This window comes from Argentina anserina, chromosome 7 (genome assembly GCF_933775445.1).
Source record: "Argentina anserina chromosome 7, drPotAnse1.1, whole genome shotgun sequence".
In the NCBI taxonomy this organism is placed as follows: Eukaryota; Viridiplantae; Streptophyta; class Magnoliopsida; order Rosales; family Rosaceae; genus Argentina; species Argentina anserina.
This window is the reverse complement of record NC_065878.1, coordinates 8,954,732-9,098,910: the sequence shown is the minus strand read 5'-3', so window position 1 is coordinate 9,098,910 and position 144,179 is coordinate 8,954,732. Positions and strand designations below refer to the sequence as shown.

General features: G+C 37.0%; 8 protein-coding genes, 1 long non-coding RNA gene and 3 pseudogenes across 19 annotated transcripts; 6 read left to right on the top strand and 6 right to left on the bottom strand.

Moving 5' to 3' along the window:
- Window positions 1-18,412: 18,412 nt before the first annotated feature.
- LOC126803532 (MLO-like protein 1) lies at window positions 18,413-26,650 on the bottom strand (annotated as a pseudogene).
- A 12,642-nt stretch (window positions 26,651-39,292) lies between these two features.
- LOC126801761 (protein transport protein SEC23) lies at window positions 39,293-48,153 on the top strand. Its single transcript, XM_050529217.1, has 11 exons — window positions 39,293-40,221; window positions 40,795-40,956; window positions 43,140-43,282; window positions 44,031-44,106; window positions 44,177-44,352; window positions 44,446-44,527; window positions 44,988-45,065; window positions 45,601-45,762; window positions 45,885-46,148; window positions 47,187-47,291; window positions 47,701-48,153. Exons 1-11 carry the CDS (start codon window positions 39,325-39,327, stop codon window positions 47,839-47,841), a joined length of 2,286 nt encoding a protein of 761 aa, XP_050385174.1. The 5' UTR covers window positions 39,293-39,324; the 3' UTR covers window positions 47,842-48,153.
- A 1,806-nt stretch (window positions 48,154-49,959) lies between these two features.
- On the bottom strand, window positions 49,960-54,199 carry LOC126802974 (replication factor C subunit 3-like). Its single transcript, XM_050530698.1, has 11 exons — window positions 53,384-54,199; window positions 53,124-53,234; window positions 52,966-52,998; window positions 52,078-52,252; window positions 51,822-52,000; window positions 51,579-51,715; window positions 51,319-51,417; window positions 50,959-51,028; window positions 50,790-50,867; window positions 50,554-50,677; window positions 49,960-50,464 (listed from the first exon to the last, which is right to left on the bottom strand). Exons 1-11 carry the CDS (start codon window positions 54,197-54,199, stop codon window positions 50,394-50,396), a joined length of 1,893 nt encoding a protein of 630 aa, XP_050386655.1. The 3' UTR covers window positions 49,960-50,393.
- A 7,605-nt stretch (window positions 54,200-61,804) lies between these two features.
- On the top strand, window positions 61,805-71,809 carry LOC126803531 (disease resistance protein RPP8-like; annotated as a pseudogene).
- Window positions 71,810-80,797: 8,988 nt separating this feature from the next.
- Window positions 80,798-96,687, top strand: LOC126802337 (uncharacterized). Of its 6 annotated transcripts, none has more exons than XR_007672934.1 (20): window positions 80,798-80,923; window positions 81,341-81,620; window positions 82,578-82,656; window positions 82,732-82,809; window positions 82,920-82,979; window positions 83,140-83,244; window positions 83,865-83,975; window positions 84,335-84,376; window positions 84,980-85,128; window positions 86,189-86,328; window positions 86,408-86,511; window positions 86,605-86,647; window positions 86,770-86,861; window positions 88,638-88,686; window positions 89,346-89,416; window positions 93,063-93,182; window positions 93,446-93,531; window positions 94,953-94,998; window positions 96,007-96,116; window positions 96,273-96,687. XR_007672934.1 is itself a non-coding variant. In XM_050529952.1 (20 exons), the coding sequence occupies exons 3-20, from the start codon at window positions 82,140-82,142 to the stop codon at window positions 95,547-95,549; spliced, it is 1,446 nt and encodes a 481-aa protein (XP_050385909.1). In that variant the 5' UTR covers window positions 80,798-80,923; window positions 81,341-81,620; window positions 81,927-82,139; the 3' UTR covers window positions 95,550-95,813. The 6 variants fall into 6 exon arrangements, 3 of the variants coding, with proteins under 3 accessions (XP_050385909.1, XP_050385908.1, XP_050385907.1); XM_050529952.1 differs by lacking the exons at window positions 96,007-96,116; window positions 96,273-96,687 and adding exons at window positions 81,927-82,177; window positions 95,517-95,813; XR_007672936.1 differs by lacking the exon at window positions 96,273-96,687 and having other exon boundaries at window positions 93,063-93,109; window positions 96,007-96,094.
- A 291-nt stretch (window positions 96,688-96,978) lies between these two features.
- LOC126803530 (2-oxoglutarate-dependent dioxygenase 19-like) lies at window positions 96,979-98,204 on the top strand. Its single transcript, XM_050531322.1, has 3 exons — window positions 96,979-97,032; window positions 97,518-97,705; window positions 97,955-98,204. Exons 1-3 carry the CDS (start codon window positions 96,979-96,981, stop codon window positions 98,202-98,204), a joined length of 492 nt encoding a protein of 163 aa, XP_050387279.1.
- Window positions 98,205-113,131: 14,927 nt separating this feature from the next.
- LOC126802343 (AT-hook motif nuclear-localized protein 23-like) lies at window positions 113,132-114,458 on the top strand. The gene has a single exon (XM_050529962.1). It carries the CDS (start codon window positions 113,393-113,395, stop codon window positions 114,275-114,277), a length of 885 nt encoding a protein of 294 aa, XP_050385919.1. The 5' UTR covers window positions 113,132-113,392; the 3' UTR covers window positions 114,278-114,458.
- Window positions 114,459-116,408: 1,950 nt separating this feature from the next.
- On the bottom strand, window positions 116,409-118,133 carry LOC126802344 (heavy metal-associated isoprenylated plant protein 4). The gene is made up of 4 exons (XM_050529963.1): window positions 117,939-118,133; window positions 117,642-117,838; window positions 117,080-117,167; window positions 116,409-116,862 (listed from the first exon to the last, which is right to left on the bottom strand). The coding sequence occupies exons 1-4, from the start codon at window positions 118,102-118,104 to the stop codon at window positions 116,495-116,497; spliced, it is 819 nt and encodes a 272-aa protein (XP_050385920.1). The 5' UTR covers window positions 118,105-118,133; the 3' UTR covers window positions 116,409-116,494.
- Window positions 118,134-119,187: 1,054 nt separating this feature from the next.
- On the bottom strand, window positions 119,188-119,682 carry LOC126802345 (late embryogenesis abundant protein 6-like). The gene is made up of 2 exons (XM_050529965.1): window positions 119,605-119,682; window positions 119,188-119,454 (listed from the first exon to the last, which is right to left on the bottom strand). The coding sequence occupies exons 1-2, from the start codon at window positions 119,680-119,682 to the stop codon at window positions 119,188-119,190; spliced, it is 345 nt and encodes a 114-aa protein (XP_050385922.1).
- Window positions 119,683-121,184: 1,502 nt separating this feature from the next.
- Window positions 121,185-127,187, bottom strand: LOC126802341 (uric acid degradation bifunctional protein TTL). 4 transcript variants are annotated; one of them, XM_050529958.1, is made up of 5 exons: window positions 126,886-127,187; window positions 124,015-124,072; window positions 123,752-123,853; window positions 122,070-122,226; window positions 121,185-121,900 (listed from the first exon to the last, which is right to left on the bottom strand). In XM_050529958.1, exons 1-5 carry the CDS (start codon window positions 127,119-127,121, stop codon window positions 121,449-121,451), a joined length of 1,005 nt encoding a protein of 334 aa, XP_050385915.1. In that variant the 5' UTR covers window positions 127,122-127,187; the 3' UTR covers window positions 121,185-121,448. The 4 variants fall into 4 exon arrangements, with proteins under 4 accessions (XP_050385915.1, XP_050385916.1, XP_050385918.1 ...); XM_050529959.1 differs by having other exon boundaries at window positions 121,185-121,897; XM_050529961.1 differs by having other exon boundaries at window positions 121,185-121,849.
- A 2,429-nt stretch (window positions 127,188-129,616) lies between these two features.
- Window positions 129,617-134,639, top strand: LOC126802347 (uncharacterized). Of its 3 annotated transcripts, XR_007672940.1 has the most exons (7): window positions 129,617-129,916; window positions 130,001-130,187; window positions 130,574-130,650; window positions 130,957-131,025; window positions 131,474-131,611; window positions 132,756-133,630; window positions 134,426-134,639. It is a non-coding gene; the product is annotated as an uncharacterized LOC126802347 (long non-coding RNA). The 3 variants fall into 3 exon arrangements; XR_007672938.1 differs by lacking the exons at window positions 132,756-133,630; window positions 134,426-134,639 and having other exon boundaries at window positions 131,474-132,374; XR_007672939.1 differs by lacking the exons at window positions 130,001-130,187; window positions 132,756-133,630; window positions 134,426-134,639 and having other exon boundaries at window positions 131,474-132,374.
- Window positions 134,640-137,180: 2,541 nt separating this feature from the next.
- Window positions 137,181-143,853, bottom strand: LOC126802333 (putative disease resistance protein At1g50180; annotated as a pseudogene).
- Window positions 143,854-144,179: the final 326 nt, after the last annotated feature.

The following is a 144,179-nucleotide window of genomic DNA, read 5'->3' as shown; positions in this document are numbered from 1 at the left end:
GGTTTTGATACATGAATTATTGATTCTGGTGCGTCTGATCATATGACTTATGACAAATCTTATTTTACCGTTTTGTCTCCTGCATCAGTACCCTATGTTACTAATGCTAATGGTGAGGCATTCACCGTCTTAGGAAAAGGGTCTGTTCGTATTACTCCCACTATAGAGCTTCACAATGTGCTCTATGTTCCTGCTTTATCTCATCATTTGATATCTGTTCCCCAATTAAACACTGACGCTCAGTGTTCTGTGACATTTTTTCCTATGTATGTGATATTTCAGGATCTTCTCACCGGAGAGTTAATTGGTCGGGGGTATCTGAGGGGCCGGTTGTTTCATCTGGATCAGACATATGCGGGGGAGAAACCAGGGGCACAATCTCGGACTGCTCTAATCTCTACTTCTAATAAGCTAAGTGAAATTTGGTTATGGCACCGTCGCTTAGGACATCCATCTTTTAGTATTATGAAGAAATCTATGCCTACTTTGTTTTTTAGTGTGGATGAGTCTTCTTTACATTGTGAAACATGTGTTTTGGGCAAGAGTCATCGGTCTACCTATTCCCCTAGTAACTCTAATAAAAGTATTCTTCTTTTTGAATTAATTCATTCTGATGTTTAGGGACCTTCTAAAGAGTCTACTGTGTCAGGAATGCGGTACTATGTGTCATTTATTGATGATTGCACCCGTCTTTCGTGGATTGTTCTTCTTAAAACTAAAAATGAGGTTTTCCCGGCTTTTCAAGCCTTCTATACCACTGTGCAAACACAATATAATGCCACAATTAGAGTTCTTCGTTCTGATAATGGGGGGGGGGAATATGTGAATCATATCTTTCAGGAGTTCTTTAACTCACACGGAATTGTTCATCAAACAACGTGTCCTTACACACCTGAGCAGAATGGCGTTTCTGAAAGGAAAAATCGTCACTTACTTGAAATGGCTCGGTGTATTCTTTTTAGTGCCCATATGCCTAAGTATCTTTGGGGTGATGCTGTCATCACTTCTGCCCACCTCATTAATCGTCTTCCTTCTCGTGTCATTCAAGGCAAAGTTCCATATGAGGTACTTGCGTCTCATGTCTCATTACCCTCTTTTCATAATCTTCCCGCCCGTGTTTTCGGTTGTGTTGCTTTTGTCCATCTTCCACCACATCAGCGGTCTAAATTGGATGCCCGGGCAGTTAAATGTGTGTTTGTTGGGTATGGAGGCCATCAAAAAGGGTACCGGTGCTATCATCCACCTACCAAGCAGTATTATGTCACTATGGATGTTACTTTCTTCGAGGACATGAGTTATTTTGCCCCTTCTGATACTGTTCTTCAGGGGGAGAATTCCTATTTTGAAGAGCTGTATCCTGGAGAAGGGGAGACAAGTAAGGCAATAGATATGGTCACAGGTTCAGTTGAGATTATCAATGTAACAGCTACACAAGCGCCACCGGAAGATTCCAGCGGTGTAATCGGCGGTGTAGTCACTCCAGAGATTCAGGAACTAGCAGATGAAAACACAACTGCCCCTCATACTACTGTTTCTACACCTGACCAATGCTCTACTGGTACAGAAGATCACTCACATGAGGTTAGTCATTCTATTAGAGCTAATAGTAGACAATATGTTTTGCCAAATAGGTCTATTCGGGGTCAACCAACAAAAAGATATGAACTACCCTTCAGACTACAGCCAAGTATCCGGTAGCGAATTTTATATCTACCAAAAGATTATTTAAGTCATATGAGTCATTTGTGAATCTACTGTATCAGTACCTAACAAAGTGCAGGATGCATTGAGAGATCCAAAATTGAGGAAAGCAATGGAGGAAGAGATGAAAGCATTACAAAAGAACAATACTTGGGAGCTTGTACCTCCACCATATGACAAGAAGACAGTAGGATGTCGTTGGGTGTTTACAGTGAAGCATAATCCAGATGGGTCAATAAGCCGGTATAAAGCACGCTTAGTAGCGAAGGGGTTCACCCAGGCATATGACATAGACTATGATGAGACATTTGCACCTGTTGCAAAGATAAACACTATCCGGGTATTGCTTTATGTCGCTGCTAACTTGAACTGGCCACTTAGGCAGTTTGATGTTAAGAATGCATTCCTTCATGGTGAACTAACGGAGGAAGTATACATGGATCTTCCGCTTGGATACACGGCCGCTTCTTCAAGTAACTCCGTATGCAGATTGAGAAAGTCTTTGTATGGTCTTAAACAGTCACCTCGTGCTTGGTTTGGAAGATTCTCACAATTCATGAGGAAGATTGGCTACAAACAGAGTAATTCAGACCACACGTTATTTCTCAAACATCAACAAAGGAAGGTAACAGCCCTAATTATATATGTTGATGATATGGTAGTTACTGGGAATGATACTGTTGAAGTTGATAGATTACAGAAACAGCTTGCCACAGAGTTTGAGATGAAGGACCTAGGTACACTCAAGTACTTCTTAGGCATTGAAGTAGCCCGGGGTAGTGATGGTATCTATCTGTGTCAGAGGAAGTACATTCTTGATCTACTAACAGAGACAGGCATGTTGGACTGCACTCCCATTGATACTCCTATCGAGCAGAACCATCGGTTAGCAGAGTATCCAGATCAAGTCCCTACTGACAAACCTCGTTATCAGAAGTTAGTTGGCCGTCTGATTTATCTATCACATACCAGACCAGATGTTGCGTATGCAGTAAGTGTAGTAAGTCAGTTCATGCATAATCCCAGCGAGGACCACATGGATGCTGTTGTAAGGATCTTGAGGTACTTGAAGTCAGCTCCGGGGAGAGGAGTAATGTTCTCTAATCACAATAAAATCCTTAAAATTTGTGGCTTCACAGATGCAAACTGGGCTGGAAATATTACAGATCGGAGATCCACATCAGGGTACTTTACCTTTGTTGGGGGTAATCTTGTTACATGGAAGAGTAAGAAACAAAAGGTGGTAGCTCGATCTAGTGCTGAAGCAGAGTACAAAGGTATGGCTCAGGGAGTATGCGAATTATTATGGCTTAGAAACTTGCTACAAGATTTGGGTATTAAACCTAAATGTACGATGCAGTTGTTATGTGACAACAAGGTAGCTATTGATATTTCACAGAATCATGTACAACATGATCGTACAAAACATGTAGAGGTTGATCGTCACTTTATAAAGGAGAAGCTAGACGCGAAGATTATCAGTTTTCCTTTTGTTCATACAGAAGAGCAACTTGCCGATATGCTCACAAAAGGAGTATCTAAGAAGGTTTTTTATGACTCACTTGGCAAGTTGGGCATGGTTGATATGTATGCGCCAACTTGAAGGGGAGTGTGAGTGGAATGTAGTAGGTATAGTGGAGATAGTGGAGTGAGTAGGTGGTTAGTGTGAATTAGCCTATATATACCATTGTAATCTGTATATGAATTCATCAATTCAGTAGCAACAATCAGTATTTTCAACTTCACCTACAGTTCTATCTTTACGTACACTTCTTCTGGTTTACTTCTATAATTATATTTAAACACCCATATATGCGTACATCTCTAGCTTGCTGGAAATGTCTTTATAATCATTGAAAATGACTTTGACACTCCAAGCTTTGTTGTTTATGTTCACTGATGGCAAGCTTGGAAATACTTTTATTCTCTTGTAAGATTTTGTTCTATAAGAGAAAAAAAGGATTCATGTAAAAGCCTTATTCTGTTTAGAACTGTCCTAGGCTTGGACAAATGTTTTTATTCAGTTAGGCCTGGGGAATTTATTAAGAAATGATTGTCTCTCTATGGTGCAAAGACACCCAAAACCGGATCATGATCTGCTACCTTGCGGAGGTTGCTCTGTGGTTAGTTGAGCGGTGGACCCTAACTGGTATTTTCTGAGTTCATTGAGATTTTATTTGAAGCAAAGCTTCATGTTGCTGCAGTTTGAGCAGCCAAGGAAAGGAAAGAGATTTTGGGCTGAAATGCTTTTGTCGTGTTCCTTTTTACTTGGTTAATGTTTGGGGATATTTGTTTATGATAATCTACCTTTTTCATTCATTCGTTTGTCCATAGATATCACTTATTCTTTGCCTCTTGAATATTGATGCTTAGCCCCATTTCTAAGCTTGATGCCAAATATGTTTTGACTCATTTCAGTTTGTTTCAGCAAAAACAGTCTTTATTTATCGTTCCTTCTTGCCCTTCCATTGTTTTGCTGATCACCTTTCATTTCATATTATACGCTAATTTAGAATTCTTAGTTAAGTCGATTGTTTATCGTACCTACTGAGCTTGTAAAGCTTATTCCCTATGTTTATTTGGTTTTAGGCAAGAAGTCTGAGTGGCACTGCTTACAACATTCCTGAGTTATCTTGAGTTGCAATGTGTAGAACTTACGTACTTTTGAGTTGCATGCTAGATTTGGTTGGCTGCAAATTTGTTGTACTGTTGTATAAAGATAATCATCCGAGGATCTATTGTAATACACTTGTTGTAGTCAAGAATTGTCAACCTGAGGTGTTTGGTATTTTTGTGGTGGAGCGTTTTGTAAGAAAATGCTTTCTTATATATGTAAATATATATTTCTGAAATTATTTCTTTACTTTACTTCACTTATGTTATTTCTAGCTTTGAAACAATGGTTTCTATTTTAAGTTATGTTCAAAGGTCCTACACTTTCAATTTGGCCTGATTTTAATTTGACAAGTAAAGGAACCATATTTCTGTTTTCTATACAGATTTGGTTTTGGACAAGCCTTGGTTTAGTTGTCATTTTTCATATTCTTTACTAAAAAAATTAAAAAGATCACAGTTTGGAACTGATTTTCTTCAGACCACCACAATAATCATAAGAACTTCCAATCGAGTGCTAATGAATTTCGATGACAGTCATGCTCACGTACTCAGCCACAAATCAATACAAATCTCCATAACCCAAATAGTCACATGAAAATCAGTTTCAACTTTAATGTCACTGGGGATTCACGAACTCAGATTTTCTGGTTTAATTTTATTCACTCATATTTATGTGAGAGAAAAGATATATCAAGCTGTTTGGCAAAAAATCGTCTCGACCGAGGACGCGCCGAGGGACTCAGAAACAATCGTCATTGTTATCTGCGGGCGTGCCAACTCGCGGCCGACGGCCAAACGAGGTTTTGATTTATGTGTCTGCGATGGATTTGACTTCTTCAGGCGACTGTCGGCCGAGGAAGGAACGCTCTCGGCCGTTGGGTTTGGAAACCTTTGTTCGGACTCCGGCCAAATCAATAGCCGGGATCTTCGAAGGCGTCCACTTGTTGATTGAACTCGAATGTACGGGTGATAGGCGAGAGATCGATTGGATGAAGGTATTCGCAGATCACCGTGAATACGAATTTGAAGCGGATTCGGTTGTCGATGCGTTGTGATGTGATATGAGTGTGAATGGCAAATCGCATTGATCCAATTCGACTGGCCGAAAGAGATCAATGGATCGATGGTGTGAATCTAAATTAACAAAGTACTCCTAGGTGCAAGAAAGTAAATAGCATGAATAGTAAAGACTAATAAAGCTAAAGCGAAAGTGAAATTACCTATGAAATGTAAAGAGACAAGTTGTTTGAAGAGTTGTATATTGATTGGTTTGGTTGGTACTAGACCCTTTACAACGATTTACACAATGCTATATATGCAGGTTGAACCCTAGCTATACAAGTCCTAGAATGTCAAAGATAGCTAATTTCCTTTTAGGTTGATTCGAACATGAATGCCTTGACTCAGCTGATTTCCGAAATGGCTGGATCCTTGAAGCAAATTGATAGCTTTCCTTATGCAAATTCATTTCCTAAACTTGTTCACCCATGCTTGTCTTTGGGCTCCGGCTGCAAGATAACTAAATGCAAATGACATCTCGACCCAATTACATTTGCCGGTTGCGTCCATTTGAGCTATCCAAATAATCATGTGTCATCCTTAATTAATGTGGCATCTTGGTTGGATTGAACTCGAGACTCGGCCGTCCTGACCCTTTCCTCATATGATTCTCAACTCCAGCCAAATGAGCAAGCCTTTTTAAAAATCTGGCTGAACTTCAAACCAATTTAGCAACTTTTCGAGGTTTGCTAAATATAGGTGCAAACATAGCCCCCCAGTCTCTGATCATCGGCTCTTAAGCCGAGTGGTTGTGAGACTTGAACATAAAATCTCAAAACACCTCCCACCTTGTAAATTTAAAATCAACAAAACCAGTCTGTCTCTTTGTCGAGTTTTGATCTCTAACATCGACCGAGATAGTTATGAGACTCCGGCCACAGTAGCAAGCAAATGGTAAAAGCTACGGTCATTAGCTTTGGCCAACTTAAAATGAATTTAGAAATGTGGCCAAACATATATGACTGAAATTGTGATTTGGGTTGTGGCCAAATCATTGAAATTCGGATTGTGAATGAAGTTGAGTTGTAGCCGCGTAGAAAATAGAAAATGGGTGTGAAGTGTACTACATTCTTAACTTCACCTCCGGCCGAGTAGAGTAAATGCAACTACGGCCAAAATAAAATGACACCAACCTCGGCGAAAATAAATGGGAAACAAGCTCGGTCGAGAAGTCGTCCTCAGCCAAAATGAATGCAACATCGGCTCGGCCGAGAAGCCATTCTCATCCAAAATGAATAAAAATCAGTCTCGGCCGAGAAGCTATCCTCATCCAAAATGAATGAAAATTAATCTCGGCCGAGAAGCCATCCTCAGCCAAATTAAATAAAAATCAATCTCGGCCGAGAAGCCATCCTCAACCAAATTAAATAAGAACTAAGCTCGGCCGAGAAGATAACCTCAGCCAAAATAATAACTATGGTTTGCATCAAAATATGTGGAGTGTGGCTGACTTTAGCTTGGTCCCAATACAAGTTGATCTTAAATACATGGAGTTGAAGGAGTGACCTCGTCCATGGCCAAATCTTTTAGCAAAAAAAAAAAGGTGCAACTGCAGCCGAGCTTAGTAAGAGGATGTTGGGTTGCAGCCAAATCATTATAAAAGAGAGTGTAGCCAAGTGATTGAAGTCAGTTGGAGTCGAAGCATACATCCACCCAACAACCATAATCATGTGTACGTTTAATACCAAAATATGTGTATGGACGAAATATGTTTGGGCCATGGATGTTGGTGCTTGACAACTGTATCTGATCACATAAATATGTGTGTAATTATGTATAGTACTTGTGGCTATAATTGATGTCCAACGTCAAAGCTTGCAGAGTCCTCCTTCCTATAGGGAGGCGTGCCCACCCCCATTTCCAAATAAACCAAACATCCTCACTCACACTCATCTTATGTGCCTCTAATTATACCCAAGTCACTCATTTTTATCTTTATTCATTATAGAAATCCCACCGAGAGTTAGTTCAACCAAATCATAATGCTCTAGTCAAAGTTTGCAACTCCTCTTTCCTGACTCACTTTCATCTTCTGTGTATTTGTTTATACCCAAGTCATTCACTTTTATCTTTAATTATTTTTGAAATCATTTGCCGAGAGATACAAAGCAATCATCATGCTCTAGTCAAGAAAAATTCAACCCACTACTATCTTGAGCAATCGACTTGCATCTTCAAATTCAGCGACGGTGGTGGCCAGTCGGCAGAGGCAACAAAGACCAAAAATAGCAGCGCCACAGTGGGCTTCCGACGCCGACGAGAGGAAAACGAGGTGTCGGCAGCGGTGAGTTACAACATCTCAAACTGCAGTGATTCCAAGATCCATTTCCGGCAAAGGTTCCGTGGCAATCAGCGGTGGTCGCCGTTTTGTGGTTAGTCACTTTCAATAACAATCAATGTTCTCAATTTGCTGGAATTACCAGTTATGGCAATATCAAGACACAACTCTAAGTCATGCAATATAATTGCAATTGTTTAAAGTTTCCGGATTTTGAATTTCCACACTTGTGTTCTTTCTTATGTGCATTGGTGCAAGATGCCTTTGGTCTCACTGATATGATAGAAAAATTGATATTTGCTTGCTTTTGGTCCCCTTGATATGATAGCAAATTGATATTTGCTTGCTTTTGGTTTTGCATTGAGAAAATAACTCCATGTTTCCAATTGATTACGTTTGAGGGGAACTTGTCTGGACATGCCTTATGTAGACAACAAAGTCATGTTTCCATGCTTTGATATGAAAATGACACTTGTTTGGTACTAAGAATATGACTCTTGTATTTAATTAATCTTCTCCTAGAAGCATGAATCTTGAAGACTCATAATTGATATATAAATGTGACTGAGCCTTCCAAATTGAGCATGGTGTGTAGTGCGTGCCATAATTAGGTCTTGATATGCATGTATTAGCTTTAGTTTGTGCATCAAACTATTAATTAAACTAGCACACTTGAAACATCCATACCAATTTCCATACCGTTGATTGTCTATATACCACCCTGTGTTTGACCATGTGTTGTCTGCCATTTGATCAAAGTGAGAACATGTCCCCGGCCTAACATTTACTTCAAAGCCATAGTTACTCTATTCCGAAATAACTTTTGGGTTGCTTACTTTGAAATGGCAATTTTTGTTGACAGTACCATGGTCTAGAAACTTTCCTTTTCCACTGCCGTATTTGACTGTTCTAGTTGCTTCTGAATATTGCACAATATTATTTAATTTCGAACTTGAAATTGAATGCTTGATCTTGTTTTTGTTTGTGCCCAAAGAATTACATCAAACTTATGATGTAGTTCACCTATGATATCTTTTTTGCAGGTTTTGTGAGTTTCATTCGGCCTTTACTAGTTTGGAAGCACAAATGGCTGATGACGCATCAGATGTTGAGCTTTTACAATTACTGTACGTAAATTACTTTTACATTTACTGTACGTAAATTATTTTTACATTTACTGTACATAAATTACTTTTAAATTTATTGTACGTAAATTACTTTTACATTTATCGTACAAAAATAACTGTTTTAGAAATCACTGTTCACGCGCCGCCGCACGTTGTGGTGCGTGTGGTTCACGTGCCACCTTCAGCAGCCGCGCGTGGCGCTCACGCGCCGCCCACAATGGCAGCGCGTGGGGCCCACGCGCTGATTCCAAAAAAGGCGCATAGCTCGCCCACCACCGCCCAAAACCCCTCCTTTTCTTCCTCTCTACCGTTCTACGGCCTAAGGCCGTCTCTGGCCCATCTCACCTCCCCTCAGAAGGCGGCGGTACTCATTCCACCTCCTCATCCTCTGATTCTCCACCAAATCGACACAATTTCAACCCCATTCAATCACAATAATCACATTAAACAAACCCTTACCTAGGTTGAGTCTTAAAACCACCGGAATATCGCTGGAGAAGCTTGAACTAGGTGGCGGTCGAGTTCGAGCAGGGGGGAAGGCGACGGCGCGAATCGAGTCCCAATCACTCGCATACGGCATCAGAGGGTGGAGAGGATGAGCGCTGAGAGTTTGCGTCGCCGGAAGTGGAGTTTGAACGGCGGTAGCAATCGCAGGAGTTTCGGGTTGTCGCGCAGCTTCACGGCGGCGAAAGGAGGCGTGTCTAGCTCGAGGGTCGTTGCGATGGACTGTGCAAAACTTTTGAGCGAGGCGGTGAGGGCCACTGAGGTCGGCGTCGTGTAGATCACCAGTGAAGGTGAGGGGGAGAGAAAGAGAATCGGGGAGAGAAAGAGAGAGAAGAGCTACGGGGGAGAGGAGAGAGAATGAGGGTTTTCAAAAATGGAAACCCTAGCCCATAATAATTCCTTTATATACCCTTTTCCAAAATCGGAAACTAACTTCCGTCGCTAATAACTTTCACGTACGACGTCCGATTAGAACGCGTGATGTGTCTACGAAATCGTATCGACGAGCTCTACAACTCTCGTGAAGGAAGTTTTGAAAACGAGCGACGGAGTAAAAGTCGACTCTCGCATCTCGGAAACATAATGTTTTTCCAATTTAGCTTTCTGAAGACGTTTCTGTTTTCGATTCAACATCGTCGTGAAGCGAGAAAATGCGATTTATTAAATTTACCAAGTTTATAAATTTCTACGAATTCGTACAAATTGAACCTGAAAAAAATCGGGTTATTACATTTTACCCCCTTAAAGGAATTTCATCCTGAAATTCAAGTGCTCTATTCAACAAACAATTGCGGATATCTTGTCTTCATATCTGACTCTAGTTCCCATAAGACATTACCCTGATCATGGTGACTCCACAACACTTTGACTAACTCTACTTCTTTCCTCCGAAGTTTCTTTGTGGATCTATTTAGAATACGAACCAGCTCAATAACAAATGTGGCATTCTCCCTCACCTCTATGGAGCTATGATCAATCACATGCGACTCATCCGGTACACACCTGCTATTGTGGAAGACGTTGTGAACGCCATACATGCTAGTAGGCAAGGCGAGTCGATATGCTAATTCTCCTACGCCATACATACCTCGGAGCTAACTTCCCTTTCTTGCTAAATCTCACTACCCCCTCATAGGTGAGACTTTTAGGAAAACGTGGTCACCGATCTTGAATTCAACATGTCTCCTCTTTAAGTCTACATAGCTCTTCTGTCTACTCTGTGCGGTTCGGATCCTATCTCGAATGATCGAGATCTTCTCCAAGATTTGCTGAACCACCTCTAGCCCATTAGTGCTTCATCGCCAACTTCGGCTCCAACAGATAGGTGATGTACATGGTCTACCATAAAGAGTCTCATAAGGTACCATGTTGATGCTTGAATGGTAACTATTGTTGTAGGCAAACCCAATCGACCTCAAGTGATCCTCCCAACTTCCTTTAAAATCAAGCATACATGCTCTGAACATATCATCCATCACTTGATTCACCATTTTCGTATGTCTATCAGTTTGAGGATGAAATGCAGTACTCATATCCAAGGTAGTATCCATAACCTTTTGCAAACCACCCCAGAACTTCGACGTAAAACGTGCATCTCGATCAGAAACAATAGAAACTGGAGCTCCGTGAAGTCTCACTATCTCATCCACATATAGTTTCCCTAGCACGTCCATGGAGTACTTCATTGACACTGGAAGAAAATGTGCCGACTTCGTCAAACGATCGATAATCGCCCATATCGCATCGTGACCGTTCTTGGAATTAGGCAGTCCTGCCACAAAGTCCATAGATATTTGTTCACACTTCCAAAGAGGAATAGTCAATGGCTTCAACATGCCAGCAGGTCGTTGATGTTCTGCCTTCACTTGTTGAGACATAAGGCATTTTGATACAAATTCAGTCACGTCTTTCTTCATCCCGTTCCACCAGAATTGCCTGCATAGGTCCTTGTACATCTTGGTGTTCCCTGGGTGTACTGTATAACGAGATCGGTGTGTTCTACAAAGGACCTCCTCCTTGAGATCAGTAAAATCTGGGACGCACAATCTTGTCCCAAACCTCAACCCTCCATCGGGTCCAACTCTCCACTCGGATGGACATTCATCAAGCACATCTACTACGAGGTCTGTCAACTTAGCTTGTGAGAATTTATCTTGTGTCTAACCCTGAATGATCCTTGAGATGAATGTAGGTTACACAGAGACGCTACCAAGAAAGACCTTTGGTTCTCTTCCCGATGGTACCAAGTCAAATTCAGATGCAGTTTCGAGCATAATCCATTCTTGAACCATAAGAGAAGCTATCACACCTCTCGGTTTCCTGCTCAAGGCATCTGCCACCACGTTTGTTTTCCTAGGGTAATACTCCAATGTAAAGTCATAATCTTGAGGAATTTCATCCATCTCCTCTGCCTCATATTCAATTCATTTTGTGAGAAGAGATACTTCAAACTCTTATGATCCGAAAATAGTTGAAATTTCTCACCATACAAGTAATGTCTCCAAATTTTTAGGACAAAAACAACTGCAGCGAGCTCTAGATCATGAGTGGGGTAAGTCTTCTCATAGACCTTTAACTTTCTAGAGCCATACGCAACCACTCCTCCATGCTGCATCAACCTAAGCCTTGGAGCAAAGCATTACTATAAATAACATAGCCGCCCCCACTAGTGGGAATTGTCAACACAGGTGCCGTGGTCAAGCTAGTCTTTAGTTTGTTGAAGGTCTCCTCGCATGCTTCTGTCCACACAACTGATCGTCCTTCTTGGTCAACTTGGTCAATGATGATGCAACTAGAAAAACGTTCAATGAACCTCCGGTAGTAACCTGCCAAACCAAGGACAATACGAATCTCAGTAGGGTTCTTTGGACGACTTCAACTCTTCACTACCTCCACTTTTGACGGGTATACTAATACACCATCCTTTGAGACTACGTGACCAAGGAACTTGACTTCTTACTTCCATAACTTACACTTCTCGAGTTTGGCGTACAATCTTGCTTCCTTTAGGTTTGCAACACCGTTCTCAGATGCACCACATGCTCTTCTTGAGACTTGGAGTATATCAGAATGTCATCCACAAATACTACAACAAACTCATCCAAGTACGGGCTAAAAATTTGGTCATCAAACTCATAAAGACATCTGGTGAATTTGTCAGACAAAAGGGCATGACCACAAACTCATAGTGTCCATACCGGGTCCTGAAAGCTGTCTTCGATATATTTTCTTTCTTGACCCTGAGTTGATTGTAAACGGATCTCAAAGCAATCTTAGAGAATACCGTAGCCCCTTTAAGCTGATCGAACAAGTCATCAATCCTAGGCAAGGGATACCTATTCTTGATGGTCACCTTATTCAGTTCCATGTAGTCCACACATACCAACTGTCACGACCCTGAAATTTCAAGTAAGAAACTCGAAATTGAAGCCATGAAAATCTCTAAAACAATCTCAATAAAATGAAATCATCTTATCTTATCCTCCCAGCGTATCGTTACTGAGTTCCTAGTACGTCTCAGTCGAATTGATTATTACAAACCCAATTTATAATTCACGCATTATATCAAATGGAAATATAAAATCCTCTCAATCCTCACCACAAAATAAAATAAGGAAACTTTGAAGTTTTTAGAGTAGTCCATCAATTCTGCTAATCCACATAGGGCTGGGCGCGAGTTTAGCCCGGGCTATTTTTTTCAGGGCCCGGGCCCGGCCTGGTTGTAGTATGACGGGCCGGGCTTTGTTCTTAAAAAATCAAGGCCCGGGTAAAACCCGGCCCGGGTCAGTTAATTGCAGGGCCCAGGTAAAACCCGGACCGGTATCATCCGGGCCTCACTATGTTTTTGGTTATGTTCCAGTGTCATTGTATCTATTCTATAAGTTTAGGATCACTTACGAAAGCCAATTACATAATGATACCTAATGTCCTGGGTTTCCGGGTTTTTTTTGTTTACGGATTTGAAGGCCCGGGACCGGCCCAGACATAACAAAGCCCGGCCCGTTTATCACATGACAACACACGAGCCCGAAAAAACGCCCGGCCCGCCCGGACGGGCCCGTCGGTCCGGTCTGGGTTTCTTTTCTTCTTCGGGCTTTTTGCCCAGCCCTAAATACACACCTACAGAACTATCCTCTACACCATTGAATAAGTGCACCGGGATTGTAAACACAAACCCGGTAAGCTTTGCAGCTCGTATGAGTAAAATAACAATATAACTCGCATATAACAACAAAAGAAAAATACTAAAAACAATTAATTATAAATGTATACATGAGTCATTGGACGGCCCATCTGGTTGTCAATAATATCTGAAAATATAAGTGCTCATGAGAAATCGGGCAACCCATCTGTTTACCCAAATACATTTATAATACGGGTACTCATGAGACCCAGGTACTCATATGTTACCCCTCATGAAGTACGCCGCCAGACATTGGGCAACCATCTGTTACCCAATATCCAAAAATATGGGTACTCATAAGTCGGTAACTCATCTGTTACCTCTCATGCTAGTACACCGGCAGACAGACTAGAGCTCTAACTGAATCGTAACCGTCGCCTAGCAAAGGCTAGGTCCCGACATGCCAACACGTCTGAAGACAGGTCCGTAGACAGAAAAACGTTTTAACATAACTTAAGTTAAAACCACGTACAATACATTCATCACATGTTATTGTACAAGAAGACAAGTTATTCATGCTTAAATAAAATAAATATCAGTGCGATAAATAAACTCAGTTGGAAATAGAAATGTGATAGTATATGATATAGCAATTCATATATATGTATCGATTTTACCATTTATACACATATACAACCCACTATACCATATACATATAATTTGATCTTTTGAAATAAAACGTAACTATGAATCACCACTAAGGGTAGACTCATCGTAGTGAGATTTAGTCACCTTATTTTCCCGAGCATAATTTTCCACAATTTCGAAAGCAAATCCTTACTTGTTTCGTTGATCACCTAGATTAGATATGATGTGATTAGAAACGTTGCGTAAAACCTCAAATGCCGAAACAGTACTAATTTTTTACTGTTTAGCAATGTTCGGTTTTTACGAAATTATTGTTCACGTGAATACTATTCACGTATTACTGTTCATGTACGTACTATTCACATAATATTGTTCATATACATACTGTTTACGTATTACTTTTCATATATGTACTGTTTACGTATTACATTTCATATATATACTAATACATCGTAAATACTGGTTTCAGTAAATACTAATTACCGATTTACCTTTTAGAAAATTACTTTTACAATTACTGTACGTAAATTACTTTTTACATTTACTGTTCATGCACCGCCGCACGTGGGATTCACACGCCAGCTCCAGCAGCCGCGCGTGGGGCCCACGCACCGATTCCAAAAACGGCGCGTAACTCGCCCACCACCGCCCAAAACCCCTCCTTTTCTTCCTCTACCCTTCTACGGCCTAAGGCCGCCTCTAGCCCATCTCACCTCCCCTCACGCGCCGCCTAAGGTGGTGGTACTCATTCCTCCTCCTTCTCCGATTCTCCACCAAATCGACACAATTTCAACCCCATTCAATCACAACAATCACATTATACAAACCCTTACCTAGGTTGAGTCTTGAAACCACTGGAATATCGCTGGAGAAGCTTGAACTAGGCGGCGGTCGAGTTCGAGCAAGGGGGAAGGCGACGGCGCGAATCAAGTCCAAATCACTCGCATACGGCGTCAAAGGGTGGAGAGGGATAAGCGCCGAGAGCTTGCTTCGCCGGAAGTGGAGTTTGAACGGCGGTAGAAATTGCAGAAGGTTCGGGTTCTTGCGCGGCTTCACGGCGGCGAAAGGAGGCGTGTGGAGCTCGAGGGTCGTTGCGGTGGACCGTGCAAAGCTTTTGAGCGAGGCGGTAAGAGCCACGAAGGTCGGCGTCGTGGAGATCGCCGGTGAAGGTGAAGGGGAGAGAAAGAGAATCGGGGAGAGAGAGAGAAGAGTTGCGGGGGAGAAGAGAGAGAATGAGGGTTTCCGAAAATGGAAACCCTAGCCCATAATAATTCCTTTCTATGCCATTTTCCAAAATCGGAAACTAAATTCCGTCGCTAAAAACTTTCACGTACGACGTCCGATTAGAACGCGTGATGTGTCCACGAAATCGTATCAACAAGCTCTACAACTCTCGTGAATGAAGTTTTTGAAAACGAACGACGGAGTAAAAGTCGACTCTCGCGTCTCGGAAACATAACGTTTTTCCAATTTTGCTTTCCGAAGACGTTTTCGTTTTCGATTCGACATCGTCGTGAAGTGAGAAAATGCGATTTATTAAATTTACCAAGTTTATAAATTTCTACGAATTCGTACAAATTGAACCCGAAAAATCGGGTCACTCCTCACGTTGCAACCCTATCTCATCGAAGCCACTATGATCAACATCTGCGATTCACAAATTTCAAATTCCATTTCTAGCTATCACGTCAACTTCTTCTACGTTTTTCACTCAACTTCATTCACTTTTTTTTTCTTCTGTTACCACTTCCATAGGCAGCTCTCGTCTTTTTTTTTCTTTTTTCTTTTTAAACTTGCCTAGCCTGGAAGACAACAACAACTACCTTCAATACAATATCCAACTTCTCTTCTATCTCGATGCAATTCAGAATCTAAAATGTGCTCAATGTTTTCGATTGTTTTTTTTTTTCTGAAATATAGACACACTTCAATTGCAATCAATCTTAACAATGGCAATCCGTAACTTCCACCCTTGACTTCAGCTACACATTACAACCCCCAAACTTATTTCTCCAGCACACTATCTATCTCTACTTCAATACTTCTCATATGTGTCTGCACTGTTCCATCAGTTTCTCAGAAATAAGGTAGGATATGAGTTTAAGGGTAAAGGGTTGGGAGATGTGTTAATGAAAGAAAAGGCTTATTTTTGGCTCAATGGGGATAACTAAGGGATATTATATATGATTAGGGACAAAGGCTATTTGGCTTTGGTGCCCACTCTATATCTGAACTGTGCGCAGCAATATAAAGCCTCGAGAGTCATTGAAACAAGTTCTAGGACAATAATGAGATCATGTATAACCTATCTAGCAAGAAAGAACACATAACTAACATACCACTCTCAAGAATAGGCAATCGGCTCAAATATATACTCACATAGGTTATATAAGTCTACACTAATCCCCCACATGCTTCACTAGATCACAAATTTTCATGTTAGCCATAGCCGTTTTATTTCAAGCATAACCATCATAAGAAAGCATTAGCAAAAGATTGATGTCCAGACCTAAAACCATGCTCATCATAATTATCAGCTTTATAGAAATCTAATTCATGGTCTCATCCTAGGTGTTGGAAGAATCTAACACAACCAAAACACACCAGAAACAAAACAACACAGACTTATACCTAATTTTTTTCATTTTTTTACTAAGCTAAACTCTACCACATACGAAGCTATTAAAAACAAAAAGAAGAATTTAAATCTAATCCTTCCCCCCAAACTTATATGAAACATTGTCCTCGATATTGAAAATATTAACCAGCATGAATGCATCAAACAAGTAAGGGAAGAACACAAAAAGGAAAAGGAATTAAAGAGCAAAGATTGAGTTTAGAGCTCCCTGGATGTAGACAAGAGGAAGAAAGACCGAGACATGCTCCACATAGAAACTGCATGGCTGTTGGAATTGAAGTCTAGATTCCAGTAATGTCAGAAACTGGCATTGGTGTCATATAGTAGCAGATTCAGTACTGTCCTTTGTTGAGCAGTTGTTCATCACCAACACCCTTTAAAGTCTTCAGCCAGACATAGCCTTAAAGCACCATAATTAAGTGGAAGAGGGAGGGCCAGCAAGATGCAGACCATCCTTTTGTACATCGAAATTAGGCTTCAAGTAATGCTTTAACCTCTACCCATTAACCTTGAAGAGATTCCATGTGGTCATATTTTGAATTTTCACAGCTCCATGAGGAAAAACTTGGTCAAATAGAAAGCAATCTTTGACTTTCCTAGTGAAACTAGGAGAAAATTTGAGTCAGCATGCTTGCAACTTTCGGATATGTTCATGACTTTCTATGTGATATGGATTCAGAATTGTTAAAGAGGAATTGCTCCGAACTTAGAGCACCATCAACTATATTGAATTGCTCAGAACTTATGCTTGCAACCTCATGGGCGGGCTGATCTCCACAGGGTAAGCGAGGATGACGATCACCCTTACTATTGTGTCCTTGCAAGTTCACTCGATATTTCTGGAGCTAAGAGTCCGTTAAGAGTTTTTAGAAGAAGTTAATTCGTATTGTGTGTTCTTCCTTGCATTTGTTTTCTTCTTGTAGTTGTTTTAGTATTTCCAATGTATAAGATAGCCTCACCATTTGTTATTGTATCTATTTATTGGGTTGTCATTCTTTGTAAATTTGGGCCGGTGACACTTTCACCACATTCCATTGTAAAAGTTCGAGTTAATTAATTCATGGAAAAGATTTTGAGATGTTCATTTCTGTTTGTAAAAGAAAAAGTTTGTTCAAAATTTTTTCTATTGCAGTTTTCTCTCAAGTTAGTGAGTGTTCAGAGTAAAACTTATTCTCTCTATCTGCTTGCTAATCTCCTTTTTAACCCAACTGTACTGGCCACATCCCTTTCCGGGATGTGACATAATCATCCCTTTGCTTATTTGTGAGGGTAAGATAATCAAATAACGGATTTGTCAATTCTTAAGTTGGTGGCTCTCTAGATTACTGGTTTGATAATAGCAATGATGAACCATAGGAGTAGCTCAACTGGTGTAAATGTTAGGAATTATAACTGAAACTAAAGCTATAAAGAAACAGCCTCTCGATTAAAAACTAGGAGCAACTCAATCAATATGCTTATTAAAAAAAAACAAATCAGTTGAATTACTAGAAATCAGAAAACCAAATCTATATGTCAAAAAGGGTTTACACTTGCATTATAAAAAGGACATAGCAAATACTTGATCCTTGAACATAATTATACATTTTCAACCAATCAGCCCAAAGATACATGAAAATGTTCGTCTTGTTCTCCATGCATATATCCCGTGCAGAATTTTCAAGATAGCAACTACCATGTTATATTTCACTTTACAAAACATGCATATGCGCAAGTGCTCAATTTTTCTTATCCAATTGACCTTCCTCATTGTCATCATCATATGCCTTCGTTCTCGTCTTTGGAGCCCAACCACTAACGACACTGGAATGTATCCGGTCAATGAATATTGCTCTCTTGAAGTTAGATCCCATCTTCATCAAGTCATTGCATTACACAGAAAAAGAATTAAAATCGTCAGGTTAAACTAAATTGAAAGTGTATGCTAAGAACCTTGGAAGGAAAAACAAGGTAAATCATATAGTCGTGAACTCAACAAACCTGTGTGACAATGGCATAAAGTGGTAGAGTGCTGTAACTACAAAGGAACTGAATGATCAACCTAAAGTGAAATAACATATATGAAACAGAAAGAGAAATTAGTCATAAATTAAGCATAGTCTAATTTTGAAACAAGATATATAACTCTTACGTACGTACCCTATAACAATTGTAAGGAAAATGTATCGTTTTCTTCCCATTATGCAAGTGTCAAGACCATATTGTAACTGATAAAATAACAACATACCACAGTCCATAATAAATATGCCAATCGAAAGCATTTTGGAAAGAATGAAATGGATCAAGAGCAGAATAAATTTGGGTCGACTAAACCAAAATGTTCGTGTGATGGTTTAGCTATCAAATCCCCTTATACTGCAATATGTTTCTCAGCAACCTCGTGAGCCAACTGGAGGATTATATGTTGCAGCTTTGTTCCTACAGCAAGTAGAAGCTGTAGAAGCAAATTATTGTACATATAAAAATTAGGTTAGTAATTAAGGTATATACACACACACTATAGTAAAGCGAAAATGGGTTGCTCAGAATAACTGACCAACAAGGATAATAACATTTATATATTAAAAAACTTTGCATAACAACTAACCAACATGGATTATAACAGAAATTCAAAATTATTTTAATTTTTATATATGAAAAAAATGTGGTAGCTGTATGAAAATCTTTCTCACTACCTTAGATTTCTCTACACACACGCATAATGGATGGTGGTTGCTAGTGTGTGTGGTATATATAAAGGTGGATTAGCAGGTGCAGACGGCCTGGCTGTCCCATTTGTGCTGGCCGGAGCTCTTTTGGTGACCCACGGCGGATGAAATTGTGAAATCACCGGAATCTGCCTAGAAACTTGAACTTTGTAGATTCCAGCAGCCGTTGGTCGCTGATAGAGTTATGGCCGACACAAATGGGACATTCGGGAGGTGGGGAATGTTGTTGTTGTGGTCTGGCCCGCCGTTACGACCAGAAATGCCTAATTTGCATGGTGCGGATGTCCGCATGAAAAACGGCATGTATATATATATATATATATATATATTAGACTCGTTCTCGTGTGATGCACATGTTTTCATCGAACGGGTTTACATAATTTTATTTTGAGTATTTTATTAAAAAGTAAATTTTTATGTAATTTTGTTTACTGTAAGGATGGTTTTGACAAATCACAATGATCAAGCATTTATGTTTTTATGTAATTGTCTTTCTGCTTATGTGTGAGGTAAGATTACAAAGGAGCAAATTTGGAAGTTCATATTTTGGCGACTTTCTTGGGTACTGGCTTTATAGTAGTGTGTGTGTGTAGGAGGATTATCAGGTGCGGACGTCCTGATTTCGGCAACGGCAGGCCGCAATGACGGGGTGAACAACAACAGCCATACTTCCCACCTCCCGGCGATCCCGTCTGTGCTGACCGAGCTCCATCAGTGACCTACGGTGGCCAGAATGGCGAAATCGCCAGAATCTACCCAGAAACTTAAATTTTGCAAATTCCAGCCACTGTGGGTTTCCGATGAAGCTTCGGCCAGCACAGAATGGACCGCCGGGAGGTGGGAAGTATGGTTGTCATTGTTCGCCCCGTCATTACGGCTTGCCGTCGCTGAAAAAGGCGAATCCGCACGGTGCGAACGTCCGCACCGGGAACGACCTATATATATATATATATATATATATATATATAAACAAGTAAATCAAAGTACTTGTGTCTGCAGTCAAATATATATTATCATAATTACCTTGTGGCAGCATATTAGAATTAACTTTTACGTAACCTCATTCACATATGTGAATTAGGCTAACCTATGTGTATTCAATATCTAATGAAAATTAAAATTAATCGAATTATATACTTACTTTGCATATACTGCAAGCTTTACAGGTCGTAGTACAAGCAAACAGTTTCCACATCGATTATGATAGCTTTCTCAAATAGAAAGAGGTTTTAATGGCAATTAGCATGATCCTCAAATATATATCAGTTTTAAGTTTAAATACGTTAGTTTGATCAGTAAAATTCTAAGTGACCTATAAACTCAATTATAATGTGTGGAATATAAAATAATATTTAGAATTAGTGCAAGCATACGAAATTAAGTTATATGGTAATTGCAATATAAAGTAGATATGAACTTAAGGGAGAATGAACATTTCAACAAAAACTTTTAAAATCTTATCCATTTCAATTTCCTATTACCTATTTCTGTTTAACGTGAGTTATATAATATAATTTAGGGATGTAAATCATGTAGTTAGTACTTATTTATTCTGTATATGGTAGTACATAGTACGTAGGGTTGTAATACAATGTATTTTCTATATGTAGCCTCCAGTGTTAGATGAATAGATATCATAAAAGTTATTAAATCGTGTCATATTTGAGTATTTCAATGTTTACAACTACAATTACCTTACTACCTTTATTACATATCACCCCCTTTCTCTCACTTCTTCTATCCAGATCTTCTCTCTCTACCGCCAAAAACAAAACAAAAGATCTTCTCTCTCTCTCTTCTCGACAATGTTGGTGGCCACGATGACACCGCCTCGGCAAAGATGACAACGTTCACCGACGACACCCTCTCTTTCTCTCCCAACATCACGCCATCATCATCGGCAACTCCTCTTTCATCGTCATGGCCATCTTCCTTATCGTCGATTGTCGAGTTGCAATGAGAGTTACTTTGTGGGTTTTGATTTCAGTGTCTTGATAAGGTGCAATTGTACATCCTATTTGAAAGGTCTCCCAATGATAACAATGTAGGTATGTGCGAATTGGAGATTTTAGTTGATAGAGATGATGAGATATTCACTAAGTCAGTTGAAACTAGGTATGTGATGATTTTCACTATATTTATGGGGGTCAGTAACGATTACTAACATGATTATTGGGGTCAGTAATGATTATTAAGGGTGAATAACGTGATTCTTGGAGTCAGTTGTATCACTAACATGATTACTCGGGGTCAGTAACGTAATTATTGGGGTCAGTTATATCACTAACATGATTACTGGGGGTCAGTAATGTGATTTCTGGGGGTCAGTTATGTGATTTCTAGGGGTCAGTAATTTATTATTGAGTTATTGGGGGTTAGAAATTTATTGCCAATAGTATCAGTGATCGGATTTGCAATTCCGATGTCGAGTGACCAGATTTCCTCTTCTGACCATTGGTTATTTGAAATTTATTATGAGTTACTGGAGGTCAGTAATTTATTCCAGTGACCGTTGGCTGGACTCTGGTGGCCGTCAAAGTCTCTCTATTTAATAGGTGTGAGGGTAAAATGGTCTTAAAATGTATATATTTAGTGGAAATGTATTGATTTGGGCAAATTATTAGTAACCTTGTGTTGAAATGGGTAAATTTTAAAATGTATCATTGAAATGGGCAAAAAATGGGCCAAATTAGTACTAAATGGACGTTTTCTATAGATCAATATGTACTCACAAAGAAAGGAATACGGCTGAATGCGGGCTCAGCCCGGGCTTTTTTTTTCAGGGCCCGAGCCCGCCCAGTTGTAGTATGACGGGCCGGGTTTTGTTCTTAAAAAATCAGGGCCCGAGTAAAACCCGGACCGGTATCATCCGGGCCGAGCCCGCCCGGTTTTCCGGGCCTAACTCTATTTTTGGCTGGTTGGTGGCGAATCGTCAGTGCGAGGCGACGACAATAGGAATCATGGGATTGGAATTAGTTAAGTTTAGGGTTATTTGGTTATGTTCCAGTGTCATTGTATCTATTATATAAGTTTAGTATCACTTACGAAAGCCAATTACATAATAACACCTAATTTCCCGGGTTTCGGGGTTTTTTTGTTTAAAAATTTGAAGGCCCGGGACCGGCCCGGACATAACAAAGCCTGACTTGTTTATCATATGACAACATATGAGCCCGGAAAAAAACCCCGGCCCGCCCGGACGGGCCCGTCGGTCCGGTCTGAATTTTTTTTCTTCTTCGGGTTTTTTGCCCAGCCCTAGGAAGGAATTAACGATAGCCAGAAATATGCATGAATTCCTGCATAGGAGGGACACAATATCATTAGTGGATAACGAACAATACAAAAACCATGCAAGAAGTTCTACCCATATCAACAAAACTATGTGAAAATGTAAGAAAACAAATTTGATGAAAGATAAAGCATATTACACAGACCAGACATGCATATTCCTATTTAATACAGAAAAGTATACTGTATATTATTTGAGATCAATTTTTATATAAACAATAATCATGCATACCATCAACATTGATAAGCAGAAAGAAAACCGCAGATATCCATAGATACCAACTGCAACAAATGCAACCATGTGATCTAGGCCTCATCATTTAGCCCACGGATCCGAAAAACTCGCAGAGACCCGCAAGTTCAATGGGCTTTTACCCGACCCGACCCGCGAGAAAGCAGCCAAAACCCGCTTTCGTGGGTAGGGGGCCGAGCTTAGATTAGAGGGGTGAAACCCGACCCAGCCCGTGGGCCCAAACCGCCAAAATCCCGCAAGACCCGGCCCGTAAAAGCCCGCCCAATAATAAAATATTATACATACATATTTTATTAGATTTAGAATAAAACTATCGCATTATAAGCAATTATATGAAGGAAATTTCTCGGGATCAATCAACACGAGCCAATATGATTGATATATATATTTAGTGACCCTGTTAAAATATCATCCAATTCGGACCTCGTCTGACCGTCGAAATTTCCGATAAACAAAAAACAACACTAATATGTCATAAAGGAATACCCATTACTAAAATACAAAAACCGAAACCGTTTGCATATCTGAAATCACCTAATTTTTGTCACTGATTATGTGCGGTCACATCAAAGAAACCCATTTGGCAAAGCCCCGGTCAATGGGGATTTTAATCTGTCAAAACGCCACCTTTTTAGTTGACCGTATGGACGAACGGTTAAAGCATGTCCAAAACTGACGAAATTTTTACGGGTTTCCTAAATATATATATTGATTACATCTGCTGGTGTCGATCAACCATATTTTGAATTGGAGTTGGCGATCGCCTAAGTGTCCGCTAATGTATCATAACTTTTTATATTAGGTTTATAATAAAACTATCGCATTATGAAGCAACTATATAAAAGAAATTTCTCGGGATCGATCGACACCACCTGATGTGATTGGTATAAATAGTGACTCTGTAAAAATTTCATCCAATTCGGACCTTGTTTGACCGTCGGAATTTCTGGTAAACCGAAAACACCCCCAATATGCTCTAAGAGATGACCCATTACAAAGATGCGAACGCCAAAACCCGTTTGCATATCTGAAATCACCTAATTTTTGTAATCTATCGTGCGCGGTCACACTAAGGAAACTCATTTAGTAAAGCCCCGGTCAATGGGGTTTCAATATGTCAAAACGCTTCTTTTTTGTTGACCGTAGGTACGAACGGTCAAAGCATGTCCAAAACAGACGAAATTTTTAGGGGTCCCTAAATATATATACTGATGACATCTGCTTGTGTCGATTGACCATATTTCAAACTGGAGTTGGCGATCACCTAAGTGTCCACTAATGTATCATAACATTTTATATTAGGTTTAGAATAAAACTATCGCATTATGAAGCGACTATATGAAATAAACTTCTCATGATCGATCAACACCAGCCGATGTGATTTATTTGTATATTTAGTGACCTTGTAAAAGTTTCATCAAATTTGGACATCGTTTGACCGTCGGAATTTTCGGTAAATCGAAAACACCACTAATATGCCCTAAGAGAGGACTTCATACAAATATTCGAATGCCGAAAGCCGTTTGCATATCTGAAATCACTTAATTTTTGTTACCTATCATGGGCAGTCGCACTGAAGAAACTCATTTGGCAAATTCCCGATAAATGGGGTTTCAATATGTCAAAACGCCTTTTTTTTAGTTGACCGTTGGTACGAATAGATAAACAATGTCCAAAACGGAAGAAATTTTTACGGGTTCCGTAAATATATATACCGATCACATCTACTCGTGTCGATCGACCATATTTGGAACTGAAGTTGTCGATCACCGAAGTGTCCACTAATGTATCATAACCTTTATATTAGGTTTATAATAAAACTATCGCATTATGAAGTGACTATATGAAGGAAACTTCTCGGAATCGATCGATACCATCCGATGTGATCGGTATATATATTTAGTGACCATTTTAAAATTTCATCCAATTCGGACCTCGTTTGACCGTAAGAATTTCTAGTAAACCAAAAACAACACTAATATACCATAAGGGGAGACCCATTACCAAGATACGAATGCGAAAAGTTGTTTACATATTTTAAATCACCTAATTTTTGTCACCTATTGTGCATGGTCGCAACGAGGAAACCCATTTAGCATAGCCCTGGTCAATGAGATTTTCTTATGTCAAAACGCCTCTTTTTTTGTTGACCGTAGGTACCGACGGTCAAACCATGTTCAAAACAGATGAAATTTTTACACGGTCCCTAAATATATATATCGATCACATCTACTGATGTCGATTGACAATATTTCGAAACAAGAATTTATTTGTGACTTTTTTTAGAATATTTTCTAATAATTCTTTTATTATTTCAAACCCTTAAATTAGAGTCTTATATTTTTTTTCTAATACAAGCCCGCAAGGCTCGTCCCGTAAAAGCCTGCAAAAGCCAGTAAGACCCGCTTTATGTGGGTGGACTTAGATATTCATATTTGTGAAAATATTCAGCCAGACCATGTCCGTCAATTATTTAAATTTACTCAGGGCCGGGCCCATCTCGTTGACGAGTCCTAATGTGATCAACTAAAAAATCAAAATTTTATAAGTAAGGACATTGAAATTTAGGTGAATCAGCCTTATGATTTAGAGTTTGGAGTCTTTAACCGCTAAACCTAAACTCTATATAGAAGCAACATGAAATTTGAATTGGATAAATATTTCACAGATGACTTGCCTGATACCAACAACTTTCTTAAAATCATCTTCAAGGGTATGCACCATGTAATTATGAAAATCAAATTCGGGGTTACTCTTGCACTGAGTCTGAGCCAGAATAAGATATCAACAAGTAGAAGAGACAATTGAGAGGGAGTGATAACCAAATGCAAATGGAGGAAGCTTTAATTTTATGAAACATATTACCGAGATGAATCCTAGACGCAAAGTCAAATAATCTGATTTGGTTACTGATCCATAGAATTGGTTCTTAAAAGAATGCTGAGTATACACAAATTGAAAACCAAAGCATTAGTACATATAATAGTTCATTCAACATTGAAAAATGAACAAAAGAAAATATTGACTAACTTCATTAGAAAATACCTCTCAAAGTATCCAAATGTACATAAGTATCTCAGAACAAGACGTCACATAGTTATATTTTCGTGAAGTTTCTTTAATTAACAATGCTTATAGATTTTTTACAGTATAGTATAGTAACTTACTATCCAACCCTTGATGCGAACATTTTGACCGATACCCAAATAATGATCCTTGACAAAATCATGATCTTGAACATTGGTAACCTTCGCTTGACCTACACCAACTCAATTCATGAATTTCTAATGATATACATACAGACTTATCTGAAGATAAATGTGCTCTCTATATGAATTCTAATCAAAATTAATGACTTATTTGAAATTTTGAATTCCTAAATAGTACGTGCGCCCGGCCCTCCCGATGATTTTCATGGTCATTTTTTTTTATTTCTTATTGGGACATTGTTGGTGCTTGTGTAATTGAGGCGAGGCAGTTCAGTTTTTTTTTTTCCAAAAAAGTTCGCTACAACGTTCTCACAACTCTAGCATGATTATTCTTATTCGGAAGGTGGACCTTGCCGACTCTATTAAGTAATTCTGGCTTATTGCATTAGCATATTTTGTATTTAAAATTATCCCGAAGATTATCTCTATTTGTCTTGCTTCCTTTGCCTCACGGATTATTTCTCCGCAACAACATTCTTTTATACCCGGGCGGTACATAGTTGACACGTTGATTGCATCATGACTACTTTAGAGTGTATTAATCTATTCGACTCCAAGTATTATGGTGCAAAATGTTGCAATTAAGATGGATATTGCCAAAGCCCCCCTAACACACTTTCGTGAGGCTTCATCTTCAACATTTTTAGATTTTCACCCTAAGTTCGTGAACTGTGTTAGATTTTTAGATTTTCTCCACAGGTGGCATCAGCTCCTTCCCATGTTTAATTTACGGATGATGTGATAGTATTTTGTCGAGAGAATAAGTGTAGTTTGAAAGTACTTATGAACTACGAAGCACAAAAGCTTCACTAGATCTCTGGTTTCCGCTCCGGAATCGGAATCGGAAGCGGAAGCGCGCGGATGCGCACAAAAGCGGGTTGGAAGCGCGATTCCAGAAAAGTTGTTTTTGGGAGCGCATCAGAAGCGCACGTTTCCAATTTGGAATCGTGTTATCGCAATTAAAGAGGATGCGTGAGGATAGTTTAGTAATTATTTCTCACTTAATTTTCAAACCCTACAATTCAATCACAGAAGTGAGAGAACTCATCTTTCTCACTTTCTCATGACGCCTCCCTTAGTCCCAAAGTCCGAATAGTCGAATAGGATCCAATTTTCCCAAATCCTAACAATTATCCACCAAAATCAAAAAACAATCTGTCATCACTCTTGAAGAATTTTTTTTCTGAAGGTATGCTACTCATTCTTTTTAGTTCTTAAACTCGCATAATGTTGTTTTCTGTGCAGTTTCTGCTTAGAATGATCTACAAACTTCAATACTAAAGCGATTGTGCTGATGTTTTTACATGTTTTAGAAGAGACAAGGGCGAACAGGTTTGTTGAACAATGTTTTTCGATTACAGACTCTGATCAAAGTATTTCGAGGCTTGCAATCTGACTGACGTGCACAAGACTGAGGTACTAGTGATGTTTTTGGTTTGTTTTCTAATGATGTTTAAATGTTTAAGTACTAATTAGATACTGATAAAGATGAAATGTGGACTTAGTTATGTTGTAAGAAAACAATAGATTATCCAATTTAAGATGGCTTCCCCCAAAATAAGCTTTATGGGCAGTTTAAGATGAAATTGTTTCTCTTTCGAGTTCTTAAATTCGCATAATATTTTTTTCTGGGCAGTTTCTGCTTAGAATGATCTACAAACTTCAATACTTATGCGATTGTGCTGATTATTTTACATATTTTAGAAGAGACAAGGGCGAACAAGTTTTATGAACAATATGTTTCGATTAGAGACTCCGAGCAAGGTGTTTTGAGGCGTGCGATCTGAGTGACGTGCACAAGACTGAGGTACTAGTGATGTTTTTGGTCTGTTTTCTAGTGATGTTTAACTATTTAAGTACTAATTAGGTACTGATAAAGATGAAATGTGGGTTGAGTTAAGTTGTAAGAAAGCAATAGATTACCCAGTTTAACATGGCTTCCCCAAAAATAAGCTTTCTGGGCAGTTTAAGATGAAATTATTTCTCTTTCTAGTTCTTAAACTCGCATAATGTTATTTTGTGGGCAGTTTTCTGATTAGAATGATATACAAACAATACTGATGCGATTGTGCTGATTGTTTTACATGTTTTAGAAAAGACAAGGGCGAACAAGTTTGCTGAACAATGTGTTTCGATTAGAGACTCCGATCAAGGTTTTTTGAAGCTTGTAATCTGAGTGACCTGCACAAGCCTGAGGTACTAGTGATGTTTTTGGTATGTTTTCTAGTGATGTTTAACTGTTTAAGTACTAATTAGGTACTTATAAAGATGAAATGTGGGTTTCGTTATGTTGTAAGAAAACAATAGATTACCCAATTTAAGATGGCTTCCCCTAAAATAAGCTTTCTGGGCAGTTTAAGATGAAATTGTTTCTCTTTCGAGTTCTTAAATTCGCATAACATTTTTTTCTGGGCAGTTTCTGCTTAGAATGATCTACAAACTTCAATACTTATGCGATTGTGCTGATTATTTTACATATTTTAGAAGAGACAAGGGCGAACAAGTTTGCTGAACAATGTGTTTCGATTAGAGACTCCGATCAAGGTGTTTTGAGGCTTGCAATCTGAGTGACGTGCACAAGACTGAGGTACTAGTGATGTTTTTGGTCTGTTTTCTAGTGATGTTTAACTGTTTAAGTACTAATCAGGTACTTATAAAGATGAAATGTGGGTTTCATTACGTTGTAAGAAAATAATAGATTACACACTTTAAGATGGCTTCCCCCAAAATAACCTTTATGGGCAGTTTAAGATGAAATTGTTTCTCTTTCTAGTTCTTAAACTCGCATAATGTTGTTTTCTGGGCCGTTTCTGATTAGAATGATATACAAACAATACTGATGCGATTGTGCTGATTGTTTTACATGTTTTAGAAGAGACAAGGGCGAACAAGTTTGCTGAACAATGTGTTTTGATTAGAGACTCCGATCAAGGTGTTTTGAAGCTTGCAATCTGAGTGACCTGCACAAGCCTGAGGTACTAGTGATGTTTTTGGTCTGTTTTCTAGTGATGTTTAACTGTTTAAGTACTAATTAGGTACTTATAAAGATGAAATGTGGGTTTCGTTATGTTGTAAGAAAACAATAGATTACCCAATTTAAGATGGCTTCCCCCAAAATAAGCTTTCTGAACAGTTTTAAGATGAAATTGTTTCTCTTTCGAGTTCTTAAATTCGCAATAATATTTTTTTCTGGGCAGTTTCTGCTTAGAATGATCTACAAACTTCAATACTTATGCGATTGTGCTGATTATTTTACATATTTTAGAAGAGACAAGGGCGAACAAGTTTGTTGAACAATGTGTTTCGATTAGAGACTCCGATCAAGGTGTTTTGAGGCTTGCAATCTGAGTGACGTGCACAAGACTGAGGTACTAGTGATGTTTTTGGTCTGTTTTCTAGTGATGTTTAACTGTTTAAGTACTAATTAGGTACTGATAAAGATGAAATGTGGGGTCAGTTAAGTTGTAAGAAAGTAATAGATTACCCAATTTAACATGGTTTCCCCCAAAATAAGCTTTCTGGGCAGTTTAAGATAAAATAATTTCTCTTTCTAGTTCTTAAACTCGCATAATGTTGTTTTCTGGGCAGTTTCTGATTAGAATGATATACAAACAATACTGATGCGATTGTGCTGATTGTTTTACATGTTTTAGAAGAGACAAGGGCGAACAAGTTTGCTGAACAATGTGTTTCGATTAGAGACTCCGATCAAGGTGTTTTGAGGCTTGCAATCTGAGTGACATGCACAAGACCGAGGTACTAGTGATGTTTTTGGTCTGTTTTCTAGTGATGTTTAACTGTTTAAGTACTAATTAGGTACTTATAAAGATGAAATGTGGGTTTCGTTATGTTGTAAGAAACCAATAGATTACCGACTTTAAGATGGCTTCCCCCAAAATAAGCTTTATGGGCAGTTTAAGATGAAATTGTTTCTCTTTCTAGTTCTTAAACTGGCATAATATTGTTTTCTGGGCAGTTTCTGCTTAGAATGATCTACAAACTTCAATACTAATGTGATTGTGCTGATTGTTTTACATGTTTTAGAAGAGACAAGGGCGAACAAGTTTGCCATTGTCTATATTTTTCGATTAGAGACTTCGATCAAGGTGTTTTGAGGCTTTCAATCTGAGTGACATGCACAAGACTGAGGTACTAGTGATGTTTTTGGTCTGTTTTCTAGTGATGTTTAACTGTTTAAGTACTAATTAGGTACTTATAAAGATGAAATGTGGGTTTCGTTACGTTGTAAGAAAACAATAGATTACCCACTTTAAGATGGCTTCCCCCAAAATAAGCTTTATGGGCAGTTTAAGATGAAATTGTTTCTCTTTCTAGTTCTTAAACTCGCATAATATTGTTTTCTTGGCAGTTTCTGCTTAGAATGATCTACAAACTTCAATACTAATGTGATTGTGCTGATTGTTTTACATGTTTTAGAAGAGACAAGGGCGAACAAGTTTGCCATTGTCTATATTTTTCGATGAGAGACTTCGATCAAGGTGTTTTGAGGCTTTCAATCTGAGTGACGTGCACAAGACTGAGGTACTAGTGATGTTTTTGGTCTGTTTTCTAGTGATGTTTAACTGTTTAAGTACTAATTAGGTACTGATAAAGATGAAATGTGGGTTTAGTTAAGTTGTAAGAAAGCAATAGATTACCCAGTTTAACATGGCTTCCCCCAAAATAACCTTTATGGGCAGTTTAAGATGAAATTATTTCTATTTCTAGTTCTTAAATTCGCATAATGTTGTTTTCTAGACAGTTTCTGATTAGAATGATCTACAAACAGTACTGATGCGATTGTGCAGATTGTTTTACATGTTTTAGAGGAGACAAGGGCGAACAAGTTTGCTGAACAATGTGTTTCAATTAGAGACTCCGATCAAGGTGTTTTGAGGCTTGCAACCTGAGTAACGTGCACAAGACTGAGGTACTAGTGATGTTTAACTGTTTAAGTACTAATTAGGTACTGATAAAGATGAAATGTGTGTTTAATTATGTTGTAAGAAAACAATAAATTCGCATAATATTGTTTTCTGGGCAGTTTCTGCTTAGAATGATCTACAAACTTCAATACTAATGTGATTATGCTGATTGTTTTACATGTTTTAGAAGAGACAAGGGCAAACAAGTTTGCTAAACAATATTTTTCGATTAGAGACTCCGATCAAGGTGTTTTGAGGCTTGCAATTTGAGTGGCGTGCACAAGACTGAGGTACTAGTGATGTTTTTGGTCTGTTTTCTAGTGATGTTTAAGTACTAATTACGTACTTATAAAGATGAAATGTGGGTTTAGTTATGTTGTAAGAAAGCAATAGATTACCCAGTTTAAGATTACTTCTCCCAAAATAAGTTTTCTAGGCAGTTTAAGATGAAATTGTTTCTCTATCTAGTTCTGAAATTCGCATAATGTTGTTTTCTGGGCAGTTTCTGGCTTTCTACTTAGAATGATCTAGAAACTTCAATAGTGATGCGAATGTTCTGATTGTTTTACAGGTTTTAGAAGAGACAAGGGCGAACAAGTTTGTTGAACAATGTTTTTCGATTAGAGACTCCGATCAAGGTGTTTTGAGTCCAATCCGGGATGTGACAATATAAACTTGGTATCAGAGCGGAGTCTTTCCTCGACCCATTGTTTTTAAAATGTTTTAAAACCTCGGATACCAAAAATACCTTCGTTGGCTCGTGTTCTAGTTTCCTTTTCCATTTCCATATTTATTTTCATACATTCTTGTCCTCTTTTAGGTTTGCATCCTTGATTAGGAACCGTTGTATCTAACCTTAAGTCACGTATGAGTGACTTTTTCTGAATGAATTACATCATCACAATTTCAGTAGTGCTTAGTTTCCAAACATCTAATACCCTTCGTGTTTCAAATCAACTTTCTACGAATAGTTCTATTTTCGCTAGACGATTTGTAATTTTCTTAAGGTTGAAACTTCAATCTTATTTTCGCGACAACCCAAATAAAATATTTACTTTGAGATTGCAAAGTGACCTCATGTTTAAACTACACATTGTGTTACCTGTCCTTGGAACACAATTATCATTTCCTATCCTCTCTCTAAATTTGAGAATTTCTCTGCTTGCGAGTTTACTTGAACTCTTTCTGCTAAAATTTGTTCTATTACAACTTCATATTTGAAATCTGCCAAGCCTAACTCATGTGTATGTTCCATTGGCTTGTGCACCCTAATAGTTGTAATATTTGTTCCCAGTTTGTATAACTCGAAAGTTTCAAAAAGATATTTGACAAGTTTGTAGAAAATCCCTAGCTCCATTTGCTATTTAAATTGAGGGTAAATTGTGAAAATGAATTTTAGTTTCCAAGTTGTCTATTTGAAATCAGAGAAAACCAAAGTCTTACTTTACCAAGTTCGTTTTGCAAAGATCAGTCAATTCTTATGGCTCATTTTCTCTTTCTTATGTCGTTTGGGAAAAATAATCATACAACATGCTAGCATTAGTGAGCCCATTGTGTTTATTGGAATAATTGGTCAAAGGAATCCCCACAGCCGTAACGATTGGGAAATGTTTCCCATCTAACTTAAGGATTGAGAGACGAAGGATCTCGATCTTTTTCTATTTATAGCTTGTTGGACAATAGAATCCGATGGAGAGTCTACAACACCACCGAAAATGTACATTGGACTAGTTATCGCTCCATCATCGACTTTTCAGTCCAACAAAACACTTTAAAACACAAGAAAATAATTTGTAAAGTCAGAAAAATAAATTAGAGCGTTAGAAACGCTCATGTCGACGTGTAATTTAATATCAACGTATTAAAATACGTTAATCGACAAATATCGATTAAGTTAGTTCTAATGTGTTGGTTAAACGAGATTAAAAATCTCAGGTATTACAATTTTTCTGCCATGTCTTATATGTTCTATGAGATCTACATGTTAATAAACCTTCGAATCTACTTGTTGTTTAGATTGAGTGCTATTTTTGATGCCATGAGAGTAAAGATTGCTTAGACAATTTGATAAGGGCATTAGAGTTGTTTTCTTGAGTCTTGTAGAGTTATTAGTTGAGTCTTTTTGTGTAACATTGCTAAGTGAATAACAACGTTAAATGTGGGAAAATTTGATAGGAGAATATAATGCGACGTTCTTGATATGTTATCCATTTCATTTACTTTAGTTATTCTCTTAATAATGTCCTATTTAACTTAATTTATTTTTTTAGGTGTATTGAACCAAAATAAGAGAAATATATGTTTACAAGACCAAAAGGCGCAAAGAAACTCGGAATCAGGATTATGCTTATGCAGAACAGTCAACCTCAACGGATCATAACGGGTAAAATCTTGGCGAAAAATTATGAGTAATATATCGATGGAAAGTCATATGTGTTTAGTTTCCAGAACAGTTAAAATCGCAGTAATATCAATTGTTTAGAGAAAGTTATGCTTTATTTAGTGAGCAGAGGTTGAACTATCCGAGGAGAAGTAATCATAGTTAAGAAAGAAAAGAAGCTGCATGATAGGAGAACTTTGTGCGACATTCTTAACATGATTTTACCTCCAATTGAACTTTGCTTAGCTTTTATTGTTGTAGTATTGAGTCATTTAGTCGAGTTAGGAGTCTGTGGTGGCGTTGGTTGTATTTTGGTGTTAAAATAGGTTGAAAAACAGAAATTGTCGAGATTCATATTTAGAGTAGGATTCCTTGTGTAACTAGGAAACCTAGTTAAATTAGAAGTCTTCATTAATCGGCATTTCTATCATATTTATGATATATTGAGAATCCTACTTGAATTATGAATCCTTTTTGGACTAGGAAACGTACTATTTAGGAAAATTCTACTTGAACTGAAACTCTTATTCCGTAACTTTCCTAATCGTACTTTCTTATTCTGTAACTTACTTGTCTTTATTCTTGTCTTTTATTATTTTCAGATTTTAAATATGAGATTGTGTAGCTAGATTGTCTTTATTCTTGTCTTTATTCCATCATCATCTCCACCGAGTTTCACCTTTTGCAGTCGTACCTCTAAGGTTCCTACAACGTGTGATTCTCACAACTCATCTCCATGACTTCCTTTATTTGTGTTAATCTAGAATTCTTTGTCTATGAAGATTGTAAGTTGTTGTTTATGTGGAAGTATTGGTTTTGTATTTGTTTTAGAATTTTCAGATTGTATTTGATATGTTTTTGAGACTATGCCGAATCTATGTTCTTATAATTATTAAAGTTTGTATTTCTATTTTTGTGTTCTACTCTTCTTTTACTTGCTCTTAGATAATTTTCAGATAAGTGCATACGAGTTTAGTGCTTGAATGCAGTCCCTAAAATTGTATTTGAGTGCTATCTTCATCATCCATATTGACACAAATCGAATCATGCTCTAAGTAGGTTCGGTTTGTGTTAATTAAGGTGGGAAATTCTGGAAATTTACATGTACCCCATGGTGAGTGACGCCACCGTGAAGCATGTCTCAAACAAAGATTTGGTGCTTAAATGTAATCTTGTTTGATTTCTACCCCAAGTGTTGTTAAACTTGATTGCATGCAATTTAGGTGAGGCCCTAAGTCAACCTAAATATCAATAGAAATCTTGCATGATCAGATGTTCTCCTAAGGCTCTAATTGTATTGGTGTTTAAAAGTATGTAATCAGATGAATTAGAATGCATGATAGAACCAAACATGTAATTGTGTGGTGCTTTGGTAAATTCAGTTTAGTTTGGTAAAAAGAAGTCGATCATGTAAATAGTAATTTATGTTTTATTTTAGTAGTTAATAATCAATGCCAAACCCCCCATTTTCTGTTAACACTAAAAGTTTAGAGTTCCTATCAATTCTCCGGACTGAACGATCCATGTTTATTATATACTAACGATGACATTTTACAGTGTTAATTGTGAGACGTCTTAGAACGTTCCATCAGTGCAACCACGAATTGGGCTTTTACTAGGGCTTTACTCAGCATCCATTATGGACAAAAAATGAGTTATTTCAATCCCTTGGATCACTTGAGAATCATCTAAAAGAAGGGCCAATATGAGTTCAACTTTATAGGGTTTCTTCCCTATATAAAGGACACTTGATTAATGAGTTGGGGACTTCCTTTTTGCCACACAGCAACTCCCCTCTCTTCTATGCTCTATGTCTCGTCCCCTTTTCCCTCCACCAAACTCTAGCTTTGTTTAGGTTTTTGTTTTCTATTTAGCCATAGACATAGTTTGTGATAGTTCAAGTTTTCCTTGGCATGATTCAAGCGTGTTGAAGAACAAAAAGTGTAAACTATGACTTTCTTTTGTTATTCTATTTTTAATTTTAGTATTTTTCATTGTTCTTCCTTCTTACTCTTTGTGATGTGATTGTTATTTAATTACCTAAAAGCATGTTGTTTTGGTTTGAAGTACTTATGATTATATGTGCTTCATCTGGAATGTAGATTTAGGTTGTTAGCGGCATGCGTGGATCTAAGTAAGATTGGTAGAGATTAATCATATGTTGCATACTAACGTATAAATTGTCAGATGTATGCTCGAATTTGTGTGTTAGTATGTCCAAATTGTGCTTGTACTTAATGATTCATGTAATATGGAGCATGTTTGTGTTACATGGAATTTCTCTAGTATTGTCAGAGGCGTTCTTGGGTACTTGGGATAGTTATTATAGACATGAGAGTTTACTTGGCCGCGTGAGCTATTTTTACTTGAATTTGGCTTAGATACGAAATAAACATCCTTAGGGTTGCTAGATTCTCATATGTGTGTTTCTCTTTGTTTTGTTTGCGCTTAAGGATGATCAATTGTATACATATATATAATTTATTTCTTTCTCGTATGATTTGAAAAACATAATCACAATCTCAAACTCTTTTAAACATCTTGTATATATGTGAATATTGTAGATATTATTTACTAACGTTGTATCTTGCAGAGTACCCTCAATCCCCGGCCTATAATGATACCCTTTCTTACCACTATTCTATAATTGTCAATAGGGTTTTATTGATGGCTTTAAAACGCTCCATCAATTTCTAGTCATTATTATTATTATTCTTTTTTTTCTTTCTTCTTCCTCTTCTTTATCTTGTCACAACATAGTCACATAAAACAATGTGACAACGGGTGTGACATTTAGTGTGATATGTAGTGTGACAACGAGTGTGATATGTAGTGTGACAGCGGGTGTGATAGGTAATGTGACAACGGGTATGATAGGTAGTGTGATAGCAGGTGTGACAACAGCTGTGATATGTAGTGTGACAACATGTGTGATAGGTAGTGTGACATCATGTGTGACATCAAGTGTGATAAATAATGTGATAGCGGGTGTTACAACAACTATGGTAGGTAGTATGACAATGAGTGTGACAGCAGGTGTGACATGATGTGTGATAGTGGCTATGACAGGAAGTGTGACAATAGGTGTGACAGTGGTTGTGATAGTAAGTGTGACAACATGTGTGATAGGTAGTGTGACAGTGGATGTGACAACATGTGTGACAACAGTGTGACCATAGTTATGATAGGTAGTGTGACAACATATGTGATAGGTAATGTGACAACAGGTGTGATCGGAGGTGTGACAGCAAGTGTGACAACATGTGTGAGAGCAGGTGTGACAACATGTGTGATAGTAGTTGTGACAAGATGTGTGACAACATGTATGATAGTGAGTGTGACAACAGGTGTGACAGTGGCTGTGATGGGTAGTGTGACAGGAGGTGTGACCGTGGCTGTGATGGGTAGTGTGACAGGAGGTGTGAAAGCAGTTGTGATAAGTAGTCTGACAGTAGGTGTGACAACGGCTGTGATGAGTAGTGTGACAGGTGGTGTGAAAGTGGTTCTAATAGATAGTGTGACAGTAGGTGTGAAAACGGCTGTGATAGGTAGTGTGACAGGAGGTGTGAAAACGTCTGTGATAGATAGTGTGACAGTAGGTGTGACATCGGATGTGATAGGTAGTTTGACAGTAGGTGTGATAACGACTGTGATATGTAGTGTGACAGTGGGTGTGACATGCTGAGAGAAAATGTCTAAATATGTGAAATTTTGTTAAAATTTAAAAGAGATTGGTATGATGATAGAACGTTAATTAAAACGTCTATAATAAACCCTGTAAAACATGGATTGTTCTTTCCGGGGAATTGAAGGGAACTCTATACTTTTAGTATTAACAAATAATGGGGAGTTTGAGATTGATTATTAACTACTAAAATAAAACCTAAATTACTATTTACATGATCGACTTCTCTTTAACAAACTTAAATCAAATTTACCATTACACCACATAATTACAAGTTTAAACCTATCATGCATTCTAATTTGACTAATTACATACTTTTTAGACACCAATACAACTAGAGCCTTAGGGGATTATCTAATCATGCAAGATTTCAATTAACATTTAGATTGACTTAGGGCCTAATCTAAATTTCCATGCAATCGAATTCAATAACACTTAGAGAGTAGAATTCAAATAAGATTACATTTAAGCACCAAATCTTTGTTGGAGACATGTTTCATGTATGACGTCACACACCATGGTTTCACATGCAAATTTCCAGAATTTTTACCACTTTTAATCAACACAAACCGAACCTACTTAGGGCATGATTCGATTTGTGTCAATATGGTTGATGAATCTAGCACTCAAACACAATCTTAGGGACTTCATCCAAGCACTAAATTCATATGCACATATCTGAAAATTATCTAAAACTATGAGAAAGATGATTAGAACACAACAATAGAAATACAAACTTCAATAATTATAAGAACATAAATTCGGTATAGTCTAAAAAAAATATCAAATACAATCTGAAAATTCTAAAACAAATACAAAACCAATATTTCCACATAAACAACAACTTATAATCTTCATAGACAAAGAATTGTAGATTAACACAAATAGACGAAGCCATGGAGATGAGTTGTGAGAATCACATGTTATAGGAACCTTAGAGGTACGGCTGCAATAAGTGAAACTCAGTGGAGATGATGATGGTTTTGGGGTGGACGACTTGGCTAATTTGTGAGGAAGTTTATGGTGATATTTTGGTAGAGTTTTGGCTCTTGAATGCTAATGAGAAGTCATTTTTTTAGAGATGAAACCATGTATATATAAAGGAAAGAAGGAGGGTAGTTGCATCTTTCCTCATATTATAATGACATGCTTTAATCCCTTAAATCATGATAAGTTTTATTTCCTAAAACATGACATGTTTTATTCCCTAAATCATGTCATATTTTATGTATTTGATGATCATCTTCAATTTAATTGTTGCATGACTTGGCTCCATCTCTTTTTCTTTAATTATCTCTTCAATCCAATCTGAAAATAAGAAAATAAAATCATAAGTAAGAAATAATTAGTTTCAAAACCTAACAAGGATTTCTAGTCAAACTATGACTCTAGACCAATTATGCGTTTTAACTCATGTAAGCACAAAAAAACATCTAATACCGTCCAAAACTCTTACTACGACTCAATGACTCAATTATACAACAATAAAGGCTAAGTAAAATACAAACTGAGGTAAAACGTCGCACAAAATGCTCATATCATATGAGTATGCTTAGAATGAAGAGAATAACTATAATTAGGGAACCTTGAGATCTTGTTTCGCCGTAATTGTTTGGAGCACCGCTATCGATGGCGGCAACCCTTTATGAGGGTTGTTGCACCTTGTACGGTTGTCAGTTCAGAGTGGGTATAATATCAAATGAAAGAGGGGAGATAGATCTTTTCAACGGGACCAACCACTCTTAAATATATTGTCAGACGATAAAATAATAGCCGAAATTAGAAGAAAAAAAAAGAATAATGTTGAAAAAAAGGTAAAAGTGTCTGGAAAATATTATAAAATTGAATATTTTTTTAATTTTATTAACTATTTTCTAGTTATTTAAGATAATATTTTTATAATTGAAAAAAAGTAAAAGTGTCTAGAAAATATTATAAAATTAAATATTTTTTAATTTTATTATAAATTTATTAACTATTTTCTAGTTATTTAAGATAATATTTTTATAATTGAAAAAGAAGCGGATTGTTTTATAATTTATATTTAAAAATAGTATTATTTTATAATTAATCAAACGGTTTTTGCAGTAGCGGGTGTTGCTTTGTCCTCCTCAACCAACCGGAATTGGAGAAGAACGAATAAAAACTCACACTCCTCTCTCTCTCTCTCTCTCAGCAAAAGATGAGTGAATTCGTCGACCTAGAAACCCAGGACGGCGTCCGTATGCCGTGGAATGTAATTCCGGGAACGAAGCAGGAGTCCACCAACAGCGTCGTCCCCGTCTCCGCCATCTACACTCCGATCAAGCCCTTCCCCAACCTTCCTCTCCTCCCTTACTCCCCTCTCCGCTGCCGCACCTGCCGCTCCGTCCTCAACCCCTTCTCCACCGTCGATTACGCCGCCAAGATCTGGATCTGCCCCTTCTGCTACACCCGCAACCACTTCCCCCCTCACTACGCCTCCATCTCCGACGACAATCTCCCCGCCGAGCTTTTCCCCCAATACACCACCATCGAGTACAACTCCTCCCTCGAGAAGCCTTCCACGCCGCCCGTCTTCATCTTCGTCGTCGACACGTGCATGATCGAGGAGGAGCTCTCGTATCTCAAGTCGGCTCTGTCGCAGGCCCTAGGGCTGTTGCCGGACCACTCCCTCGTCGGGCTCATCACGTTCGGGAGCTTCGTCCATGTCCACGAGCTTGGATTCTCCACGATTCCGAAGACGTATGTGTTCAAAGGATCCAAGGAAGTCAACAAGGAGCAGCTGCTGGAGCAGATGAGCTTCTTCCTGAACAAGCCGAGGCCGACGACCGGCGTCATTGCCGGCCCCAGGGACGGTTTGTCTGCCGAGAGCATTGCCAGGTTTCTGCTGCCGGCGTCGGACTGCGGATTCGCGCTCAATTTGGTGCTGGAGGAGCTGCAGAGAGATCCCTGGCAGGTTCCGGCGGATCAGCGGGCCACCAGGTGCACCAGCACTGCGCTGAGTGTTGCGGCGAGCTTGTTGGGAGCTTGTGTGCCTGGTTCAGGAGCCAGAATTATGGCATTCATCGGTGGACCATCGACCGAAGGCCAGGGTGCTGTGAGTGTATTCCTAACTGCTTATAATTATAGACATAGTTGGATAATAAGTCACTCTTGGTGATCATTACTTTACTTTAAACAGAAGATATCAGACTTATAGTTGGTATTTATGGTTGATGAGGAAGGCTTGTGGTCCGTTTAATGTGGAAAGCTTTCCTGCTAGATTAACTTACTAGAGTTATTGGAAGAAAATTAATACGGAAGTATTAGTTCTTTCGTGGAGTTTGATTTTGCTTCATGTTTTGTTATTGCAGTCCTAATAATGGTCTTGGTCCAAAGTGATTAAATTTACACGAATTCTTACAAATAGGAAATGAACATTTGATGAGTGGATTTTGGTGATTACTGATTAGTGTTTGGTAGAAGTATAGCTTTATGCCTTACATAGATGGCGGAATGCATGTAGTGCTTCATGCTCAGTTTTACTTTCAGGCCTCTCTGTGAGTTCGCTTAGTAGTTTGATAGTTCCAATTTATCCTTCCCTCCTTCCAGTATATGGTTTCTTTTAATACAAATTGCTTCTTTTAGCTATTGAGATAATACTGAGTTGGTCATTGCGTATCTTTTGTAGATTGTGTCAAAAAGCCTATCTGAACCAATTCGTTCTCATAAGGACCTGGACAAAGATTCAGCCCCTCATTTTCACAAAGCTGTGAAGTTCTATGAGGGACTTTCAAAGCAGCTTGTACATCAAGGACATGTACTTGATCTTTTTGCATGCGCACTTGACCAGGTAATCAACAGGCTTTTTCTTTGTCTATTTTGTTTATGAGTTTGTAATGTATTAGATATGCTGATTAATATCTAGTGCTAATGAATGTCTGAAACTGGAGTCTGTATAGCTTAGTAATTTAGGATTGTCTTGAGTGAGTACTGTTCCCTTCCTTTCAGTGTTAATATATATACTTACCTTTTTTTATTGTATCTTTGTATATAATGATAAAGAGTCTATATCAACTTTTAAAGATGGAATATCAAATGTAGTTGCATACCTACTCACATTATTCATATCCCAAGTGGAGGAGCTAATAGGTCAGAGAGATTAGTCACAAGCTTTCTGTTGGGAGGTGTAGACCAAGGAAGAAAGGATCACATAACCAATTGGGAGGTGGTTTCTCATAGCCAAGAAGAATGTGGTTTACGGGAGGAGAGTTTGAAGAAGATAGATTCTTTCCTGAGAAATGATTATCAGTTAAAAAAGGAGTCCCTTTGGTATGCCGTTATTAGAGATCAATATGGAGAACCAAGTGATCTGTTCAAGCAAAACCCATGGAGAGCATTCCTACAACGAGTTGATTCATTTTCTGCCGTTGGTCATCTGTGGATAAAGGTTCTGTGTAGAAGGTAGGGTGGGGCGTAGCTGTTTGGTTCATATTCTTGTATATATTTATTTTCCTGGTCTCATAAATACCTTCTCATTGCTAGGATGTGTACTAGTGGTCTTCTTCATTGAGTTTGGATTTTGGGTTATCTCAATGATCGGGCAGTTGCGGAGCCTTTTGGTGGACATTTGCTGGTCTCATTTAGACAATGAGAGAAGGTGGATTTTGGAAGCTTTGAGCAATTTTTCTTGCAAATTACTCTAAGCTGTTGATGGTCAACCTTTCTCTTCCTTGAGTAATACCCTAATCTTTAATTTGCAAGTCTCAAGTCCCCTCCTAATGTTCTGGTTTCAGTTTCAAATGATTGCACGTGTGAGGGTAAATTTTTGTCAATGATGCTTGTGTCAAATTACTCAAATACATAGCCGAATGAGAGTTATCTGTTTATCTGCTGTCCAAGTGCTTTCACATTTTGGAAAAGGGTATGTAGTCGATGTAATTTCAGCTGGGACATTCTAGCAATTTATATGGCTTTGTTGTGTGAAATGTTCGGTTTTTGTTAACGAAGACTGAATGTTGGTTCTGGGGAGATGATATTGGTTGTGTTTTTATTTTTTAGTCTTTTGGATGGAAAATATTAGAAAAACTTTTGAGGATATGTGGATGGATGAAGTTTGCACCTTATCAGATGTGTCTGCTTCTCGGCATTTATTTATGTCTTCAACATTTTTAGTTTTGGGCAGAGTTCTTGTATCACTATTCTCTTAGATTGGGATGCACAAGTCTTTTAGTTCTTTTGTTTTTGTGCTTGGTGATTCTTTCTTCTTTGTTGGATCTTTTTGCTGGTGATCTTCGAGTACTTCTGAGTGGATGTCTTGTCCCCTTCATTATAATTTCCTTTCTAATAAATAAAGTTCTATGTCAGATGTTGGTATTTCCACAGTAGTACTTGTACATTATCTGGTGTTGGTATTTCATCTTTCTAAATAACATGATGGGTTTGAGAATTGGGTTAGAGAGAAACATAGACATATTAAATATGTAGTTGAACAATAGTGACACTAAACAACCCGTAGACTCATTTTAAACACCGTCTATGAGGTTAACAACTTACAATGATCATAGATGGGTCCCACGTAATATCTTTTCCCAGGGCTCTGACTTGATCCTTATAAAATATTTCCTACACCAACTTAGATTCTGCATAAACCCCTATCTTGAACATGATTACAATGTACTCACCCAATGGAATAATCTCTTTCAACTTCTCCAACTCAGAATGCAGACATTTGGTTTTGTAGATAGTGTATATATTTGCAAATTGCAATATTAGAATTGGTAACTGTATTTTGGCAATATTAGTTGGGCAAGAAGTTGCAGCTAAGTGTTCTTTATATACTTTTTTGAGGGAGGAGTATCATATTGACTGGGATAGTAAGGGATCATTTTGTAAATTGGAGTGTAGTTCTGACACTGTGACTAAATGTGTTTTTTAGAGCTCCTTCAGCTTGTGGCTGGGGTTTTACTGATATTTTATTTTCGTGTCAGTATAAAGTTATCTTATTTTGTTCTCTACGGTGTACTTTTCTTTCAGGTGGGGATTGCTGAACTTAAAATTGCAGTTGAAAGAACTGGAGGATTGGTTGTGCTTGCTGAGAGTTTTGGTCATTCAGTGTTTAAAGACTCACTTATACGTGTTTTCCAGTCTGGTGATCATGAGCTTGGTTTATCTTCAAAGTATGGTTTCCTGAATCAATCTTGTACTGAAATATTCCTCCTGTTTCGTGTAAATTTTGTTTTGAATTCCAGTTGCTCATTGTTTTCGGCTTATGAAATTTGTTCATATATATTTACTTGCCTTGTAATTATCAAGAACCGAGTCTTGTCTCTGGAAGCTAATTTAATGTTTCATTCAGAAAATAAAAAAAGAGACTCATACCACTAGATCATATTGCTTTAAGGAGGTCAGAGAACGAGACTCCTAAATAATTACAGGAAAGACTGTTCCAGGAAAACCCTATATGATTAAATGTTTTTCCTTCAGTTGGCATTAAGCTTCGGCAGATGTAACTTTAATTGTCTTTATTGTGTTAGAGACTGATGATACAGATACTATGTTGTTAAATACCTTCTGCTCCGTTTTGACTTGGTTGTTGATGTAGTATGAGATTAATGAATGTATGATCATACTGAGTGTGTTTAGATTTCATTTCTTTCTTTTGGATAAAGGAGATTATATTGCTTTTTTTTTTGTGTGAAAGCAAATTCTGTAGCTTTTAGTTATGAGTTATACTCCTTAAGGTGATGACATGGCTTCAGTAAGTTTCCATATAATGCTCCTTGAAAAATATTGTGTTGCTTAGGACTCTCAGTGGACATACATATACGGATGAATTGCTTTTGTGGAACTTAATATTTTTAATTTCCATCTGTGAAACTTGTGCTAAATCTTGACCAGAATTCTTGTTTTTAATCTTCTATGCAGTGGCATATTTGAAATAAACTGCTCAAAAGACGTAAAAGTTCAGGGCATAATTGGTCCTTGTGCATCCCTTGAAAAGGTATATTCTACAGCAATTAGTTATCTCTCGTTGACGTAATTTTTACTTTTGTATTGGTCACCTTGTGCAGAAAGGTCCATTATGCTCCGACACAGTCGTTGGCCAGGGTGGTACAAGTGCGTGGAAGATGTGTGGCCTTGACAAAGCTACATCCTTATGTCTAATATTTGAAATTGTTAAGAAGGAAATCCCAGATGCTTCTGTGCAACCAACTAGCAATCAATTTTACTTCCAGTTCCTAACATAGTATGAACTCCCTGCAAAAATCTTCTCAACTAATTGTTACCCTGTTGTTGCCTAGGAGGAACATGTTTACTTATTGTAGATATTTTGCTTCAGTTATCAGCATAATAATGGTCAGATGAGACTTCGTGTTACAACTCTTTCAAGAAGATGGATTACTGGATCTGGAAGCATACAGGCAAGTCTTGATGTCCTCCATATTTGACTCATTGTTTGTTTTAATACACAAACACCTATGAAGTGGGCTTCAGTATTATAAATAAAAAAAAAGTCTTGCTTTAATGTCTCTTAAATGTTGAATTAATTAAAAATCTGGAACCATGACATTAGTGAAAGATAATTTATGTAATAGTTTTCATTATATATCGTATGACATGTAAATGTATTTTTTTTTCCATTTAACTGATTTCATAGTCCGTAGAGCATGTGCTCTCTCTCTCTCTCATTTACATCATTAGCTCAGCAACATCTGATTTGATATCATGGTTTTCTTGCCTAAATACAGTTTACATTCCACTGCATTGCAGTGTGATTTTATAGTTTAGCTATTACTGCTTTGGGGATTCGGATGCATGTTAACAAGTATTGGTTCTATATAATTTCATATGGACGTCTGAAATTAATGTATTGTCCCACAGGACTTGATTGCTGGATTTGATCAAGAAGCCGCTGCTGTAGTCATGGCACGCCTAGTTTCTTTCAAAATGGAAACTGAGGTAATCTATAACCCAGAATCTCAGGTCTTTGAATCCAAACGTGTGGAAAACAAGCGTTCCTTGTTATTTGGCACAAACTTTTCTATATTATATTTTGATGATACTGATTGTGAGTGATTTTTATTCCTTTCTCTCACAAAGAACTGTTCAACCCAAACATGCCAATACGAGGATTTTATTTTCGATTTTGTACTTTCCAAATGCAGAACAAGAGGAACATGTTATTTTTAGTGCTAGAGAGTAGAGCTTTTGTAAATAGTTATTCCAAAGTTTACTGAGAGACAAGTGTACTGGTGAAGGAAATGAGCAGGGACAGGCATCAGTGCTAAAAGAAAAGAGCATTAGTATTAGCTGCTAAAGTGTATGATTATGAAATTTGATTATAATTTTATGATATTTTGAGTTGCTCTTTGGAAAAATGATCACTTAGCAGTTTAGATTATTTATATACATTTTGGACATTTTAGTTTCTCGAATATGATAGCATTCACAAATCTTGTGCAAATTTCATGATATATTGTCCTTGGTGATACAGGCGGAATTTGATCCCATAAGATGGTTGGATAAATCATTGATACATATGTGTTCTCGGTTTGGGGATTACCAGAAGGACAGTCCGTCATCTTTTAGCTTATCTCCGCGGTTTTCCATTTTCCCTCAATTTATGTTTCATTTACGGCGTTCTCAATTTGTTCAGGTATATTATATATATATATATATATATATATATATATATATATTTCTTTCAGGAGTCCGGTTCCATTAAAATTTTCTATTATATAAAGTTTGTGGTTTAAGTTGGATGAAATTCTCTTACAGGTTTTCAACAACAGTCCAGATGAAACGGCATACTACAGAATGATTTTGAATAGGGAAAATGTTACCAATACAGTAGTGATGATTCAGCCTTCATTGATTTCTTACTCATTTCATTCAGGCCCTGAGCCTGCACTTCTTGATGTTGCCGCCATTGCCGCAGACAGGATTCTGCTTTTAGACGCTTATTTTACCGTTGTCGTTTTTCATGGTTCAACTATTGCTCAGTGGCGAAAAGCTGGATATCAAAATTTGCCTGAACATCAGGTATTCTTTCCAGTCAATCCTGACATGAACAGCAAATGCTTATCTTTACTTGTGTCTATGTTTGGCTTTACAGTCATCTCATATGTTTGGAATGCAACATATCCAGTAGCTGGAAGTTTTGTATGCTTTGTTATTCTTTCCTCTTGACAAATTTCTCTTAACCAACTTTTCTTTAATCTTTATAAAGAAAATTACACAAATGCTTTATATTCTTTTTTAAATCAACTTTCAGGACCATTCAATTTACTTATTTTTCTATAAGAATTAGAGATATGCTGGATAGATAATTGACAGAGTATGGATTCACAAGGGGGTACTGATTCTACTTTGATTTTAGACATGACCCTAATGGCCTTAAGTTTATTTATACAGTTGATTATTTTCTTGCCAAAAGAATCATCGAATGCAATTTTGCTGTTGTTGTCTTTTGTTAACAATGTTTTACTTCCTTTGTCATATACCTGTACTATGATGTATTCTCTGTGGAGTGGAGATAACCAAAACCCCACGATCACTGTCTATCAATCTTTTTAAGACGTGGCCTACTAGGTACCTGTTTTCATCAGTAAATTTTTCTATTCACCCTTGGGTTTATTTTTTCCTTCAGTGGTGAAAGAAACCAAAACACAGCACAGCCTACCGAAATTTCTGGAAAATGTGACCTACTTATAACGTGTTTGCAGTAGCAATGTGTATGTGCATAGGACTACATAGATTCTTATACTGATGTTCTTTTTCGCTCTAGGGTTTATCTTTCCTTTTAGCAAAAAAGTATTTTATTAGGTGTTCCTTTCTTTTTTAAACACCTCCCCTAAATAAGGTATCACATTGCATGGTAGTGTATTCTTCTGGCCTGGTCTTAAATTGTGGCATGATGGTTTGCATGTGAGCCGAATGTAGTTTTGATTATACTTATCAGTAAATAAATAAAATGTCAGGATCTCTGATGAGAATTTTCTGCTTTTAGTTCTGGCTATAGTAGGATGTTGACATGAGTAAACCCCTATTTCTCAACTCCACTTTTTTTTTTGCTCACAGGCATTTGCTCAATTGTTACAAGCTCCTTGCGATGATTCAGATACAATAATCAAGGAGAGATTTCCAGTGCCTCGCCTAGTGGTTTGTGATCAGCATGGTTCTCAGGTAAATGTGACGCTGTCTCTTATTATCAATCTGTTTAATACCAACCAAGACCTATACCTCTGTTGTCCAATGGATGCTTTGGTAGGGTGTCAGTAAATGTTGGAAGCTAGATCATGCTTGCAGAGTTGCTGTTGCTGAATAGTAACTCATTGGTGACAAATTAGTATATCCTTTGCATAATCTTTTTCAACCATGTATCTTGCTGCATTTCATTGTTTATTTAAAATTGACATTAATTAAACTTCTGAATTGAAAATTAGAAACGTATCTGTTCACTTTTGCAGTATGTGTGATCACTTGATGATTAATAGTTATAGGTTTCTGGTCGAGGGGTTATAACTAAAAGCTACATGCATTTTTTAAGTGGAATATGTTATAACTCGTGCACTTCCATTATGTCCTTGTGCAGGCTCGTTTTCTTTTGGCAAAGTTGAATCCTTCAGCTACGTATAACAATGAAGGTCCACTTCCAGGAGGGGATATTATCTTTACAGATGATGTTAGTTTTGAAGTCTTCTTGGATCATCTCCAGAGATTAGCAGTTCAATAATGCATGAGGTTATGCAGCAGTTTTGTATCATTTGTCTTAATTCCTTGTACAGTAATTGCATACGTATTTAAGTCAAATTAGTATGGGGCTCTTAAGTATACAAAAGTTTGTTATACTCGATTTTGGAAATAAAATCAATGAACAGATCAGACTGGTACTTTAAGAGCATATATGGAGACTTCAAGCAGGAGTGATAAGTGCGCATATGAAAGTTGCAAAACATTTTCATTTGAGACAATGAGACATTCGACTTTTTCTTTGAGATGTCAACACGGCAGCTATATCTGAATTTAGTAGTTGCAAGGCCACAACACGTATGAATGTTCTATTTGGTATCAACTTGGACGAATTATTTGTGAACTCTGAGAACTGTCCTCGCAGATAATTTTTTTTCTTTTGTGCCTGAATGCTTGATGGTTGGCTCGCATAGTAACAGAAAACTTTATACTCTAGTTTAGCTTGAGATTGCTTTCCTTTGCATCAAGAGGCATTTCGCTTGCCTATTGCTTTACGATCCCCTTTTGTTGTTTCTCTTATCCATAGCATCATAGGGATAGTCCCTGGGAATCAGGAAGTGAAGGAACCAGCCTGAATCGACCTGGTTGCTACTTTTGGCTCGGTTACTGAGAATAATTTGCAAATACTTCCATACTTGCACCAATACTTCCATACTCTCTGTAGTTTAAATAGATGTTGAATACTAACAAGTTAACCCAAACATGATAAATGGTTCAGTGCTGAAAGGAGGAAGGTATTCCTAGTAGCAGCAACATCGAGACCAGAGACCTTGTATGGCCAAACAAACGCGTGGGTGTTAACTGATAGCAAGTATGGAGCCTTTGAGATCAATGATACTGATTGTGTTAATCTTGCACGTAGAGCAGCTAGGAGTCTTTCCTATCAGAAGTACAGTAGGGTTCCAGAGAAACGTACCTGATTGGTCGAACTTTCCAGTATGGTTTGATTGGTCTTCCATTGAAGTCACCACCTTGCATTGAATCAAATCATTGGGATGACCTTCCTATGCTCACCGGGCAAACTAACAAAGGCACTGGGATATATAGTGACTGACCAGCGTACCTACTGATGTAGAGCTTATTGTCACGGACCTAGCCATTCGGTTGTCACACTTGATCCATACGGCGCTCCATCTCCATGAAGCCAGTCTTATCCAACGGGGCAATGCATTGGTTTCGCCCTACCTTGGGCTCATCAGGGGATCGGCTCCAGACCCCAACCTGTGTGTAGGGCGGCCAACTCATTTCTTCGACGTTAAGTCCCCGACAAGCGACAAGTTCCCCAAACTGAACCGGGTCGGCCTGTCTGAACCCCTTGGAAGGAGTAGCCATGTATCTCCCACACTTTTAATCTTGGAGTAAATCTCACATATGCCTGATGTTCTTATAACCAGCGACGCCCACGATTGACACTCCCGAAAACGGGACGTGACATTATGATGACTATATGACCTTGCATGATTTAAAGTCCTTTCGAAGTCATCTCAATTGTCAAGATTCTGGGATTTGGAGATCAGCCGGCTGCGAAGAAAGGTCTGTGAAGATCTCAAAATCAAAATGAGAAAGAGAAGCTAGAAGGAGCCAGCATATTGGCATGCTACAATGAAGGAACACTGACTGGGAGAATTCATAGGGAAGAAAGAGAAGGAGGTGAAATCTTTAATAAGAAGCAAGCAGCCGGAGAAGGAATCGTATATGTCCCAGTCAGGTGATGAATGTATTTTAGCACTCACAGATCAGTGGTACATAACATATGGGGAAACTGAATGAAAAAAGATGGTTGAAGAGTGCTGGTCAGGCAAGAGCTTATATTCTGATGAGACTCAACACTGAATTGAACACAAACTAGTTTGTTAAATAAGTGGCCGTTCTCAAGAAGCTTTGGACTTTGTACTGAATAGTGCTAACAAATTCAAATTGTGTGAATCTCGAAATTTCTGTTAAACTTGCCCCATTTAGTGTTTATATACACAAGAATTGTATCAAACATAGAGGCCAAATATTTCTTGTGATACATCCTACATCCTACATCATACATCATACATCCCATTTAGACTTCTGGGTTACGTTGAGCTGTCAGTTCTGCAGGTTTTTTTTTTGTCAAACCCTTTTGTCGGAAAACAAGAAAGGTAGAGGTACTGATATTTGATATTTACATTGCTAATAGAGAGCATGCCTATCATTCGATCTCTTTACATCATGAGCAAAGTAGCAGACCATTTTGTACACTCCAAATTCAACATGTAATCTGACAAATACTCTTGTCAGCGTACAATACCTTATTAAGTTCCATAGTAGATACACGCGTATAGTTCAAGGCCCCATGCGTGATAGTACGCTATCTACTCACGCGTAAAACAAGAAACAATGATAGTTTTCAGCAGCAGCGATCTGATTACAAACAGAAGAGAGCATTCTCCTGAAGAAGTATGATTACAAACAGAAGAGAGCATATTCCGGATGTAAGTATCAAGACATAATAGTTCTGTTGGGAGTTTTCTTTGGCTAGCTGGCCAAAAAGAAGTCTTTCCCTAGCTATGTTGGAGTATCATAAGTTTTGGTACTCATGTAACCCTTGTAGGTGCTCATGAATTTGGCTATAAACTCTGCAAAAAATGAGAGTGAACTTGTGTTAAGCCAAAATATGAGACACAACAATGATGAATTCTCTTGAAGTCATGCGCAGGTGCTTTACCCTCAATCCTCATGAACTTGTGTATATTCTTCTTGGATGAATCATTGATCCTTTTACCCGTTTCCTCATGATGTCGAGAAACTGTCAGTGCTTTGTCACTCTCAAACATAGATTCGTCATTCCTCTGCATTTATAGAAGATAATTTGATAACATGATAAGCATGACATGCATTATTCATTAGAGAACAGACTAAAATTTACCGGAAGAAAAGTTTGGAGTGATTTGGTATTCATACATTGAATTCACCATACATGCCTTCAAGTCGAACCTGACAGTTCCCATCCAAATACTTCTTCAGCTCTGCAACTAGGGACTGCACAATGTAGGCACCATTGTTTTTCAGGTATGGAAGCAAAACTTAACATATCGTTCCATCATAGTTTTTAAGGCAAGACAAATCTTACTTTGAAAATAAATTCAGGAGATACACCATGAACGATCAGATTTTGAAGCTTTCCCCGGATAATGTATAGCCTGTCGAAGGACATGGATTGATTCATTTTAATTTTCTTGTTTACAAATCAAATCCCAATTCAGAATAGTTTATCCAACATAAAATTTTAATCTGTGGAATTTTATAGAACCTCATCGGCATTATTGATTAAATAGCTCATACCTACATGCATAGTGTAAAAGGAAAGTTATATATAATTGACACTCATTGAACAACTAGTACTTCCCCAATGCGCCAATGCAGTAATTTGATAGTGTTTAGTTCCACTTAAAATTTAACAAAGATGGTCTCAAGATTTCAGGGAACATACTGTTTCGGGCTTTGCTCGTCGATCATCTTCTTGCCAATATCTGCAATTTCATCCTCCCAACCTGTCAAAATTACTTGATCTTCTTTAAAGGGATAAGAACTGCACGTACATCATTCAAGCGCACATAAAATTACAAATAATTATGGAAAAAGGAGTATATAGTAAAACTAAACAACTTCAAATGTTCAAGTTGCATATTCCATAAAAAAAAAAGTTCAAGTTGCATGTGTATGTAAAATTCACACCAAGAACTCTCTTACCCCTTTTTCCATGTGGCCTCAAATGAACGAATTGCCAGACGGCAGCTGTTTTTAGAACTCTCAGCGAACCTTTCAGCGAGTTGATGCGGCAAATCTATGCCTTCTTGTTTGGCTATAAATTTTAAAACTTCAACAATCTGAAAATGCAGAGAAGATGCTTAGAAACAAGGTATTTTTACAGAACTAGAGATTATGTATTTTGTCATTTCAATTGTTAGGATTACTACTAGTACAAGTCCGCACCTCATTCTTAGAAGGCGGTAAAAGCTCAACGACAGTACAAATTGACTTGATGGCCTGAAGCTTTGCGACATCAGAACAGCAGAAGAAGACCTTATTACACCCTTTATACCTTTCTAAGAGCCACTTAATATAAAGTAGGGCATCTGTGGATAGCTTGTCTGCCTCATATAAGATCAGTGCTGCAGAAATACATGTGAAACTTTTTCATCCTAATATCCCATGTATAATTTAATTCAAATTTAATTCGTACATATACCTCGGCAGTTGTCAAGGCTGCATGGCAAAGTTGATTTATTAGGCATCTTGGGCTGTGTTTCCTTCATGAGTTCAACAATTACATGCTTCTCATAACCCTTCAGTTCAGAGAGATTCACTTCTACATGTTGAGGAGATTGCTTGACATGTACTTCAATACTGCCTACCACTTCACCCTATATACATGAAAATAATTCCAGACAAAGTCAGTCTTTATATATAATGCCTACATATGATATATATATATATATATATATATATATAGGGACTGATATACATATATATATATATATATGTAGATAATGAAGTGTCATAATGCACATATAAGAAGACTCGGCCACATTTGATTATTGATCCGTTTTTGTATTTTCTCTCTAGCTTTGAGGCATAGTATACTGGGCTTGAACTAATCTATGGATTACATTGCTCATAATTGAAATCAAGGTTTGAAACCGGTAATGTTCTTCTTCAGTTCTTAACATGTTATATATTTTTAGCATCGATCCTACATTCCTACTACTGCATTCCTTATCTTTATTTGTTTTGGACGTAGTCCGATTAGGGAACAATGATGTAAATTCCTTGTGCTGTAAATCATGTATAATAATTAGTATTTTTTAATTTGTTCTGCTTTTTTTCTTTGTTTCTATTCTCATATTTATAATGATTTTCAATTAAGTTTTGTTAAATATGTTTGATATATACATCATACAACTACAGATGATATGTTTTTTTTATGAGAGGACGTCATATTTCGATGAGAGCAATTTTATAGCCACAATTGTGCGGATGATATGTTGAAAAGTCTGATTTCATTTGTTGTAATTTAGCAATAGGAAAAAAGTGGTCAGTGAGTAAGGATCAGATGATTCCAAAGTAAGAGAATTACCTTCAAGTCGAATGCCTTGAATTCCTCCCTAGCCTGATCATTTTAAGGGGAAAAGAAGAACTAATATCAACAAAAGCTGTTAATTTATCAAAGAACAATATATCATATATGCAGTTGATCTTCAAAAGAACTGTACGATGTAAAGACTCTTAACATACTTGTATAGTGTCACGTCCAAAAGCCTCTCTCAACATAGCCCAGATCATAGTTCTCTTGCCCACTCCCGGAGGCCCTTCGAATATGAAATGTCCACACCCTCCACCTCTGGCCTGTGATACATCAATCATCAAGTAATCTACCATATCATATGTAATCAGACCAAAAGAACAAAAGAAGGTACTATATCATCATATGCAACATGGATATTACAGATAAAGATGAATTATTCAATTGATTGGAAAGGGTTTTTGATGCATACCAGAACCTGTAGCTGAGTTGCTTTGTCTCTGTTGCATATGAAATCTTCCAGGCACTGAGGCTGGTACTTGTCTGCCCATATATACTCTTTTACATCTGTCACCTTTTCGGCCTTTTCTGGTGTAGCAGCCGCAGCTGCTGCTCCAAGTACTCTCTCCCTCAATGGCTTCTCTTTGTTTTCAACAGTGCCGATGATGTCTTCACGATCGGTTACCACCATATTCGATGTTTCGGAATGAATGGACAGTTCATTTGGTGTTACTGGTGTAGCACGCCTAGATTTCACTGGAGTACTGTAGCTTGCTTGAGCCTTAAGCCTCTTGTCGTAAAGCTTGTCTTTCACAGAGCGGGAACTGCACGAGCTCCACTCCTTCAGTTTAATCAAGATAGTTGAGAAAGAGCTCCGAGTAGCAGCAGAAGATGGTTGGCTTGCGGCTGGTCCAGGACTAGAAGGTACAAGAGCTTTCGGATTTGGATATGTGAGTCCACGAATGTAGTATGGACTGTATTTTGGAAAGTCTCTCTCAAGCTCGGCAGTGAAGGCCTCACGGAGACTGATTTCCTGAACCCTGTTCTGAAGCTCACGATCGAGACTATCCTGTCTGCGGTTGTGGTGCTCCAGACTCTCTTGTGTGAAGTTCGACTCGCTAGTACTCCTCCTTCCCAGGAGTCTTTGTATCTTCTGCCCCCACGAGAGCTTCGAAGTTGGTGCTTTCGAGATGGGAGTTGAAGACACAGAGCGAGCTGGAGTAGGTAGCTGATTAGTGTGGGAGAGCTGGGGATAGGAAGAAGAACTTGGGACTGAAGGGGTTGGCATTGCATGCAAGAATATGCAAAGGCGAGTCTGCAAGTTCTAATGCTGCTTGCAATAGATTTAATTGATCATGGATCAGGTCAAGGGAATTTTTGGTACGTATGATGGTGATGTTTTGTGAATCTTGTGCTGTAAGATAAGATGGTGAGAGAAAGATGGTGACAATTTCTAGGAGGGGCGTGAAATTTCATGGAGAAAGATGGCGTTATGAACTATATGATTTTGGTTAAACTTGGACGATTTGAGGGACATATTAAATTAAATATATCATGCAGCAGCAGCCGTATTTGATAGCATATACGATTCTAGACATTATTTTAGAAGAAAATTGTTTTTGGTGATTGTTGGCTTTTGTTTGGGAGCTTTGTGCCTTGTACATGCCAGACAGTAATTGATCAAAATTCGAGTTTTCAAAGAACTTCTGGTGCTAACTGCCAACTAAGTGTACGTACTATCCACAATTCCAGGTAGGTTTTCTTGAACTGAACATCACCATGGTTTTTCATGAAACCCTGCTGGGACTAGACTAATCCTTGTTTGGATTGTCACAGCCCTCTTGGTTATGCTTAAAATGAAGATGCTAAACTGGAACCTCTGGGACAGTGATTTCCTAGACCAAGCCTATCTGCTGTTCTTTGACCTTGTTCAAGGATCAGCAGTAAGCATTCAGATGAACTAGCACCGTAACAGCAATATAACAGAGGCAGGTCACGAATTCAAGAGTCAATTCGCTCCTTGGGAGGGACTGACAAGATCATAGGCTTTCAAGATGCCTCATGTCAAGCTCAAGGCATAACTTAGATCTGAGGAATCGAGCCTAAAACATTGTTTGTTCAACATGGCCTCCAAATTGAAGTTGTGAAGCCAAAAGCAATCAAGAATATATACCAAGAATCATTAGAAACACATAGCTAGTATAAGCGCTGTTCCTCTATGTTATTATGACGGATATATAATAGCAAGACCTTACATGGGAATGACAGATAAAAAGGTTTATATAATATACATAACAGAACTGAAAGACTATCTGATACATGTTCATCTGATCACCTCACATCATCATCACAAAAGTACCTATAACCAGGGTTTGACTTTTTTGTTGAACACTCTTGAGCGATATGTATTGTTGAAAATTTCAACAAACAGAGGAAATTTCATGCAAGCAAATAAGCTCACTGGAATAATAGCAAGAGAAATCATTGGAAACACAGTCCATGGTTTTCCTTGAAGCATAATGAGAAGAGAAGCGCCAAATGCTAGCATCATGGTTGCGATAGAGAGAAACAGTGCTGAAAGGCCTATTAAAATCTTGGGGTATTTCATTATACACCCAATTTTCTAACCCCATTCTAATCTAAACCCACTCCCACATTTTGACATTTAGTCCAAACTATTAGGTTTTGTTTTAAGAAAAATTACATAAATTGCCACAATTTAAATCTGTTAACTATAAGTCAATTACCAAAAATAACGTGATAATTAAATACCTTAATTGTAGATCTTTCCCATCTTTCAATTGGTCCATTTTTATTTGCAATTTTTATTAAATTTATCATTATGGTCATATTGATGTAGTTTTCCTAATTGAAATATTTTAATAAATTTTATTTTTGGATAATCTAAACCTTCTATTTTAGAGGGAAGATTTCATATTATTTGCCCAAGTAAAAGTTGATTTGACTTTTACTTTTTCTTTACCTATGTATTAGGATTATTTTTCTCGTCAACATATTTTTTAGGTATATATATATGATGTGAGTTAACTATGTACATTAGCTTGAAAGTCTTTATACAATGACTATTCATTAAGGTACCTGATTATCAGACATTGTTTTTGTAAGATACATGAATAATATATTTTTTGATCTCTTTGTTAGGTTACTTACTATGTTATAACTATAATTGAAGAAGATAACACTTTGCATTTAGGTTACACTTGAACCTCAATTACATATATATTAGCTATATTTGTAGGTAAAACTACGAATGTAGTAGAAGAAAGAAATCAAAGAACAAAAGACATACCTTACAAGTAGACATTTTTAGCGTAAGTACACAAACACCAAATGTGAGTCTAGAAGTGATAACAAAATCACTAAAAACAATTTGCGAATTTCTTGATCTAATCACATACCCTATTTTTTCTTTCAAAACTCAGATGTTTTTCATAAGCACAAGTAAGTAGTATGGTATGCATGCTTGCCTAGACAAACATATTCTCTTCAAATTTTGAAGCCATAATTGGATTTTATATAAAAAAAATGAATACTATTCAAATGACTCAATGAGAATATTTTGACATATATAGAGTAATCACTTGAATTTAATAGAGAAATCAATTATGAGAATGAAAATGAATTTGAATTACAATAAGCAACTATAATCAAGGACGATTTGTGTACTCATGTTAAAAGGACAACATAGTCAATCTATGGTTCACATTGGGTGCAGATTAAAAAAGATTATAGGTGTAGATCTAATTTTAAAAGGTGTCTTTATTATCGGGCTTATCTCTAATTTGCTCTAAAATCTTTCTTGGCAAGGATACGAGGAAGTCATCTTCTGCATACCTGTTAGCTCAACTTTTGACTTATATTGATGCATTTATATTGTTAGCTCAACAACTTTTGACTTATGTATTTATGTAGTTGTAGTAATTAACTTTTGTGTTAAGTGATCATATTAGATGATTCCTATAAATGTATGATATGAACGTGAATGAAATACAACATATGATAAACTCATCTATTATATCTGATTATGTAATGACCTGATTTTTCAGAATCAATTATGAGTTTGGTAGGAATTAATAAATTTTGTAAAATTAATAAACCGCGTTTGCTTCGCTTCGCGACGTGTTGAAATTGAAAATGAAACCGTATTCGGAAAACTAAATTGGAAAAACGTTACGTTTCCGCGACGCGAGAATCAACTTTTACTCCGTCGCTCGTTTCTGAAAAATTCCTTCACGAGAGTTGTAGAGCTCGTCGATACGAGTTCGTGGACATGTCACGCGTTCTAATCGGACATCGTACGTGGCAATTATTAACGACGGCAGTTAGTTTCCGATTTTGGAAGTGGGTATAAAAAGAGAATTTTTGAGATTAGGGTTTCTATTTTCTGAAACCCCTCTCACCCGCCTCCCTCTTCTCTCTCTTCTCTCTCCCCGATCTCTCCCTCCCTCAGAGAACTTCGCCAGCGATCTCACCGATTAGACCACCGTGAGCCTCACCGCCTCGCCCAAAAGCCTCGCAAGGCCCCCCGCAACCGACCCCGAGCTCGACACGCCTCCCCTCACCACCATGAGCTCTCGCGCGACAACCCGAGGCCCCGCAACTCCCTCCGCCATCCGAGCTGCACCTCTGGCGACGCTAGTGCCCGAGGCTAGCACGTCTCCACCTCTCCTCATCCCTGGCACCACCTGTGAAGCGATCGGAGCTCGAAACCAAGTCACCGCCTCGTCCTATGCTCAAATCCACCGCCGCCTGGTTCTAGCACATCTGGCGACACTCCGGTGGATCCAAGGAGCACGAATTAGGTAAGGGTGTGATTGAATTGATTGTTGAGATGCTTGTTTGTGAAATTTTGGTTGTATTGGATCAATTTGGGGGAGGATCGGATGAGGAGGGGGTGGTGAGGATACAGCCGCCTTAGGCGGCGCGTGAGGGACCGTGAGGAGGGTAGGAGGCGGCCTTGGGCCGTGGAGGGGAAGAGGGGAAGGAAAGGAGAAGGGTTGGGCGACGGTGGGCAAGCCATGCGCCGCCACGTGTGCAGTGATTTTGAAACAGTAAATTTTTGTAAAATTATTTTACATACGGTGAATGTAAAATTATTTTACATACTGTGAATGTAAAATTATTTTACATACAGTAAATATAAACAGTAAATTACATACAGTAAATGTAATTTATGTACAATAATTGTAAAGTAATTTCTGAATGGTAAATCGGTAATTATTATTTACTGAGACAGTATTTACGATGAAATAGTACTTGGATGTACATGAATACGTAAATTGTATGTACTCGTACAAAAATATGTAAATAGTATGTACTCGTACATGAATACGTAATGAATATGTATTTGTACAGTAATACGTGAATAGTAATTACATGAACAATAATTTTGTAAAAACCAGAAATTGATGAACAGTAATTTCGTAAAAACCAGAAATTACTATTTCGGCATTTAAGGTTTTACGTAACACTTATAAATTTACTTCTTATCTATTCTAGGTGATCGACGCAACAAGTAAAAGATTCGAGTTCGAAATCGTGGAATTTACGCTTAGGATTATAAGGTGAGTAAAAATCTCACAGTGATGAATCTACCCTTTCGGATATTCATAATTACGCTTAATTAAAAAGAAAGAACTATGATATGTATATGATATAGTGGATTGTGTATGTGTATAATTGGTAAAATAGGTACATATATATGGTTTGTTATATTATATACTGTCATAATTTCCATTTGTGAATGGGTTCATTATTGCGTTGATATTTATTTATTTGAGCATGTCTCTTGGATTTGTACAATAACATGTGATGGTTGTTTGTACGTGGTTTTAACTTGAGTTATGTTAAAACGTTTTTGTGGTCTGTGGACCTGTCTTCGGACGTGTTGGTATGTCGGAACCTAGCCTTGGCCGGGCGACAGTTACGATACAGTTAGAGCTCTAGTCTGTCTGCCGGGGTACTAACATGAGGGGTAACAAAGGTGTACCGACGCTTATGAGTACACATATTTTGGATATTGGGTAGCAAGTGGTTGCCCAATGTCGAGCGGTGTACTAACATGAGGGGTAACAGAGGTGTACCAGCGCTCATGGGTACCCATATTATACATGTATTTGGGTAAAGAGAGGTGTTGTCCGATTTCTCATGAGCACTTATATTTTCATATATTATTGGACAACAGATGGGCCGTCTAATGACTCATGAGTGCATTTATGATTGATGCTTTATGTATTTTCTTATGCATTTATATGCAAGTTATATTGTTGTTTTACTCATACGAGCTGCAAAACTTACCGGATTTGTGTTTACAATCCCGGTGCACCTATTCGATGGTGTAGGGGATAGTTTCGCAGGTGTGAATTAGCGGAATCGACGGACAACTATGAAGACTTTGAAGTTGTTTCATTTTATCTTGTAGTAAGGATTGAGATGATTTTACATTTCCATTTGATATAATGCTTGAATTATAAATTGTTTGTAGTAATCAATTTTAACTGAGTCGTACTATGAACTCAGTAATAATCCGCTGTGACATTAAAATGATTTCGATTTATTGAGATTTTTTTAGAGTTTGTCATAGATTCAAATTCGAGTTTCATACTTAAATTTCGGGGTCGTGACAGATTATACCGTGATGTCAAAATTTCCAGAAACATTAATGAGGAAGTTGTGGAAGAAAAGAGTGATACAGCATCTGAAAGTATAAACAGACCAAATAACTTGTCTTCAACAAATATGGGAAAGCCTGTACCACCATTATTTCCTCCAGGAACTGTGAAGGCAGCAGCAAAAATTATTGTTACAATAAGTGCTCCCACGACAGAACAAGAACCTGCAGTGTCTTTCATCCACTTTTCTCCCTCCTCCACCAACTTCTTGTGGTGCATGGAAAATAGATCCCGTGGTCTCTTGTAATCTGTCTGATTTGTACTTTCCAGATATTGGGGTGGCACAATAGTTTCTACCTCCTGAATTTCATAATACAAATTAAGACACAAATGTCCAGAAAGTCATTAGTTTTTTTTTTGTTTTTTTCAGAATCAACTGAGAGTGGACTAAAGAAGTAATGTTTGTTGAGATCTGTTAAGTAAAAGAGTGTTGTTTTGTTTGTTCACCTAGATCATACACAGGGCCGGCCCTATGTCAAAAATACCTCAAGACGAAAAAAAATTGGAGGCCTCTAAGCTGCAATCCTCTTATTTGTTTAATTTTTGCTCCAGATTTAAAACTATAGAATCGCGAGGTGCCCGTGGTGAATGTGCAGTGGAGACGACATAGCCGTAATGAGGCCACTTATGCGGGAGGCATATCCGCACCTCTTTTAACACTCAGTTAATTTCGAGAACGAAATTCCTTTAAGAGGGTAGAGTGTGAGCCTCTACAAATTTTTTTTTCTTTTCGGCATTGTTATCACATTAACCGACATTTTTTCAAGATGTCAAATTTTTTGTTTATCATTTTTATGTTAAACTACGTGCTGTTGCAAGCATGAGAGTATTCGCAGAATATTTTTCCGACGCTCGGTTATTTTTTTATGTATTTACGAAGTTTACGATCGCTTAAGTCCCATTTTCAGATATTACACTTTTTACATTTTTAAATCTGAACTCTTGAATTTAAAGTAAAATGAGAGCCTAGAGTGGGCTCTCCCACACACAAACATCTCTCTCCTTTTTCTTTTTCTTTTCCTTCTCTATTGTCTTTCTTCTTCTCTCTCCCTCCCTCACGCGTCCCTCTCTCTGTTCTCTCTGTTTGAAACAAAGAAACCCAGAAACTGCGACATTTAACCGGTCGCGCCGCCGCAATCCGGCCACGTCAGAGATTGCCACCATTGCCATTCTCTTGCCCTCGACGAGCTCTACAAAACCCGGTCATAGCATGTGTGATTTGAGCCGATATCTGTCCTTTCGAAATTGGAGACCCTTATTTTTGGAGGCCGGAAACACATGCCTTCTTCGCCTTACCCCAAGGCTGGCCTTGATTGTACAAGAACTTCTACGATGCAGAAGAACTTTTCCGCATCTTTGAATTCAACTTCTCCTAAGAAACTCTGGTGCTGGTGACATCACTGATGTGGGAAAAAGCATCTAGTCCGCACGAAATCTGAATAGCGTGCAGAGCTTGGGCGTTCTTCTTCCTCCACGCTTTAAAATCAGGGGTCGTCTTCATCACCTGGTTCGGGGAGGAGCTCAGCATTGCTACTTTCAACAATGTCCCAGAGGTCATTGGCCAGAAAGTACGTCTTGACCCAAACACACCAACGTTCATAGTTCTTCTCATTGAGAAGTTCAAGAACGATTGCACTAGGGCCAACTACTGCCGATTCCATCTTCCCCAACCACAACTGCAACCTCGTGGCTTTAATCTATGAATGATGTTTGAATCATATTCGGGTAGATACCATTTTACAAATGGGTTCTTGCCCACTGGCCCACATTTAAAAAACTTCTTTTATTCCCACTTCACACTAGGAAAATAGGATTTAGAAAAATTCACATCAGCTCAAAAAGGAGGAAAAATACGATTATACCTTGACCCATTTTTAGAGGGTTTGTGGCTCAATTTCTTGAGCAGTTTACTCTTGACCTTTAACTGTTGATAAGTCAGGTTGCGGCGAAAAATGACCGGATTCTTACGACTAGCGACAGTTAATTGTCGACTTTTCAATGTTGGTCATTGACTGAGGACCAATAGCTGTTATTGGCGGAATGGAATCGCCCCTATTGTCCTCCAATAGACCCCTGCTGGCCCTAATAAACTTATACAGTCCCTCAAATATGCCTATATTACCCAAACAATAGACATCTGTCATGACCCGAAATTTTGAATGAGTAGAAGATCAAATTAGATACATGATAACCCCCAAAAAATGGAGCTTTCTGCTCTGGTCCAGTACCATCATAGTCCAACGTTTTTCGCCGTTTATCACTGTAGCAATACAGTTACACTGGTAAGAATTCTTTTCACAGTAAAAATGAGAGGTGGGGTTGCACGTGGCTCCATTCTACCTGGGCGTGGCGATGATGATCCATATTCTAGGCTTCTCCTTGTCCTCTGGAGGCTTCGCGATTTGAGACTTGCAGTTATTGGCTGCGTTTGTTTGCCCAGATTACTAGCTGGATAGGAGAAAATTATCTCCAATCTTGAAGGAAGATGAAGACTGTTACGACTTATGCAAGAGCAGCTCCGCATGGTTTGCGGCCATGTTCGTCAAGTGGTAGCCGAGTGTAGATTCCACCACCGAAATTAAAGTATATTCATCGCCGTAAAGACCATTGGAGATGGAAGGAAAGGATTGTTGTGACATAGTGCATGGTACTCGAGTCATATACAGGTCTTGCATGGATGGTGAAGTTATCCCATAATTTTTCAGAAGGTTGGTGTTTATGACTGATCCTAAAATTAGGTAGATTGATTCGAAATTCAGAGACCATGGCATTACAATTCCCTAAAGTAGGAAAATGGATCAAGTTCATCATTCACTTGTGAAGCAATATGCAGACCATTCATGACATTAAAAATTCAAATCATCAAACTGAGATACTAGATTTCCAGGTCCATTAATGGACAACCCAATTTTCAGAATGAACACATCCGCACCATAAAGAGATGAACTGCAAAACATCCAACCAGCGAAAAATCACAAAAAGCAGCTCAAGTCAAGTTTCCATTCATACCTCGAAGATCTTCGCCGGATTGTTGGGCATGAAGAATGAAACTTTTGCGGTCGACTTCAATCGAAAATTACAGATTCAAACAAACAAAAAATTAAACAGTGACTAACCATTTCATCCGTTAGTTGGATCTGCTAGACCCAATAAAATGCTGACACGTGACCCCGACATGTTTGGACCACAATGGTCTTGGACCATTCCAGAACACTTCCCAAAAAAGATCCCAAACATACTTGGAACTTTTCTCATCAACCAAGTATCAAAAGGGAAATGAGCTGAGTTCATAATGCATCTTAGTCACAATCAAATATTACGTCACCAAATTTACCTATATATTCACCATGCTGAAGGTCGGTGGGTGGTGTTGTACTGTTCCCAACAGCCTGGTGGAGAGACCCATGATTACCATATTATTTACATCAATGTCATTGAGGACTTTCACTGTTTTTAATCAACCAATGTTCCCTGTTGCTAGATATTTAGTCTCCAAAGCCAGTTTTTTTTTGGATACAACTATAATCAACAGACGCTGCTCTCCAGTTTCTCCAATTCTTTTCCAAGCCTCCTCAGACTCACCTCTTCACTCAGAAGTCAGAACCAATACCGTATTCACTCAAAACAATATTTCTGATCAGATCCACCGCCAGTATAAGCTGTTGGTAAGTTTCTCGATCAAAAAATTCTTTTTTCATTTTTGAACCATTTGTTATCATCTCCGTAGTCACAACTTTCTAATATATGGGTTTTGTCGTCTCTTATTGTTTTTTGACATTTGGGTTTAGTTGTCGATTTGGGTCTGATTTTGAAAAAGTGGGAATCATGAATCTTAAATTTGATGTTTGGCAATTTGGGTGTGGGTTTTTGTGATTGACCTATTTGTTTTTTTGGTTAAGATATATGTACATATATTCATGTGTGTGTTTAAGAACCATAACCATATGTGTATGTCATGTTGCCATCTCCTTGAAATCTCTAAAGTTGGTAACGTTACCAACCAATTTAATTATGCTTCTCATCACAAAGTCTATAAAGTTTTGATTTTCTTCAAATCGATCAGTCAGTGGCTAATTATCCCGTTAATGGTGAATGATTGCAGTCTCATCTATGATCGCAAATTAGTTTGGGAGTTGTCATTCCGTTTGTTTGCACTTTTATATTCATGACATGAATAATGAAAGAAATGATACACGGGTCAATCTAGGATCTATGATTTATATATAAAGTACAATTTTCAGGTTAGTACCCTAAATATTTGAGTTTTATATTGCTTCATCTTATGGCACTATTAGATGCTTTCAAAATTACAAATAGTGTGTTTTTTAATTTAACTGTGATGATTTGTTATTGTCATAAGTGATGTGTATCAACAGTTGAGTATGTACAATTTAGTTTGATTAGTGTAGTTTACAGCCTGTAATTAGCTCTACATTTTGGTTGGTTTGGTTTCACAGGTTTTATGCAAAAAAAAACTATATTCGTTGTTTCACTGCTGGTTGTCTCTCTCTTCCCTTGCTTCATTTAGATTTTTAATTGTAGCACAGGTGTGTCAGTTTGCAATCAATTCTTGATGAATTAATTTTCCCCGCCTCTATTATATGTTAGTATTTGTAAATAGGCACGTTGTTAGGTATTGGGTTTGTGACCTCTTCAATTCATGGAGGCATATATCATTTTTATGGATTAGAAAGCCAATTATGTTGGTTTATGTTTTCTGATATTAGTTCTGATAATGAAGATGAGTGTGTGTCAGTTTTTGTTGGGTTGTGTTGTGAAGTTTTTTGATTGTTTGATTAACATGTTTTTACAGCCACTATGGCACCTGGAAGGAGATATGTAAGAATGAAATTTTTTTATGATAATGTTCTTTAGACTAAGCTTGCTGATCAAGTAGGGATTGAAGAGACACCAGCTGAACTTGCAGAGGATATACGATGTGAAAATACATCTATGCCAGGTATTTCCATGTGTTTGTTTTGTCTTTTAGTTTTAAGTGTTTTGGTTTGTTAAATCACTATATGAGCTTTCATTAATGTGAACATAGATAGTTAACAGTGTTGCTCTTTTTTTGGAAAAATTTAGAACTTTGGGCTCTTACTGAACTTAATTGCTTAGGTTCACAAACCTTGTCTCATCTAACATATATGACTTTTCCATAGGGTGATTCTTAACTTGCATTATCCGTTTTTTCAAAAGTTATTCGCTAAACTATTTTGTGGTTGTCTACTTATGTACAATCTGTGGTGAGTCTAAAATAGCATAAATGTATTTATCTAATTTAGCCAGCTTCAATTTGGCCTAAATGATTGAGGTAATGCCTGATCCTTATTCATTTATGTCACTCAGATGTGATACCTACAAGAAGAAGTGGTAGAAAAAGGAAATTAATGTGTTCGTTAGATGATAGGGAAGGAAAAACAAGCTCCATTTATACAACAAATGCTACTGCACAAGAGGCCAATGCTGATGAGATTACGAGACTTCATGAAAATTTAATAGGTATGATGATTTTATCATTATGTTTTTTTGTTTTTTCAATTTTGCTCTGATTTTGTTATCTAATTAGAAATACATTATTTGATTTGTTTGTCAATTATATATCTTTTATATAAAATATGAAAATTTAGTGCTTGAATTTGTGTTGCATGCAACAAACTTTTAATTTTACTAAACGTATAAACATGATATAAGGAATTGGTCCTTAAACAATATCCTAATATTTAAAGTTCTCCTCTCTTTTTTTCTGTGGACCTTTGGTAACAATTTAGATTGTATTCATTATATAATGGTTGGAAAATGGAATTTTTTTACTTTTATTTATGTTGTTATATTTTGCTCCTCCACAAAAAAGTAGTAGAAAGAGACCAAGTTCTTTAGCTAAAGGTAAAAATATTGAAAGTAGCTTTGTTGGTGGCAGCAATGCTCATGATGAAGAACAAACATGTATATTAAGTGTTTTATTTTGCAAATGTGTATGTTTGTTGTTATTCTGTAGTCTCTTATTAGTTGTTAGTTATAGATAAGAGGTATGGATTTTTTGGTGGTGTTCAATATTAGATGTTAATTGTAATGTCTATAATGGTTGCTGGTTATTATTATTGTATAATTATAAATAACAGTGGCATTAGAAGTGTTAAAAAAAAGACCAGTGACATTAGAAGCTGTGAATATTATAGACTTTGGTGAATATGTGAGGTCAATTCCACAAAACCTTTATTTGCTCAAAATTATAGAAACTGATCAAACTGGAATTTGATAGCTTTATTATTTTATTTTATTTTTTTGTAAAAAAGTGTATATTTTTATTTTTTAACTTATATTTCTGAGATTTGTATTCAATAGAGTAAAAAGATTGTTTTTGCTTTCTACTGTCATTTTTGTTAACAGTGATAGTGGGATTTGGGCAGTTGTTTCTATTTGGGGCCCGAGAGGTATAGGGAAAACTACAATTGCAAAACGATTATATCATCACAATGGTGTGATACACCATCATGATTGTTTTGCAATGGTTAATGTCTCTGGCCAATTTGATGAAAGAGGAGTTTGGAAAGAAATCTTACAGAGTCTTATCAATCCTACCGGCGAGGAAAGGGAAAAATTGGCAATAATGAAGAAAGAAGGAATAGTAAAAAGGCTTGTCATCATCCAAAAAGAGAAGAGATGTTTGGTAGTGCTCGATGACCTTCGAACATGTGAAGATTGGGACTTATTGAAAGCTGGATTTCCACTCGAGAAAACAAAGAGCCAGATTTTAATAACCACGCGTGAGGAAAGAGTAGCTTCACATCCAGACAGATATGCTTTCCTCTATGAAGCTCGGCCATTGATGGACCAAGATAGTTGGGAACTGTTTGAGAAGGTAACTATCTTCGGACAAGATGACAGCATAGGTATTTTCTCATCAACTTTTTTTCTTATCTAGTTTATTGTTTCTGTTTATCAAGTGAGGATAATATCGAAAATTCTTCCCTCCACCCCGTGGAGGTTCACTTGTCCAACGTGGAGCAAGCACAACCACTTCTTTAAGTCATATACTAGATTAGTGTTAGTCAATACAACCGCTATCGTTTGGTAAAAAACACAACTTTTGTGATCTTCAAAAGTTGTAAAATTGAAGGAGATAAGCTTTTTGCTCCTTCTACCTCTAAGCAACAATGGCAAACACTGCTCGTCCATCACTTTCTTCAATTTCAGGACTATTATTTTACTTTAGATTAACACATGCTCAGAGAGTGTTCTTAAACGCCTTACCAAACCTTCTAATTAACTTCAGTGCACTAGCGCCTTTGCATTCAATTCCAACTCATCAATAATCCTATTGCACTTGCCAAAATCTCCAATCAGTCATCGACGACCTCCGGGCAAGCAAAGTATATAATGGGGTGAAGAAGATGATGGAGGAATGGAGGATGGGAAACCTTTTCTACAACGACCAATTCATTCTCAGATTTCTTCCTCTTACCTGCGTGACCCAACTCGATGTAAAATGTGCCCAGTATCCCCTTCATGTTCAATTCTGCATAAATGGGTTCGGCAATGAAGGAAAGGGATATGGCGAATATGGGTTAGTTGGGTTTAGAGGATTGATGGAAATGGACCAGTGAGATGATAGTTGATTTTGAGAAGTCACTTTCTGGATTTAGATGCGCAGTTTTGATCTGAAAGATGATAAATGGACCGGCTATGTAATTCAGTTTTATTACTGTTCATTTTTTGGAGCAGACTAACGACGCGTGCATTCTACACTCTGTTAGTAAAACTGTAGGTGAAGGTCCACGGGGTGGCTTGAAGAAGCTCCGGGATAATATTAGCTACTGCAATAATTAATTTATCTTTTTCAGTTATGTCTTCTCAATGTATTAAGGAATAATTCATTTGTTCTTCTTCAAAAAAAAAAAGGAATAATTAATTGGTGCCGAGTGTTGATAAGGGCGTACGTCATTTAAGCTGAATCTCATGGGAAAGATTAAGGGGGTGCCTTATAGCATATGTTGTGCTATAGTACATTTGATCCACAAGTGCCTGAATGACACAGTATTAGTTTTCCTAACAATTTTCTTGTAGCAATGTGGAGTATCTTATATTCTTATTACACAGACGTGTGCTATGGAGACTTTTTTTTTTCTTAATTTGATTGCAATCTACTACAGAGACGTTTTTACACTGACATATTTGCCCTTTTCAATTTGCTTTGTAGTTGACATATCTTTGGGGTTGTTACCTTTTTTAAGTTTATTTGGTAGTTGGGGAAATTAATCCTTTGCCATTCTCACCATTTTTAAGGTTTCAAGTTGCTGATTTGGCTAATTAAGTTTCTATGTCATTTCAATTTTCAGACTCTATTACTTATGCAAGGAAGAAAGAAATAGGAAAACAGATCCTTACAAGTTGTGGAGGCTTTCCGTTAGCTATCATTGTGCCTGCAGGACTTCTAACTAGAAAAAATACCAATGAGTGGGAAATTGTCAGTAAGAATGTTTGGTGCATATATAAGTGAAGACAGGCACCTTGCAAGTAAGAATGTTGATACATCATTGGCATTGTCATTCAATGACTTGCCAGAGCGCTCAAAACTTTGTTTCCTATATTTAGGCAATTTTCCTCAAAATTATAAGATACCGGTGAAAGAATTGACTCAATTATGGATGGGAAAAGGTTTGTTGCTCCAGAATCTGTAGAAAGTATGGAAGATGCATCATATAATTGCTTGAAAAACCTGGCTGAGAAAAGCATGGTTCAAGTCCAAAAACAGGGTTTGAGTGGAAAGATCAAAACATGTTGTCTCCATGATGTTGTGCGAGACTTCTGCTTGTCAAAGGCAAAACAGGAGAATTTTCTTCATGTTTGCAATGCTTCTGCAACCATAAGAATCCCATTCAATAAAGTTCGAAGGCTTGCTATCCATTTGGATGGAGTTGTTGATAATGTAACTCCCACAAGTGATAGATTACATTCGCATAATAGGTCTCTGTTATACTTTGTCCAAGGACACTTTTACTCAGAGCGAAACAGGAAGTTACTGTTGTTAGTATTGAAGGATAAGTGTCACGACCCCAAAATTTCGAGCTTGAAACTCAAATTTCGAATTCATGAAAAACACTACAACAATCTCAATGAATCGATATCATTAAAATGTCACAGCGGATCATCGCTGAGTTCAAAATACAACTCAGTCAAACCGATTATTATAAACCAAATTATAATTCGACATTATAACAAATGGAAATGTATAATCCTCACAAAACCTCACAAGAAAATCACCCAAAATCCTCACCACAAGCTGTAAATAAATAACTTCAAGTCCTCTGAGCGGTCCGTCAATTCCCGCTAATCCACACATGCAGAGTTATCCACTACACCATCGAATTGGTGCACCGGGATTGTAAACACAAACCCGGTAAGCTTTACAGCTCATATGAGTAAAATAAAAATATAACTCGCATATCAATATATACGAAAATCACAAACATAAATTATGAATGCACTCATGAGTCAATGGACGGCCCATCTGGTTGTCCAAAAATATGAAAATGAAAGTGCTCATGAGAAATTGGGTAACCCCTCTGTTTACCCAAATGCATTTATAATACGAGTATTAATGAACGCTGGTACACCTTTGTTACCCCTCACGTAGTACACCGCCGACATAGGGCAAGCTCCTGCTACCCAACATCCAAAAATATGAGTACTCATGAGCCGATAACCCATCTGTTACCTCACATGTAGTACTCCAGCAGACAGACTAGAGGTTTAACTGTATCGTAACTTTCGCCCGACCAAAGGCTAGGTTCCGACATGCCAACACGTCCGAAGACCAAACACGTCCGAAGATAAAACACGTCCGAAGACAAACACGTCCGAAGACATAAACACGTCTGAAGACCGTTCAAAGACAAAACACGTCCAAAGACCGTCCGAAGACAAAACACGTCTGAAGACATAAACACGTCCGAAGACAAAACACGTCCGAAAACAAAAACCCGTCCGAAGACATAAAACTCGTCCGAAGACATAAAACGCGTCTGAAGACATAAAACTCGTCTGAAGACATAAAACTCGTCCGAAGACATCAAACTCGTCCGAAGACAAAACATTTTAACAAATATCAATGTTAAAACCATGTACAATAATCATCTCATTATATTGTACAAATCGCATCAACATGCTCAATATATAAATCTCATTTCCAAAATGAACTCATTCGCAACAATCTTGACAGTATATAATATAGCAAACTGCATATATATACCTATTTACCATTAATACATATATAAAATTCACTATATCATATACATGTCATATTCATTCTTAAATTTCAGCAAAATCTTGAATCTCCGCAAGGGTAGATTTGTAAGTGTGAGATTTTACTCACCTTAAAATCTCGAGCGAAATTCCACGATTCCGAAAGTATTTTCTTTTCTTGATTTATCGATCACCTTGAAAAGATAAGAGAATAATTTAGAACCGTTACGTAAACCTTAAATGCCGAAACAGTAGTAATATGTTACTGTTCAGCAATTTCTGGTTTTACGAATTTATTGTTCACGGAGTACTATTCATGTATTTACTATTCACATATTTATGTATAAATACTCATCCATTACGTATTTATGTACGTGTATATACTGTTTACGTATTTATGTACGTATGCATACTATTCAAATGTAAATACTGTCTCAGTAAATAATAATTACCGATTTACCCTTTTCGAAATTACTTTTTATATTTACTGAAAGTAATTTATATTTACATTTACCGTACGTAAAATAAATTTACATTTACAGTACGTAAATTCATTTTTACATTCACCGACGTAAAAATAAATGTTACAAAATTTCTGTTTTGGAATCACTATTCACGCGCCACCCGCCGGCGACCGCGCGTGGCGCTCACGCGCCACTCACTGTGGCAGCGCATGGGGCCCACGCGCCGAACCTAGGGCCGACGCGTAGCACGCCACCACCGCCCAATTTCTCCTTCTCTCCCTCTCCTCTACCTTCCTACGGCATCACGCCGCTCCTAACCTCCTCCAAGCTACCTCACGCGCCGCCTAAGGCGGCGGTATCCCCCTTCATCCAATCCTCCTCCGATCTCCACAATTCCAACCCAAATTCAACCAAAATCATCACACAATCACACACAAACATCAATCGCATCCAATTCGTACCTAGATCTCACGGTGGAGCCCTTGAATCGTCATCGGGGGAGCTTGAGGTGATGGCGATGTCAATTGAGCAGAGGTGTGGGCGCGCGGCGACTCGAGGTTCGACCCTCATCGTGGAGGGCTCCAGAGCTGGGGAGCGGTGGAGGCGTGCTTGCCATGAGCACGGCGTCGATGGAGGAGCTCGGCGGAGGCAGTCTCCGTGCTTCAATCTGTCATGAGGAAGGTTGCGGCGGCGAGGTGAGGTGCACCGTGCTCAGGTCTAGAAGCTGGTGGTGAGAGGCATAGCGGCCTGGAGGCGAAGATCGCCGGTGTGGTTTCGAGAGTGAGGGAGAGAGGGCGATCGGGGAGTGAGAACGAGAGAGAAGAGAGAGAAAGTGGGGAAGGGAGGCGGGGTGAAGGGTTTTCGAAAATGGAAACCCTAATCCCTCTTTTTTTTTCTTTTATACCATTTTCCAAATCGGAAACTAACTTCCGTCGTTCATAACTTTCGCGTCCGATTCGAACGCGTGACGTGTCCACAAACTCGTATCGACGAGCTCTACAACTTTCGTGAAGGAAGTTTTCACAAACGAGCGACGGAGAGAAAGTCGATACTCACGTTGCGGAAACGAAATGTTTTTCTAAATAAACGTTAACTATAGAGAAGCTAACCTAGAGAACCACCAGACAGAAAGACTAGAGAAGCTGCCAATGTTAAAAAATAAAAATGCTTTACATTAATTTTTTTCGACTTGAAAGCACCCATCCTAAGTTCTCTCGAGGAGGCTTTCCTCAACTTGAATTTCTTTCCCTCCTTGGTTTATGTGAGTTAGAGGGGACTGTGGAGAGAGGAGCCATGCCAAATCTTTGCAGTTTGCACATTGGGTATCGCTGGGGACTGAAGGCAGTTCCTGATGGGCTTCAATATATTTCTACCCTCAAGGAATTAACCATCAGACGCATGTACCATGAATTCTGTGGAAGGCTCAAGAAAGGAGAGGATTATGTCAAAATCAAACATATACCTGCTAGTTCCATTACAATAACAAATATGAGATAGCTGTGTAAATTAAATTACATGATATGAGTACAAGACCAAAGATCATATGCATAACAATTAATCGTTGCTTTAGTGAATGAGATTAACTTACCATCATCATGAACAACTACACCGTGATCCATTGTGCCTTAATCCGAAGTCACAAGATGCTAGGCAATGTCTTCTGTTAGTCACTACTCTCTGCTTTCTCAATGGACAAAAACTTACGCAAATAACTCGTAGTGATAACAGGGACGTTTACCATCTATATATAGAGAATCTTTAACCCTTAAGAGTCCTTCCATTAAAGACATCTTATAAGTTAAGTCATCTTATTTAGATTCCTGATTCAATACTGATTTGTAGTCTTGCTTCTAGACTTAAATTAGGATTTCTTACCATAATGATATAATACACGAAATCATTAGGAATTGGATTTGATATTATCTTTGTTTCCATGTAGAAATAGATTATGACATTAAACATGATAATCATATAATATGTGATATGTTCAAAATTGATCTAACAATCTCCCACTTGGACAATCACTTCCGGTTTATGAAAATCAAGTTCCTATAATGTCAGAAACTATACTACATACTGTAGTGCGCGCCAGAAACAATTGAATCAAAAATCTCATCACAAAATGGTCACTTTGCAGTCAGTGGCGGATCCAGGATCAAATTGTAACCCGGGCTAATTGTAACGAAAAAAAATTTCAACGAATCTATGGTTAAAAAAAATTTTAAGCACAAAATAAATAAATTATACACTAACTATTTTGAATTACTATATACCAGTTCGTACATATTACATTATCATCGGCATTAGACCTTTAATCTTTGAGTTTCAAACAAAATCTTATTGGCACTATCAACTAATTATACTATCTTTTTTGGCTAATTGGTTCTAATACAAAAGGATTCGAATACGAAATAATTAATAATTTGTTCTAGTCAAATGCAGTAGTATTTATACTTGGTGGTAAAATTTATATAGCATTTTAGAGACAATCACAACTACTCGTACATAGTAAGAATTGAGGATACCAATTATGTTAGTGTATATATGTATACATATGATGAGTGTTTTTTTCTAACCTCTCAAAAACTCACCTAGGCTGGATCCGCCAGTGCTTGCAGTTACTTATGCAGAACAAGAAACAAGTTACACTTTAACAAAAATGCAGAGTTTCTTTGCTACAACATAAGCTCCTGCAAAATACATATGTCCAAAACCTTAGTATTGAGATATATATATATATATATATAATGTGTATTAACAAGTATAGAATATATATACATCAAGTCCTACCGTATGTTTTAAAACAAGAACTTCAAGCAATAAACTGGACACCAATGACTTTATAACTTGCTTGAACCATATCATCATGCTAGACATGATTAAAGTCATCTGATATGCAAGTATATATACAACTATAACTTATTTGTATAAGTTTTCAGAAACTAATGTAAAGCTGCAGCATGACATAATAATTCTGAAATACCTCAAGACTTTATTTAAAATAAAGAAAACTGTTATCACAAAGGTAATTAAAACAAGAACTCGAAACTTGTAAATTTTAGTTTGCTCCTAGTGGACTTAGCTCCCACTAACCTCAAGCATCTAAGTTAGGCAAAATGCCTATGCTCTCTATGTGTTTCTTGAACACTTTAACTGGTAATGCTTTTGTGAAAGGATCAGCTAGTTGTGAGTTTGTATCTATGCTTAGAACCACTAACTCACCCCTTTTAACCCTCTCCCTAACACTGTAATACTTTAAATCTATATGCTTGGAATTGCTAGATCTCTTATTGTTCTTGCAGAAGTACACAACTACCTCATTGTCACAAAACTTCCAATTTGTCTTCCACAATGTGACTGAGTACTTGAGTCTGCTGTAGAAAATTTCTTATCCATACTCCTTCACACACTGCTTCATATACTGCTATGTACTCAGCTTGCATGGTTGAGGTTGTGATCAATGCCTGCTTCATGGTTTTCCAAGCAATAGCTCCTCCTGCTAGCATGTACACGTATCCACAAGTGGACTTCTTTGAATCAGGGTAATTTCCTGCAAAATCAGAATTTGAAAATCCAATAACCTTCAAATCCTTGACTTGTCTATAAACTAGCATGTGATTCTTTGTCTTCTATAGATATCTCAACACTTTTTTCCCTGCAACCCAGTGTTCATAACCTGGATTAGATTGAAACCTTGTTAACATCCTAACTGCAAAAGCTAAGTCAAGTCTTGTGCAAACTTGAGCATACATGAGGCTTCCAACTAATCTTGCATAAGGCTTTGACTTCATGTTCTCCTTCTCAGTTTCAGTTTGTGGCTGTTGACCTTTTGTGAGCTTGTCACCTTTAGACATTGGAACTTCTCCTCTAGAGCACTGTTCCATACTAAATCTCTTCAGAACTTTAGAAATGTAATTTTCTTGGGACAATCCCAACAGTTTTTGTGCTCTATCTCTTTTAATCTCAATCCCTAGTACATATGATGCTTCACCTAGATCTTTCATGTCAAAATTCTTTGACATAAAGCTTTTGGTATCTTTTAGCAGTTTTAGATTGCTGCTAGCCAAAAGTATATCATCAACATATAGTACTAATAAAATAAATTGATCTCTAACTGTTTTTAAATAAACACACTCATCAACTAGATTTTCAGTGAAGCCAAAAGAGGAAATCACTAAGTCAAATTTCTTGTACCACTACCTGGAAGCTTACTTGAGTCCATAAATTGATTTCTTCAGCTTGCAGACCAAATTCTCATTCCCTGCTTCAATAAATCCTTCTGGTTTTTTCATGTAGATCACTTCATCAAGCTCTCCATTTAAGAAGGCTGTCTTGACATCCATCTAGTGCAGCTCTATATCATAGTGTGCAACTAATGCCATGATGATCCTAAAAGAATCTTTACAAGAAACAGGAGAAAAAGTCTTAGTGTAGTCTATGCCTTCTTTCTGCGTAAATCCTTTTGCAACTAACCTTGCCTTGTGTCTTTCAGTGTTTCATGTTGCTTATTTCTTGGTTTTGTAAACCCACTTGCAGCCAATTGCTTTTTGTCTTGGATCAGCTTCAACTAATTCCCAAACTCCATTTTTCTCCATTGACTCAATTTCAGATTTCATAGCTTCTTGCCACTTATCTGACTCAACACATTCTGTAGCTTGAACAAAATTTGTTGGATCATTGTCTTCTGCACAATCTTCTACTACGTCTGCCTCACTTAGATAACTGACAATGTAAGGACAATCCCCCCCCCCCAAATTTTGATTTTCTAGCTCTTTCGGATCTTCTAAGCATAGGATTTTGAGGAGGAGCTAGAATTTGATTATTTTAAGGTTGTGGAGGTTGTGGAATTATAGGTTCTCTACAGGTGCAACTGCAGCAATGGGAGGATTCTTAACAACTATATTGTTTTCTGGATTGCCAATTTGCATTCCTTGATCAATTTCATGATCATCTGCATCTTGATTTTCTCTAATGATGTCATCTGCTAATTCATTATCATTATCAAAAGGTAATGTATTTGCTAAATCCTCATCCATCACAAGTTCTTCAAAGTCTGAGGATAAATCCTCATAAATTGTATTGTGAATTTTCTCATTTATGAATTTTACTTGATGAGTTTCAAAAATTCTGGGTGAGTGTTTAGCAGAATATAAATTGTAACCTTTAGATTTATCTGGATAACCTATGAAATAGCAGCTAACAGACTTTTCATCAAGCTTGCTCATTTTTGGATTATAAATCCGAGGTTCTGCTTGACAACCCCATACATGACAATGAAAAAGACTTGGTTTTCTACCACACCATAATTCAAAAGAAGTTTTCTCTATGGCTTTACTTGGTGTTCTGTTGCAAATATAATTTGCAGTTTTTAAAGCCTCTCCCCATAAGAATTTTGGCAACCCAGTAGTACACATCATACACATAACCATATTTAGAAGGGTTCTGTTCTTTCTCTCTGCAACAACATTTTGTTGGAAATTATAGGGTGTTGTATATTGAGCTTTAATTCCATGCTCTTGCAGATACAAGGCAAAAAGACCCTTTTGTTGACCTTTTTTTGTATATTTTCCATGAAATTCCCCACCTCTATCTGATCTTACTGTTTTGATCTTTCTCTCTAGTTGATTCTCTACATCAGCCTTATAGATTTGAAAAGCTTTAAATGCTTGTGATTTTTCTAAGAGTAGAGAAACATAACCGTATCTAGAGAAATCATCAATGAATGTAATGAATTACACGTTTTCACAGATAGTTTGGTGTTTAAATGGACCACATATATCAGTGTGTATGAGTTCCAACAACTCTTTACTTCTTACTGCAGTCTTTTTCCGTTTGTTTGTCATCTTACCCTTAAAACATTCAATACAATCATGAAGGTCTGAAAAGTCTAACTCGTTTAAAATGTTGTTCTTTACTAATAGTTTCAGTCTCTCTTTGGATACATGGCCTAATCTTCTATGCCATAAATATGCAGATTTTTCATTGTTCCTGGTTCTCTTAACACCAGTTAAGGTGCTAGTACTTTTAGTGTTATCTGTTTCAACAAAAGAAATATCTTGTTGAGATATTGAACAATTTAACTTTATATGATCATCCAATATCACACCAGAACCAATTTGCTCTTTATTTCGAAAAATAAGAATTCCTTTATTTTCAATCAAAAAACTACATCCAGCTTTAACCAATTGAGAAACTGAAACTAAATTCCTTCTCATGGAAGGTACATAATAAACGTTATTCAAAACTAGAAATTTTCCAGATCCTAAATCAAGCCTAAGACATCCTGCAGCTTTTACTGCCACCTTCATCACATTTCCAACACGCAAGCTAACATCCTCACTTCTTGGAGTCCTGGTCTTTTTGAACCCCCTTTTTAGCTAGCCAAGCCTTATAGCCAGTACAATCCTTTTTCATGTGTCCTACTTTCTTACAAAAGTAGCACTTGAATCTAAATGGTTTGTTATCCTTTGGCCATGTGGTTGCTGATGTCTTAGAGATGATCTTGTTAGGCTTAAGCTTGTTCTGTGGATGTGACTTCATTTTCTTAGGTTTTTCAAGCAGGTAAATAGTTGGGGTTTGCGTCTTAATCCTCTCATCCTCATCAGAACAGATGGCTATTAGTTCATCTAGAGTCCAGTTTTCCTTTTGAGCATTATAGCTAGTCCTGAGATGGTCAAAACTGCTTGGGAGTGTGTCCAGTGCATGATGCACCATCAAGGTGTCTTGTACTCCCACCATCATCTCTTTAAACCTATTGTTGATATTAATCAACTTTAATAAATGCTCCCTGACTCCTCCAGTTCCTGAGTATTGCAGGCTATGATATTCCTTGTTTAGCCTGGATATCTCAACTTTCTCACTCTCTTTGAACTTAGCTGACACGGCCTCCAGAAAATCAGTAGCAAATTCCGGCTCAGCCACACATCCTCTAATGCTTTTAGACATAGACTGCCTAATAACATTCTTAGCCGTCATGTTTGAATGCATCCACTTCTTATAGTTAGTTTTGACTATGGTTTTATCATCTTCTGTTGGGGTTTCAGGTCTATCCTCTTGAAAACAATATCATATCTTGTCATTCATGGTGATATAGGTTTCTACAAAATCATTCCAAACTCTAAAGTTTGACCCAGTAAGCATTAAAACACTGTTGAAGGTGAGGTATGTGCTACCTAAAGAGCAAAATAAATTTTTATGAGTTCTTAGCTTTCAGTGTTTTCTGTTTTGTCATACAATGCCAATCAAAACAAGCATAAAACAAAAATACCATAAAACAACACAGTCATATACTTGCATGTAATTCAATCCATAACTTTAATCAATATTAAGCAATACTTTTGAGCAATTACTTAACATTATGTAATTCTTTTCAATAAGCCACACAAGATAAAAACATGTTATCCAAAGAATCAAATCAACATCTTTAGACAGAAGATCTAATTCCAAGTATCCGAATTTATTTTCATCAAATATGCTTACTGTTGTCTGTATTCTAAAATCATATTTTGACCACTTCTTTGGAAGAATAAAACATGAATTTAAAAACACAGAACACAACTTTCAGTTTGTTATCTTGAAAATTCCCTGCAGATATCAAAGAAGAATGCTTTGTGCAATATGTTCAATTATACCAACAGGAAACCACAAACCAATTTTGAGCTTACAACTTTGTTTTCTACCCAGATAATCTTTATAAGAAAACTAAGCTCTGTGCCATGTAAACCTTTTACAATGTATAAAATTGGGAGATTTTAAACTTCTACATACATTGTCCATCAATTACAGTACACACATAGAATGCAATCATTCAATTCAACCATAGAGTATATATTTTCATAGAAAATTAAATTTCACAGCCATACAGGAACCACACGTCAACCACAATCCAAGTCTCTAAGCTACTCTTATATGCACGCTGGGTGTGCTCTAGGGTTCTTATGTATATTCATACACATACATACATATATATATATATATATATATATATATATATATACTTCATATAATCTGCTTAAATTGAAATCGGAAAACCTTTAAGAAAAACCTGTTTTGCTTTTTCCCCAAATTTGCTGCAGTTTTTTAGCGGAAGCATAGAACAAAATTTTTCAATCAGCAGCAATTCCCTTTGGGTTATGAATCCAGTAAGAGACGTAAAGGTCTCAATCGTTTCTGATCCAGAAACTCAATGTTGTGAAAAACACAACGGCTAAAAATTTTTGGTTGTTGTTCTTGAGTTCGGATTTGGTTGAGACCGGATCCGCGTGTTTGCAACCGGTTCGACCCGTAAAGCAAAAATCCTCAATAGTAACGCTCGCGATCCTCAGTAATGCTCGCGATCCTCAGTGACACTCGCGATCATCAAGTACATGATTTTTTTTATTAAAATCTAAAAACGATTTTTAGCTATGCAAAACTGAAAATTTTTTGTGCTCATAATCGCTCTGATACCAAATGTAAATTAAATTACATGATATGAGTACAAAATCAAAGATCATATGCATAACAATTAATCCTTGCTTTAGTGAATGAGATTAACTTACCATCATCATGAACAACTACACCGTGATCCATTGTGCCTTAATCCAAAGTCACAAGATGCTGGGCAAGGTCTTCTGTTAGTCACTACTCTCTGCTTTCTCAATGGACAGAAACTTACGCAAATAACTCGTAGTGATAACAGAGACGTTTACCATCTATATATAAAGAATCTTTAACCCTTAAGAGTCCTTCCATTAAAGACATCTTGTAAGTTAAATCATCTTATTTAGATTCCTGATTCAATACTGATTTGTAGTCTTACTTCTAGACTTAAATTATGATTCCTTATCATAATGATATAATACACGAAATCATTAGGAACTAGATTTGATACTATCTTTGTTTCCATGTAGAAACAGATTATGACATTAAACATGATAATCATATAATATGTGATATGTCCAAAATTGATCTAACAAGCTGAAGCTGATGAAGTTGCAGCTGTGTGGGGAGTTGTGGTGATGGGGACTTTAGAAATCTACAGTTATGGAAGTGAAAGGTATGTGATACATCAATTCAGTTGGGTTATATATTCATAATTTGAAACTCTTTTTAATTTTTTGTTACTGCTGTTCACATACACCTTTGCTTGTTTTGGTCCATTGATTTTCTTTTAGGTATAATCAGCTGTAAAAATCCATCCCCAATGTTAGGGAGTTGCCATACTCATAGTCCTAGCCAGCTTAATATGATAAATTTTCAGCTCTGCGTGAGGAACTAATGGATGTTGATGATCCTACAAGCTGCTTGTTGATCCTGTTATACAGAACCATATACTATCATTACCCTTTTCGTTGTCATCTTGTATAGTTTCTATAATGTGTTCTAAAATGTTCATGTTGATTATTGTGATTTGTGAGTGTATGAAATCATTATTTTGAACACCCCATGTTTATATGTTCTTATATAATGCACATGTCAAATTGACGTTATTTTGTTAGATTAAGTTGATCTCAATCTGGTAAGTACGTTATTCGATAAGCATGCTGTCTTATTTCTTGAATGCCCTTATTTCTGTTGCTTAAGGTTGTCTATGTTTTAGCATAAGCAAGTGTCACTTATCTTTGAAATTCTTTCCACTCAATCTGTACAATCATAAACCTTTATTCATTAATGACTGAAGCTGTTCATTTCCAGCTGTTTCAGGTGAAGCTGTCCGATACCAAGCTATATGGCAATCTTCTCAGGGTCTTAAACAGAATCAGTTCTCCGGAGGAGTTAAATTTCTTGTTGCCAGTTTTACTCTCTAGTTAAATTTTGTGTTTATTTTCTTGTAACGAGCTAGCGAGTAGGATTCTAATAATGAATTGCTGTTAGCTGTGGATTTGGCAGTCAATATATTACCGTATTTTGTGTTTGCGTAAGAGTACCAAGCTGAACGATGAAGCTCATTGTCGTCTGTCATGACTCATGACCAACTGATAAGTTAGTGACCAAAGCCGAGTCTCTTTCAACTTTGAGATGCTTAAGAGGATGATGGAGTAAGTTGAACAATCCCCAGGCTTCAGCTTGAACAACATGAATAACCCAGCAAGTACCTCTAGAAACCATTCACGTACAACTCTTCTTTTCAATATATTTTCTTCCTTATCACCGAAAAAAACATTCACTACTCTTATAACACAAATAAAAATTATATTTCATACACGGCATGCATGATACACAACACAATATCATCTATTTAAAAATAAATTTATATTTATAGTCTATTGTGTATGTATATACTTTTTTATAATTTATATCGTTAACAATGTATGTGAAAGTACATGCCTTGCACCACAATTCAATGTTTGGGACAGTGATCCGATTATTCATTGTACACCGGATGAATTGGAAATTGAAAATTGAAAAAACATACTGTACTAGTCCATAGTGTATTTCGTAACAAGGCTAGTACCGTAATTATGCCCCAGCCCAGCATATACAACTACTAGCCACGTCTGAAACCGCGACTCCGAGTCTTGGACGTCTTCTTACTCTTCTCCGGTTCTCCCCATCTCATAAAAAACATTTCACTCCAATCATTCATTCCAATTCCCAATCAGCCAATCCAATCCCCCATCTCCTCTTCCTGTAAGTGTTTACTTCAAACAACATTTGATTTTCGATTCCATCGTTTCAATTTTTGGATTCCTCGGATTTCATCCCAGTTCTGTTTTCCCACTCCTTGATTCGATCTGTCTGTCTTTATTCTACGCACGTTGTTGAGTTTTCAGAATCTAGGAACTGAATTAACTGGAACTGGAGTTCTGGTTTGGCATTTTAATTTAGATTTGGCTTTTGTTTTTACTGCTGGATTGAGTAATGTCACTGCTGGAATTTTGAACCTGTGTTGAGTTTAAGTAGGTTTTCTAGTTATTTCGGCATATGCTGGTTATAGTGTTTCATGTTATAATGAAAGTGTTAGTTTTTACCTATTGGTTCGAATATATGTGGTTGTTTCTAGGATGTTACAGTTTTGGTCGCTAATGTATTATGTGTTACTCATAGGGGCACCCGCTGTAATTGAATTGTTTTGCTTCTCTGCGGTTTTGGTAGCGGCAGGCGTTTGGCCAGACGCAGAGTTGTAATTAAAATTTGGTAATGGCAGGATGAAATGGAGTAAAATGCATGATTTGGTTGCTTATGATGGGAACATTCATTTATGATGCTATACAATGTTTTCTTAAAGAGAATCTCGGACCGCAAATGAGATGTCTTCCAGTAAGAGTCCGTCTCAGCACTTGAAGGATGGTGGATTGCAGAGTCAAATAGCCAATGCTGTGAACAGGTGATGCCAAAACCTGGCTAATTGGAAAGAATGTGTTTTCGTGGTGTATTAATAATTAATTTTTTTTACTTATTAGTCATTTCATTGGGGTGTGAATGAGGCTGTGCATTTATTTCTAACTCAGCCCCTTCCCTAGAATCTTGATTTGTTTTTTTTTTCTTCTGTCATGTATTGTTGGCATGGAGATATTTTATTTCGGTTTTCGAATTTTTTTATAGTTCAATAGATCTACTAGTGTATAAATTATTTTTATAGCTTAAATTTTGAACCTTGATCATGAGCTGTTGTTTATAAACTATAGTACAGGTTCAGAAGGAGGTGTTATGGCCACTAAATGTAGTTTACTGCTTGTTCTGGCAAAGAGTTTGATGGGGGGAGTAGTGTTATAAGAAAACAGGAGAACACATAAGAAAGAATCATACTTTGGTTCAGCTTATGAGAACAAGAATATGAACTTGGCATCAGATCCTTTTAGGTGATGATAGATCCAACCTTGTTCAGCCCATAGTTTCGTGAGAAATGAGCTGGGACTCCAACATTATCTTCTTCTTGTTCAGGTTAATGACCCTCACTCGTGGGCAATGACCTTCATATCTTTGATTCCCACCTATTGTGTTTCTTCTGCCCACCAGATAAGAGAAATCTTCTCTGAAAGATGATACATATTAATCTTACAAATCAACAAGAAGATCACTATTATTGGCAAGATACCTGATAAGAATAAATAAATAAATAAATGAGTACCATGTCAAATAAACTTGAAAACAAAAATGCAATATAATTTAACTGTCCTTGCCGGAAATTATATAACTGATTTCTTTCATTTCAGTATTAATCACTTTTTTCTAGCATAACCTACTGAATAATACTCAATTATGCAATACACAAGTTAATGGTGTGTTTTGTATTTATGTGCTGAAGCATTTATTTATTTCTTTCTTCTGAATTCTTTTGTAGGCATAATGTGGAAGCACATCGTTCTTTAAAAAATCAGAGGGATGACAGTGATGTTCATCATAAAGATCAAGAAGCTATGGTACTAAGAGTTCATCTCCTCACATTTAAAAAGGAGTCAATTGAAAGTTCTGAAAATAATAAGTCTTACATGCAGGAACTTTATTCCAGGGCCAGAGTGCAGGAGGAAGAGATCCAATTTCTTCGTGGGCAAGTCACTGTTGCCTGTCTGAAGGTATCAAAAATCTCTCTTTGCCTTTCTCTCACGTACATTTTCCTAGTTGTAATAGTTATGTTCCTTCACATTTTAAATGCTAGCCAATTGATCAGCCTTTATGGTATCAGGAATTACGGCTGCTGAACGAGAAGTATGCATTGGAAAAGAAATTTGCTGACTTACGAATGGTTTGTCCAACTGTTAAGATTAAATAGAATCTATATTATTGAAATGCCTAGAGTTTAGCTTCTTTCTGTTATATCTTATGCAAATCGGAGAGCTTGCAAATAGAATCTATACTCATGTCTGCAAGTTCTAGAGCATCAAGTAACATAATGTTTTTGATAGGCAATAGATGAGAAGCAGAATGAAGCGACTACTTCTGCATTAAATGAGTTGGCCCGCAGAAAAGGTGATCTCGAAGAAAACTTGAAATTAACTCACGATCTGAAGGTAATTTTCTGGAGTCGGTGCTACGCCTTTGAAAAATTATGAGATCATGAGAATATTGTTCTTTGTTGTTGTCAATTGAAGAAAATGGGGAGAATCAGTGTAGCAAATATAATATTATTTTGTTGATTTCTTGCATGAAATCATTGCAAAGTAGGTCGTTATGCTTGGTGTAAGAAAGTTTAAACTCAATTATCAGTCTTTCATGATAATAAAGTCTTTTTCCTCGTTTGAGAGTTGAAATAGACATAAGACGTTATAGCCCAAAAAGGAAAGCTTAAAAATCATGAAATTAATGGTTTTCATCATTAAGTTTGTTTAGGAATTGAGAGGGGGTATGGTACATTTGTCTTCCTTGTCTTCCTGGATTGAGATACCGTGATCTTTTGAAGTTCAATATCCCAATACAATTCTTGTATATGCATAGACTAGCCAAACCACTCTAAGCTGACGTATGTATTTGAGACTTATGTTGGTTCTTGCAATGCTGCTTTTATTTGTATAACATATCTTCTTTTTAGGTTGTTTGGTGTGTCTAGGCATGCCTATTAAGCTTTCATTTCTCTATTATTTTATTAATATTTTTCTGGCTTGTCTGATGCTATGGCTTTCATATATTCTAGGCTGCAGATGATGAAAGATATGTCTTCATGTCATCCATGCTTGGGTTATTGGCTGAATATGGTATTTGGCCCCAGGTCATAAATGCTTCTGCCATATCCAACAGTTTAAAGGTATAACTTGTGTGGCACATAGATCAATTTTGCAACAACAATACTAGGTTTATACATAGTCCTAGTAAAATATTGTTTTCAGTTGGCCTCTCACTCATCTACTATCCTTTACGGCTATTTTCCCTTGCTACCGAAACCTTGTCTATCTTTGCTAATGTGCCATTACAAATATGCCATATCCAGTTCTTGTAGAATACATTGTTTAACAAGATAGTTCTTCTCTTCTTTTCTTCATACATCATCTACACCCTTTTATATGGGTCTATATCATATATTGTAATTTTGATTTCTGCCTATCAGTGTAGCAAATAGTTTTCTGTACTCGGCCTTCATCTTTTGTTTTCTTCTTGAATTTGCAGCATCTACATGATGAGTTGCAGTGGAAGATTAGAACTTCACATGTAAGTTGTGATTCTTGTGACTTCATGTGGTTGTCAGCTCTGTTTTCTTGTGACTTCATGTTATTGGGACTGAGTGAAACTGAATAGGATATATTACTTTCAGGCCAGAGGCTTCCAATAGGATATTACTTTCCTAACCAAGTTACATTACCTAGTTGCCTGATTTATTTATTGCTGCTTTTTTTGTTTTTTGTTTTTTTGTTTTAGTCTGTCTTTCTTCTCTTGCTATCTGTCAGTTATATTGGCTTGATTGTTTATAGCAAACCTCTATCCAGGAAAGTAAATGATATTTGGTTATAATTACACATTAAACCGAATTAGAGTAAGGCATCTGTTTGCTTATAGCATTATAAATTTAGGTAACTAACATCAGCTACGGAAAATTATGCTGGAACTGAATGTGTTTATAAACATAGTATAGATAGATTCTGAGCAGTCAATTTTTTCATGGGTCTGCAGTACTATCAGTATATTCTGCTCATTAAAGTTCATTACTATGTTTTATTGGTTTCTGATCTTTGTCATGTATTTTTATCAATCATCATTCTCTACATATTTACTCTCTCTCTCTCTCTCTCTCTCTCTCTCCCCCTCTCTCTACAGGAACAGCAAGGTTTTGATCGTTATACAGATGCTCAACATCTGGAGCCGACTGCAAAATTGCAGCAACCCATGAATGATTTTGCAGACATGAAAAATTTGATGCTAATTAACAAAGAAAATCCGCAACAGTTCACATCCAATATAGATAGGTAAACAAGTCCTATCAGCTGTTGTTTGGAGTACTTGATCTTAATCTTCCCCCAATTTGAAGCAGTTGTGTTGAAAATAGATTTCTATGTCATGGCTTACTACTCCGATTGATTGAAGACTTATTTAGAAAATGGAGCCTTGCTTGATGATTGATCTTAATCTTCCCCCAATTAGAAGCATTTATGTTAAAAATAGCTTTCTGTGTTGTGGCTTATTACTCCAATTGATTGAAGATTTCTATAAAAGCAAGGAGCCTTGCTTGATGGTTGAATCAACTTCTCAAAAGAAGTGAGTACTTTTTTAAATATAAACTGATGATATAGTTGTGTTCTGGCCAGAGTGTGTTTTGCCTTGTAGTTTTGTATATTTTTAGTGTTCAATATACAACTCTTTTATGATAGTGAATGACACTTCCATGTGGAGTTACTCTGAGTAAATATTGATACTTGTTTTTATTTTTTCATGCCACCTTTGAGTTCTGTCACTTACAAGGAGAGTTATAGGAACAATTTGCAAAGTTTTTTGTGATATAGAATATTATTGGTTTTCAATAGCTTCATGGCACAGTATAATCAGTCAAAATTTAATTTTGAAAAAAAAATTCAGTCCTTTTTTTCTTTGAAGGAAAAGTTTCAGTCTTATATTAGTCAGAGTTATATAAAGTTGAGGACAAGAGGTCCAGAGCAATGAAAGGCAGCAGGAACATGAAAATTTACATAAATAGCAGCTAGGATTCATGCCAGCCCCATAATCGAGAGAAAACCCTACTGCCTTCCAATCTTTGAGAATATAATCGAGATTCTAGTCTGAGCCACCGAAATAGATACCCGAAAGCTTACCAGTCTTCTCAATAGTGTCTCCACCCCTGCACCTTGTTCAATTCAAACATCTTAGTGCTGAAATAGGTTTGGTGATATAATTGGATAAGCAGATTCGTATGGTGGAAGGGATGCATATATCTAAGAGGCTACTCTGAAATATAACACGCTGTCAATGACATTATTGGATAATTTAGTATTTAAGAGCACTTTGATCCACATCTTTTCCTCTTTATGACAGTAATACAACTCACAGGAATATGGATGGCTTTATTCTGCATGATTCAGTTGATAAAGAAGTCGCAAATGGGAGAGCTGAACAAATGAATAATGGCACCTCATATCCTCAGACACCTGATTATTCATCCTCTATTTCGCAAGGTAAAAGTTTTTCATCTTCAAAGAGAGTCTTACCCTGTGATTTACTATGGAATCTGATGTAGCCTATTCATTTTAAAAGGGCCTGGCATAGAGAATTTTCAGGTAATTGGTGATGCCGTACCTGGAGGCAAACTTCTTGGATGTGGATTCCCAGTACGCGGGACTTCACTTTGCATGTTTCAGGTTTGATTCCTTACATATTCTGATCAACTTTCATCTGATTAGTGGGTTTGCTTATTCTATGAGTTACTTATGTTCATCAATGTTTGCTACCAGTGGGTTCGTCATCTTGAAGATGGCACTAGGGAGGTTATTGAAGGTAGAGAACTAAAGGAATATGAACTTTATGGATACTTTTCTTGTGTAGATTAGGTTCTTTTAGGGGTGGCTGTACTTTTTGAGTTTGTATTGTTTATTTCATTTTTTTAATTCTTCATGCAGGAGCTACAAATCCAGAATATATAGTCACAGCAGATGATGTTGATAAAATTATTGCTGTTGACTGCATACCAATGGATGATCAAGGCCGCCAGGTTCTCTATATACTTCTGCGCATGTTGATACTGTCTATTTTTTCTGTATGTATGTATGCTTCCGAACATGTGCACCACTCTACGGGTTTTCAGATTGTCGCAATATACTTACTCATTAGTCCAAAATGGTGATAAATATGATCTGATATGTTCTAGTTCGTTGGAAAGTAGATGGACAATACAGTAGAACCTTGATAGTTTAATAATCAATAAATTAAAATTTTTGTTGGTCCCAAATAAGGTACTTAGGCTAAATTAGCCTTGATATTAGGCTAAATTAGCCTTGATAATTTAATAATCTCGATTAATTAATATTTTCTACCAGTCCCAAGGCTATTAATTGATAGAGGTTTAACTAAATAAAGTAGGGGTCTCTTGAAGCTCAAACTGCTAGTAACAACTGATATGTACATGAATGTGTGGTAAACAATTTAAGAATTGCAATTTAACCGCTAGAGCATTTGCCAAAAGCTTAAGTTTAATATTTGTAAGTTGGAAGTTAAACAAAGGCGATTCGGGGCCAGAATTCTCCATAAGCAGGTGGACTCTTATATCCAAAAATGGACCAATATATGATCCTGTTATGAATTCGTCCCACTGCAAGATTTGTTTTTCGACCTGTTAACTTCTGAGATGTGACTTGTGACAGCTACCACAGAGTTAGAGAATAACATCATGACTCACGCACTTAAACCCCTTGATCTTCCGATGAAACTTGTACTCTCTAGTAGTATTTCTTCAGTTATCTAAATAAGCGTTTAGAGTTTAGATTTTTACTCAACCTGAAATCTGGACCACTATGGCAGCTGCGACAGAGTTAGAGAATAACATCAGGACTTACCCACTTATAGTCCTTGATCTTTCAATGAGTTAACTCTCTAGTAATATATAATCAGACCTCTAGATCATGAGTGTTTGGTGTCAAATTGTTCTTACCTTCAAATCTGGACCACCTCGTGTACACTGATCACAATTTTGGCGTTGCAGTGTGAGTGTGTGTGTTTTTTTTTAATTTTTTGAGAGATGGAGTTGTGGTTTGTTTTGTGGTACTTTTGTGGCAAGTCCTCGTTATCAGCTTATAGTTTTGCAACTTATGATTTGAGATGGAAATCAGTGGAAAAGAAGAAAAGTGAAACAGGAGTACTCGAGGATAGGAGGAACGAAGTATGACCTCTCTTCACTTAGTAAATAGAGGAGGAGCTAGTTAATCAGTGAAGAGAGTTTGATTTTCAGCCTATTTATGGGCTTTAGTCTCTTTAAGTGTTGGATAGTTCTATGGGAGAGCAGTTGTCTAGCTTTTATTTTTTTGAATTACTTGTTTATTTGGTTTTTTTTTTTTGCTCAGTATTGTGGATGTCCACTGAATCTGTTATGTAAAGTTTATCACTTTTATGTTTCACAGAAAACAGAAAAGGGGGATATTGTTGTAGCCAACTACAAAGCCTTGTTATGGACGAAGAGGAAAAAAAAATTTGAGCAACGTAGATCCAAATTAGTGATTTTTGCTTACGTTTATTTTGGTATTGGCTAGTTATTATTATATCATATTTGTTTTTTTAGCTTATCTATTATGGATCTCCACTGATCCCTCATGCATGGTTTATTATACTTTTATCAATTGCTGAGTTTCTTTAAATGTTTTTTAGTCTAATCATGTATTTGATATAACTTGATGTCCTGAAGCATCCAGGTCACAAATGTGTTGCTTTCTGCACTTGCTTGCAGTTTCTCGCAAGAATGTTATTTCTTGACAAATCATCTGTTTTTCATTATCAGGGGGAACTAGTGAGGCATTTTGCTAATGATCAGAACAAAATTATATGTGGTATGTGTATTATGCTGCTTTATGTCATCAACATATGTCGGGTCAATTAATAGTTACTGGCTTATATTGTATAGTACTTACCTCTATAATCCATATTGAAGGTAGTTAGTAATTAAAGCTTTTCTTTCTGTTGGTTTAGTTCTGGGTATTAGTTTGGGGCTTCTTTTGTTCAAATTGGTCCAAATACACTAATTATTTACAAATGAAAGACTGTTAGTTCAAACTTGTACTTTTGTGTGTTGATACACGACATGCATTATGTAAATTCCATCTCTTCTGTTTCGCGGCATATTTTCAGTACTGTCCACTCCTCCCTTTCCCGAGCACAAGTCTTTCATGTGATGAATACACTATCAGATCCTCTGCTAGATAGGTTATTGACTTGTTTTTTCATTTTTCTGTGTTTTGTTTTCTCTGTATAGCATCACACTAGTTCCATTTAATTAATTGTAAACTTGTGCTTGCATCTGTTTAAACTTAAATTTAGAAAGTAAGCAAAAATGATTTCTACTGAAAAACTGTTACAATTTTCTGGAGAAAAAATGCAAAACATAAATGTCTGTTTTAGACTTTAATAATCTGTAGGCATTTTCATAAGAAGATATTATTTGGTCATTCTAATTGTTCCACATATGCATTATATATGAGGTACTTTTTAGACCCGGAGATGCAGCTGGACATTGACACAAATATTTCTAGAGGACAAGCCACTTTCAGTGTTCTACTACTGGTAAGAATAAATTTTTGAGTTGTTTATTTTCTATTTTATTAAAGTCTGCACTCTACCTCATTCATCAGTTTCCATTTTCAGATTAGATTCATAAATCCTACGTCCAGGAAATAATTGGTGCTTCGGGGAATCTTAATTATATGATTGAGTTTGTTGGGTTTCCAGCCCATGTGTTTTTCCTAAGATGGTTTCTTAGAGTATGGTGTTCCAGTAAGGATAGGGAATCCTTATTGATGATGGTTTACTTGTAGAAGGAGGAGGCTTTATAGCCTACCATTATTAGGAATATGATTCCTATTTGGTGAGGAAATATGTTTGTCCTTATGGCTATATAAGGAGGGGTTATGCTCTAGGTTTAGGCATTACAGAGACAATGAGCATAGTGTGTTCCATTCTCGGTTAGAGGGTGAGAGAGGGCAGAGAGGAGAAAGATAGGAAGAGAAGAGAATCCTTGTTTTCTTAGTCTTTCTTGTGTACCCATTATTAATATAGTGGAAGTGTGTTTCTGTCCGGTGGATGTAAGCAAAGTTATTTGCTGAACCACCTTAAATCTGTGTTCCTGTGTTCTTTTCTTTGTGGTTGTTTCTCTTGGTTTGCTGTGCTTGTTCTGTTTCTCTGACTAACTTGTTGACCGATTCACTACAAGTGGTATCAGAGCCTGGTTGAAGGTTGGGTTCGGCTGAATCGGTATTGTCAGAATGGATGATGATGTGAAAGGCACAATGATCAAACTCACCCACAAGAATTGGGTGACGTGGAAGCCAAGAATGGAGGATATCCTGTATTGTAGGGATATGCATGAGGCCATAGAGGGTGTGGCTGCAAAGCCAACCAATATGACTGATGAGAAGTGGCGAAAGTTGCACCGGAAAGTAGTTGGTACGATAAGGCAATGGGTTGATGATAGCGTCTTTCACCATGTGTCGAAAGAAACTGATGCGGAAGAACTCTGGAAGATATTCGAGTCCCTCTTTGAGAAGAAGACCGCTGCGAAGAAAGCATTCCTTATCAAAGAGATGGTCAACATGAAGTTTGATGACGATACTAGTGTGGCTGTGCACTTGAACAATTTCCAGAATGTGACCAACCAGTTGTCGACAATGGGTATGAAGGTTGATGATGAGCTACTCGCATTGCTGCTGCTAGGAACTTTGCCGGATAGTTGGGAAACTTTCGTGGTGACCTTGAGTAATTCTGCGTCTAATGGTGTATTGTCTATGGATACCGTTAAGGATAACATGCTTAACGAAGAACAAAGAAGAAAAAGTGTTGGCACAGACAATGAGCACGCAAGAGCCCTTTATGTGAAGGGTAAAGGTAAGAATTCGGGTCAAAGGTTTAGTGGTGATTGTCACTATTGTGGCGAGAAGGGCCACATGAAGCGGATGTGTCGAAAGTGGAAACAAAACAAGAAGAAAGGCAAGTACCAAGATGGTGAAGATAATGGCTATTCTGCTTGTGTTTCAGATGAGCTTCTTACTTTACAAGAATGTTTATATGTGGGTGACAATAGTCATGATTGGTTCGTGGATACGGGTGCAAGTTGTCATGTTAGTTCCAACTTGGAGCTCTTTTCTACATACAAGGCAGGCGGCTTTGGGATGTTAAATATGGGCAATACAAGCTACTCTAAGATTTCGGGAATAGGAGATATTTGTATCGAGACTAATTTGGGTTACCATATGACATTGAAGGATGTGAGACACGTTCCGGATCTACGTGTCAACTTACTGTCTGCAAGTGCTCTTGACATGCAAGGTTTCCACCAGTTTATTGGTGATGGGAAGTGGAAGCTGACGAATCGATTGTTGGACGTTGCTAGTGGAGAGTTTTGTCGTTCCTTGTACAAGACACATAACTTGGTGTATAAAGATGACTTGAGTGCAATGGGTGATACTTCTTCGGACATACGGCGTCATGGTGACGGCCATATAAGGAAGAAAGGCGTTCTGGAAAAGTGGTCTCAATCTCCTTTTCCAATGGCTTTTCTGACCAGGGTGAAGATGGTCAAGAGTTGTTCCACCAACAGGGACATGGTGATGAGTTGTTCGATCAGGGGGAGCCTGATCAGGGGGAGCTGCATGCTCCAACCACATAGTTCTGCATCAAGTCAGCTTGGGCGGACTCTCAGTGATGGAGTCGCGCCGGTGTACCTCCCTCATGGTCTGGAGGGGGAGATTGTTGGGTTTCCAGCCCATGTGTTTTTCCTAAGATGGTTTCTTAGAGTATGGTGTTCCAGTAAGGATATGGAATCCTTATTGATGATGGTTTACTTGTAGAAGGAGGAGGCTTTATAGCCTACCACTATTAGGAATATGATTCCTATTTGGTGAGGAAATATGTTTGTCCTTATAGCTATATAAGGAGGGGTTATGCTCTAGGTTTAGACATCACAGAGACAATGAGCATAGTGTGTTCCATTCTCAGTTAGAGGGTGTGAGAGGGCAGAGAGGAGAAAGATAGGAAGAGAAGAGAGTCCTTGTTTTCTTAGTCTTTCTTGTGTACCCATTATTAATATAGTGGAAGTGTGTTTCTGTCCGGTGGATGTAGGCAAAGCTATTTGCTGAACCACCTTAAATCTGTGTTCCTGTGTTCTTTTCTTTGTGGTTGTTTCTCTTGGTTTGCTGTGCTTGTTCTGTTTCTCTGACTAACTTGTTGACCGATTCACTACAGAGTTTTAGGGATAGTCATTTTTTAGGAATCTGCATACTGGTACATAGCTTGCAATTCTTTCCCAGTTCAGTTCAGAGTCATTGTTGAGGTTTACTTGCTCTTTGTTTTCTGCTTTTGCATTTAAGATCTTATGTAAACTTTCATAACTATGGAATTAAAATATTCCTTGCTCTTTTTCTTGTAGAAGAAAATTAAATTCTTGCATGCTTAAGGAAAAAAAAACTTGAGGTGTTAAATTTAGTTATCATTTGGCCTGTTGATAAGGCATTTCTGTGCAACAAAGTGGTGTGGTCCCAAGTTCAACTTTCTCTTCCCATTTAATTACAAATGGTGAAAGTCCATTAAATCAAGCAAAAAATTTGCAGTTTAGATATCCAATGCAATCTATGGGTGTAATTTGGTCCCAAGATGATGTCAACCAAAGTTCATAACTTTTGTTACAAAGTACAGCCCATATGGGTTTGAATTGCAATGACTGAGAACCTGGAAAGCCATTTCGTTAAAACCAACCCGGTATCCACTTACCTACCTACTTATTTCCTACAGACATCACTGCCATATATGCTTATCTTGAATTCTTGATAGTGCCTGGCTCCCAGGTTGCTTTTTTTTTTCTTTGGAGGTGAGGAAGGTTGATTTTGTCATGTTTGTTGACTAATTGAGTTACCTTCAATTTTTTTTACTATTATCTTTTTTTAAGGGACTGTTATCTCTTATTTTCACTTGCTTTTGCTTCTGAGGTCAATATAGATTTTTCTCAAGTCATTTTTCATCTATGTCTTTATTCTGTCTGGATTAGTTTTGGTTACATTGTAATGCTGCTAAGTTTTTTGCCAAGAGCTAGATTCCTTTACCTTGAATTATCCATTTTCTTAATTTTATTATGTAATGCAATATGGCTAGTATTTTTCAACCAACTAATCTTTTTATATATATTACAACATTTTGCAACTTCATCTTGTTGGAAAAACAGATGGATTCTGCTGAGAATTGGGAGCCAGCAACTTTATATCTGAGAAGGTCAGGCTATCAGATCAACATTAATAGCACAGAAGCGAGTGTCATTGCAGAAAAATTCTCAAATGATTTATCTGTACGTATGTTCTTTTCTTGATGATGCCTAAATTTAGAAGTTAGCTTGTAAGTGACAGTCCCAAGCAACTTGTTTGCATAAAAGCTAAACTGAATGATATATCCCGTAATGTGGATTAGTCATTTGCAAAATGCAAAAGAATTTCCTTAGGGAAGCTGTCATCTATGGTGGATTTAATCGAAACAAGATCCGGACTTAAGTTTGAAGCTCCCATTTATTTTATAGGCATTTTTTAGATTTACTTCTACTGTTGCTGCTTGCAGATCAAAGTTCCTTGTGGCTTCTCAACTCAATTTGTGATGACATGTTCTGATGGATCTTCTCATCCTATTAGCACATACAGTGTTCGGTAATGCATAACTCTTACACAGCATATTATTTAAAAGTTTGGCTGTACAGTCAATTTTAATAATGCTCTCAAGTATTTAGCATTGGGGGATTATTCTGTAAATTTCTTCCTGTTTGAACTGTACTTACTATTTTTGACAAATATAGCATAGCAAACTTGCTGCAGCTAATAAATTCTTAGTACAGTTAAATAACTTTTTTTTTACTTCGGATAGTTCCCTTACCAGAGAAGATCAGGTGCGTTAGTTCAGTTTTTTTTTTTTTGCCTTTTTTTTTTTAATAAGAAACAGCTTTTTATCAAAACAAAAGCAACATACAACAAGGATGTGGATAAGGAATCCGCTTTTGTTTGAAAATAAAGGGACATGATAGAACAAAAGTTTAGCAGCCCATCTGTTAATGCTAACTCAAGGATTAGGCTTTTAGAGTTTAAACTACAACTGCTTTCCAATGAAGAATGATAGAAGAAAGACTATAATCCCTAAGTGATGCCTAGAACTTCACTCTCTCCCACATGTCTTCCTTCTCCAACCCACCATAGGATTTAAGCCCACGCTACCGCTAGCACCCCACAACCCCAAAGGCCAAGCCTTTCTCCCTTTACCAAAAGCTGAAGGGTTTTCTTCTAGCAAATCACTCTTCTCTAAAGGAGTTATCCAGTCCACTCTTGCCTCCCTAAATAATTTCTTCCATAAAAATTTAACCACCTGACAGTGCATCAAGACATGATCTACACTTTCCCCTTGCACTTTACACAAAATGTACCAATGAGGAGAAAAGCAACATCCTGGTCTTCTTCTTTGAAGAACATCACAGGTTTTCATCATCCCAAGTGCCACGAGCCATCCCAAAATCTTCACCTTAGTAGGGGCCTTGCGGGAGCAAAGATTGGATCTAAGCCATCACTAATGAGCAAGCTATGAAAATATTTGCAAGAAAAAATTGCATCAGACTCAAACATCCACCTACTCTCATCCAGATTGGATTCCACTAATATGACACTGTCAAGTTTAAGCATCAGGGAGGCAAACTCTTAATCATATAGGTTTCTTCTAAATCTGAAGTCCCAACTCACTGGAAAATTGAGCTGAATAGCTATTCTTTCAATAGAAGAGTTAGTGTGTCTTGATAATCTGAATAACCTTGAGAAATGGGACTCCAAAGATTGGCTTTGGATTTGGATGTATATCTTAAAACCATCTGGCTAGGTATTAGACTGGCATAATCAGAGGAAAGTTCCATTATCGTAGAAGATCAGGCACTTTAATTCTCATTTTGGCTTTTGGATTTGGATTTATATATTGAAACCATTTGGTCAGGTTTTAGACTGGCATATCGCTTATATGGCTAATGAATATAGCACACTAAACATACCATTCCTTTACCATATCACTTATGGTTTCATTGAATTTTACTTTGTAGGATGCGCGATACTCTTGTGTTAACGATGAGAATGCTACAAAGCAAGGTATATCTTTTCATTAATATGCTATGCTTCTGCATATGAGTTCTATTAATATATGTATTTCAGTGGAGAAATATGACAGAAAGTTGTGTTTAGGTGAGGAATGTCGACATATGACTGGTTAATTTTCGTGTGTTTCTAATGAACTATTTAACTTCAAATTATCTGTCCATCCATATCATTCAATTGAGCAAAGAGAGCGCTATATTCCATGTAGCTTTCAAAATCGCTGAAAATTAAAAATAAGAAGATTATAGAATAATGAGTTTTTAACTCTATATACTCAAAAGATTCTATAATCCGCACAAATCCATGATGTGATTCTCATCCATATAATGATTAGAAGGACCATCAAGTTGTTATGCTGATATCAATCAAGATCATTGGTTAGTTGAGGTCGCATCTAATTGTTTTGAGATCTGAATGATCCTTATTGTATGGAAAGATTGATTATGTAAGTCAATCTTTACTCGCATATATCCACAAATGGTGTAACATGAAAATTAACTTGTATGGTGCAGGCAATGAATGACAGAAGAAAAGGAAGGGTGTAATGGGTTTATTTGAGCTGATGTTTATAGCCATTAGTCATTCATAGTAGAATTTAGAAAACCATATATGATTAATTAGACTGTTCGACATCTCAGGTTCAGGAAGTGAACAGATTATTGCGCAATTATTATCTGTTATTATTACTTTAGTAGTTACCATCCTATTGTAATCTCGGAAGTTTTCTGTATAGTAGACTAGCTTGCAAATATGACCGTATATGTAAAGATGTTGCATTTGAGCTAATGAATACCCCAGCGTTTTCTTCAGCAGGATATGACGGTGAATGAAGCAACTGTTCTTTTCTTTTTCGTTTTGTTAATTTCATTGAACTGTTTCTTTTTTCTAGCTTGTTTCTACCCCCATATAGCCTGAAATCCGAATTTCTATTTTGATTACGTATGCTCTTATACCACTCTAATTAGTAAATTAATCTGTCAACTTCTTCATGAATGATGACAGTTCCCCAGTTTTTTTTTTCTCGGATAAAGAACTCAAATGCTACGAGTCTGTTAGTCGAACTCACTACCTCCCAACTTACAGAGAGGAGACCGGTGCCACTAGACCAATTGGTAATGGGCGAGTTCGGTACAAGTTTTAAGTTTTGAGTTATTCTGTTTTTATTTATTTTTTATTTGTAGTTTTGACCGTGGAATGCTGATAGCCAAAATTATTTTGAGTGGGATTCGCCATATGAAGAAATTGATGGATTTGTTATGGATGGACAGATTGATGGACTATGATCGGATTGGATAGCAGTAGATCTCAACTATCAAATTGGTAGGATTATATTGGATTTTTGTCCTCCAGTTTAAAAAATGGTGTCAAGAATGGTATGTTCAGTCGTGCATTTCTATTTTAGAATTGCCCTACAGCTTATGCAACACACATCCACAACTACGCTGCTAGTCTTCTTAGCAAACAGGAAAGGATAGTTGGATACATTAATATGGACCGACACATTTGTCAAAGAAAAAGCAGCTTGATCTCTTAAACTCATGAAAACACCTGCTTGGAACTATACCAACCGAAATTTAGCTTGCCGGCTGCCAACAGTCGACAGTGTTTGGCCGGAAGTTGGAATGGGCAGAAGGTAGTATAATCGAATCCACCCCAGGGCTTTAGGTATTGAAAGAGACTATTAGTCTATTACCAACTCGATAAAGCTCTGGAGCTGAGCCTCTGGTGTTGGTTTATCAAACAATTATGTTTACTATTACAAATATTTTTTTTTTTGATTGCCTGTTACAAATAAATTTCTTCCTTCTCAATACCTAACAATACTTCTTCCCTTGACTTTTATATAAATTGGATGAAGATGACCCACGCCTCAGCACATACAAAATCTGTATACTTCACCATCTCCCATACGTCTACCAGCAAAAAAAAAAAGGAACCCAAAATGGCTGGGAAAATGGTCGCCAGCCATAATCAATGGTGAAAATCCCCACCATCGACTACTCTATGCTATTCTCTGATATTCTGGACGTAGACTGAAAGCTCTGTAGTACCTAGGACATGCCATGCGAGGACTTTGGCTTCTTTAACGTATGTCGCATATAATTAGCACTCTAATGTTTCCTTCTACTTTCTCTCCGTCCGATAATAAGAGCTACTTCAGTCAACATATTTTCATAACTTTACAAATCATACCTTCTTCACCTGAGGTTATAACAATTCAATTCTGCTTCCATCATTAATTTTAAATATTGTTTTAAGGAGAATAGATAATATTCTAGTTATGTACAATATTCTTTGATAAAAAAAGAAAGAAAGATAATATTCAATATGTAGAATTTTATGGACACTATAATCGTACATATTCATTCCTTTTTTATTCATGTGGACACTATAACCGTACATATTCATTCCTTTGTTTATTCATTCCTTTATGTACAATTTTATGGGTTTAAACTTTAAAGAATAATTTCAGTTGGTAAACCATGGTGTTCCGGATGATGTATTAATTTGAGTCGGTTTTCCGAGGGATATCAGACTTCTTCAATCCAGCGAATATAGAAAATCGAAAGAAGTATGAGAAAAAGAATCCAACAGACAAACTTCGATGGGAACTTCGATCTTCTTTGGGAGAGAACAGGGAAAATTTCAAGTTAGCTGGACATCCTCAGTTTTACTGTCCTACCAAACCATCTGGTTTCAGGTAATGAGGTTTGATGCATTAGCGTAGACATATAGAAACATCAACATGCAATTGAGAATTTTAACACGTACGTACGTGGTTTTTAATGAGTCGAACTATATACGTACGACCTCCTCATTACGTACAATAGAGGGCCAAATTAACTATATTAGCAAATAGCAAATGATATAGACCGGGCAAGATGTTCACATGCACTGTTTATATCATTAACATTATATGTTTGCTTGTGTTTATTTTCTATAAATGTAGTGAGGCTATGGAAGAGTATGTCAAAAGACTGCGAGTCATATTAGAAGGTTTGGGCAAGGCAATATCAAAAGCCATGGGATTTGAAGAGTGCTACATAGAGAAAGCTCTCGAGATTGATTCTGGCTTTGATGTATCTTCCCTCAACTTATACCCACCGAATTTTAAATCAAAAGGTTCCATTGGCATTGCTGAACATATTGACCATGAAATAAAGCATGCGCAACTATTACGATATTTATTTGGTAGATAACCAAATATATTTTAATTAACGTTGCTGCTTTCATCTAATTTAGATTTTTATGAATTTTGTCTTTCATCGGGGACTTTCAACCTCCTTTTCCTTTTCAACCCGATTCTTTCGTTTCTTGGGTGGTATAAAGGGATATGTTTCCCTTGATACCGAATTTAGGAGCGGCTGGGAGTGCCGATTTTACCATCCGTAGCCATTGTGTGTAGCTACAAATTTGAAAACAAATGGGACAAATATCGGTTTGCGATGGAAATTGTCGCTTATACCATTGGTTTGTGACGGAAATTGTCACTTATACCATTGTGACGGAATTTGTCACGGTTTATTGAATTGAGTTACCATACTTTGGGACTTGACCTACAATTCAGTACTTGGAAGTTGTTTCGGATTTTGATACTAATAAATCTTCCCTCTTATTAACTGCAACATGCGCCTGAATTTGGCATTTTCGTGTTGGATGTGTTTATGCACCTAGTCCATGTTAACTTCTTTGGTACAACATCATTCATTGAAATACATGCTTCTCAAATGTAGTCTTGGGCTAATGATTAATAAATAATCTAGCCACACATCCTTAGATCATACATGCTATACATAGCCAAATTTAGATCTTAGAAACAAGATTTCATAACAACTCAAAACAAGAGTTTACAATGAGAATCAGATTCTCAGGTAGAATGACCTTCACTCACTTAAACGGCCATAAAGTCTTCGTCACAATAGGTTTTTAGTGAACTGTAAACTTTTCTGGAAAGTAAACACCCGTGTTTTTCTAGTGACATAAAGTTCACAACCTAACTCGACCGGAGCAGTTCATAGTGCATTGTCGAAGTTGACTGAATTTTAAATTCCCGGATAGAATTGTCCTACTTTGCTAAAACGGCCATAACTCACTCAATACGACAGATATAACCGAATGGTTGGTATCCCTAGAAAGTAAACACATCGACCTTTCCAATGGTTCTAAATTCATTATATTTCATTAAGTAAATTGTCATGTAGGTCTCATTGAAGTTGACCTACGAAACTGGATAGATTTTGATTTGTCACATTCAATGTGTCTTTTACAATGGAATGGGGGAATAGACCAATGAATGACAAATTTTGGTCCGACACAGCACCGTACGCATCCTCTACGCTACTAGTATCGATTGCTACACCAAGGTGTACGTTGATATTGCTGGAGCTGCTGGCGGCATTAGTGTAGATATGATTTGTGTTGGTTCACTAAGTGTAGCACTAAACCCATGTCAAAGAACAATTCAAGTCCAATGACGATGCATAGGCGCGTAGTTAATCACATCATAATGAAAGCAAAAGTGTCCCAACAACACTAACATATATGAATCTATAACTCATTGAAACTCTTCATCATCTATACTTAGACTGAATATAGAATCCAAAATTAGTTTTCATATGAACACATATGGGTGTAAGTTCTTGCAACCGATTGTACTACTTCTCTCAAATGTTGCAATCTGACTGCATAAGTTCTCAGTGGTCTGGAGGCATTTAATTGAGTAATTAAGGTCCCTCGCAAGGTTCAAAATATCGGTATCGGGGGATATATCGTTTTTTTGAAAAATGGAGATATCGGATATATCGGAAATATATGGGATATCGTTCCTCTTTTGAAATTATTTATTATTGAATTACATACAAACAAATACAATTATTAATTTTATCTAGTACCAGAAAGAGGCTCTAAGTGCTTGAAAAGATACACGTTGGTCAATAAAACTACAATACTTTGCCCAAGACATACGAGCCATATAGTACGAATTGTAATGGTTAACATGATAGTCATATATCTCTTTTGAGCTACTAACAGTTTCTCTGAGAATGAGATAGTAAGGATGAACGGAACTCGATAATTGATCATAAACGTCTCCAAACTGACCATAATTGTAAATAGGATGACCAGATTGATAGTTGACTTCATATGATTCGTTTGACATCCCACTGTGCTATGTGCCTAAACTGATAGAATCAAAACTTAATGCAACTGAACTAACATCAGATGAAATATTTTGATTATCAATGGCTCCTCTTGTCCTCCTCTTGTACCTAGATCCATGATTCTCATCTTGGGTAGCACGATCAAAATTACTTTCACAAGTAAACTGTTCAAATTCTCCACCTACATAAAATTGTCCATATTCAAACCTTGTATCTCTATCACCTTGTCGACTTCCACCACTACCATCACCATTACCACCACCACCACCACCACCACTATCATCATCATCACTATCTGAACTATCTGGAGTTGCTACACCGCCCCACACACTAGCATTATCAGAATCATCTCTCGGATCTTCAACTTCATCAGATAATACCTTGTGTAATAAATTCTAAAATTAGTTGCCTTTTCTACGATATGTGCAGGAAGGTTTTCATCTTCATCATCGAGGTGTGCATGCATAATCCAATCATGACGAGGATTAATGTCATTCTGAAGTGGTTCACTAGCAACATGAAGTATATCGATATAGTTGTTTTCATTAATCACATTATCTTTTGCTCGTTTATCACGTAGTCGTAACTTCATGTTGTAGTAGTAGTATACGAGTTTTTCCAACTTCTGATATGCAAGACAGTTCCTTTGCTTTGTATGAATAAGAGAAAAAGTACTCCACTTCCTTCACAAGCAGAAGAGGAAGCAGTTTGTGCTAAAATACGCATGGCAAATTTCAGTATTATCATCATTCCATGATGGGTTCACGGGTTGCTTGCAATCTATGAAGGTATGAGGGAACTTCTAGGAGACAAAGACTACAATGTGACTCATGTTTTCTTACTTTCCATAATAGTGCTCGAGGAGAACACTCCTTATCTAGATATCCTTTGAGAGGACGTCAAGGAGATAAAGATTACTACTATTTCTATATTCCTTGAGGAGAACACTTGTTACTAAAATTCTGGATATTCTCGTGTGACCTTCATGAGAGTGTGAGACTACGTTGTGACCCTTTATTTTGAATTCCCTCAAGGTTAAGGAGAGCACTGGTCACTGATATGGCTTGACTTTTAAGAGTCAAGACTTGAACTTTCACTTCTCATCTCGATATCTTTTACGAAAAATTAAAAATTAGCCGATTGAAGGACTACTCTTCTAGTCTTATTTTTTATATCCCTCAAGGTGATTAATTAATCAAAAAGTCCAGGTCAAGGAGAGTCCGAGACATCCTCAAATTGAGTCAAATTTTTTTAAGTAAAAATTTTCAAATATTTCTCTAAAATATCGAAGATATATCAGATATATTGTAAATATCGGAGAAATATCGGAGATATTTTATGTTATCGGAGAAATATCGCAGATACGGGAAAAAATAAGATATTTACCCCTAAGATATATCGTTTTTTTTAAGAGAGATATCGGAGGATATATCGGAAATATCGGGGAGATTTTGTTCCTTGGTCCCTCGGGCACTTTCGTATCTATGTAAATATCCCTTTACATATATGTTGTAACCACAATCATATGTTGCAAATCAGTATTCATAGGCACTACTACTGATCAAGTAGCGGAAAGCAATTATGTCCATAACGAGATAATATAACTCATCGTGGTCAATACTATGATAATGACACAATTTTTGCGCCATAAGTTCTGCAAATCTCGCATGACTTCATTTTTCTCATTACACTTACAAACAATAACATAACATAACAAGTCTATATCAGTCTGTATTGATTATTTCCACTTCGATGAAGTTGCTTATCGTTGATACTTTACAACGAAATGAGAGCATATGTGAATACATCATCAATCATGGGAGATAAATCCATTAACACACGCACACGCTTATACAACAAATTGGGAATGTTATGTTTCCATCTCCAAAGTTCCCTTAATCTAATAGATACATGTGCCAAAACTGGCATGTGTTTCTTGTATGTGGAGTATGCATCAAGGTCAACTCTGATAAAACATCGACATAGACGGTTATTGAATCACTTTAAGTGTATCCCATATAATTTGCTATTTTTGGGATCTTTTATCAGCAAATAGTGCTACTTCAGAGTAGTGAATTTCAACTCAAATAAATGAGTACGTAGACCTTGGGATTATCGTTTATAGACATGAGTTTAAGAAAACTCAAACATTCAAATAATAGTCACGATTGTGACGCATCCACAAGAAACGAGGGTTGTATAGGTTTCGAATAATCGAAACTATTCAAGTATGACATATTCAGGGTTGTATATGGTCACAAAATAATCGATGCATATCAGCGATTATCATGATCGCACCTAAAATAACGGTGTACTCAAACAACCACATGAAATCAATTTCTTCCCTTTAAATAATAACGTGACTCCCCTAAGACCGTCACGAAAAACGTTGACCAAGAGGGAAATCATATCCCTCTTTGGTCTCATTGGCGTTATAAGAAATGCCAGAAAAGAGACATGAAGAAGGCTAGTAGCGCCCAATATTTTATATATATATATGTTCAAAAGCAGCAAGTTTAAGAAAAACATACTTGTTGGTCTGCCAAATAGACTGCATTTAATTGAGATAGTCTTCAAATGAAACTTGATGCAAAAAAGTTGTTGGCTGGAGTCCTTTTTGATCTTCATATAGATGACATAGAAATAATTTGTGGATACACTCGAAACAATGTTCAGATTGTAAAAATAGCATCCATCTCTAATGTGTATGTCATCACCATGAAACGATAAGCGATCATTTTTCCTATACAAGCACGTGAAACTTAGTTAGGAAATAAAATGTGCAAAGACAACGATTAAATTAATAAATAGGAAAAAAGGAAAAAGAATAGAGTTAAGAGAAAATAGGCCATTGGGCTCGGGAGGGCTAAGGCCTAATAGGAGCTGCTGGGCTAGTATAGGGCCCATATGCAAGACAAGTCGGTGTAAGGTAGCGACGCGAGTCGGATCTGGAGAATCCGGGTCAGGGGAGGGCTCTGATCCAAGTTGAGGGTGTTGCGGCGCTACAGCATGGAGGAGGCTTGATGAGCGTGTGAGCTCCGATTTAGGGAGTGGATTCGTCATTGGCATTGACGAGTAGTCTGAGTTGCACAATGATGAGGTCGGAGGACGCCGGCCTAGAGACGTCGGCGTTTTGGGCTTCAAGGGCAGCCTCGACAGTAGAGGGCGATGTCGAGATCCGGAAAAACGAGCTGAGGCAGCAGCGCCCAGAGGATAGCTAATGATCATGTGTTAACGGTCTGGGTTTGGCGACAGAGTGAACCAGATCAGCGAGGTGGGTTGGTGAAGAAGATGGGGTGCCCAAAATAATTTCTAGGTGCCAATAGCAATTACGATGTGGATTACTGTTTTCTTTTTCTTTGTTTTTCCGACAACACATTGTTCTCTAGCAATGCCAAAAGGAAGAAAGGGTGTCAGGGCATAATATTTCAGGGCTAGGGTTTCTTTTTCTGGTTGTGGCCTCATCGCTTAGAAACTTTTAAAACAAAGTGTATAATAACATGATCAAGTATGATGAATACAAGAATAATAACAACATAAAAGAACATAATGTAACCTTTTATTGATTAATAAGGAAGCTTATATACAGACATTACATACGGAGTATCCTGAAGAATTAGGGATTCATATTTATTACATAAAGCATAATTTACTTTAATAAGGAAACCTAAATAAGCTAAGACACACACAAGGGTAGAATAATAATTCTCCCGGAAGATAAATCTGATTATAAATTAGTGCACAACCATATTGTTCAAAGAATCTTCCCGAAGATGAAGATTTTCCTCATATCAAGTACTCACGATATTTATAAATGATAATAAATATAAAAGCAGTTAGATTATAAGTTAGTGTCTACTTCTTTGTGGAAGAATACAAAATAAACTTGGTGTGTTATGCGCATAACACATGCATTAAATTTATTTTAGACGACATGCAATATAATTCCTAGTGTATTCAATCTTATAATAGCAGGCTAAGCTATTGGATATTCCAATGTCTCTCCATCCTTAATTATTAAAAAAAAATTAAGCAGCGAGCATTTTATATTTTAAATTCGAACCGAAGTCTAGGTCATTTTTTTTTAGTTATGAGATCATTAGAAAAAGTTCGCATCTAAATTGTCTCTCAGATGTGAATGGCTGATATCTATATCTCTCATTTGTACAAGACGTACTCAATCGAACTAGATAAACTACCTATAAATTGACAATATACAATACGCGTAATTGTTAGGTCTAACACATAACGATAAACAGAAAAGCAAACTATTTTCAAAGTGGTAAATTAATAAAACGTGTAAGGAGATTAAACCTCGTGTCGTACTAATCATATATGCGTGCGCATTATATATCGACTTGAATCTGCAAAACTAATCACCCTCAAACACGTATAATATACAACATGAATATGTTTTCTTTTTCGTTCTTCTCATACTTGGATACTACTTGGAGTTCATGCATGTACAAGATGAATGGTTAGTTGAGGAGCTATTGTCGACTTAGCTTCTTATCAAAGAAGTTCCAAACCTTGGACTTGCTTGAAATGCGAACAAAATTTAGGTGGAGCCGTTTTTGCCCTAATTGCCCCCAAGATTAGGTTTTCTCTTTTGCAGATTAATAATTTATTTTATTATGAAATATAAACAAATCATCCATAAGCACAACATGGTGGGGACCGTTCGGACTTGATGAGACATTAGGGAACTGTTAATTAGTTTTCTGGTGTCCGTAGACGCGTTTTGATTGGTCGATGATATTGTCGTTGTTGAGATAATCAATGAAAGTTGAGGGATTAATTAATCGTAATCACCCCTAGAAGACGACAAAGTTGCATGTCATTAGGTTCCAAAGAAGGCACTTGCTCTTTAAACAAAAGATTAAAAGATGCCAAGTGCTTAATCCTTTGAAGTTGTCAAAGTTGGACAAACATAAACTATTGTTTAATTAACGCATCTCTTTGGATTATACTTTCGATTAATTTCATTTTACATTTAGCGTGGCCCAAGGGGCGTAGAATGAATGGAGGTCAACACATGTATACACGTATTAGTATAGATACGCTTCCCTTCATTGTAGTAGAGAGAGAAAGTTAATTTTGATTTATATTTGGCGTGTGATCACGTACTTTAATTTGAAATTTGTATTGTGATAATTACGCTGTGTTTTCTCTCTATAAGAAATTAGAAAACTTATATATTAGGGTTGATAGATAAGATGGATCGTAAATTAGAAATCTTGTCCTCGGAAACCGAGCAAAAAAATGTATATAATGAATTTTAAAATATGGAACTACTCGATCTAAACTTCTTGCAGCCGCCCTTAAAAAAAACTATTTGCAATGAGAACAGAAAAAGGTTCCTTACCAAGCAAAATTACAAGAATGGCATATGAACTATCATCTACTAATAATTAAGGGTACTCAATTTTCGTATCTACAACATTAGTACATGAATTATCGAATTTCTACCACATTTTGTACATCTTCGTTATATCACTGTTACAGTCATGTCATTACTAAAAATATGAAAGGTTGAGTGGTATTTACCTAATCTTATTTGATACACTGATGGAAAAGTCAGCTCTCTCTCTCTCTCTCTCTCTCTCTCTCTCTCTCTCTCTCTCTCTCTCTCTCTCTCTCTCTCTCTCTCTCTCACACGCCTCGAATGACAAAACCAAACTAAGAAAAAAAAGACTCTGATAACAAATAGATGGGAGAATAACTAAATAAATACAAAGTGAATAGAAGAAGGAGAGCAATGACAGTTGATTCCGCACTCACCGTATTCAACAATGGAGAAAGAGGTTCAACAGTCAAATTTATTGTATTTAGAGTATCTGGTTTTGGTAGGAGGTGAATGGTGTTGAAGACTTGAATAGATAAATACCATAATTAGGATTTACCAAGGAGGAAAGATCCTACAATTCTAATGGTGTGAGTATGCAGTATACGGAGGAAGAAGTTATGCCTCTAAACAGGACTGAGTGGTTGATCCAGACAAGCTAGAAACAATATCAGTAAGGAATAAGAGTTTACCATAACAAAAGGATAGGAAAATTGGAATAGATGAAACTGTCCTATGCAAATATTTCATGTGATGGTAAGTTAACAGTGAGCTAACGGAGATGTATGAAAAATGGTTTGAATTCGATAGTTCATGAACTAATGTTGTAGAAACGAAAATTGAGTACCCTTAATGATTAGTGAAGTATAGTTCATGTACCATTCTTGAAATTTTTCCTTCTTACAATGAGATCTCAGTAGGAACATTATTTATTTTATCCAGCTTCGTTTAATAGGCTCCTCCCGACTATATTTAGTCATTTCAATTCTCGATCGATCAGTTGAGTAGTGATGGCCTGATGGATCACTAGTATATATGCAACTTTTAAAAATATGTAGAGTTAGGGTTTCAGGTAGGGCTGTCAATGGGTCGTGTCGGGTAAAGATGTCTGGCATGTCATAAAATGTAAACCCAAACCCAACCCATTTAATAATCGTGTCAAAAATTTAAACTCAAACTCAACCTATTTATCAAACGGGTTACTTGTTTCTAACCCGTTTAAATCATTTAATAAATATATCCTATCGTTTTAAATAAGATAACCAACTGAAGCAAGAATCAAACAAAAAAAATCAATGTATTACCCCAAATTCTAGTTCAAAATGAGAAAAGACTTACTAAACTCTTATATACATATAATATCACAATTTTAAATAGATGTGTACATGTATTATATATAAACTTTAGTTCGACTCTTTTATTAAACGTGTCATTCAGATTCATTTCTTGTTAGCGATTTAACCCGTCGTTGACTCGTTTATTAAATGAGTCATGACGGGTTGACACGCCATTGACCAATTTTTTAATCGTGCATATTTAACCCGTTTTATTTCGTGTTAGTTTCAAATCGTATTATCGGGTCGTGTCAGAATTGATAACCCTAATTTCAGACTGGCCAATTGAAGTTTGATCATTAGTGACATTTACCACACGACTGCAACGTTTCGCTTTAGCTTTTTAATTTCTAGCTTTAGTAATACGATATCCTTTCCACATATAAAGCCTTGCATGAACAAAAACGTCAATATCCAAACCGAAGTTGTCCCAATACCTTGTCACACGTACGTACATGTATGTCTGAATTTGTTTTCATCATCTTCTGGTGATCGAAATAAGAAAATGAAATTGGGGAGTAAAAAGAGGACCAATGATGGTGAAATGTGATTTGGACAGGAATAATATATGGGCAAGGATTGGTCAAATCTCGCATCCAAGAATAGATGGGGATAGGATTTGCCTAAATCCAAGCTAGTTTTCGTCCTTTTATTGCAAACCCTAACTGTTCATCACATATAATTTATCATTTAAATGATGATCTGTATTCTTCATCTCTCACTTTAATAAAATGTGCTTAGTGTAAACCCATAACTTAATATACTAGTGTTTACTTTCATGACAGCTTTTGGCCGGAACATGTAGGGCTTGGAGATGGCGCCCGGAATTCATGGGGAGCACTTAAAGAAAAATCGTAGGACGCGTATCATAGTTTAGTCCATTTATACACTAATATCGATTAAAGTTAACATAATAGGTCATCATTTCTCAGAGAAAAGCAAAAATGTATCATTAGTACTACTACTATTACTCAAGTAAGTTTAACTTCTTTTTTTTACGAGTCATGTACGTAGCACATTGAGAAACAAATCCGTTATTAGATTCTGCAATTGAAGTAAGAACCTAGAGTTGTACCAATATTGGATTCAGGTCCAAAGCTCCAAAGTGGATTACTGAGCTGAGTTAACTTACAATATTGGCAAGCAGAAAGAGTTGATTTAAGTATTGTACCAAGGATCTACAGCTGACTGTAACACTTTGATCATCTGCGAGATTAAGGATCAGTACATCGCTCGGATATAGACTTTGATCTTCTATCCAACAGCAGAGAAGGAGCGCTTCGAAAGCATATATCACGGGGGCGTTGTACGCTAGCTGATAATGCACACAAATTTTCATATGTACTAGATTAAATTTGCTATTGCCTATGAATTTAGGAGGATGAAATTAAGTCCTTACAACCACTCAATTTTTCATGAATCATGGTATCAAAGCGACCGGATTAACCATATATATATGCACTACATCACTCAACATGTATAATTTTTTTCTCTTGTATGATTTTAAAAGTTGACAAATCGATTTATTTAACTCGTTCTCGTGTATGATTTACAACATAGTTGTCAAACACATGCATGAAGACATGTTGAGAATTTGAAGAAAATTTTACATCCATCTCCAGAGAGAGAAAATCGATAAAATCGCGCGATCCTATATATATATATATATATATATATATATATATATATATATATACTTGAAAATAAAACGAAAATTTATTCATGAAAAGTTCAACTTATTCTTTTATTCTTCTATATATATTCATCATTACTAGCTAGTGCGGCACCAAGAGTGAATGACATATAAAACAGGTTATGATGTGATAGACGCTTATATATATTTTTCGTAAGTAATAGTACATATATTAATTATAGCCAACAATGCTATATATGTTAGCTTATTTTATCCAACACCAAGAGAACATCCTGCTTTAGCCAATTATCTAACCTTAAGAAATGCAGACGAGCGTTGTTGAGAATTTATTATCAAGTTTTCTAACTACACATATACTAAAATTTGATTGAGAATCTAAGGAAGGATTATTAATTTGATTCCGACGAAGGACACAATTATATTTAGTAGTAGTTGACTATGCAACAATTAATTAACATGCACAAGGGAGTATTACATGCATACTCTGTCTTCAAGACCATATAAAATCTAGAGAAGTCTAGCAAACAACTCCAAAGGAAAAGCCCAGAATGCAGGCCCAAAACATGAATCCTAGCACCAACAACATCCCATAGCCGTAAAGAGGTGCGACACAGTCGCAAGCCACCATACTGCCAATAGGAGCACCTAACCTCTCCACCATGGATTTTCGCACCGATTGTCCAAGCCATCAAAGACCAAGAAAAAAACTATTTCAACCACTTTGGACTCGTCGTCAGAGGAAAAACACCACCGCCATCCAAACCACGTGACGACATCCCCAAAACAAGGAGATATCACCCACATCGACTGAACTGCCACTCCATTGGCAACCGTTGCAATCAAATCGATCCCACTAGCCATAGGGGTCGACATCGTCACCTCCCTCCATAGGAAACGAAGGAGCCGCTCCTCTAAAGAGACGACCTTCACCAGATGAGAAGAGGGGGACAAAAAGAGAGGTAGCCTAGGCCACCTAGATGCCTGATTCTGGCCAACCTTCTCTAGCTAGCCTAGAAGCTGGAGATGCCCCCTCTGTGTAGGGTGGTTCTGGTATTTTTTTCTAAATAAGTGAGCGTAGTTTTGCATTAAGGGCATTTGGTTACTTGGTTGCTTCTGGGGATCATACCATGGTTGTCAGCATTGAAACTATTAGGGTTAGTTCGCTAGGCTTAATTTGTTTTGCATGGTTCTAACTTCGTGCTCACAAGGTGGGTGTGATAGGCGCACTTTATGCGACGTTCTTAACATATTTTTACCTCCATTTGTACTTTACTTAGCTCTTATTATTGTAGTATTGAGTCATTGAGTCGAGTTAGGAGTCTTTAGTGACGTTGGTTCCCTTTTGGTGCTAAAACGGGTATAAAACACAGAAAATTTTGAGAGTACTATAGAGTAGAATTCCTTGTCGAACTAGGAAACCTAGTTTGGTTAGGATTTTTATTATTCGATATTTCTGTAACATTTGTGATTTATATTTATTATTTATTTCCTTATTTTCAGAATTAAATGTGAGATAATGACTTGAAAATTATGGAAAAAAAGAGGAGAAGAAGGAAATAAAAGGAGAAAAAGGAAAAAAGTAATTTAGTTTTCTGAATAAGATGAAAAAGAAAAAGTATGCAGCCTAAAAGGAGAGAATGTTCATCCGGAAAGAAGAAGAAAAGAAGGAAACAAAAAAAGAAAAAGGAAGGAGAGAACAAAGAGATAATTCTGAAGAATGCATGTGGCCTAGAAGAAGGGAGAATGCATGTGACCAACAAAGATGATCATCATTCAATCGAGAAGGAAAGAAAAAAAAATAGAGAATCAGCCCATGACCATGTAGCCCCTCTCACATATTCCTCTATAAATAGCATGTCATTCCTACACAAATAGCATCTCCATTCTCTCACAAACAAAGCCGAAATTCTACCAAAATATATCTAGAAAATTCAAGCCACAAATCTTCATCCATCACCATAAAAACCGTGCTCATCTTCCTCCTCTCCAAATCAGAATCATCTTTGCTTCATCCTAGAAGGTTTCTAATGTGTGATTCATCCATGGCTTGTAATTTTTCTTTTGGTTTTCTGAAATTTTCGAATTCATTGAATGATTTATTGGATGTTATTTTTGGTTTTATATATGAAGAACATAATTTCAGACTTGTTCGGTTTTATGTTTTGATTGTATAAACTCATGTATATGTATGGATGCCGTGTATAATGATTAGGGGCAGTAGGGTTTTCGATTTATATTTAAGTTTTATTTTGATTAATTCCTTGAACTTGTGCATCTAAATGAATGTTTGAGGAAGCCACGGCCATGGCTCTTCTTGGGTTACGATTTCATTCACCAAAGTAGTATTTGATCGAGTTATACGCTTCGTGTCTCAATTATTGCTACTTATATAAGGTTGTGATAGTTCTAGGAATTTGCATGTTTAAACATGCTGAGTGACGCCATGCATGTTTATATGTCTCCAATTCGACTTAATGTGTTTATGTGCTTCTTTGTGTTTAACTAATACGCTTCGTGAAGTTAGACTCTTTTTAACATATGTTTAGGATTGAACGCTTCGTTGATTCTAAATAATTATGAAGTCTTAACAATTAGATGAACCGCTTCGGGCTCTAATTAGAATTGGAATTAAGATGAACTTGAATTGATTCGGAATATACTTGCTGCCTCTTAGTTGTTTTGTGCGTGTCTTACATGTTCATGAGTAGATTTCGTGTTTGGTAATGTGATGAGTGGTAGATCAATTTTATATAAGTAATTTAGGATTTATTTTCAGTAGTAGTTTTATAATCAATCTCAAATCCCCCAATAACATGATAAGTTTTGAGTCCCCTTTGATTCCCCGGACTGAACGATTCCTACTTATTCTATACTAACGATGATGTTTTACATGGTTTATTATAGACGTTCTAACAAAGCGATCTATCAGGGTGTTCCATGCTCATGTTGACCTCCTACATTTTGATATATTGACAACTTGATCGTTCTTTTTTATAAAAAAAAAACTTCATATAAAATCTAATTCTTAGATGAAGGCAAGTTTAAACTCATTATATGTAATACTGATAAATAGCAAGCTAGAGCCTTCATTATCATACGTAGTTGTGTTTTCCTATTAAATTAGTTTTTTTTAATTATTAAAGAAGAACTTGTCTGCTAATACACATATATAGTTACATATATATATATATATATACACACACACATACGATTCATATCCATAGTGAATGTTCATTTTGAAATTACTTAGTTAAGTTAATTATTTGATTCATTGTTCGGTCACATATTCACATCTACACCGTACCGATTTATCTTAAAGCATAATGTATATATTACTCATGCAAAATTTTAACACAAAGTAAAGTATCAAGTTGTGTATGGATGAGAATGGATTACATTGAGAATCTCCAACATTGAAGATTATCTTTCTTAGCTATATATATAACAGTGCAACTTTTTACTTTTACTACAAGAATGCGCTATGTGTATGTCATAAATTAAGAAATGTACGTTCACCTAATATGCTAGGGAGCTATAATATGACGCTAAATCCGGCGCCGCATTTCTACGTGACATGTCATGTCACATTGCCACATCAACAATTAAAATTATATAAAAATGTGATTGTAAATGAAAAAACAATTATATCATTGTTAATCCAACAGTTCTAAATTATTATAAAAATATTTTTTTGTTCTTTTTATCATTTATTCTTTTTATCACAATAATGCTTCTAAAATACAATTTAAAAAATTGAAATTTACGAAATATGCTTGAAATATGTGTGTGCACGAGCGAAATATATATATATATATATGTATAAAATATATTTTTAAAAACAAAAAATATATATAATATTTATTTTAAATTTCAAATGATGTAAGGTAACTACAACATTTATATTTAGATAAAAACTTTTGGTAAGATTTTTTTAGTTTTTTTTTTCTGAAAGTGAATATTTTTTTGTTATGGTATAATCGATTTAAGGGGATATGTAAGATAACAAATATTAATTTTTCTAGAATATACATATCTTAATTAATATCATATTTAATACAATTATGTCGATGATAATCTTTCTAGTGACAAATATGTAAAGATTTATAACTTTCGTATTTAATTAATTTACATTTATGATTAATTATTAAATATAATTAATTAATACAATTATCATATAGTCATCCCCCCCCCACACACACAGATATATATATATATATATATATATATATATATATCAATATATTTCAAGCATACTTTGTATATATCGTATTTTTTTAATTACATTTAAAAAAATAAATGATATAAAAAAGAACTACAATTTTTTTAATAATAATTTAGAGTTGTTGGATTAACAAAGATATAATTGTATTTTCATTCAAAAATGACATTTTGTGATTATTTGTAATTAATAACGTGACAAGATAACGTGTCATGCCATGTGGGATTGCAGCGCCGGATCTGATGTCATATTATGACGCTAAAACATTTTCCAATTTATTTATATCATCCTTGATTATAATTGTGTACAAGACCTATTTTTTAAATTACAATAGAGAAAATTCAGTAGAGTGACGTTATATAGCTACTTACGGTGAAAACCGCATAATGTACAATATTACAAGAGCATGGCTGGATTTCCAACTTTTATCATTTCTCTCTCTATCTCTCTCCTCCTCCTCCTCCTCAAAGCTTCCTCTTCCTCTCGATTTAGTACCCCCTCGCTTTCTCTGCACTCGATTCCCTTTGTTTTCTATTCGTTGTTCTAGGGTTTCAAATTATTCTGAGGCTCTCCTTTCTCCACAAACCCCATATAATATTAACGCTCTCCTTCATATATTAAAATCCCCCATTTTTTACTATATTTTTCTTGTTTTCTGTTCTCTTTAGCTCTCTGTGTATGGCTGGGTTAGACTTGGGTTCAGCATCTCGCTTGTTTCATCAGCAGCTTCAGCTCCCTGACCTTCATCTCCAGAGACCGCCGGAATCTGAAGATCATGACTCCAACCACAGAAACCTCTTCAACTCGGATCACCACCACCAAATCGAAGTGGGTGATGATGACAGCAATCTTCACCAAGGGCTTGATCTTGTGACCCCAAACTCCGGAGGCTCAGGTGGAGATGGTACTGCTCGGAGGTCCAGGGGCCGGCCTCCCGGATCAAAAAACAAGCCCAAGCCGCCGGTGATCATTACCCGGGAGAGCGCCAACACCTTGAGAGCTCATATTCTGGAGGTCAGCAGCGGCTGCGATGTGTTTGACTGCGTTGGAACCTACGCACGGAAACGGCAGCGTGGGATTTGCGTGCTGAGTGGGAGTGGGATGGTGACCAACGTGACCCTGCGTCAGCCGGCTGGGGCTGGCGCTGTGGTTACGCTACACGGCAGGTTCGAGATCCTCTCGTTGACCGGCTCATTCCTGCCGCCTCCTGCCCCACCAGGCGCCACCAGCTTGACGATATTCTTGGCAGGCGGTCAGGGTCAGGTCATCGGAGGAAATGTTGTGGGACCTCTCATAGCATCAGGGCCTGTGATCGTCATAGCTTCTTCCTTTACCAACGTGGCTTATGAGAGGTTGCCGTTGGAGGAGGAAGAGGAGCAGTTTCAGATTCAGCCGCCTGTGCCGCAGTCGTCCGGCGGTGGCGGAAGTGGAGGAGTAGGCAATAGCAACCCATTTCCAGATTCGTCTTCGGGGCTTCCCTTCTTCAATCTGCCCCTGAATAACATGCCTCAGCTACAAGATAGTTGGGCTGGAAACCCTACTGGGCGGTCATCATACTCATAGTTTTGTTCTAAGCTAGGTCAGGTCAGAGAAATCGATATTTGCATCAATTAAGAGCTCATTTGAACCCCCTTCGATCATCTGTACAATTGTTTCTTGCTTAGTTTTCCTTCAATCTCTTGTCGTTATAACTGGTTTCTATTTCTTAATTTAAGTGCTTTTTAGTGTGTTGCTTGTTTGCCAATTTCCGTTTCCAATCTTCACTGAACTCACTTGATCATCTAATTAGAATGATTCCATCTTTTTAAAGGATGTTGAGAATATATAACTTGCTCAAAATCAAATGATATAAAATTTAGCTTAACTTTATTAGTGAACATACAAACTGGATCTATCAAAACGGTTTAATGATCTATAGTTTAATTTTACTTTCTATGAGCTAATTTTAACCTGTGTGAAATCAAATGATATTCTATAAATTGGTTCCCCTTTCTTTAATTAGTATATTGAGACATAAAACTTAATATATCATAGACTTCAATAGATAATTGATCTCACACTTTTCAGAGAACATTGAGAAGTCATAACTCGATCGATCATTCGGAATCAAATACATGATATTATAAATTTACATTTTTTTTCCTATTCATGCATACATACAACCTCGATCTCTATTATATTTAGGCTTTGATCAGTAAAAAAAATATGGGATTAAAATAATATGAAAACATTAGAGCATTGTCATGAAATGGTTAAATTTTTTGTATCAAAAAATTAAGTTTGTGTTTTCTATGTACGATGTGTACATCAATGCAAGCCTTCCATGCCACTCCAATAAGGATATATTTCTATATGATCTCATATGGTTGTTTATCGAATAAATTATGTAAAGCTCTCTCTCTCTCTCTCTCTCTCTCTCTCTCTCCCGTAGCCTAGCTAGCTATAGATTTTGTTTATGCAAAAGTACCCCCGGCTTAGTTCTAAGTGTCGTCTCAAGTTAATTAGTCTCACCTTGACTCGATCGATCATTAATCTATCTCATACATGGCTTCTCTCTTTTTAGCTTAGTTTTTAACTACCTGGTGTATGTAATGACTAATGAGATCAGAATCAATTGATCAGCTTATCACTTTCTCTTTAGATCGATATATCCCTTCTCCCGGAAAAAAAAATTCCGGGAAATAATAAATTAATCAGAATTAAGGATGATGATCTCTCCTCTATTAAAATGTCAGGCCTTACAATTTTGCTGCTCCAAATCCTTATATGAGGTCTTTATGTATGTTAATGTCTGTTAAGAGTGGAGGTAGGAATAAGTGCCTAGCTAACTTCGATTCTTTGGTCATCTTCTTAAATAATCTAATGCTTGACAGATAAGAGAAGACTGGGGTCTTAGTCTTATTACAGCCTCAGATCATTGAGTACGGATAGCTCATAATTGGTAATTACAATGTTAATTAAGACCAGCAAATTAGTATAAGAGAGAAAACTTTTTGACTCCTATCATCAACAGCTTTTACTTAAGTATCAGATTATATAGTCGATTCGCTGCATATTAAATCTGCAATGGCAATTGTAATTAACTCAATCCATCGTACTATAAGAGTATCAAAATTATCATATGCTGGTTCAATTATTGAGTTACAATTTGCACTTGTATTAGCAATACTAGAAACAATCAGGTATAAGTGAGCGTGAAATATTTTCTTGCTGCGATAAACTAATGGAGAAATATATATAACACGGTTTCAAGCGGTAAGGTTTATATATAGACAATTCCGATCCACAAATTAATTAAGGTTCTGGATGTATTCACAAAACCTTCAGTACCCTTGTAATCTTAATTTCTGTATTCACCATTAGTTCACCAGAGCCCATGAAATAGCTATAAATATCGAGCAAGGTTACACTAAAAGCTTTATGAAAACATGTCTCAAGGCCAGAGGCTACAGAATTAACAAAATTTAACTGCTGTTATTATAAATATTGCAACGTACTGCGCGTGTTTAATTTCAACGTACCAGCCTCTCTTAGCTGGTCTCTTAGTCTTGTTCCCATAAAGAGAAATTCCTCAATATACGCCTGAATAATATGCCCTAGCTATATTAATTCACTTATTCAGTGTGAACTACTTAACAGTGTTGTCCAACAAATCCGATCTTATAATATAATTGTACTACGTACGTTACTTTTATTTGAAGGATCCAAAAAGACCAGTCCCAAAAAAAAAAAAAAAAAAACCTCAAGAGCATAATGTAGGCCTGCTACAGATTCTCATTGTTACATTATAGAGCAAGCATTTGGATTTTCATCACTAAATGTTTGTGGAGCATAGACATAGTGAATGAAATAAGGTGCAGTCCCCTCTTTCGTTTTGACCTCCACGACCTTTATCTCTTCCTTAGATTCTACTACCTTCGTAACTATTTCAGTTGATTTACCACTCTTTTTCTCCTCCTGTTTCTCTGAAGGTTTTGAGGAACTCTTCTCCTTTTCTTTGCTCTCATCCTTCTTCTCTTGTTTTGGGGGTACAATTTCTGCGTGCTTGTGGACCTTTTTGCGCAAGTATGATATTAGTTTTTCAGGATCGATTGTTCCTTCCACTGCTAAAGTTTGTGCTTTCATGTCCGTTTTAACATTGTGAACACCTGCATATGTATCATTGATATTTCATTAAGATCATAGCATAGTGCCCCCCCCCCCCCCCCCCCCCCCAAAAAAAAAGCAGACCCCATTGAAGACGAGAGTAAAGGTATACAACAAAGCCATTTATCCACCGTCCTTCTCACGGAGTCGTACGTAGACGTTATGATCTACTATCGATTAGATTGAAGACGTATGTTGAAATCATAAATATGTACATACCTTTGTTAGTTAATAGCTTCTTCTTCAGATCTTGCCCACATTGGTGGCAATGCATGTGAACCTTCACTAATGTTGTCCGTGAAATCGCCTTAATTTGAAATCAAACAAACAGAATTAGCCTGATCGAAATGCATGCTACATGCATCCACTAATTTCCTCAGTTACATATGTAAGTCTATCTATGACCAGCAGTTTCACTTTTTCTCATATATGAATCAGTAAATTACCTAGAGTAAGTTAATACCCAAAAATCAAGAAATCACCATGATCAATTATTTCGGCTGTAAACTTCGTATAAATGTCCTTAAGCATTATCTGTACGTGATTTTTTTCAATCACCTAATTACAATTTGGTCTACTAATCTACGTACAAACGAATTTTCTGGGTTTATATCTTACACTAATATTCTTCAATTGCTGCCCCGTAATGGTTTGATTAACACCTAAATTCTATATGTTCTGCTAGTAACTAGTGAGATAAATCATGTGATGGAAACAAGATATATAGTTAAATCGCCTAAAGAAATGCATTTGAAGAAGATATGGGAGAGAGAGTGAGCACCACTTCTTTGGTTATTTTGGTTTCCTTCACCACTATTTTCTCAGTTGTGGTGCTTTCCTTGTTCGGGACCTTGGGTGACACTAGCTCAATCTTTTTCTTACAAAGCTTCTCAAGCCGTTTTTGTATCCTTATCGGGTCGAAATCGCCTTTTACTTTGATTTCACCTTTCTCCCTTTCAACATCCACATTGTGAACCCCTGGTGAAATAAAGGAAGAATATATACAAAGTGTAATCAGATGACCTTTGATTTCCTGTTCCATTTTCTTCACAGATAGAAAATAAGTAAACTTAATTACCTGGGATAGCAATAAGAGGCTTTTTAATCTCACGAGCACACTGTGGGCAATGCAGGTTAACTTTATAAACAGCAGTGATTACTCCATCTTTCTCCTTGGCTTTCTTTTCATCTTTTGCTTTCTCTTCTTTGTGTTCTTTCTCCTTTGCTCCTTCTTTAGCTGCCATACCAATTAGCAGCAGAGACCAAAGAGGGATTTCTGATTTCAACACCAATTAAATGAATTAATAAGTAATTAACTGTATGCACATTGGAAATAGTTGATGAGTGATCGAAAGGGTATTAGCTGTGCATGTTTTTCAAAGAACCTGGTTGGTCGGAATTGGCATGGAGGTAGCTCACCACCCTTTGATTACTTGAATGGATGAAAAAAAAATGGTTGGTCCGTTTATATTGGAATTTAGTTTCTGGCACGTAGTCCATTAGATATGACCGTTTACCTTCTTGATTTTTTTTTCTTAGCTAAAAATTGGTTTCGTGTGCCATTTGGGTAGGAAACTAATGTCCCCTCAGTTAATATGGGTGTAGGATTGTTCATTAACACCCAATACCTTATAGTTGTAGTTACTAATATAGCCAAGTACGTACTCCACCCAATATCTACCATCACAAAGTGGCTTTCTCTAAGTTTAAGCAAAACAAGTAATCAATTCTCAAGATTCCTCATTCCTGTTCATAGAATTGTTATTTATATCGCGACAATTTGTTACCAAATAGCTATAGTACAGGTTAGTGATATGAATTCGCGGACAAACGTATTGCTGATTTCTTATTCATCGATCACAGTTGTGAATTTGTGGAGTAATTAGATTGAAGTAGAACCCACTTGGATTTATTCCAAGCCTAGATTGTGTCAATATTGCATTAGGTGTAAAACGTCATATTGATCCGTCTTATAAGCAATTAGGATTCCTAAGTGTACGTATATGTCACATTTGAGACAGTTTTCGTGCTTATATGAAAAGTGCTTGGCGTAATTGATACAGGAAAGGATAACTTTTTTGCTCTACACAACTAAGGATGATTTTGGAAAGGCATGTCCCAACGAATTCGATCATATTGTTCATTGATGTGCATCTTATACATTGATTTACACACGTGTTATAATACTTTTTAGTACAACTTAATTGTACACACCTCGCATATGGGGTGCGAATTTGTATTAGCCTATAATGAACAAGTTAATTGACATAGATAATTACATAGACATGCACTCATGCATGAAAGGATAGATAGAGTATATGAACAAATTAAGACATTTTGTTGTAAGTTGGGGGTGACATGTTAGTAGTAGGAAGAGGGTTAGATGCTGCGGTATTAGGAACATCCCCTCCTCGTCCACCTGTCGTGGCATTAGATCCGCCGTGCTTTGCCAACTGCTCATTTGCCATTTGTTCTCCGGCTCGAGCAATTTCTCCGGCCTTGGCGACATGATGCACCATTGTTGCTTCTGCCTCCTTGGCCAATCTTACCTCATGAGCAATGTCTGCTCGGGCTTTCGCTATTTCTTTCTCGGCCTATGTAGATTCGTACACAACAGTGTGTTAGTATTCCGGAACATAATTAAGAACAGATCATGCGAGTCGTGATTGAACTATATACGTATGAACATCTGATCAACCTCGATGGAGAATGATGATGCATGATAAAAGTATATGGTCTTGTACCTTCTCTTCGGCCCTAGCCTCTTCCTTGACCTGCTTCATGGCGCTCATTTCACTAAGCTTGTCCTTAACAGCCTGCATTTTTGCCTTTTTCTCTTATCAACAACCTACAAGGAAATCAAATTACTTGCACGTACCGTATAAAGCTCCAAATTGGAAATTCACAATTGTGCAATATATATTGATATAATCGGATCGACATCGCGCAGATGTTTAGTGTAATTGGGGATGATGTTTGAAGCATTCTAGCTAAAATTAATCTTCACCTCAATGCCAATTCAAGGTCCGGCTTTTAAGCTGAACTCTTATGTATGTTCTGTGACTCAAATTTCATTATTCAAGTAAGGGAATAGGAAACGCCAGGCAGTACTAAAGTACCTAAATAAGGTCGTGCAATAGAATGGTCATTGGTCTGGAGGGCTTGATTGATCGATCAAGTACTCCTTGGATTTTGAATATACTGCAAAAACACCTAGGTTTTTCCTAGGGTAAACCCGGAACTATTAAGCCTATAGTTATCTTTAAATGACCGAAACCAATCCTCATAGTTGGTGGCTATATTGACAAAGCCAGCATCTCTTCTTGGGCAAGCTCCGCCCGCCTCGCCTTCAACTCTTGCATCTCATTCACTAGGAACTTAACCACTCATCAACATGCTCAAATTATCTACTATCTTTTTAGGCAGCTTTAATCGTTTCAAACTGGAGTCAAATTTGGTTCAACTTTCCGTTAGAAGTAAATTAAGGATTGTGGGTACAAAACAAAGCAATAATATGGTCAAAATATGGCTGCTCTCCTGCCTACGATACAAAGCAATCTGATCAAAATGGATAACATTCCAACCAGTAGGGATGTAAATGAGCCGAATCGAGCTAAATATTAGGTCGTTTATGTTTAGCTCGTTTTTATTTGATCGAGCACGAGCTGGGCCAAAATTTAATTTTTGTGCTTCATTTTCAAGCTCGGCTCGGCTGAAAAAATCTCGAATTAGGCTCAGGTTGGCTCATTTTATTAGATGAGATTGAACTCGAATCGAGCCGGCTTGAATCATACGAAATTACAATTTTAAAATTTAGAAATTAAAACGAAAATTCAAAATCTAATGTCATTGCATCACACAAAATCCTTTTTATTTGTAATAAATTATAAATAACAAATCAAACTTGTTATAGAACTTAAAGTCTTTAACTAATTATGCTAGAAAGAAATTTGTAAGCTCTTTCGAACTAATATTATATTTTTTAATATTATTTCTCATATAAAAATTATAATTTATATATATTATAAAAATTAATAAATCAATCTTAATTAATAAACAAACCGAACTTTTAATAAGTCTAAATTAGCTCGTAAGCTAAACAAATCGAACGAGTCGAATACTTGTTGTTCAAGCTCCGCTCATTTTAAAGGTCGGGCTAAATATTAAGCTCAAACTCAGCTCATTTAACTTTACGAGCTTGAGCCCAACAAGCTAAAAATGAACTAAACACAAGCCGAATACGAATAGCTCGAACCTACTTAAAGCCCTACCAACCAGATAGGGTGATTACCAATATTATAGTAAAACGTAAAACGGATGGATGGAACAGTCCAAAATTAAATCAATGAATTAAGTTACTACGATATGAAGAAAATTTGCTTCCTAATTAGAATCTCGTTCAGCACTATGAGGAATCTACAACATGATAAACCAATGATAATTTTTTTTTTTTGCACGAGTTTCAGGCTCTCAAAGAGTTTTAGATTCAAAATTAGAAAACAGTCATTTGCCTATAAACATGATACATCTTCAAATGCAAGATTTGAAGTAAATATTATTGACCCTGTGAAACGACCTAAAACAGATGCTAGCTTCCGCGGTAAGTTGAGAATGAGAATGGTGACAGCAGCAGAGGAACATGAAAATGTTCCAACTTCTGTGACTCCCTGATTTCAAACACGATGAAAACACAAGGAAAGAACCCACCTGGGCAGTACTTTCCGGTGTTAAAACTTATCCTGTATATCCCTGGGTTCACCGCATCAACTATGTTCATCAACTGACCACTTCGCCCATCACTATTCGTAGTTGAAGACCCTTGAAATACCCAACCGCCTGTAGTTGACTCACCAAATACAGGACGAGGTTGATGACCCTTCCACATTTCCAAACATACTTCAATGCCTGCAGCCGGAGATCCTCGAGAAATATCCAAGACATGGGTTGTGATGGGTGGACGAGTTCGAGTTGGAGTCTGAGTTTTGACAGCTGAAATTTCAAAGGCACTTAGGTGACCTCCAATTATGCTTACACGATCTTCTAGGGTTTAGAAAATACCAAATGCATAAGTTTAAAATATATACAAACAATTTGATAGGTAATAAAAGTGAATGGTCCTGTCTCAAAAAGAGACAGCATGCAGAGCTGCATTAGCATCATCCTGAATGTATATGCAACTTCAAAATAGAGCAACAGGAAATTGCACTACCTTCCACTTTCTTAGCAGCAACTGTGGGATTCACATTGCCAGGGGAAGGATCCTTTTCTTTAGTTGAGAAAAGATTCCCAAGACGTAGTTCTGTTATTTTCATCTGCTCCTCGGCTGCAATCTCAAACTCAACAATAGGTCTATTTGGATATCGTTTCTGCAGAGACGACAAGTAACTAAGTAATATGAAAAACAAATTACAAAAGTATTGTAGAATAAACATCAGCATAATACCTGATGAGTATCAGTCTGTAAGTTTCATTTCAGGCACAATATTTATTGAACACAAGGCTAATAAAAATATCTACAATTCAAAGATCGGTTTTCATTTACTGTTTTAGACTTCTGGTAATAAACTCAACATGGTCATCACTGTTCTGATAGAGAATGAAACACCAGCTTTAGACCATCTCTGGCTTCTATATAAAAAGTATTTAAAAGCATTATAACTTCCCTAGGCCACCATAAACATACTCACACGCCCCCCCCCCCCCCCCCCCAAAAAAAAACACCGTCAAACATAATATGGGCATCACAGCAGAACATTCTACATCTCCACATAACTCTTCCCTTGCTTTCAACCATAAATGAGGGTTTGTCGGAAGATTATCAAGCCATATGAATCATGGAAAGATGCGAGTCAAGAATTAAATTCCTTGGAAAACAACTTTCAATCTGTGTCTCCAGTGGTTATTGAAAGATGAAAGACAATGAAATATATATGTATAGATCCATCATCTTAGGCTATTAGACAATACCAACAACCATGACAGCCTGGTTCAGAAAGGGGTGCCAAACACGAAGTTGCTAATTTCACTGTCAGAAATGCCAAAGTGGTCCTGGATTGGCTAAATGGCTGGGTGAGTGTTGTTGTGCGCAATCACATGGCAGAGGACTGGAATGTCTCTTAAAAGAAGCTAAACAGAAGCGAACGAATAGGTTAAATGGAAAAAATAACATCAAACTCAAAATGCATCATGACAACCAGGGAAGACGTGAAGATGGCAATGTTGCTTTATCAACTGACTACAGGAATGTCTTAAAGTTAGAGATGGTAGAGAAGGCAGAAATGGTTTTAAAGCTGTATGTAGTTTTAAAGCTTTATCAACTAACTACAACCAATGTCTTATCTTGTCCCTTTGTTCTATATTCTCAAACTTCTCTAAAACTACAGACAGCTTTAAAACCATTCCACCTTCTCTACCATCTCTAACTTTCCTACTGCACCACCACAAACATACTAAAAACCATTTTTGCCTTCCAAACAAACTATATCTTTTTGATTGTTTATTATTATTATTATATTTTTTTTTACTTTGGAGCACCATATTCATACTAACACCAACCCTTGCTGTACTTAAATGTGTTTATACAGTCCATTGGTAATAAATTGCATGTAAAGCTATTGAGAGAGACTACCAGAGAGAGAGAGAGAGAGAGAGAGAGAGAGAGTACAATAAATCTCTCTGATTTGAACTCGGCCAAAACATGAAAACCAAAAATTTCTACAACATACCAACTGGTACAGCAATAATTTATTTACTAATTGATATATTGTTTTCAATAGTTCCCTTAAATCCCGAGTTTATCTCCACTAACTAGTTAACATGCTCCTCATGGTACAGAAAGAAATTTTACAAACTAGAAGCTTGAAATGGAGATCAACTTCAATAGAAAAATACCTTTAATTCGGCCAGTATTCCATCAGTGCTCTTCCCTGACGCACATATAAGAAATATAAACCCAAACTTTTCCCTGTATTTAGCATTCCATTGATAGAGTTCCTGAGAAATCCATGTACATAACGATAAATTAGAAACCCTCAATCAACAAAATAACAACAGAAAACATTAAATGATTTTTCATTATGATATAGTGTTGTATATGTCTATGTATACTTCTTTTCCACACTAGAGCAAGAAGAAAACGCTAGGGTTTTACTGACCTGTAAGCTAGAAGTCGTAGCAGTTGCCAAAGCAGTTGACTGCTCTCCTTTGCTCCATCTACAAAATGGCTTCTACACTTATCACTTAAATGTAAAAAGATAAGAATAGAGAAACAAAAATATAAGGTGAATAAAATAGCATCAAAACCGAAGACAGTAAACAGGTTTTCCCCTTATCCTTTACTGGGTATACAGCTATCAAGAGTTCAAGGGATCTGAAAATTTAGCCTCTCATCTTGATGATACACCCATCTCAAACATAACTTGGCATAAAACATTGACGACTCAAACTTGCCAAAAATCTTTTAAACATTTAAAAGCAAAAACGACAGCAACAGAACCTTAACTCAAATTCATCCATTCAAATTCATTTAAAAATAAAATAAAATAGTTCATTTTCAGGTATGAGTATTCACTGCGTGAGGATCAGAGGCAGAGAACATGGGTATAGGTACCGTGGGTCAGAGGTGTCTTCGTTGAATACTATGTTGAACTTTTCTTGACTGTGGGCCAATTCTCCTGCTTGGTCTTTTCTAAAGTTCTTCTTATCTAGCAGTAGATGAGTCGAAAATGTCCTCAAATTGAGCAAACCAATGATAAAGAGATAAAGAGGATGCAAGTGTACCCATCAATTGTTTAATAAATAATGTGAGTTGGTACAAATTATAGATGCAGGTAATGGTTTTGGAGGTGTTCTTGTATATCTTACAATTTCCACAACTGTGCGAAAACTGCCCTCTTGAACAGATAGTTAAAACGATTAAATAGATATAGATAGAAAGCCTAGAGTAGTTCACAAGATAAATACACTCACTTAAACAATCGTTTGTTATTGAAAATAAGTGGAAAAAAGGATCTTAATATAACATTACTAGTCAGCACTACATGGAACAACTCCCCTCTCCTAATTCATTTCTCCATATAGGTTTGAATACATGTAGATATTAGAAGGAATTAAAGGACACTTCACAAATATGGTGGGAGTGTTTGTAGCAGGGTGGGAGGGCGTTAAGTATACAACGAAACTAGATGATATCAGACAGACGTTAAGAGCGTGAAAAGAAAACGTAAGTTTGATGTACACCACCTCAAATACCTGGCCCAACAGTATCCTAACTACCTGCAGATCAGTTGCGGCGATAAGAATTTGCAGTATACACACAACCACCGTACAGAGCACAATAGCTTACTCTCTTTGAAAGCTCCTGAGATGTGATTTTGAAAATTTTCTATTTCTTTCCATCCAAACACCCAAAAGATAGACAATGCACTACAACCCCAGGGAACTGGCTCTCTTCCCTTTGCCAAAAGCATATTGCTTTTGACAGAAAGAGAAGGGTCACCTGCTATAATCTCCTAGCTAAACCAGCACTTAAAAAGTGCCGCGATAGAAGAGAAGCTACTTCAATATGCATAAAATATGGTAGACTCTCCCTCTATGACACACTATTGAAGACAGACGCAATGACTTGGCTTCCTCAATTGAAGCATATTACGAGTTTTTACCATTCCAAGCACCACCAACCAGCCTAAAACCTAGACCATTAGGAGAACCTCAGGTTTTACATGGAACTTGCAAAACTGGATTTAATTCATCATTATTCAGGAATGTGTTAGAAAAATTACCCAAAAAGGGTTTCAACCTCTCATGAGTTATTGAAAGCAGTCAAAGCACCAACCTGACCTTTTCTAACACTATTTGAAAAGACTGCTTTCATTCAAAGGTTGGTCCCCAGTCCCCACTATAAGTAAGCTGAAGAAAACAGGAAAATAGGCTCATCCATGCACCTACCATGGCCTTCTACTCAATCATGTACTACTTGTAACACCACCGCATCAAAGAAATATCCCTTTCTACCATATTCTCAAGTCCCAAACTCCTTATTACAGCACCGCATCTCCAGTGAAAATCCTTTTCTACTGAATTGTCAATTTCCAAATAATTCTTACTACTTAATTCTCATTACAGAACCAAAGAATTTTAGCTTTCATCTGCTTCATCTCATTCTGATCCAACTAAATTGACTTTTTTCCCAAAACAGTCTTGGAAAATTCATTCAATTCAAGGGCTTCCCAGGTGTCAAAATTCTTTCCAGAATCTACATGCCCACACTACCAACTATAAGCTGAATAAACTGGCCATGTTGGCTCATCCATACAAATGACGAACTCATCAGACCCAGATGACAAAACCTCAAAGAAATAGCGAACAAAGCATTATCCCCAACACCAAAAAAAAAAAACGAAAGCCTGTTGCAAGACAGATAAGCACCCCATCCCCCACAGCTCCTCCCTCCTCGGGATCCACACATACCCTACTGTTTATTTGCATTTAAAAGCCCCAAAAAGACGGCCATCATAGCACATCTTCCCTAAACCCTCTCCTTCTTCCTTTCACCAATAAACTTTGATCCTTCACACTTAACACAGCCACACAAGAAGCACACCCAGTCTTCTGAGTTGAGTTACAAAAAATCTAGTCAAGACTGGGCCACCGCTACGAAACTAATAACATCAATAATCCAAATTCAAATATAGCATCAACCACATCAATTTCCAGCTAGCTGGAGCAAACATTGAACCTAAACAAGTCTACCAAAACCTACAACACTTTCGACGAATCAAAACCGAAAGCCATAACAATAACACACAACTCTCGCGATCATACTCATCTTAATCAAACAGCACAAACAGAACATCATGCTAAGAATCCAGCCTATCAGCAACATCCTAAAGCAAACTAAACCAATCAATTCTTTCGAAAATGCAGATCAAAAGTCTCAAATGCTAGAGCATGATCCAATCAACAAATGAAACTTAAATATATTAACAATAAAAAGGAGAGAGGTTGGAGGGTTGAGAAAACTGAACTGAGCAGAGGTGGAGTGGGAAGAAGGAGGAGGAGTGTGGCCGATCTGAGGATGAGCAGAGAAAGCCTGAAGCCAACCGGTGACGTCGACTTTGTTGAACCAAATGTCTCTGGCGGCGGTGACTGCTTCCCCGAGAGAAGAGAAAGGCGGGGACTTTGCCATTTCTGTCGCGAATTGAGAGCTTCCACAGCAAGCTAAGAATTCCTCCTCCTCAATTTTGAACCCGCCTTCCTCCATCTCTGTGTTTCACTCGACTCTTGAGATGACGACCAATCTGGACACTCTTTTTTTCACTCCTTTCTATATGTTATAATTTAGATAATAACCGTAATTTTAATGAATGATATCGGCTTATATATATATATATATATATATATATATATATATATTCTTAATCTAATACAGAGATAGAGTTTTTTTTTAGGGGGGGGGGGGTTGTTACAAGAGAGGCTAAGCAAAAAGAAACACTAAACACCACTAGAAGAGTAAGAAACCCTTCTCATGATGGGTTCTCATCTTTTGAAGTAAAATTGAGTACCACCTTTGAATAATTTTCAAGTTATTGCAGTGTCAAAAATAAGTCTCATAATCGTTGGTAGGTATTTTGGTACTTTTCAACCAAGTATGGTTCGATATCTAACTCATTATCCTACGTCCTTATGTACACTAGTGTAATATCTCTATGTAAAGATCTCTATATGGATTAACTTTGTCATTAAGGCGTCACTAAATGATAATCATAATCTAGAAAATTCTCATGAGACGAATGAGTATCTTTTGATCAATGGATCAAGTTGTGTCATACTCTCGCTTTCTTCTTTGAGCGAGTAATCAAACCAAGTGGCTTCCTTCATTCCTTGAGGAACCACAGCCTTGACGCCATGTTGTCATGTTTTAGTCACTATGCCACCATCCTATGGCGGTGGCGCAATGCCAAGTATTTTCTTGGTTGCCCAATTTTGGATAGCGCTATGTCCTCTCAATGAGACTGGAGGTGGCAAACAAGCTAGTTCGAGTCGGCCCAGCTCATTTAAACAGGCAAAACCTTGCTCTTGCCGTGCTTGGACTGACCCATATATTTAAATATTAACACAGCCAGACCTATGGCCCAAGTCCATGTCGGGCTGGGCCCGTGTTGGGCAGAAAAAAACAAGCCGGCCCGGTCCATTAGCATTATAAGACACAATTAACATAAAAAAGTGTAATTAGAATATTTGTTTTACATAACTATTTAGAATAATAAAATAAAATAAATAAAATACTATCACACATTTGATAATCTTATTTATAAAACGTTACATATGTCAAAACGATGATTTGTATTACTACTTTGACGATATTTGTGAAATAATAATGAAATAATCAAGAGGTTTTGATTTCTAATATTCAAAACTCATTACCATAATTGTTTAAATATTTATGTAAATAATATAAAATTACGTGTATAATTGGTTGACCCATAAATTGACGACCCGGGCTCAAAACGGACTACGGTCGGGTCCGGCCCATGGGCTAATATATTTTGGCCCATTAAAATAACGAGCTTGAGCCGGACCGAGCTATTAACGGGCTTGGGTCGTGCGGGGCAGATTTTTAATGGGCTGGGCCTATGTTGGGCTCAGGCTTTTTGGCCTACTTGCCAGTTTTAAATGAGACATTAATTCTTGCAGATTGGAGCCATACGATCTCATCACTTTAATTATGAGATTTGATAATTATGACGAGACACAGTGCAGACAAATCACGACAATTCCAAGTTGTTCTACATGAACACCTTTGTTCTTATCTCCCCCTTACGACGTGAATACTATCTTATATCAAAGTCACAATCCGCAAATATAGCAATAGAAGAGATCACCTATCAAGATTACTAACATTAGTGGACATAGTTGGAAATTCCTATCAAACATAAAATACTTATTTGAACATATATCAAACTAACCAAAGAAGTGAAAGAACTCATCATTATGCGTTATGGCCTCACAATATGGCACATCTAACTTAGATCAAAGATTGTAGATCTGCTTCAATCTTGCCAAGCTTGTAAGTGCTAGTCAATTCTCACATATATTCACTATTCTTTAGTAAAAAATACAATGATGGTGAGCATAGTTGAATAAGTAACGATGTATGAAAAAATTGCATAACCCTAATACGGAAGTTTGAAGTGCATTACCAAATATCAAGACTATCATCACAATCAATTTTTCGTAAGACCAATTAGGTTGTTATAAAGGGTTATGTAGCCCATCATAGATCTCATATAATATGCTCCAAATCATCTTCACCTACGAAGAATTAAACCCGGACTAGGTGCTTTGTTTTTCTAGCATAAGCGACATAAGTAGTGGATAATTACATAACATGTAACCCACATGTTAACAAAACAATCAGCACCATAAAATAGCTAAGATGTTCACGAGTTTGGTTGAATCGATCCACAAAATATCTTTGGATTCAATGTGAGAATGAAATATTTTTTTATGTATATTTAGCGTATGAGGGTCTTTCTCCTATTTTACCTAAATAATAGGCTTTATAAAACCAGTAATGGCATTGAGGCCAATGAAGCATCTAGGGAAATTTGGTGCATCGACGACTTAGGGTCTCCCACACTTTGAAGCCGTGTTCAATTCGAATGCACACACATGCATGATGAACTGTTTCGTGCCATTATATATTTACTATATATTATAGCTCGGTCAGTTTAGGTACAATAGCTACAGTATGTACAGTGATGGGTCTTTAATAGGGCTGGGATGTTTCGGCCTGTTCTAGAGTCCTCTCCCTGTACAAGTCGCCCTTATCTCTATCTCTGTTTTCACGTCGGTTGAATATCACAAATCAAACTGAAATAGAGAGGAAGGAAAACGTGATTTTTCAGAGATTTGGTGATCATCCAGCGCAGCATAGAGCGAGATCAGGTGTGTGCCGAGACGAAAGAGAATAGAAAGAGAAGGGAGTTTGGTCTGCAACAGAAGAGAAGAGAAGAGAAGAGGACAGAGTACCTTCTTCTTGGCGAATTTCTACAGGTAGTTTTGTTTGGCTTTCTTTATTTACATAAGGTATTTACCACTCACTGGTCTACTCCTTTCTTCTTCTACTTTCTTCTACAGCCGACAAGTCAGTGCCCCGCCTCAGATTAAGTCTCTGCCTCTTTCTTTCATCTTAAGTGTGGTTGTGCAGTCATAGAATTCGTAGCTTTCTGCTATAGGATTTGTAGAAGTAGAGATACATGTGGGAAACGATAGAGATCTGAAGAGGTGAAAGAGTTCGCATAGGTGCGGATTTCCCTCTATTCAGGTTCTCAATCTATCTGTTTTGATTTGTTCTTGGTTCCTCACATATTGTTTGGATTTGTTCTTCTGGTTTCTTCCTATATTTCTTATAATTGATTTTGTTTTGTTATTTGGTTTCTGTGACGGGATATGGGTTGTGGGAATGAATTTTTCAAATTGAAATGACATTCGTGGTTTATGATTGGATTTGGAGTCTGGATATGGGATTTTCCCGGGCTAAGAGTTCTGTAAAAACATGTTTTTCGATCACTTCATCCTAACTCTCCCTTTCATGGTTAAAACTCTGTTTTGATGTCTTCTTTTCTCTGTAAGATAGGTTCTGGCTTATGCAATTCTCATCAATCTTTACCTACTTTGATGGATCCTATAATGTTGTTTTCTTTGTCGCAGGTTTTATTTTAAGAACAGCTTAGTACAGTGGACTGACTTGGCACAATTCGACCTCGCCATCATCATGTGTTGTTCAGGTTAGAATAGCCATGAGTTCAACAGTCTGCTGATGAGTAAATAGTAAATTCAAGCTGTCTAAAGCAGATGTACAATAATCTTGGTTTAATTAAATTTATTCTTGGTCTTACTTTCATTTTTTGTATTGTCAATGTACGTTTTTGATTAAATTTGTTCCTGAATTTTTCTCTCAAAGTATGTTATTCATTTGCTTTGAAGCTGGGACAAATTAATGAAATGACTAAGAATATTTTGGTATCATTCATCAATGTGACAAATACAAGTGAGATTAATTATCTCTATATAATTGTTTTTTTGTTTTGCAGATTTTATTTGAATCTGCTAGGGGCTTGATTTATGTGAAAAGACTAAAAAGAGTTTTGCTCGAGTCAAAGGTAATGTGGAGGTTAAAGTTTTAATCTTTTTATAGTTTCAGCCATTGATATTTCCATTCCCTTGCACTGTTATTTATCTATGAGATGAAAGAATTATTTCAAATGGGGTTTCCCATATGCATGAAATTGTCAAATTGTAAAGGTAACTTTTTGCAAAACCCTGATCTTATAATTTTACCCAATTTCATTAGACTTTGAATTGAATTGGTACTTCTGAGAGAATTTCGTTATTGTTTGCAGCTTCATCATAGTTTCCAATAATCGGGTAATTATTTCCTTGTTATATATTTTCAAAAAAAAAAAAACTGTTTGTTTTATTGGGGTAAGATCGATTGCACTGGTTTCAACTGATTGAAGAACAACATATAAATTTTATGTTCACTTTAATTTCTTTTTTCTTTCATATATTCTAGATTTATATTGTTATCTTCTCCTTTTATTGTATCAGTTATTGCGTGTTTGTTTGCCTGGCATTTCCATTTGATCAAATGGTGCAAGATATCAAGGAGTTTTCCTGAGTTAGGATAAAGGTCCAGTTTATATTAAGCTTTTTCTCAAGATCGACAACATGGGTTGCTCTGTATAGGTGTGTGCCCTATTACTGTGTATATGATTATCATGGGAATGCACATTGCGTAGAGTAGACTAAATGCGAAGCAAACTGCTAAACCAAAGTTCAGTAGAAAATTGATCTAATAGTGCGACTGATAAAGATAATAGAGTAAAAACATATTGAACATATTTTTATCACCGTGATCAGTTGAAAACATTTTGATCATATTATTGAAAAAATATGATCATGACTGATAAAGATAATAAATAATATTGATCATATTCATGACTGATCGACAATGTTACTGTCTATTTGCTTCAGATTCGTCTACAGTTTTAAATTTTGATGGCTACTAAAATTGCAGTAGCTAAATATATCTTATTACCACTTATGTAAAAAGTTGATTGGTTATCTATCTCTGTTGATCTGTGACAGATAGGAAATTAGTTGGTAGAGTAAATCGTAATGTTCTCAAAGTGCATCGTGATTAATTGCAAGTGTAAGTTGAAGCGTTTGTTACACTGATAGATTCATTATCCAAGTGAGTGATGAACTGAAATTTGGCACTGTAGTCACACTACAGTTCTTTTCTTGAATTCTATGCTATGAGTGATAACAATTATGCATCAGTTTTGCTGCTTATTTTTCGCCATTGATGTAATTTATGGTCGACGTTCTTCTGTATAATTCTTCTATCACCCCTGAATACCCAGAATGACTTAAGAGAGCTCATTTGCTGCTCTTTCTCAATGGTAATTTTAGATGTGAATTTGATGCAATTGTTTTGGGTTTATTATTCTAATTCATTGAGGCAGATAATGTTTTGACTTAAATTCGTGTACATTGGAAATTAGTGACTTCCATCAAATCCAGTTGATTTGTCAGTATTAGTCTATTTTACACCCACAGCAAAGCGCGGGCACACTGCATAGTTATATTTCATTTCACTATATTACTCGGCCGGTAGGTTTGGAACAGTATAGAAACAATGCCGTGCTACAGTTTGAAACAGTGACGTAGCTACAATTAGAAACAGTACCGAATAGTATTTACCTATTAATTAATTTACTATTTACGTGGCTTTTTGTTTGGGCTCCGGCATGCTTCAATTTGTTAATGACGCGTGTGTTTTTCCTTTCTACATGTCTCGCTTCCAATTTTTTTCTTTTAAAAATAGAGTACACTGACAGAGAGAGGAGAGGGAGAACTTGATCGGGTTGGCAGCTGAGACGAAGGCCACTTCATCTTTTCGACGAAATTAGTTTCTATTGCGATGAGAGAGAGAGAGTGCGGATCCGGAAAAGCAAGGGACGGTCAATCCATAGAGGTTATCCAATTAACCGATAAGTTGTTTTTCAAAAAGCAGGGACACTGTTCATTACCGATTTTGTCCTACTTTCTTATACTGTATTCTACTTTCTTCTACGTCTTTCCCTTTTCTTCTTCTCTATTATATTTCAGAGGGCATCTACATTTCTGAGTAGGGATTTGACAAACCTCTGTCACCAAAATCTCTGGAACCGAACCCTGAATCTGGCACAAACTTTGCTCCAACAAGTTCCTTGCTTTATAAAATCTTGAGACTAGAACATAATAACATCCCCGGTAAACGCCTGCAAGTGATTAGGGAGAATTATCAACCATAGGATGAGTGGGAGCTACAGAGATCATATTGAACCGGATACACCCAGCATATAACAAGAAAAAAAAACTCTAGTATATTATACATGTGATGATATATATTTTCTATATATTATATGCCGGTTGCAATTTAAACAGTGTAGCTACAGTAACGTGTTGAGCTAAAATACTTTTTTGGCAGTTGCAATTAAAACAGTGTAGCTACAGTACGTGCTGGGTTACAGTGACAGAATTTTTTTTCTTTGCGCGGCGGTAAAAAAAAAAAAGCTTTTTTGGGGATAATACTGTGTTACAATATAAAAAATAAGGCTTGAAAACGCCCGTCATAGTATATACTTTTATTTTTTATATATTATATGCCGATTGCAATTTAAACAGTGTAGCTACAGTATCGCTACAGTACACGCTGGGGTACAACTAGGGCTGGACTTTTTGACACTGAAAAAACCGAAACCGGCCATAACCGAACCGCACCGAAACCGAGAAACCGGAACCGAACGGAATCACCGCGTCGGTGTCGGAAACCAAACCGAACTGAGTAATTGGTGCCGGTTATCGGTTTCATGCTTTCAAAAAACCGGTGGAAATCGAACCGAACCGACAATTGACATTTAAGGTTATAACTTGTATTTGATGAACATATGTAATCGATTGGATGCTTATGTAAAACATAAATTTGGTAATAAATATATACATGTATAGATATGTGATTTTGTACAAGGTAATATATGATTTTGATTTTTGTATGTGTACAATTATGCATGCAGAGATCTAATGTAATATTTTTGGGTTTTGTCAACTAGCCCTCATGTTAAGACAAGTCTGAACATCCGGTGATGAAACTCATGGGGTTTAATGTTTATTTTGGTTAACTTGTTGTGTTTTAGCAAAACACTATTTTTGTTTACTTAATATTTGAGTTTTTGATATTTGGTGAATATAACTTAATTAAAGTATTGAACTTGTAGCTTACTCCTTCACTTTTAATCTTTTTATTTTCACTAGTCAAGTATGAAATGTCAATAAGGATATTAGGTTTTGTAACCGAAACAAAACCGAAACCGAACTGAATTATAGGTTAACCGAAACCGCGGTTTCTATGTATATTTTTCGGTTTCGGTTTTGGAAAACATGAAACCGAAAATTCGGTGTCGGTTTTCGGTTAGTGCTCATAAACCGAACCGTTGGCACCGAATCCAGCTCTAGGTACAACGACGGGCTCGGGCTCTTAATTGGGAAAGATAGTATTGCCCCCCATAGGGCAGCGAGGAGCATGCTGTGGAACCATTGTTGCCAGCGCTTTCCCGGGCTATCTCACGAAGATCCATAATAGGAAAGATGCCAGTGGTTTCGGGATCCCGTAGAAAATGCTTCGTTTATGCCTCGGGTATTAGCCACCACCACTTCACCTCTTTGTTGGACCGCCGGCGCGAACCTGCGGTCTTAGACCCGGCCGGAAAGAAAAACTACATAAATTCCATAAGTACAGTAGGATGTTTAAAGCTTACGATCTCCTATATGCTATTTCCGAATGCACTGTTCATCGGCAAGTTGATAGCGGAAAGACAATTTGCCCCGTCTATTTATCTTTATCACAACACTGTCATTATTATCTACTAAGTAAATATCAACCTACGTGGCTATGACAGTCTTTTTTCTCTTCACCCTGAAGCGGTGGATATCGGCTGCTCAAAGATTTAGCGATGCTTATGATGGTGGGGATGGCTAGATACCTTAGTAGTTAATGATCTTCTACCATCTTCTTTTTCTCTCTCATTGGGCTTGCAATTAGAAAACATCAATCGTAGTCATCTTTACGTACATGTTCAAATCTGGATTCATGAAATCTAACTTTCGGTATATTAGAGGTGCACCACTTGCTCTTTTGATCACTGTTTTGAGTATTTGATTCATTGTTTATGTAATTCACTGGTTTTTTTATGGGCCTTTGTCAAAATATTGACTTTAATTTCTTTGCAAGTGCATTGATGTTTGGATTGTTTAAACGCTTTGTTTCTAGATGCTGGACTGTTTGGTATCAGATTATGAACATTGCATATTGCGTTCACTGTCATTGTGTAGTGAATTCAGTCGCATATGTGAACAATTATTGATATATGAGATTCATGTGTACTGTTTCTGGACCCAATAATTAGAACTATTGACATAGTCATTTCAGAATTTCTTGCCATTAAATTGGCGATATAATCATCTAGAGTTATTTCATATGTGATCGTAGTATATAATTGAAAATTTGTTCTAGTTGTTTGATTGAAGCAGGAATCAGTTGAACAAATTTCTAATTACCGGTTCTCTTATGTCAGTGCCTAGAGATGAACAAAGGATTCTCTTGATGAATTGGATATTTCATTAACTTTTTTAGGATTTTTATTTGCTAATTATCACAATCTATGGTTGTTCTGTCTTGGTGAGGAGATTCATTGTGGTGTTGGAGCGCTTCGTCTCAGACCATGATATCCTATTCACAGTAAACAAATATAATCATGCAGTTAACAGGGAGACCATGAAGCTATTTCCTACAACATCCCCAATCGATAAACAATTTTTTAGAAAAAGAAACATAGCAAGTGTTAAAGAACATTGTAAACTGAGTTCAAAGTCATCATCACTGATATTCAGTTCCCAAATGGATTTAGTAATTACTTTGATGCTGAGATTTATTTAAGGTGTATGATGTTCAAGTCATTTTAATCGCTGTTTTTTTTAAAATATTTTTTGTTCTATATATATGTTATATGATTCTAACTTGATTGAAAATTGTAATCCTGGCCTGTTGTCAACACTTTGTTTGGTTGATTACTCACGGAATTTGGTTGAGCTAAGGGTCATCATATTTGGTCAGTGGGCCTAAAAGCCCATGGGCGGTCCGGCCCTAAAAAGCTGATCAAAAGCCCGTTTAAAGGCTATTTATTTTTAAAATTAATAATTTTATATATATTTATTTGTGGTATATGTTAATCAGTTAAATTATTTAGTTATATTTCTTATTTTTTGTACTATGTTTAGTTAAATAATTACCATATCTTTTTTTTTCTTTTTATAAAAAATATACATTACACAAAAATATAATGGGCTCGGCCCGGTCCGACCCATTCAAAAAACCCAGCCCGTGGGTAGTGGGCCTCAATTTTATTAATAAACCCAGCTCGGCCTGAAAAATTGAAAAAAATCATCAAAGTCCGGCTTGAGCCCGGTTGTAGTGGGCCCGACCCATTGCTGACCCTTAGTTTGAACCTCTGAACTTATTCTTTCTAGAGCTCGGTAATTTCTGTCACTGTGACTCTGAGTGTAATTTTGACCTTTTATATGGTTGACAATTAGTGTTAGAAATCATACAAGTGTTGAAATTTCTTAAGTCAAATTGTGTTGATGATAATATAGTTCGAATGCTAATGTCATATTGGGTATTGGCTATAAATAGGCCACTTTTGAAGTAGTTGTAAATCACTCTGTTGTAGTTCTGTTTTGTTTTGATAGAGGATAGAAGATTAAACTCCACTTACGCACTCAGATTGACCTATCCTTTTGTAGTTAAGTCTTGGGTACCTCTGGTATTGACATTTCAATTCAGCATGCTACAGAGCTTTGAAGCTATAAAGTATTTGGAAGGAAACATTGCTTGAATGATATATGAGAGATTCAAGTCCTATGGTCAGAACTGATTATCCAAATTCCAATTAAAAGCTATTTGTACACGCGGCTAGCCGCGGGCTATCCACCTAGTGATATACGATATTTGGAGATGAAAGCCACGGGTTGGCTTCTTCAGGAATCAAACCTTACTTAATTGATAATTAAGTTGTTCCATGCATAACCACATCCAAGGATAGGACAAAATAATGGTTTAATCATAAACTTTGAATGTTGCCATATGATAACCACAATTTAATTGTTGGAGGAAATTCTCCTCTATAGCCTTTAACAAGGTGTAAGGACAATTCTCACATAAGATGATGGAGCCGGCAAGTCTTTCTTCCGTCTTCACCATCCCACTTATTTGACTGTATGGTATATTTTCCATTGTCTCCACTGAACTTGCATTTCTCATATAAAAGATATAATATCTCCTGCAGTCAATAATAATTGAGTCAATCTTTACACTACTACGTGATAATCTTCAGGAAACCAGGGTAAACATAGAAAGCATATTTTTAAGCAAAACTCATGAGTAGACGTACATCGGAGCTTAATAAGATCCAGAACATAAAACTGCATTGGTTTCCATTGAGGTTCTGGTCTCAATGCGAGGTGAGTAACCTAAATTTTATTATGATATCAACCCTGCATTAGTTTCCATTCTGTCCTAAGTGAACAAAGATTTGACTTTGCAGTACTTGAGACAGGTTCTGATGCTGGTTGGTATCAAGTGTACTGACCCTTCGCAAAACTACTAGTGTGTCTATCTCGGTTGTCCTAAATGGGAAACCCGGATTTAGACAGGCATATCGCACACATCCATCTATTGTCATATATATTTCAAGCAGTCCAGAACTTCCTTGTAAGTTAAAAACCTAAAGTTAAGCATATGATATGAACTCCTCAGTTCTTCTAGCATGGAGTTATATCTTGTATTTCTACATTAATTTTGTAGTCCTGCATATATGCATTTTTGCAAAATTACAGCACTCATTTACTTCTATTGAATTCTCAACTTGACCTTCTCACTTTCCTGAAACAGAATGATAAATTTCCAAACCCTAAAATCAAATTAGCGCAAACAGGTAAGAGTAAAAAAGAATCATCAAAGAAACCCCTTTACAAAAAAAAAAATCATCAAAGAATTTGAAAAGGGTACCATAGGCATTGCTCTGATTTGGTATCATATAATGTTGGTGTTGTAATGTTGTCCTGACAAGGTAGTTCTGTAACAGGAAAAATTGCTCAGCTCCTCTTAAATTTCCTATTTATACTTTGATGCAGAAAGTTAATACACTTGAGTTTTAGATATAATAACAATAATTCTTGTAAAAGAAACTTAATTACAAAATTCTTAGAATATAAATTACCAATCATCTGCTTGAGTTTGATTAGTAGCCCTACTCATTATAGTTGAAGCTACAAGACAATTTATTGTTGGGTGAGAAACGATTACATTAGAGCAAGAAAAACGAAACAGAGGCAAAATAGGGGCCTCGAAACTAAGTGAGCAGATGGAGGAAAAGGAAAACTAGAAAGCTAGGAAACATAATAAGGGGCCAGTTCACACAATATAAAAAGCGAGAGCTAGCTCGAATGCGAGCGAGAAACAATCGGAGAGGCTGGCAAATCAATTGCCAAGAGAGGATTTAAAAGAGTTGCAGTCAAGACAAGACAGTCTAACTCAAACTGAAAAGAAGAAAGGGAGGAAGAGGATGTTAGACTGAGACCAAGCTCATTAGAAAGGGCTTCAGCAGCCGGAGAGTTTGAACCTGGTTTGTTTTGACTTTTGATAAACCGCCAGCCAAGTTCCCATGAGAATCTTGAAGAACACAGCAATGCTGCAGCTAAGAGATTCAGAATTCCACGCTGCATCAGTGTTTATTGTCACAGTATCAGATGGAGGAGGGTGCCAGAAGACGTGTTCCTCTGATGATGACGAACTCCAGCTTTGAAGGTAGAGCTTTTGGAATGGAGAGGAATTCAATTGATGTTGCAAAAGCTCTTGTAGCGACAGCCAATGGATGTAGCTGATTGTAATTGAAAACATAGTGGCAACTATGTTTCCAACTATGCAACAGTAAGAAGGCCACGTGAGTTGGAAAGTTCAGAAAAACATGTTCAATCTTCATGACATTTTGAGCGCTCTAGTCAAGCTTGTTGAAACTTTTCAAGTAGATAATCTGTTCAACCTGAAACAATTTTACAGAGGAAGTAAATAGTCAAGTAAGACATTTTTAGTGTGTGTTATTATATTTGAGGCCATGGCATGTGTTGAAAAGGATACAAATATCATAGCATTGTTCAAGACTGTGACCTTTGTTTCTTCCAGAGTGTATATGTCTCCAGCAGAGTCTTGGTTTTTCATGATTAAGATCCCTTTGTTCAGGAACTAGAAAATGCTCTTGAACAACACTTCTGCTTCTGAACCAGTACAGTTAACTAAGACACATTCAGAATAACTGTCTTACATAAACAGAGGCAATATATAAGCAACTATCATTTGTTCTCATCAGCTCAAGTTCAGATACAACTATTGTTGGTTCGGCCTCTCTCTATATAGAATCTACATATCACATCTGTATAAACATCTCTAATTTAACACGGAACCTTCTCACCAGAACCACAATACTACTAAGCAATTGACCACATCAATTGTCATGGAAGTCAGATTAACTAAGCAGGCTATTCACCATAGAATTGTCTACTTATCATAGGATACTGTGGGTCTCTGGTACTAAGTTTCAGACAATACCAGAAAAGAGGATACTGAAATTTAGGAGATATCAAGAACAGTGAATAATAAACAATAAATTAAGCAGCTTTGAACGTCACCTGGAAAATCTCCCTTGTAATTACTTTGATATCATGTCACTTACGAAAGCGTTCTTTTAAAGGCGTGAGGTTTTGCCCGTGTCCTGAACCAAGAGCTTGGTGTAATTTTTGAATGTATTGACACCAATTTTTTTATTCTTCAGGGAAAACACATAAACCTAGTACACAAGAACCAACAGTTAGATCATGACGAACAATACTACTTTTACCACAGTAAATAGCTTCATGGTTTACCTGACCAGAGTCACGACCTCATTTCCTTCTACTCATAGTAAGCTCTTCCCTTTTCATGCCAAATTGGTTCTTCAACGGCGGCAATAATGTCAAACTCACAATCTGAAATTATGTAGTCTCAAACCTCCAGCAGTTGCATCAATATTTTTCGAGCTCTACAAGAGCAAAAATTGTGGCAAATTAAATACCGCTGGCAAAACCATATATACACATGTGGGAACCAAAAGTTGCTCGGAATGATCAACTACATTATGCATAGAAAAATCAAAACATATCCTAATAAACAGAAAACTAATTCTACAGTGGATATATATTTCTATCATTATGAGTATAAAGTTTCAATATGAACACCGACGCTAAAAAAAAATTACAAGTAAACATAACTCACTCCAAACCACAAGCTAAAGTAGTAGATTATACCGTGATATATAGAATTAGACGAAAAGAAACCAGAAAGAGACATATACCTGTGTGAGTGTGAAGCTGCGGAGGTCTTATGGTGACCCAAGTGTAGGGAGTTAACAAGGGAGATAGGAGTGGGAGGAAGCTTGAATTTCGTCTGTATTCTCAGCAGGAGGAGCTGCTCATAATCAAGAAATAGCAGCAGGAATATATAAATCAAAGTTAGACAATGTTATGACACGATTTCAAGATTAAATGTACAAAAGGTTATATTAGGATTGAGTCAATTAGTCACATACCGTCCACAGTTGATTCTTGATGAGAGATGTCACCAGCTTGACCCGAAACTATTTGAGACGCGCCCGCTGCTTCCTCCATTTCTCGCTCATCGTCTTCATGAATATTTGTGATAATAAGACGGCACATGTTTGATCTTGTAGAAATCTTCTCCTCCTTCCCCAACCCTACTGCAGAATCTTCTGGGCATCCAGTCAATCGAGAGTTCCTTGAGGGTAATAATATCCTGAAGCCCATCCGGAACTTCCACCAGTTTCATGCAGATCTCAATTTTCAATCTGCGAAGACAAGGCATGGCTCCTCTCTCCACCTTCCACTCCTTCAAGGAATCCAAACTCCACAGGGTAAGAGATTCCAGCTGAGGAAAGCCTCCTTGAGAGAAAACCATGCTTTCTGATCTGATAGAACCACGCCAGAGGCAAAGCACCCTTAACTTGGGCAGCTTCTCCAGTACTTCTATCTGGTCGTCCCTCAGATGTGTAAATTTGAGTGTTATCTTGGTGAGGTTTGGATAGCCCAGGAGCTCTCTTGGTAGCTCTCTCATTTCTCCATGCAGTCGCAGCTTGTAGAGATAAGGACACCTTAATACTATATCTCTTGGTATGTTAGTATCGGATCCAGCTAACGATAACGACTGAAGATGCTGATATGTCACATTTCTTGATATCAACACGTCATTCAATTCTTCCCACTCACTAGATTTTGATGCACACATGCCAAGTTTTCTGAGCTTGGTTAACTCAACAAAATCATTCAAATCACACCTGTCAAGTGATATATTCACCAACGTCTGCAAATTACACAGCCTTGATAGTGACTCTTTCTTAACCCTCGAAAAATAAGCAGGTAGATACAAATGCCTCAGTTGCTCCATATTACAAACCACACATCTGATTTTGGAATTCCCAACCCAATAAGAACCCAAGTCTAGAGTTTGCAAAAGTACCAAATTAGATACTGATGATGGCACCTCATCAAATATACTATTTTTCAAACTCAGAAACCTCAAATGGACTAGATCCCCAATTGTTTTTGGTAACTTCCTCCCAGGGCCAAGGATATTTTCAAACTTCAAGACTCTAAGCAATTTGAAGTCATTGAATATTGATCGCATTACTTTTTTGTTCAAGATACTCCCAAGGCTCCCACGGCTAAAACATAACATGGACCTAATGCGGTCATCTCTTCCAACCCTACTACTGAACTCCTCCTGTTTAAGTTCACTGATCAAATAAATGGCAAGTCTTCGAAACTTACCGTTTAGTCTTGTACCGGATACCATGCCCACAGAAAAGTCAACAACATCAAGAAAACTTTCCTCTTTAGCCTTTTGCAAGCACAAGTCTCGCATAAGATCATGAAGACGACACGTTTTCACCTTCCCACTTGAACCGTAGTTTACCACTTGAACCATGGATCTTTCTACCAGTTCAACTAGCCAACTATATGCTTCATCCTCCATTATTTCAACTGAGCCATGCATATCTGATGTTGAAGTTATAAACCCTTCGGCAATCCATAATTGACTCAATCAATTAACAGATATCTCATGATCCTCAGGAAATTGGGCCAAGTACAGAAAGCAGAACTTTAACTGAGGTGGTAAATCATCATAACTCAATGCCAAGACACCTGCTACACCAGAATCTTGACCTGTGTTTTCTCTTTCAAGGACATTTGTGCCTCTCATTATGTATTTATCCACACTTCCACTTACTAACTCCCACTCCTCAACTTTCTCTCGTCGGCTTAAAAACCCGGCGAGCACACGGATAGCCAATGGCAGACCTGAGCAATGCCCGAGCATCTTCTTTCCTAATTCTTTTTTGTTTTCATTAATAACTGAGTCTGGAAAAAAAACCCAATTATCATATTAGTTTCTTTCTTGTAATTGTTCATTTATCAGCATAAAGCAAGTTTCCAGAGTCAGTAAGAGGGAGATAATTTAGCCATTGCTCCTTGCAAATTGCAAGTGCTATACATATCTAACCTATACAATATCTCTATATTGAATCATTGATGTAACTAGTGCCTATAAACTTTCCACCTTAATAAAGCTAGGAAAGTATAGAACTATAGATAGAAGTTTAGTTAGGTGGGGAAAACAATATATATACCTGTTTCGTCTCTTCCAAACATAGCAATCTTTTGAAATAGTTCCCAGCTTTGCTCTCCATCTAGTGGTTGGGGTTGGTGCATATGATCAATTCCGGATGCAACTAAGGCAACTTCTTTCTTGCGCGTAGTGAGTAACATCCGGCTCCCTGTTTCTTCATTGATTGGGAATCCAGCTTTTATCGAACTCCAAGCATCTTTAGTCCATATGTCATCAAGAATCACCAGACATCTCTTTTCTCGTTGGATTCTACAAACCTCCTGTGCTATTTCATCCTTTTTCATTTTGGAGATTTCTTTCCTTCTCTCTGTAGTTGGGGAAGTCAGTTTAACTAAAATCTCTTCCAGTACATCTTTTCCTTCCCATTGTTGAGATATACAGACCCAAGCAGTACAATCAAAATGACGCTTAACGACATTTTGGTGAAAAACCTGTTTTGCAAGAGTGGTTTTTCCGGAGCCGCCCATCCCCCAAATGGAAACAACAAGGTGACGCTTTCCTTCCCTCACCAACTCCTCCACCAGTTTACCAGTGTTTTCCTCCAACCCAACAATATGACTTTCAACTTCATGACCATATGTTAGCCTCCGATCTCGTCGCCTCTTAAAAGCTTCAGCTCTTTCACTCGCACTTGTTTGCCTGATGTTATAACTTTGCAAACTCGACCTCAGATGAGAGAGTTTGGTCATAATATCCTCAATTTCGGACCCGATCTTGTATCGATGAACTCCTTCCTGAAAGATGCAGGCAAACCTTTTGAGAACAATCTTCACAGTACCTCCTCTCCTCCTGATAGCCACTTTCAAGGCAAAAGATTCAATGACATCCTCCAAATCATAAGCAACATCTCTGATCTGCTTCACCAAGTTGCGTATCACTTCCTCGTCTCCAGCTCTTGAATCGGCATCTTTCAAGAAGGCACCCATCAATTGTAGCTCGCCCTGTGCCAGCTCAACTTGATTGCCGACTCCACTCAAGAACTTCCCTTGCTGAATGATGAACTCTCCGAGGGGCTTGATCCCTTCAGTCACAATTGCAACAACAGCTTCAGCCATCTCTCTCTCTCTCTCTCTCTCTCTCTCTCTCTCTCTCTCTCCCTCTGTTTCTTTCAAATTTGTGAACTCAATCTTCTTACGGATGGAAAACAAAAGCTCTTATACATGCAAAGATTCTACATCCAATAATGTAATATTGTGAACGGTGAAGATAATGCTGAAAGGTGGAGCAATCCGGCCCCAACTGGTCTCTTTTTGGCATTGCAAACTTTACGTACAGTGGAATCTGTCTTGCCACTCATTCAAGTTATCTTGTTATCTTAACGGACTCACCAGCTTTGGAATCAATCATCTATCTCCAGTTTACTTTCATAAAGTTTGATATATTGGACCGCACTTTTCTTCTTCAATCACCAGAGAATAA

Bases quoted from the DNA above. Each gene is read 5' to 3' on its own strand.
- LOC126801761 (XM_050529217.1), top strand. From the start codon at position 39,325: ATGAGTGAATTCGTCGACCTAGAAACCCAGGACGGCGTCCGTATGCCG. The intron at 40,222-40,794 runs GTGAGTGTATTC...TATCTTTTGTAG, and splicing joins CGACCGAAGGCCAGGGTGCT to ATTGTGTCAAAAAGCCTATC. The intron at 45,763-45,884 runs GTATATTATATA...ATTCTCTTACAG, and splicing joins GGCGTTCTCAATTTGTTCAG to GTTTTCAACAACAGTCCAGA.
- LOC126802974 (XM_050530698.1), bottom strand. From the start codon at position 54,199: ATGCCAACCCCTTCAGTCCCAAGTTCTTCTTCCTATCCCCAGCTCTCC. The intron at 50,868-50,958 runs GTAAGATTTGTC...TACATTGTGCAG, and splicing joins CTCCTGAATTTATTTTCAAA to TCCCTAGTTGCAGAGCTGAA. The intron at 50,465-50,553 runs GTAAAGCACCTG...CATTTTTTGCAG, and splicing joins CAAGTTCATGAGGATTGAGG to AGTTTATAGCCAAATTCATG.
- LOC126802337 (XM_050529950.1), top strand. From the start codon at position 81,544: ATGTCTTCCAGTAAGAGTCCGTCTCAGCACTTGAAGGATGGTGGATTG. The intron at 83,976-84,334 runs GTATAACTTGTG...TTGAATTTGCAG, and splicing joins CCATATCCAACAGTTTAAAG to CATCTACATGATGAGTTGCA. The intron at 86,648-86,769 runs GTAGAGAACTAA...TTCTTCATGCAG, and splicing joins CACTAGGGAGGTTATTGAAG to GAGCTACAAATCCAGAATAT.
- LOC126803530 (XM_050531322.1), top strand. From the start codon at position 96,979: ATGGTGAAAATCCCCACCATCGACTACTCTATGCTATTCTCTGATATT. The intron at 97,033-97,517 runs GTAGACTGAAAG...TATTAATTTGAG, and splicing joins TATTCTCTGATATTCTGGAC to TCGGTTTTCCGAGGGATATC. The intron at 97,706-97,954 runs GTAATGAGGTTT...CTATAAATGTAG, and splicing joins ACCAAACCATCTGGTTTCAG to TGAGGCTATGGAAGAGTATG.
- LOC126802343 (XM_050529962.1), top strand. From the start codon at position 113,393: ATGGCTGGGTTAGACTTGGGTTCAGCATCTCGCTTGTTTCATCAGCAG.
- LOC126802344 (XM_050529963.1), bottom strand. From the start codon at position 118,104: ATGGCAGCTAAAGAAGGAGCAAAGGAGAAAGAACACAAAGAAGAGAAA. The intron at 117,839-117,938 runs GTAATTAAGTTT...TTATTTCACCAG, and splicing joins GCCTCTTATTGCTATCCCAG to GGGTTCACAATGTGGATGTT. The intron at 117,168-117,641 runs GTGCTCACTCTC...TTTCAAATTAAG, and splicing joins CCAAAATAACCAAAGAAGTG to GCGATTTCACGGACAACATT.
- LOC126802345 (XM_050529965.1), bottom strand. From the start codon at position 119,682: ATGCAGGCTGTTAAGGACAAGCTTAGTGAAATGAGCGCCATGAAGCAG. The intron at 119,455-119,604 runs GTACAAGACCAT...GAATCTACATAG, and splicing joins AGGCTAGGGCCGAAGAGAAG to GCCGAGAAAGAAATAGCGAA.
- LOC126802341 (XM_050529958.1), bottom strand. From the start codon at position 127,121: ATGGAGGAAGGCGGGTTCAAAATTGAGGAGGAGGAATTCTTAGCTTGC. The intron at 122,227-123,751 runs GTATTTTTCTAT...TCGTCTCTGCAG, and splicing joins GAATACTGGCCGAATTAAAG to AAACGATATCCAAATAGACC. The intron at 121,901-122,069 runs GTAGTGCAATTT...TCTAAACCCTAG, and splicing joins TGCTGCTAAGAAAGTGGAAG to AAGATCGTGTAAGCATAATT.